This window comes from Rhinichthys klamathensis, unplaced genomic scaffold (genome assembly GCF_029890125.1).
Source record: "Rhinichthys klamathensis goyatoka isolate OS25496 unplaced genomic scaffold, OSU_Roscu_1.1 h1tg000422l_1, whole genome shotgun sequence".
Classification (NCBI taxonomy): Eukaryota; Metazoa; Chordata; class Actinopteri; order Cypriniformes; family Leuciscidae; genus Rhinichthys; species Rhinichthys klamathensis.
In genome coordinates, this window is record NW_026606920.1 from 997,593 (window position 1) to 1,117,520 (window position 119,928).

Sequence of the window (119,928 nt, forward strand, 5' to 3'; positions counted from 1 at the left end):
TTTTCGGAAAAATAGCGTCTTATTATTCAAGCTAGTCATTGCTAACTCTGCAGCTTGTATTACAGCGCAATGGAAGTGGCGACAATTAAGGAAAAACGGACTGCCCGAGAAATACACTCTTATGCATGCCAGGCCAGTGTTTCTGAGGAGTGTGTCTCATCTCGTAACACGCCTACAAAACCTCAAATAAAAAAGGCAATTGAGCCAACGAAGAACAGCCATCGCTTCTGGAACTTCAGGATACCATCATCTCTGCTGTCATAGACAAAATAAACGAACGGGCGGATCAGACAGACAAGGCGGTAGGCCTACAATACAGTCCAGATAGATGGTTTGAAAAAGTCTTTGGACTTTTGTCATAAAGAAGTGGCAGATCTGAAAAAGCAGAATAGCATAAAAGCTTCATGTGAGAGTCAGTGAGACACTCCAGAGAAAAGTCAGTGAAATGGAAACTAAAGTAAATGAGAGTGATCGGTACAGCCGACGACAGAACCTACGTTTGCATGGGATCCCAGAGAGAGAGAGGATGGCAAAGAATTCGTGTGCAAGAGGTTTGCCGTGCGGTGCTGTCGGCTAGTGAGGTTGGAACATAGATGGAGGCAATCGACGTTGTACACAGAATTGGAAGACGCAAAGATGGCAATTCCAATCAGCAACCAAGACCAGTGATCATCCGGTTTGTGTCGAGAACAGCGAGAGACTTAATCTGGAGGGCATCTAAGAAGAGTGAGTTCCTGAGCAGCAAGAAGCTTCGTTTCAAAGAAGACCTGACAGCTGAAGACAGAGCCATTCGCGGCCGGCTCTGACCAACTGTAGAAGCGGCAAGAAAGAGAGGAGAGAAGGCTTATTTCGTGGGGATCAGAGCATTTGTGAATGGAAACGAAATTAAAGACACCTGAAAAGGAAAGATCCTGTATGCTCTGTTGAAGTGCAACCATATCTTAAGGTAACCCTCCATGTGTAATAAGGGACATTGAGGCAGCTAATGATTACATTAGAGCAGTTATCTCTGCAGTTTTTTGCAAAGAAGTTCATACAGTTAACGTTATTTGTTCTGAGTTTTTATGTCTGTATCTGTTTTTTTCTGTAAATGCCAGAGGTGCTAGAGACCAATTGAAAAGGAAATGTTTATTTTTTCAAAACAAAGGTGCTGATTTTTATTTTATACAGGAGACTCATGCTAGTCAATGGGGGAAAAATATATGGTTTTCATTTGGGAGTAACCGGTCAGCAGGGGTCGCCATTTTACAGGGAAACTTTAAAGGGCACATTATTAAACATTTAGCAGATTCATGGGAGATGGGTAATACTGGTTGGTGATGTAGATCATTCCCAATTCATTATTATAAACATATATGTGTGTAACAACAAAAAAGACAACACGTTATTATTTACAACAATAGAAAATAAAATTAACCAGCTGATTACAACTTTTCCTACAGCCAAGATTATATGGGGAGGGGATTTTAATACAGTTATGGATGGAAATCTGGATAGATGGCCTCCAAGATTAACCAGCTGATTACAACTTTTCCTACAGCCAAGATTATATGGGGAGGGGATTTTAATACAGTTATGGATGGAAATCTGGATAGATGGCCTCCAAGAAACAGTTCTTCAGATGAGTTGGAGAATGTAGGTCAAAGGATGAATCTTGTCGATATCTGGAGACACAAAAATCCCAACAAAAGCATATATACTTGGAGTAATAAAGATAGGTCACAGCAGTCTCGTATAGATTTCTGGTTGATCTCTTCGGAGATCGATGACAAGATGGGTTCAGTTCATATAGAACCTACTGTTCTCACAGATCACCAAGCCATTTATATAAAGATAGATTTAATAATACTTAGTTACAGACCAAACAGAAATGATTGGAAATTAAACCAAATGCTATTACAAAATCAACAATTTAAGGATGATGCCGCCGTAATAATTGGAAAATATTGGAGAAAAGCTAATCTTGATGACAACTTTGGAAGCTGCTGGGAGCTAATGAAATTTGAAGTTCGTAAGTTAGCTATAATGCTAGGGAAGAAAATAGCCAAAGATAAGAGAGAGGAAGAATCCAGAGTTATCACTAGATTAATAAAGCTATCAGAGAAAGTTAATTTAACTGGATGTGAATTTACAGAACTAACTTCTTTACAACTTAAATTGGACAAGATGTACGAAGACAAAGCTAAAGGGGCTTTTGTCAGATCTAGGAGGAAATGGCTTGAAAAAGGGGAAAAATGCACTAAATATTTCTTTAATCTAGAAAAAAGAAACTTTGAAGTATCATCCCTAAGTAAATTGAAAATCAATGATGTTGTCTGTGATAAGATGCAGATTTCAAAATACTTTGCTGATTTTTATCAAGGATTGTACTCTACTGATGTCGAAAATGCAAAAAACATGGATCTCTTCCTAAAAAGTAAACAAAATTATATTGATGTCATTGACAATGGCTTTAAATTAGTTTGTGACAGAGAGATTTGTTTATCAGAAGTGCAAAAATGTATTGCCTCTCTAAAAGAAAATAAAGCGCCAGGGAATGATGGGCTGATAAGTGAATTCTACAAGGTTTTTGACCAATTGTTAGCTCCTTTTTTAGTTAAGGTTTATATAGAAGCCATTAAGAAAAGGGAACTCCCACCAACTATGCGACAAGGACTTATTAAACTGATACCCAAACCAAACAAAGATAAATTAAATATTGAAAATTGGAGACCGATTAGTTTATTGAATAATGAAGCTAAAATATTTGCACTAATTTTTGCTAAAAGATTAAAATCAGGGTTAAATGATATAATTGATGAAGAACAATCAGGCTTTATGCCAGGCCGGAATATAGGTAATAATATACGGTTGATTTTGGATATGATTGATTACAATGAATATATAGTAGATGATAGTTTTGTACTATTTGTCGATTTTTATAAAGCATTTGACACAGTTAGTCATCAATTTATGTTAAAAACGATCAAATGCTTTGGTTTTGGAGAACAGTTTTTAAAGGCTATTCAAACTCTATACAGAGGATGTAATAGCTCAGTTAAACTTGCGCATGGCACAACTCCTAGATTTGAGGTCGGGCATGGAATACGACAAGGATGTCCCCTTAGCCCTTTTCTTTTTCTCCTTGTTACACAAATTATGGCCAGACATATTAAAAATGCCCAGTTCGAAGGTATATTGACATTAGGTACAGAATTTAAAATTTCACAGTTAGCAGATGACACGGCATTATTTCTCCGTAATAAGCACGAGGTTATCAAAGCAATTGATTCTATCACAAAATTCTCAGAAGTCTCGGGTTTAAGAATGAATCTAAATAAATCCGCCTTGTTATCACTAAAGGAATGTGACTTATCAGAAATAAGTGGGATTCCTGTTAAAAATACAATAACATACTTGGGGGTTATCATTGATAAAAGTGAAAAAAGGCATTGCAATCTCAATTTTGACCCCATAGTAGAGAAAATAAGGAAAAGATTTAATATATGGTTGATGAGGGATTTGTCACTGAACGGCAGAGTTTTATTGTCTAAGACAGAAGGGATATCACGTGCCATCTATCTATCTTTATCCATGGGAATGCCAGCTAGTGTATATACCGTAAAAAACTTGATAAGATCTTATTTAATTTCATTTGGAGGAATAGATCCCATTATTTAAGTAAAGATATTTTATGTAATTTAAGGAAAGATGGTGGTCTTGAAGTGTTGACCTTTGAAACCTTAAGTAATTCCTTTTTGGTGAGATGGTTAAGTAATTTAATTAAGGAAGCAGAGACCATTTGGAACACCTTTCCCAAATACATTTTTGATTCACTGGGAGGTTTAAACTTCTTGTTGAAATGTGATTTTAAAATTGAGAAGTTACCTGTGAAGTTGGCCAACTTTCACAAGCATGCCATGTTAGCCTGGAAAATGGTCTACAAACACAATTTTTCTCCCACGAAATGTTATATTTGGAATATAGGCTAGGGCTGTCACGATGTTAGATTTTTCACACCACGGTTATTGTGGCCAAAATAATTCACGATATCGATATATCGCGATATCTATAGAAACCTTGGGGGAAAAATGTCAAATCAGTCAAATTCATTTTTACTTTGTTTATTTAATTTTTCTTTTTTTGCATTTTTACTTCTTGCGTTCTTATATTTGAATGCACATTTTTGTGAAGTAAGACAAGCATGTTAAGTATATCTGGTTTCAAACTGGAGCGAAACACTGTCTGAATGTTTCCTGAAAAACTGAAAAGCTCTTAAACCTATTGTTGCGCCGGTGCAAGTCATGCAGATTTGAACAAAACAAATTAAGTGCAAATACAAAAAATAAGACGAGTAAAGAAAACGGGGTACTTAATAATCACCACTTATTTAAACATATTAAAACAAAAACCCGCTGTTAACAGGTTAATGTCACATTTCCCATTCCATGACTAGTAAAATAATCGCAATTTACTCTCTGTAAAATAGCGTAATCCGCAGGGCGATGGACACGGAGATGGGTAAAAAGGTTGGTGGCTACACATTCTGCAGATTGGGCTTAAGGGGGTCGCACACCGGACGAGAAGCGCAGCTCCGCGCCGCGTCGCGTGTAGCACACCGGACGCGCACTTTCTCAGTTCATGGCCAGCAATACTGTTATGTTTAAGGACATTATGAAATTAAGATCATGTCTGTACTATGTTATGATTGTACTGTACAATTAAATACAATCGTTGCCAAGTCTGCAGTCTGAACACTTTACCTCAGTCAGAGCGCATCCGTTAACTGAATGATTTGAGAATCTCACCTGAAAATCCGAGCCATTGCTGGGCGTCGCGGACAGACGCCGAATGGTGCCGGTGGTGTGTGTGTAAACTCCTAGAAAATAATGTGTTCGAATTTGAAAGAATTCTCTGCGCCTCGTCCGGTGTGCGACCCCCTTTATTGTGCTGTTCTTTGAAGCCGAAGAACTCCCATACCAGAGTGGCTGCGCGGGCGCGCGCTGCGTCTTCTCATTTGATAGATGTCAGCGGGTGCAATACTGCCACCTCAACTGGCGCTGGAGTATACGTGTCATGTCATCATAAAAGTCCTATTCATTTTAAACATCGTGGTTATCGCCAATACCGGTATATTGCCACACTCTAAATTAACACGATGTCGATATTTCAAGCTTTGAATATCACGATTATCGTCAATACCGGTATATTGCGACACCCCTAATTTGGAACAACAGGAATATTCAATATAAAAATAAATATATATATTACCAAAGATGGGTTGATAACAACATTCTATTAGTTGAACAACTCATGAACACAGAAGGTCAGTTACTAACATACGACGAGTTTCTTTCAAAAGCAAAATTTCCTGTCTCCCCTAGGGAGTATGCTATCGTTTTTGATACTGTGCCAAGAAATATCATTCAGTTTTTAAAATATAACTCAACTGTTGTAAGTGGCAGTTATTTGACTACACAAGAAATTTTCCTTGGCGACATTGACATCACTACCAAAAAATGTCTGTAATGTATTCTATGTAACGTGTAATACGTACTACGGAATGACGTAACAGGAAATAAACAAGAAGCATGGAGTTCACAAGCAACCTGCGTGTCGTCTGATTTGTTTAAGTAAAACAAACGACAATACATGGTGTCAGAAGTTGTAAGTGCATCGAAAGAAGAATGGCACAGTTACAGCCACCATCGAACCTATGTCTACAAGGAAATCTTTCAGAAAATTGGAAGATTTGGATACAAAAATTCGACTTGTTCCTGACGGCAAGTGGCATCGCGGAAAAAACTGAAAAAGTGCAGTGTGCCACATTTCTACATGTCGCGGGTGAGGAGGCAATTCAAGTTTTCAATACGTTTGAATTTACTGAAGAAGACAGGGACAAAATCAACCCTCTCAAGCAAAAGTTCAAAAACTATTGTGAACCAAGAAAAAACCTACCTTACATTCGTCACATATTCTTCACGAGGGCTCAAGGACCGTCAGAGAATATCGATTCCTACGTCACTGATCTAAAGAACAAAGCAAAAGACTGTGAGTTTGCAGAATTGCATGATTCTTTAATAAGAGATAGAATTGTGTGCGGCATAAAAGATGACACATTGAGAGCCAGATTGTTAAGAGAAGCAGATCTCACATTAGCAAAAGCTGTGGACATTTGTCGAGCGAATGAAATCACGTCCAGTCAGGTGAAAGCACTAAACGAAGAAGTTGACATGCATAAAATTAAGGCTGTAAAAATGAAACAAAAGAGTCATTGGATGCCAAAAGAAGTGCAACGTGACTTGAGTGACGACACAAAATGCAGTCGATGCGGTTACAAGCATGAGCAGAGAAAATGTCCCGCCTATGGTCAAACGTGCAGGATATGCAGTAAAAAAAATCACTTCGCAAAAATGTGCAAAATGGAGCGTAAACAGCCAAGAAAGATGCACACGCTTGAACAGACAGAGGAAGATGACAAAAATATGTTCCTGGGCACAGTGGACGTTCAAAGAGAAAATGAGAAAAGTATTCAAGCTGTTACCACAGAAACACGAGAAGAAAAGGAAAAGTGGTCTGAATTGCTAAAGATAAGAGACAAGAAAGTTAAATTTAAGTTGGACACTGGTGCAGAATGTAATGTGCTCTCGTTAAAAACGTACAATTCGCTGGGTATAACAGAAAAGCTGAGTAAATCTACCTGCAAGTTACTTACATACTCTGGACACCAGATGTCGCCAGTGGGACAGAATCAGTTAACATGTGAGTACAAAGGTCAGAAGCACATTATACAGTTCCAGATTGTTGAAAGAGATGCTCCTGCAATTCTAGGAAGATCAACATGTCAATCATTAGGCTTGATACAAAGGATACATGAAGTGTCTGTTGAAAATGATGACATAATGAAAAATTATGAAGATCTGTTCAGTGGTCTAGGATGCATGCCAGGATATCATCACATCCAAATTGATTCATCAGTAAAACCAGTTGTACATGCTCCACGGAAAGTTCCTGTCGCACTGAAGGAAAGAATAATTAAAGAATTGCACAAGATGGAAGAAATGAACGTCATTGCAAGACAAACAGATCCGACTGACTGGGTGAGTAGCATGGTGACAATTGTCAAGCCAGACAAAATTCGAATATGTCTCGACCCTCAAGATTTGAACAAGGCAATCAAACGTGAACACTACCCACTACTCACAGTAGAAGAGGTCGTATCTAACATGCCAAATGCTAAAGTGTTTTCTGTGCTGGATGCTAACCAAGGATTCTGGCAGATTAAATTGGACGATGACAGTTCCAAGTTGTGCACGTTCAACACTCCTATAGGAAGATACAGATTCCTACGTTTGCCATTTGGGATATCGTCGGCATCTGAAGTATTCCAAAGAGCTGTAGCACAGATGATTGAAGACCTGGATGGTGTGATAAACATCGTGGATGATTTGCTGGTCTGGGGTGAGACAGTACAAGAGCATGATGCCAGACTGAGAAAACTGCTCCAGAGGGCAAGAGAGTACAACCTCAAACTAAACAAAAAGAAATGTCAAATCAGAACATCACAAATCAAGTACATTGGTCATGTACTGACAGCAGACGGACTGAAACCAGACGAAGAGAAGGTGAGAGCTGTAGTTCAGCTACCTACACCAGAAGACAAGCAAGATCTTCAAAGATTTCTGGGTATGCTGCAGTATCTCGCCAAGTTTATTCCCAACTTGTCAGAAGTAAGTGCTCCGCTCAGACAACTGCTGGAGAATGATGTTGAATGGTTCTGGGGAAGCGAACAAGAGAAAAGTTTTCAGAAACTGAAAGCTCTAGCAACAAATGGACCAACGTTGAAATACTATGATGTAAACAAACCGTTAACATTGTCAGTTGATGCCAGCTCTGAAGGCATGGGTGCGGTTTTGTTACAAGATCAGAGACCAGTTGCATATGGATCAAGAGCGCTCACAGATTGTCAACGTCGCTATGCACAAATTGAGAAGGAACTGCTAGCGATAGTATATGGATGTGAAAAATTCCATCAATATGTATATGGCAGAGAAGTTCAAGTAGAAAGCGACCACAAGCCACTGGAGTGCATCTTCAAAAAACCTCTACATCAAACTCCATTGAGACTACAAAGAATGTTACTCAGACTTCAAAGGTACAATCTAAAAGTCAAGTACAAGCCTGGTAAAGAAATGCACATAGCAGATGCATTGAGTCGTGCTTACCTTGATGAATGCGACGAAGAACTGCTTGAAGAGGAGTTAGAGGTAAATGTAATCACAACTCAGCTGCCTGTGACAGAAAAGAAACTGCAAGAGTTCAGAAAAGAAACAGCTGAAGATCCTGAAATGCAGAAACTGAAAGAATACAGCATAAAAGGATGGCCGACAGTAAAAAAGACTGTACACAAAGACGTACAGAAGTATTGGACACACAAAGAGGAAATAAGTTATACATCAGGACTTGTGTTCAAAGCGTCCAAACTTGTAATACCAAACAAAATGAGAAAGCAGATGTTGGATAAAATTCATGAGTCACATCTCGGCATGGTGAAATCCAAAGAAAGAGCAAGAGACATCATCTATTGGCCGGGAATGTCAGATGAGATTGAGAAAATGGTATCTCAATGTGCTACGTGCAACACTCATCGAAACAGTCACACAAAAGAACCGCTAATATCTCATGCCGTGCCAGACAGACCATGGGCAAAAGTTGGTACTGATTTGTTTCAGCACAATGGTTCTGAATATTTGATGTGTGTGGACTACTACTCCAAGTTTCCAGAGATTGCAAAGTTGAATGACACTACCAGCAGAGGTGTAATACTTGCAATGAAATCACTGTTTGCAAGACATGGTATACCTGATGTGGTAATATCAGATAATGGTCCACAATATGCCAGTCGAGAATTCAAGTGTTTTGCAGATAACTGGGAGTTCGAGCACAAAACGTCGAGTCCGAGATATGCTCAATCTAATGGACAAGCAGAAAGAATGATCCAAACCATCAAGAGAATGCTCACAAAGTCACAAGATGAGAATGGAGATCCATATGTTGCGTTGCTGGAATACCGCAATACTCCACTAGATGGCATTGGTTTGTCACCGGCACAACTTCTAATGGGAAGAAGATTGAAAGCTAAACTGCCAACTTCGAGCAAATTGTTGACTCCAAAAGGATGCGAGAAAGTTCAAGAGAAACTCAAACAGAGGCAGTCAAAGCAAAAATTTTATTATGACAAAAACACCAAACTGTTGCCAGAGATATCACCAGGAGACAAAGTGAGAGTGCAGCAAGGACAAATCTGGAATCCTGCAACAGTTTTGAAGAAACATGACTCTCCGAGATCGTATGTTCTTTGCACACCAGATGGAAGGATCTACAGAAGAAACAGAAAGCATCTGTTAAAGACAAAAGAACAAAAATTTCCATCAGCACCTGATCAGGATGACTTTAACACCGAGCAAGAAACAAATGCAAAGTCAGAGAGAGAGATGAATCCTGATTTACCTGTCATGGTGAAACAAGCACATCAAAATGGTTCAACTGAAGAACAGACAAAGCCAAACATCATCACGAAATCAGGAAGAGAGATTAAAATTCCTTCTAGGTTTAGAGACTATCACATGCACTAGCATTTACTACAATGCATCAGAGTAAATGTTTATTCACATTAGTATTAATGACTGTTTTGTGAAAGCATTAGTAAACGTTGAAATAAGTTAAAGAGTTGTTAAAAAAAAAAAAAAAAAAAAGGGGGGATGTAATGTATTCTATGTAACGTGTAATACGTACTACGGAATGACGTAACAGGAAATAAACAAGAAGCATGGAGTTCACAAGCAACCTGCGTGTCGTCTGATTTGTTTAAGTAAAACAAACGACAATACAATGTCCAAACAAATACATTAGGAATCTAATGCACACTAAGGGTGTACTCACACTAGGCACGGTTGCCATGAACCGGGCCGAGTACGATTGTCCCCCCTCCCCCTCCCCCTCCCCCTCCCCCTCTGGCCTGCACTCACATAAGCCCCTTTCACACAGCTAGCGCTTTGAACCCGGCAAATTGCCAGAGTGCCTTCTGTGTGAACGCAAACACGACCCGGGACTGATGCCGGGTTGGGGACCTAGTAACATTGCCGTGTTCAGACCCGGAACGCGCGCTGTGTGAACAAAAGCCGTAACCAATGCCGTGTCGTAATGATAACGCTGAAGTGAAGTGAAAGCAGGCTAGTGAAACGGTATGTAATGCGCTAGTTTATGATCGAATCAGAGAAAAAAAATGCACAAGCGTGGTTTCTCCAGAGAGAAATCGCAGCTCATAAGCAAACTATACGTTGCTGAGACATTACATGTCACATCGATGTCGTGTCTTTCCGGAACATACACGGGTTGTGTGTGAACGCGCTCTCGGATTCCGGCAAATCACTGGCAGTGTGAATGAAGCAAAATCAAACGAACCCGGGTCAAATCCCGGGTCGCTTTATACGTGCATTTTCCGGAATCTCTGTGTGAAAGGGGCTATAGGGTTTCAGCATTCGTGCCGGAGCACGCTTACGTCATTATGGTGCGTGCGACGGTTTCGGGATAAACAAGAAGAGCGGCGCTCTCTGAACACAATGAAGTCCATCGCTCTGTTTTCTTTGTGGATAATTTTGTGTCGTTTGGTCCACGGTGGTTCACAGCCTGTTGTTAAACAGATGCGTCGCCTTAGTGGCGCGAAAATTTTCACGTAATCGTGGTGCTCGTATGAGGAGGTTTGCAAGGTACCAGCTGAAGTGCAGCAAGGACTTTGCAGCTTTGATTACGGACTGTGTTGGTTTTGGAGCGTCGCAAAACCATGACTCCACGCGTGCTGTTCCGTGCTCCAGCACGGTTAGCGCTCACACTGCATGCGAACCGCGCCCGAGTCCAACTGAACCGTGCTCTGGCCCACCTCTTCCAAGCGGGCCAGGGCCGGCTAATCGAGCCGCGCCCGGGCACGGTTCGGAGCACTCACACTAGTCAAACGAACCGCGCTTTGGTGGTCAAACGCACTCGGGCACGGTTCAAACTGGCTAGTGTGAGTACACTCCAAATACTTCCTGCAGCACGATCCTTTTGGGCTTCTCAGTTTGAAGAAATCAAATTGGAAAGAAATTGGTTAATTGGGGACAAGTTCCTCTTAAATAATAAAATAAAGGAGGTGTCTTATAAAATTGTACATAGAATATACCCAGCAAAGAAAACTTTAGAGAGATTTAAAATTGATATTGAATATTCCTGTACCTTTTGTGGTAGGCTAATTATGATGAAACAATTTGTCATCTGTTTTATGATTGTACATACAGTAAGATATTTTGGGGAGATGTTGAAAACTACATAAGACGTAAAACTGGACAAACTTTAACATTGAGGGGAGAAGATGTGTTTATTTACTTTGAAGATGGTGGAATAACAGATAAGGATTTTTCTTTTTTTGTCCAATTGTTTTTATTCTTAGGAAAATTCCATATTCATAAGAAGAAATGGGCAGAGTCCAAACCAAATTTTGAACACCTTTTAGCAGAGCTAAAACAATATCACACCACTGTAAGAGGTCTTAAAAATAGAAAGGCTATTAAGACCGATCTTGTACTCTCTAAATGTGTTTAATTTGCATCATTTTATATAATTTGGTCTTGTTTTATTTTTTATTTTATTTTATGGCTATTGTTTGTCTTGTATGTCTGTTTTAGTAGTGTATTTTGTGTATCAACCCTGGCATAAACAGATGTTGTTGTATTATATTGTTAATACTGAATAAAAAAATAAAATAAAAATAAAAACCTTTAAATAACACATTTGCAATTGGTTTGTAAAAAAAATAGTTTTTGTTGTATTCCCTTTGGCCGTGTGGCGTTTTGAGCGCTTTGAAACAGAGAATAATTTATTTGATGGAATTGGTTCAATTGATTCAGTTTCAAAAAGCTCCGTTTCTCCCACCAGTGCCTCACTGCAAACAACATGCCTTCAACAACAACAATAAATAAATAAATAAATACGCACCCATGTTGCTTGACTTTTTATTTATTCATGATTAAATATCCACATCACTAGTTAACAATTAATCACAATTATTTCTTTCATACCAAAAAAAACAAAACAAAACAAACATCTTAAATAAGAGGGGAGACAGTAAATCAAATTTAGGACCATGTCTGTAGTCCATGTTGTAAGCATGCTCTTTTGTTGTGTTCAATGGGTAGTAGTAGTACACACACATTGTGAGTCCTAACAGACACACTAGGGGGCTCTTTTGCTGCCTAACTTTGGAGTGCTCTATCTACTTTTAAACATGCCGATTAGCCTACCAGTGACAGCTAGTCTCATACAGATGTGCAGCATGGATATCCAAACATTCAAGGTCTATGTGTCAGGTGCAGTTTTGTGGGAGGAATCATTGTTCCTGTGGTTACTGATTAGCTTTAACCTTTCACCCCATCTTTTGCATCCTGTCTCAGGCTACTGAAGTCATTACCAGAATTCTGTGCCTTATCTATAGCCTACAGAAGGACATCCTCAGAGACCTTTAAGTTTTTCGGTCCTCAGTCAAAATCACACTCCTCCCCCTTTTATTGATTACACTGTATTTAGTAGGCTATGTGACCTGTGATGACAAAGAGAAAAAGTTACACATATAATAAATATTCTTTGCTTCCTGAATACATAATATTTTAAAAACATTCTTGTTTGCCAGCCCTTTTTTAAAGAAAAAAAGGCAGTCTCACTTAACAATAAAATACTATCTGGAGAAATATTCATAGATGCAAAATCTTCACTTTGCTTCTCTATACAACCCAAACAAGAAGTGTTTTCCCTCTGAGGGGTATAAAGTGTGAAACGTGTATTTACAAAACTGCTTTGAGCGGACTGGTGCGGGGGTACGTGAGAAGTGTACTAACACAGTGAGAGTGTCCATTCATTATGGAAAGGACAAAATAGAGCTGTCTGAAGGCATGAAAGGTTATGATCACTGTATCAAGAGTACAACACTGAAGTTTACTGGCACAGCCCCTGAAAAGTACACACTAATCACAAAAGGAACTACAGACAGGACCGTTTGGCCAAGCGCAACTGCTCTACGCTAAGCACACTGGCTCACACTTGTACAAACTGTATTTACAGAATGCTATATGAGACACAGGTACATGTTATGCATTTCTGAGTAACTAGGGCTCTTTTTCATGGGACACAATTTAGGAAGATGTGCTCAGTCAATCATATCGCTCTCTTTGTTGTATAAAACATCCATCATAAAGTGCATTTAAAATGCTCGTCAGCTAATTATTTAATAAGATATTTGCATAATTTAATACTTCCTGGTCTCTGTTGTTCAGTTTTAAATGGGACTTTCTTTGATGTTACAACATTACCACCATAAATGATCTGGCATGACACCACAGTAAAATACCAGAAAAAAATTTCACAACATGTAGGCAATCAAACCCTGTATACAAACATAACCTTTTAACCAACAACAGCAACTTTTTTATTTTCTCTGCAGGCATTGTGGAGCCAAAGATATCTAGAGTAATATTACTACCAATAAAGTGCCCACAAATTCACTGTTAACAGTGTCACTAGTCATGAGCTTCAAAAAAAGCAGCCCTACAATAGTAGGTTTAGAGAGTTTAAAACTATGATATTCAACTACTTTGTGAATAATACATCACTTGGTAAAAAACAAAAACAAATTGCATTTCCTACTATGTTCGATTAAATAGTCATTTCTAAACAACAATTTATCAATTGCCATTGAATAAATAATAGGGAAATGCACTGCATTGCAATGCTCAGTTAGGATACATTTACTGTTAATGTAATGGGCCCTCCCACATGCCAGTTTATATGTTCAGTGCAAAAGTCTTCTACTTTTTGAACTTGGAAGAACGATACTTAATTCAAGGTGAGGGATGATTTGGACCTTTGAGCAAATAATCATGACCTGTGTACAGAGTGTAAACATATCCATTCTAACTTTCTTTATCCATCTATATTCCTTTCCATCCTGTCTGTTTAGCTTGTGTGCCACTGCCTTTTCCTCTTCCTGTATCATGCTGTAGTTTATGTGTGTCATGTGTCATATTAGTTCACAAGATGCTTTGAGGGAAATGGAAAGTGGAAGATGTAATCAGATGGTTAGACATCATAATGATAGTTACAGTAATTTACGATTAACACCATACAGCAAACTCATTGAAGATGTAAATATGCTATTGTTTGAACAGCCTATACGTTTCAAATGATTAAGTGCTCATTTAAATACTAGGGGAGACCAGGGTTTATAATTTGTGTGAGGTGGACAAGGTCAGAGGAGCAAAGGAAGCAGATGGATGGATGGCGGCTGGTTCGTCCCTTTTGACTGGGATTAAAGACAGCCCCACATACTAACAATACAGGGAGCTTAACTGCCATAATACGATGTAATAAGCTACATCTCTAGTGAGTTCTGGGGTTCCCATTGGAGAACATATACTGCCAAACAGAAACAGACAGAAAAGAGGGTTTTGCATCTAAATGTAGGTCTGTCTAAGGGACAACACAGGCTTGTAGGAAAGAAACTCGGTGTTGACGGGCTAAATGCTGTGGTTTTAACAAAGATGACACAAAGAGCTATGCGGCTGGACAACCATCCAACCATCTCCAAACATCTGGAGACTTCATCTCAAAACTCGCCTCAAACCAATCCCTGCGTTCGAACAGCAGCACTGTAAATTAAGTCATTCCCAAAACATGATCTCATAGGTGCTTTCCCAGCAAGGAATAAACAAAGAAAACTGAAAACAAGAGAAGAAGCTAATGAGAAGATGGGTTTAAAAAGGACAAGCTGTGTTGAAATGCCCTTCTCCTGCTGGTTTGCACACATCTCATGGCTGAGTGAATGGGATAAGCTGGGTTGAGTGTGAGGACATGGCGGACCCCAGAGAAACACTGAGAGAGGTGCTGCGATGTGGGTGGGGGTGGCTGCCACTCAGGGAGGACCAGGAGATGATTTTAGCGCCGTGGTCCGTGCGAGCTCGTGCGTTCTCGCGGAAGTTCAGCTTTTAGGGCTCAGTCTGGAGGCAAAGAAATGGAAAAGCTATATTTACCCATAAGAACCCAGACCAATTTCCCCTTATAGGAAAATTATGGGGCATAAAACAGACTAAATGGACCACTTAAAACATGTTTCTGCCGTTGTTTTTTAAATACAACCACTCCTTGTCAAAGATCTGTAATGTTACATATATGTCACATTGGGCGTTTATGATGCATTTTTAATGTTACATATATGTCACATTGGGCTTTTATGATGCATTTAAAACAAAAAAAAATGTGGTCAGTTTTCTTGCTAAATAACAGTTTTTTTCTGTTTATTTTCTTTTCCACAACATTTTCTAAATTATTACTTTTCTGGGAAGATACATTTAAAAAAAAAACTTTTTCAGATGTAATAGTTTTTGCATTTTATTTGCTTTGCCAAATATTTCAAAACCACACAACTGTGACCATAACATTTTACAACAACTGTTTTGTAACATCAAAAGTCAACCTTCTCAGGTATACGGTTTAATCATAAATACATTTTTAGATTATTTTTTCACAACTCGAAAATGTGCAAAATGAATAAAAATAAATAACTACCTCACACCGGAGGTCAACATGTTGAACATGCATGTAGTGCAATAACATTGCAAAATTCTACCTTTTCAGGTATACGGTTTAACCAGAAATACATTTTTTTATTATTTTTTCACAACTCGAAAATGTGCAAACTGAATAAAAATAAATATGGTGTTTTTTACCATATGTTGCATAGCTGTTGTAGTTACAGATATGCAACATATTTTCAAAATACATTTCATAAAAGGGTAAACCCTAAACCAACTTTCTTTAGTTAATGATCTGTAAGACTGGGGCTTTATTATTGCTGTTCATTGATTCAAGTAATTTTTTGGACATTTGGGTATAAAGTGTTTTAATTCTACAATATATGGTGTAAAAACATCTGAGTGCTGCCCTCTTCAGGTTGAACGGTGGCTACTGCAGTTCAATTTTCAATTTGTGGTGCCCTGTGACGTAAGCAGGCACAAGCTAACCACACCCTGCCCACAGAGAGACCTGTCTCAGGTGCACACCCCCCCCCCCCCCCCCCCCCCTCCGCTGGCCTCTGCCCACTTTTCCAGCATTTTTCAAATATTGCCAGTGGGTGGAGTCAGGCTCTGACCAGGGGTTTAGTTACCCTTTAACAATGTTATTAATTTGACATTTTTTGTTTAAAATATGCTTTGAATTGAGCAGCAGATTTTATATAATACTAAAATAATTGATTCAGCTAAATTATTTGAGCAGCTCATTAGCATTTTTCTTAATGTGACACATAGTACGTCACATCAAAATTCCACCTACTGTTTTACTGTTAAAAGCCCGATGTGACATATGTCACAACAACATTTTCAAAACTTGTTTTATATCAATTTGTACAAGAAACTTTTTAAAATCAGGTCAAGTGTAATCTAGGATATGTTATTAAAACATTAGAATTGTTGCATGGGTTGAAACATACCTTTAGTAACAAAAATAAGTGTCTTTAAAAAGTGCTGACACTGCAACATGTGCACACCAGACAGGCCACCATTTTGGAAATGTTACCATAGCAACAAAAATGCACACATTGTCACATGACTGAACCTGGATGTTCCTTGTATGTCCCTTAGGGACTTCCTGGGTTGAAAGTGAGGTATAATCGTTTAAAAAAAACCTTTTCCGATGATCATTAGTGTTTGTGACACCCACGTCACATCGGGTTCTTAAGGGTTAAAAAGGAAAAACTCAATTTTATAGATATTAGCAGGGAAAAATCCCCACAAATATCTGGGCACAGATTTGTACGTCGCAATACATTTGTCAACTTCAAAATCTTTTCAAAAGATTTTCCTCCCTAAACTAATCTGTTCCCAGTATAAACAAGGCTTGTGCGGTACTCAGAATTGAACTGAGAATGTCTTTTAAATTTCAGTTTAGTTCTTGAATATGAATTGGGGTAAGAAAACAGGATTGCTACTCGAATTGAAATACTTGTTTGAATTTTTTGATAAAATATTATAAAAAGTCTTTTTATTTTATAGCCCTTATAGTTAGTGTAAATGACAGAACATTAAATAGATATATTTAGTAATTTGTGAAAAAAATTACACCAGGTTTTAAGATGTCTTCATTTGAATATATGAATGCATTACCTGTGAAGTTCTTTAATAGTAATTCAGTAAATTCTTCATCCTGTCATTCCAAATAAAATTTCAGTTCAAATTCCTGTGTGGTGTGGCCAATTCAATTCAAATTCCAACTCAAGAATTGAAAGGGAGACAATTCTTGAATTCTTATATCCACAATATAATATGTATTTCCATGTTTGTCTATATAAGGTATCATATAAAGGCTGAATCTGTCAATTTTGCACTTACTTGTCCCAGGGATGCGCTTGTCCAGGCCCTGGGAGTCCCGGGGCCCTTCTCCCAAAGAAGGTACAGGAGTAGGAGAGTTCTCTTTCAGCCCATTCTCTTTTGCCCCATTGCTAGCCTGCAAGGATGAGGAGGCGGCAGGGGGAGATGGACTTCCCTCAGATTTCTGCTGAACCCCATCAGCCTGGAAACACATTGCAAATGCAAGGTCAGAAAATAGAAAGAAGACAAAGATGCATTGATCGGTGTGTGTGCAAGAATGTAAGGAGCATATATGATATGAAACACAAATGCATATATGAAACATAAAAACCATTGTGTTAACCCTTAACAGCTGTGTTAAGAGTGAATCAATTTGACAATCCTTTATATACTTTTTGCGCTGAACAAGTACACAAGATACACAGCCGTTCAAACGTTTCGGGTAGGTATGATTTTTTTCCCCATGTTTTTGAAAAAGGTCTCATGCATTTATTTTATCAAAAATCGTGTAAACAGTAATATTCTCTGCTGAAAAATCCAGCATAAACCAGCATGATTTCCATGCTGGTCCAGGCTGGTTTATGCGGTTTTGTGCTGGTTTAGAGCTGGTTAGTGCTGGTTTAGCTGGTGGACCAGCATAGTCATTCAACATTTCAAAGGATAAAGGGATTTGTCTCCTGTTTCAAAGGATCTGTACACAAATCAGTTAAAAATAGTTAAAAAGAGCTTGTGTACATTGCAAAACAAAAACATTTAGAGATATGAAAACAAAGAAAATTGCCAATTAACGGCATAATAATAATAAGTTTGCTCAATAACATGGGCTTTGAGAACAGTTCTTTCAATGGGACAGTTAATAGCGACTTGACAATGACAATGTTTTCAAAGACTTTCATGCTTATTTGGGAACTCATGTGTCACAATCCAGCTGTTAAGTCACTGATTCCAAAAAGTGTACATAGTAAAAGGTATGTCATTGCAGACAGGACCATGAAATATTGTAGACAATAGTGATAACATGCACTTTCATCAATTGCTAAAAGATAATTAATTATCTTAATGAATTAATTATTAATTATCCAAGTGCCCAACTAAAGGGTGTCGTTACTAATGGTCATCACTTGAAGAGTGAATCTATTTTATTTCACTAACTGCTACACTGCCTCAGTGTTCCCTTTCAGTCGAGAACGTCAGACGTAGTCGAAGTCGACTGAAATGGGATCACACTAGGGAGCCTATTGTCTTCGAGTATTTTAGAATGAGCCAATGCACATTGGCGTGCGAGATGGCATGCACATTGGCGTGCATCTCACACTCCGCCCCGCGGTGCGGGTATAAATACGGAAGTAGATGCACGCACCATTTGCCTTTCGCTTCGGAGCTGAGCTTCATGTTCAGGTCTTCTGAAGAGTGTTGTTATACAACAAGCGAGTGTGTTGTGCTTCTTCTGGAAGTCTCTCCTGGTGTCGGTGTTTACAGCGCGAGTGCAGCGGTGATCGCGAGCTTCCGAGCTCTCAACTGCTGTTGTCACAGCAACCAAATTTCTGTTTGTGTTTGTTTGTCTGACGGCCGTTTGAGGGCGAAGAAAGTGAGTGCTTCACTGATACAGGCTGCACCATTCCTGTATCAGTGTTGCCACGGTCATTCCCCTGTGTGCTCCGGCACTGGTGAGAGTTTTTCACTTCCTGAAAGGGCAACACAGGTGCGTTTGCGTCTTTTTCAAGATGTCCTTCCGCCCGTGCGTTTCTGGATGCAGTCGTTCCCTGTCTCTCTTTGACGGTCACAATTGTTGTATCACGTGTTTGGGCTTACAGCACGCTGAAGCAGCTTTTGTGGACAGTTCATGTTTCCGTCGCGGTGTTGAGATCGAGACTCGCCTTCGTCCGCGAAGCGCGAGTCCCCATTACCACGCCCCGCCCTCGGGTGCTGCGTGAGATGGTTGAAAGGAGGATAGTGGTGGATGTCTCGCCCGGTAACCATTCCCTTCACTCCTCCCTTCCACCGCAGCTGTGTGAGTCCCACGTGGAGCGTGCTGGTCCATCTGTAATGGTTGGGCCAGCCGTTTCACCTGGGGCTCCCCCAGAGGACAGGACGCCGATTGCAGCATCAGAGGGTGAGCTGGCCTCTGGAGATGATGACTCGACTGCATTGTCTTCCTCTGGGAGCATAACGTTGCCCGAGCCGGATCTGGAATTGTCAGCTATGCTGAAACGGGCCGAAGAGGCTGTCGGGCTCGAGTGGAACCCTCCACCGTGTCCTGCTCAGTCCCGGTTGGATGATTGGTATCTCGGGGCGGGCATTGCTGGTTCTCTTCTTTCCTGAAGTGCATGGACAGCTTACTAGGTCGTTGACGGCACTTTTTACTGCCGAAAACGGCCTGAGTGGTTCTTCCCCCCTCGCTACCCTTGATGGAGGAGCGGTGAAGGGTTATGAGGCTATCCCTCTAGTGGAGCGGTCTGTTGCGACACACCTGTATCCAACGACTGCTGCATCTTGGACGGGGGATCCTTGTCTCCCCTCGCAGGCCTGTGAGCTCGCGTCAGATTTGACGGTCAGAGTTTACTAAGCTTGCGGGCAAGCTGCTTCCTCTTTGCATGCCCTGGCGTTGTTGCAGGTCTACCAGGCCAAGACACTCATGGACATGCACAAGGGTAGTCTAGATTGTGCGCTCATGAGTGAGCTCCGCACTGCCACTGACCTCGCCCTCCGGGGCACGAGTGTCGCAGCGTGCGCGGTCAGTCTAGCGATGTCCACTTTAGTGGTCCAAGAGCGCCGACGTTGGCTCAGCCTGGTTGAGATGGCGGATGCGGACAAGGTTCGGTTCCTGAACTCCCCAATTTCCCAGGCTGTTCGGCGACGCGGTGGAGAGCTGTACCCAACAGCTCTTCACAGCCCAAGAGCAGATGGAGGCTTTCCGACACACCCTGTCCCGGCGGGCCGCTATTGCCTCAACCCTGCTGCCGGTGACAGTTTCTCTGCCTGCCCGTTGCCGAGGGCGTCCCCCTGCCGCTGCCTCCGATTCCGCGGGGCCACCGCAACAGCCTTCACTCAGGCCCCAGCGTAGAGCCAGCAGCAGGCAGGCCGCCCGGCCAGGGGGCAAGTGTCAGACGAAGCGTCCCTGAGACAGGCCACCCAGGGATGGGGGGACGAGCTCTTCAGATGGTTACCGTTCCGCCACTGGCTCCCCGGAGTCCAGTGGTACCCAAATTGTCAAAAGAGCGAATTCCTTCGTCCCTGGGTCCCATGAGGGCGAGGTTGGCGGTGTGCAACCCTGTGGAACAGCCTTGCACCCCTCAGTCCCCTCTTGTTCGCCAGCCGGCAGCACGACGCGTTCGAGGACCCGTTCATCCGCCTTCTCTCGCATCCCCTGCTGCCCCGTGGAGACAGGTAAGTGTTGCACTGCACACTCAGACCCTGCTTCGGGCCGCCCACGGGTCCCTGTCCTCCACCTCGCTGCCCCACCCCGGGTACGTCTGTGGTACCTTTGGTCCCCCTGTTCCGGTTCGTCGAAGCCTGGAAAGTGCTTCCCAACCCGTCCAGCTGGCTCCTCCCTACCATCAGGCTCGGCTATACGATTCAGTTCCGCCGGCATCCGCTCAAGTACAGCGGCGTTCGCCACACTTCGGTGTCAAGCGAATCTGCTCCTGTCATGCGCGCGGAAATCACTGTCCTGCTGGCGAAGGACGCGACAGAGCCGGTGTCAGTAGCCGATATGAAGACCGGCTTCTACAGCCCGTACTTCATTGTACCCAAGAAAGGTGGTGGGTTACGGCCAATCTTGGACCTGCGTATCTTGAACCGGGCCCTTCACAAGCTCCCGTTCAGGATGCTAACGCAGAGGCGCATTTTCCAATGCATCCGTCCCCAAGATTGGTTTGCAGCTTCCCTGAAGGAGGGAACGGAGGACGTAGTCCCCTTGCCACTGCCGCTGGACCACCGCTGACTCCGAGTTACGCTCGGCTCCTCAGCGAAAAGCAAATGGTGCGTGCATCTACTTCCGTATGTATACCCGCGCCGCAGGGCGGAGTGTGAGATGCATATCTCGCACGCCAATGTGCATTGGCTCGTTCTAAAATACTCGAAGACAATAGGCTCCCTAGCGTGATCCCATTTCAGTCGACATCGATTACGTCCTCCGTTCCCTCCTTCAGGAGGAAACCATATGAAAACTGAGCAGTGATAGTTTAACACGGATGATTTTGCTCTGTCAACAAACATGTAACCTACATCATGTGTTTTTCTTTATAAAATAATTTGTTAAAGTTAATTGGATAATTGCCTTGGTCTTTATTTAACTATGAACACACACTAAGAAACGTGATATGCAACACATACACAAGTTATGTTGTGGTTTTGCTGGGATCATACCAGCACCCAGAAGATATCATATGCTGGTCCACCAGCACACCCGCTTCCCATGATGTGAACCAGCAAATCATCAACCAGCATCCCATGCTGGTCCCAGCATGCAAAACACACCTTATGCTGGTAACCAGCACTGCTGGATTTTTCAACATAAGCCAAAACATTATGACCAGTCACAGGTGAAGTGAATATCATTGATCATCTCCTAACAATGCCACATATTAAGGTCATTAAAACAGTAATTCACTTGGCAATATCAAATAACATGCTAAATGAGTGGTACTCAGCCATGTGAGGTGCCATAAACCTGACCACACTTCCATATGCTGAGGGGGTTGAACCTGCTTACAAACTGTCTTGCTTATATTCTCTTTTCCATGTGGATAAGGAATTATATTATACATTGCTTGTTGCTCGCCCTTTAGTGGGGATATTTAATATGGTCTGTAAAGTATTATATTACCCTGCATGTGTTTGTGGTGCATATTGGACCACATCACGTGTATATGGCATTGGTGTGCAATGCATTAAATAAATTCTCTGGTATTACTAATTATTAATTGAAGGTAGGTACTTTACTAGCTTTTGAAAGAACCCCATGAAAATGTAATATCAATAATGAAAGAGGGATGCACATTCCTAATATGTTATATCCTCTATTATTTATGACCACCTTTACATTGTTACTTCCTGGTTCATGGCCTACATTGTCCAGTGATCCCACTTTGGCCTTGGCATTGACATTCACCTTATGGGATTCAATCTTCACATCACCACCACCTGAGAGAGATCAATCATCATTCACATGGCTATTTATTGCATGTACTCACAATGAAATTGCATTCACAGTAATAGGCAACATTAAAATCGATCCATCCCATACCTGGCTTGTGCTTCATGTTGTCCTTGGATCCACATTTTGCGGTCACTTTGCTCAAGTCAACCTTTTTATTTAAAATCTGAACCTGGAGACCATGAGTAAAGAGTTGCTAGATTGAAGTGTCATTTGTTTCTTATGATGGATGTCTTTAGAGGAAAGTCAATCTAACTCATTGTAAACTGATCTGGTTATATGTGGCTCATCAAATGCTTGTACTTCTATGATCAACACATTGTTATGAAATGAGTTAACACAGTTTTATAAAAGAGAGGTGACACTGTACACTTACATTTCCTCCACCAGGTACATGCTTGATATTGTCCTTGGAGCCGCATCGGGAGGTCACATGGCTGAAGTCCAGCTTTTTGTGGACTATCTGAACCTGAACATAGCACAATAGCAAAGAGGACACATGGTCATAGGTTATTCTGTAACGCATGCAAAACAGATCAACACTATGAAGCTATGAAGGCTATGAGTGTGTTAAACAATATTGTACTTTTGTAAATCAAAAGTAAAAAGTAGCACGACGACACTGAAAATACAAAATCATCATGTTCATGTCAAGTAGTTGAATTTTAATGATCAAGCTACTCATTTATTTGCACAAAACAGTTATTTTCTCTTACTTGTATTTGAGGATGTCAGCTAATTCCTGAACTTTTTATGTGGCAGCCCTCTGGTAGACTCAAATAAATGTTCATTGTCTACTGTGCTGTTTGGTGTAGTATTTGTTTGTGTGACTCATATATTTGTTTGGACAGAGTAATAGCAGGCCCGGAACACTTTGTCTGACTCAGAGTGTGTTTTTCACAGCCTAAAGCTCACTTTATTGCGTTAATCTCAGGTATTGCTTAAAAACTCGAGGGACTGCTGTCTAAATATATTTCATTTGACCTCTTGTAACAGACCACTCCAGGAAAAGCAAATGTGATTTGGAGTTAACTGCATAGCTCAAAGGCTGCGCCGAAAACTGATACATTTGCTGAAAACAAAAAACATGACCATGATGATTCTTTGAGCAGCAAAGAAACACCATTATCGCTAAGCCTATTTAGTAATTAACATGCAAAATGCTGCTAAATAATTTGTATGGAACTGCAAACATGACAGAGTAACAGTTATAAAAAGGCACAATTTCTCAAAACACACATCTGGCATTGTGAAACAACAGGAGGCTGTAGGTGATCTTGGGGGCTAAAAACACATTTTGTAATACACCGTATTTTTGAATGGAAACAGGTTTTTTGTAACCCATTAACCGTCATCCCCCATTTTTTTGCATAGACATGAAAATGCACTATCCAAACTTAAATAGTTCTAACTCAAGAATGCTTTGGAATGTAGACATAAGGTTGGTCTTGTTTTAATAACCAGTCAATAATATAATATAGACATAATATTAAGCAATATAATGTAAAATAGATATATAATATAATATAATATCATCTTTTTTGAGACATTTTGTCCTATTTTGTGCAAGTATTTTTTTAAAGAAGTTCATGGAAATGAATCGTCCCATTTTTCATTTCATACGTTCTCCAAGAATAGCCACAGCCTCCTTTGCGAAAAGTTGTAAGAAAGGTGAGATAAATAGCACATATTATATGTGCAGTGTAAACACATTGTCCCCCTTAAAAGCAAAAGCAAGAGTGCAAATAATCCAAAGTAAGAAATTAATGGCACTACAGAGTGTTGATACAATTGCTGAGTCTGTACAACATGCAGTTATGCTCTTTATGGACGTGATTACTGCAAAGCTTAAGAACAAAAACACTATGACATTTAACTGGTAACAATGGTAAAGCAGACTCTACAAATAATCCACAAAGAGTGGCACAATGTTCATTGGTGAACTAATGAGAGACAGAATGGTGTGGTGTTAAATCCACAGAAGACATACAAAGCTGCATTGCTCTAATGATATTTTTTCTAACAAGTGTATGTGGACAATTTTATCTATAACAACTGTGATCGCATGTTCATTCAGAAAACCATTTTACCCTAATTTCAGTTCACAAATTGTCAGTCTTTAAGTGTTTAGTGTTTCCGTGTACACTCATAAAAATGTGGGTTTGTTAAACCAGTTTCTAGAGGATCTTTGGAAAGACAGCGAGAGCAAGAGCAGGAGACAGTGACACTGAGGCAGCGAGTCAGGGAGATGTCATTGGGAGGGACTCACTTTGCCCTGGCTGGTCTTTGGCAGAGCATCGGTCTTGCCCTGGGCTGCAGAGACCTGAGGAGACAAGCACCCCTTTAGTCAGTGCAGTGCAGGGAGGAGGTACAGAAAGCCCAGGGTCGCAGGGTCGGAGGAATAGCATACTGACTCACTCATTGTGATACATCCGAAGGTTACTTTTGAACCTGGAAGAATCACCTGACAGTTTGTGTCTAATGAATTGTGCAGGAGACAGTGTATTTAACTGTGTGTCTGTTTAATTAACTACAAAGCAGATCTATGGCATCATTGAAACTTAAAGGGATAGTTCACCCAAAAATATATATTTTTTCATTTACTCACCCTCACTTTATTCCAAACCTGTACGACTTTTTACTATGGAACAAGAAAAGATGATATTTTGTGTTGTCTGGTGTCCATACAATGAAAGTCAATAGGGTACAATGCTGTTTTGGAATGGCAAAAACATTATTCAAAATATCTTCTTTTGTGTTGCACAGAAGACAGAAAGTGAATAAATGATGACAACATTTTTTGGGGTGAAAATATTAATGGAAGCATAAATCCAAGAAGCAAACATAATTAATGGAAGGTTTTATAAAAAGACATTTTAATTTAAATTATGTATTGTGGCCTTTAGTTGACAGTCACTGTCTGAAATCCAAATGCATTGTCTTTACTAGATCCTTGCCGATAAGAGAAAATCCTTTATGGAATCCTGTTATATGGTATTTTTTATTTCAAAGAGATGGGGTAAGATAGTTGGCTGTGAGGTGGCTATAGAAAACAGACACATTCATTCTACATACATTTTGTAAGAAAATCTCAGTGTACAATGAAAAATTGAAGGCTTCGTTTTCCATAGTGGACGTCAATCACAAAAAATTGTTGGATCCATGAGCTCAGTCAAAACTGTCTGTATCTTAAAGTTAAGGATCAATGAATAATGGAATTTACATTGAGCAGCAGCGATATGAGACATACGAATGAGAAACAACTATTGCAGAATTTGAGATTTCTTACTGCGTTAAATGGCAGCAATAGTGCAGCACAAGAGCTTATGATCATGTGTTGCCAAATAATGCATCAAATTGATTCTAAATCTGTAAAGAAAACAATGAGGTCAAGAGCAGTATCTACACTCACCTAAAGGATTATTAGGAACACCATACTAATACTGTGTTTGACCCCCTTTCGGTTTCAGAACTGCCTTAATTCTACGTGGCATTGATTCAACAAGGTGCTGAAAGCATTCTTTAGAAATGTTGGCCCATATTGATAGGATAGCATCTTGCAGTTGATGGATATTTGTGGGATGCACATCCAGGGCACGAAGCTCCCGTTCCACCACATCCCAAAGATGCTCTATTGGGTTGAGATCTGGTGACTGTGGGGGCCATTTTAGTACAGTGAACTCATTGTCATGTTCAAGAAACCAATTTGAAATGATTCGAGCTTTGTGACATGGTGCATTATCCTGCTGGAAGTAGCCATCAGAGGATGGGTACATGGTGGCCATAAAGGGATGGACATGGTTAGAAACAATGCTCAGGTAGGCCGTGGCATTTAAACGATGCCCAATTGGCACTAAGGGGCCTAAAGTGTGCCAAGAAAACATCCCCCACACCATTACACCACCACCACCACCAGCCTGCACAGTGGTAACAAGGCATGACGGATCCATGTTCTCATTCTGTTTACGCCAAATTCTGACTCTACCATCTGAATGTCTCAACAGAAATCGAGACTCATCAGACCAGGCAACATTTTTCCAGTCTTCAACTGTCCAATTTTGGTGAGCTCTTGCAAATTGTAGCCTTTTTTTCCTATTTGTAGTGGAGATGAGTGGTACCCGGTGGGGTCTTCTGCTGTTGTAGCCCATCCGCCTCAAGGTTGTGCGTGTTGTGGCTTCACAAATGCTTTGCTGCATACCTCGGTTGTAACGAGTGGTTATTTCAGTCAAAGTTGCTCTTCTATCAGCTTGAATTAGTCGGCCCATTCTCCTCTGACCTCTAGCATCAACAAGGCATTTTCGCCCACAGGACTGCCGCATACTGGATGTTTTTCCCTTTTCACACCATTCTTTGTAAACCCCAGAAATGGTTGTGCGTGAAAATCCAAGTAACTGAGCAGATTGTGAAATACTCAGACCGGCCCGTCTGGCACCAACAACCATGCCACGCTCAAAATTGCTTAAATCACCTTTCTTTCCCATTCTGACATTCAGTTTGGAGTTCAGGAGATTGTCTTGACCAGGACCACACCCCTAAATGCATTGAAGCAACTGCCATGTGATTGGTTGATTAGATTATTGCATTAATGAGAAATTGAACAGGTGTTCTTAATAATCCTTTAGGTGACTGTATGTGTGTCTCTAAAGCCTAGATTATTTCATTCCTTGAACACATGCAAATTCTCCTGGTTCTGTCCTGACCAATCAACTCACCTTGCCTCCTCCAGGCTGGTACTTCATGTTATCGGTGGAACCGATCTTGGAGCGCACGTTTTTTAGATCCGGCAGCGGTGCATTGGTGGTCCGGACGTTTCGGGGGGCTCGAGGCACAGGAGGCTTCCTCTCAAGGGGAGTCTGCTTGGGCACGGGGGGTTTGGTTATGCGGGACGGTCGAGAGGTCGGGGTTCCATTGGTGGCTGCTGTGCTGGTGGCAGAGGTTGGTGTGCGAGTTGTCCTTGGAGTTGTTTTAACTGTGAAAACATGAAGCAAATAAAGTAAAACGCACATTAAGTACTGCAGCAGAAAACAGCACACCACAGGAGGTTTAATACAGTATGCATGAAAGGTCACAGACAGATCATTCCTGTTGTCATTGACCTCATGAATGTTTCTTCTTCCTAAGCCACTACAAAAGTGGCAAGCTCTCATCTGAGTGACAAGGTTTTCTGCTGTTGTGTACAATGAGATGAAGAGAGGAGTTGAAGGCTCTATCAGTGTGATGGTTTGAGACAAGCCTCTGTGAATAAGTCTATCCCTGACTATGTCAGCATCTTCAGATTTGATGACTAACAACTGCACTAGTCAGTGTGTATTAGCTCAGAACTGCTGTGTTTTCAGGAAACAGTAGAGGTAAACTTCTCACCCTGCTCTTTAAGCCTCCATCAAAGCAGCATTTAGTAACAGCTACAGACAGGTAAGCACCTTTATTTGCACATAAGCACCTGACCACTGTAAAGATGATCTCACCACTTTTGAATCTCTGTATTGTTGGATTGTCTCTGTTTACTTGCCCAGGATATATTTTCTCTACATTATTATATTATATTGGTTGTTATTCAAGTCTCTGCTAATTGAAATGTTTGCCTTAATATCTTGATGGCTTGTTTGTTCTATATTGGGAGAACAAACATGTTAATCACACTTTATATTACATCCAGTCTCAAAGCCTAAGATGGTTTAACGATTTATATTGCACCTAAAAATGGTAAGACCGTTCGGAAATCACAAGTTCCAATCTCACTGGCAGCCCTAAAGCAACTTCTGGGAGTTAAAATGCACAAGAGTTTATTAGCTCGCTGGAATTTTTTTTTACAAGGTACAACACTGCAACAATAAGCATATAAATAACTAATCTGACACAATCTTATTACTCTATGTAGTAAATATCATTGCCAGGTCTTTTAACATTTCATGTAGTTAAATTTGCTATGTCTATCACTATTGTACCAAAATATTTCTCGATAAGAATAAGATAGAATAAGAAAACTACATCATTCTCACCTGGTGCCTTTTTCACCTCTCCTGCTTGGTTTTCAGTCTTTGTAGCTATAAAAACACACAATCAAATTAAATTATGTAAATTTAAAAGTCATTACATCATTATGCCTCACTTAACCTTAACCTGAGATCCTATATACTGCACCTTAGTCATGGTAGTCCCATAATTTTTTAAAAATATGTTTATTGTCCTTTTCTTGTTTTATAACCACAGAACAAGACATGCTTACACCCTTTCACATATCATATACATATTCAATTTACACTTCTTAAAGGATGAAATGCATAAAAAAAGTTTAAAAAATAAAGATAAATAAATAATTTAAAAAAATAATAAATGAATTTGTAACAGACTGTGTTTACAAAGTCTTTTCCTGTAAGGTCTACATTCCCAGTTTACATGATATTTATGTATGGCTCCCACAGCTGATCAAAGTCTTTCCTCTTGCACTTAGCAATATAAGTTAGCCTTTCCAGTCCGATACAGTTTGATATCTCCTTTATCCACATTTTCATGGATGGAGCACCCATATTCTTCCAGCTGCATAATGCAATAGCTCATCTGGCTTGAAGCAGACCAAAGTCTACAAGTTTAATCGGTCTTGATGTTTGTATAAGGTCCATTGGATATATTCCAAGAAGTTTTACATTCAAAGGAATTTTAATCTTAAACATGTCTGACATACATTTTGTAACCTCCTTCCAGGAGTTTTGTTTTTTTGGACATTCCCAGAGGCAATGATATAATGTACCATTATCATCCAAGCATTTAGAACACATATCTGGAATATTACCGGACATTTGATGAAGATTGACAGGTGTTATATAGGTTCTCATTAACCATTTATATTGCAGTAATTTAAAACCTTGTATTTATTGTCTGTGTTTGTGCTTTAAGATATGCATCTTTCCAGTCTGCCTCATCTATATCTTCCTGTATATCCATTTTCCAGGCATTCAATTTGTCCAATGTTGATTCAGTAGGTAGTGGCATATTTATTTTTTTGACAGGAATCAAAATGAGGCTGTGAGGGACAGGAGTACAGTATATTCAATTGGTTGTACTGTGGTATAACAGCATGAAACAACATCTTTCAGTAGATTTCAATCGCCTGTCTAAATTCTATATGACGGAACAACTCACCGGAGGAGCGTCGGACAGATGTGGTGCTTGTGCCGTTTTTAGAGTTGGTAGCAGATGCAGCTTTAGCCTTTGGCACTGGAGGGCGACGCTGGGCTGGTGTGCCAGTCTCAGAAGACTGATGGAAACAATACGATTTCAGAAAGCCGAATGATCAGGGATAAGTTGACGTCAAGACAAGAGGTTGATTAGATGAGTTACATTCACAGTGGCTTAAGGGTGGCTCAATGCTTGAGGGTGATTGTCCAATTAAGGCAGAGTTTGACTTGAAATCTTGATAAAAGATGTTTCATCACATGACCCTGATGAAATATCAGATCATGACCTTGATCAACCTACAAGTGAATTTTGGTATAGTGGGTGTTGGTGTAGATTTTTGATGCTGTACGTGATGGTAATGACTTTGTTGTTTGCTAGCAGTCAATTAAAGGGATACTTCACCCAAAAATTAAAATTCTGTCATCATTTACTCACTCTCAAGTTGTTCCAAACCTGTTTGAATTTCTTTCTTCTGCTGAAGAATATTGGTAAACAAACAGGGGAAAAATACGATGGAAGTCAATGGCCATCAGCTGTTTGGTTACCGACGTTCTTCAAAATATCTTATTTTGTGTTCAGCAGAAGAAAGAAATTCATACAGGTTTGGAACAACTTGAGGGTGAGTAAATGGTGACAGAATTTAAAATTTTTGGTGAACTATCCCTTTAACTTAAATGTATAAATTGTTTCCATATTAAGATTTAAAGCATACTGTATAATCTCTTTACAAAATAATTTGTTGAAACAATAAAAATAATAAATCCCCTAACTGAAAAATCACCCATAAAGACAAGCAGAGAAGAGATGACACTCAATAAAAAGGTGAAAATGAATAATAGATTAAAGGCAGAGTAGGCAATTTGTTCCAGAATGAATTTTTTTTGGTTATTCTGGTTGAAAGTCTCTTCACATCCTGATAGCAATCAAAGGTCTAAATGTATTTATATGTCGTCTGTCGAAGGTGTAGGACCATAAAAAGTTCAACCAATCATTGCAATGGTACGATGTCCTACGTATGTATTTTCATACCTCCGCTCACCCTGCTCGTGCAGACATCACACGTCTTCAGCGGTTTTAATGCTAGGCAGAGTTAGATGCTAGTCACGAGCACCGCAACCGAAACAGCAGACACCTTTTACAGTTCCTCCTGAACCAAAACAACAAGGTTATCGTCGCTGCCCGATGAAACTCACGTATGTCCAAAACGGTTACTTTTCAGGAAGTGAAAAAAACACGTAATTTCAAAAGCAGTTGAACGTAGCGTTGTCATACTTGGTACGACAACTTTAAATGTAACCATATTCTTGCCAGTGTAATGATATAATCCACATTTGAACAAAATCGAGTTTAAATGGACATACGTGCATATTTTACAGTAACGGTGGTCGATACGCATTTTTCCGATCATTAATTAGAATGACCCAGTCGCGTTTCATATTGACAGATGAATAGGCTACGCTCAGTTTATTAAATAGCCTACGTCTTAGATTATTAATACGGTCAGTTTATTATATGTCTCTTGCAAACTATGAAGGGACAATGAATCAATACACTGACATGGCAATGCTAGACTGATAGGGGGAAGCACAGGCGGAGCACTGCTACTTGGGCGCAGAGATAGGCTATCAAGCAACACCTGAAATAAAGCTTGCAAATTTGTTGATGAAAACATTGATTAAAATGAAGATACAATTTATACAAAACGAAATTTTCAAGCAAAAATAATATTCGAAGATCGCTGGGTATTATTTGATTATTAGCATGTGAGCAAAGCGGAGCGGTGTGACGCTTATAAGTTAAAAAACTTAAACATACGTTTCATATTTATGTTTAAATTATATAATGTTTTTTTTTTTATTTCATCTATGTTGATTATATGAAAACGGAACCGCATGAGATGAGTAAGATAGGATCATAAGATGACCAATAGGCCTAAATCGGAAAACATTTGGAATTGGTCAGATTTTGATCTACTAGGTTTTGTTTTGTAGAAAGCCTTTCTTTAAATTTTATTTCGTTTTGTATAAATTGTATCTTCATTTTAATCAATATTTCATCAACAAATTTGCCTGGATTAATAAAAAAGAACCACTTCATATGAAGTGTGCATTTCTCTCTATAGGCGCGTTCACTACTGCGAAGATGGCGAGTCTGCATCGTCAACTTTATCAACAATTCAAATGTTTCATGCATAATCATTACTTTCGCCGGTTATTTGTGGCAAGCTTTATTTCAGGTGTTGCGTGATATCTCTGCGCCCAAGTAGCAGTGCTTCGAATCTTCACGAGACCGGCGAGATGCATCCACAGGGTGGGAGATACGCGGCGTGATTGACAGCTTTGACACCAAATGGATATACGTGAAAATCAGATGACATGATTTCACAACTTTTCATTGGTCATTTAGATAATGTGAAGCATGCTGTATACGGAAATGAACCTGGACATTCTATCCATCGAAAAATCTCAAAATCGGCAAAATGGACATACGTGGTTTTCATCGGACAGCGAAGTTATGCTGCGTTCACGCCATAACTACTGTAATTTACAAGAGATGGAAATTAGTGACGTTATACTCAGAGCGGTTCATGACTAGAATTTATGCATTTCTATATCAACACTATCTAAGTGAAATTAATCTGTAGCAGTCAGGTGGTATAGGTCAGTGCTCTGTAAGTTGTTTACGTTCATTATTATTGTAATGTTATGTGCTTTGTGACATGAGGTAGTTTAACGCCGTCTCTCGTGACGCTTTGCAGAATCTGCTGTGTGCGTTCATGTGTTTTGAAGAAGGCATGGCTTTGCAGAGCACTCTGAGCTTTCAAAGCTAGCTTGCTATTGCTAGCTGCTCCAAAAATTCCCTACCCTACCTTTAATTATATTCCACAAGCTCCATGCATAAAAGTAGGAGAAAAAGCAGTTTAGAACCTAATCACAATAGAGAAGCATATAATTAGTCCTTATCTGATATCTGTCTGTTCTAGGGGAATTTAATTGAAGGAACATAACTGGACCTCGTATTTTATCAGTGGTCTAAAACATGCCTCTTTCTTGTGATTAAGCTGGTGATTGCAATTTTGAGTTGACAATGACACAGACAGCAAGCCATGGGTTGATTTTAATAGAAGAGATGGGCACCGGAGAAAGTCACAAAAGTCTCCCCTGTGGATTGTTGGCTGGGTGCCAAACCACAGATGGGGGAAATGGTGTTAACTCACCTTGGCCTTAGTCTCAAGAGTAGATGTGGTGGTGGGGGTTTTCTTGGTACCAGTAGTGGGGGTTGTTGCCTTGGGTATAGGGCTTTTTTTACTGGCAGAGTTGGGAGAGGTACGTTTGGTGGCACCAGCACTGTCTCCAGTGGACAGCGAGTTTGGTCTTGCTGAGCTTTGTTTGGTTGACCCAACTGAAGGCTATATGCATGTATTTGCAAAAAGCACAAAAGAAAAACTAGATGCAAACGTGGGAGCGTATAAAATCAAAGTAGCAGCAATGGTTGACCATTGGTCAACCATTATAAATTAATAATCCTTATAAAGATGGAAAAATGAGAGCAAACCCCTCTTCTCAAAGGTGACAGTTTAAATCAAAGTCAGAGTAGCATATCTGATTAATGAAATCCCTCTGTTTTTCAGACTTACCTTGGTCTTACTGTCCAGGCTGGTCACCTCCTTGCTCCCATTTTCTGTTGGAGACTTAGCAGGTCCTTTAGCAGCCGTCATGTTCTTCTCAGCTTTGGCTGTCTTGTCTACTTTTTCCCTGTTGTCTTTCTTCTCCTCTTTCTCCTTGTTCATCTTCTCGGGTTTGTCTACTTTCTCAACTTTCTCCTTTTTCTCAGCTTTATTATCCTGTTTCTCCTCTTTCTCGACTTTCTTCTCATCTTTGATGATCTGCTCACTCTTCTGAGTCTTATCCACATTGTCTGTTTTCTTTGTAATCTCATCTTTCTTGTTCAGGTGATCGATCTTCTCCATCTTCTCAGGCTTGTCTTGCTTCTCAATTATGTTGATGCTTTCCATCTTTGAAGCAGTTTGCACATTCTCCATTTTCTCCTTGGCTGTCTTATCTTCTTTTACTTCAAAAAAAGACAAATTTGAAATATCCATATTTAATCAAGTAAATTGTATTTGCAATTCTTAACATTTTGAGCATTACTATGTTTGTTCACACAGGGCTTTTGGTTGTAGCTTGTTTTAATATATTTATGGGGACATAAATTAACAGTAAGCTGCACTTGATGCCTCAAGTCTCAGTACATTCTGACAATAAGAATGAGAGTAGATGAGCATGAGAGGTCATGGAAAAGGGCACAGAAAGTGCCTTGAGCGGACAGACAGAAAAGCACATTGTCAGCCTGGATGCCTTATGTAACTTGGCACCATTCTCTCCACAAAGTGAAAAATCAATGGCCAACGGAGGACCAAAACACCAACAACAAAAAAAAAGAGAGAGAGAGAGGAAAAGAAATAAAGAAAGCGCTTTGCTCCTTAGACAGGATGGCAAATACTTATTGAATACGTTTCACAGACATCTAGTTTATTATATATTGTTAAATTCTAGCAATATTTATGTAAAGTATACTTTTATTATATTTTTATACCGTGACTTTACTATTATTTTATGTTACATTGATACACAAAGGACATAATCTGTTTCCTTTTTAATTAGATGAAATGGAATTTTATAGGTCTCTTTTGTCTTTTGTACCAGACTATTTTGACCTCTATAGCAGCTGATTTTCAAACTAATATCAGCTAGGTTTTCTCTGTAGCATTTTTAATAATGTTCTTGAAGAATATAATGCTGATAATTCTTAAGGGGTAATTAATTAGAAAATTAGAAATTTGTGATTAGCTAATAATAGTTAATATAATAATAGAAAAGTTATGAACATTTGGAACAGATGCCCTAGGGTACCTTTAGGGATGCCCAGATGAAAACCCCACAAGTCAACAAAATATATAACATTGTTCTAGTAGTTTTTGGATGTTTTAATCCCAATATCTTACATATTGTGCCTTTAAGTGTCTTAAAATGTAGAAGACGCATACATGCCAAGCTGAAAACTGTTAGATGTAACTGAGATCAGAACTGTGCAAAATAAAATACAAGACACCATTCTGGCTCAAAATTAAATCCACATTGAAGAGTTAGCTAAATAACATAACCCCTAACCCTCTCTTTTTATTTCACTCTCAGCTGTGCTTAATATAATTTTTCAATAACAACCATCTATAGCAGACCATTTAGAGCATGTTTGCAACAAAAACACAATACACTACTGCTCAAAAGTCTGGATTTAGTAAGAGTTTTTAAAAAATGAATTTCATTCAGCAAGGACACATTAAATTGATCAGAGGAATTAGTAAAGACCATCACTTTTACATTGTTACAAAATATTTCCATTTCAAATAAATGTTGTTCTTTTGAACTTTCTATTCATCAAGGAATCCTGAAAAAAATTATCAGCGTATCCTTAAACATTAAGCAGCACAAATGTTTTCAACATTAATAATAATAAGAAATGTTTCTTGAGCAGCAAATCAGTGACACTGAAAACTGGAGTAATGATGATGAAAATTCAGCTTTGCCAAAGAAATAAACTACATTGTAAATTATATTAAATACAAAATAGTTTTTTTTAATTGCTATCTACCCAAAACTTTTGAATTGCAGTGTATGTTCAGCTCTGTCACAGATACTATGTAAAGAAAGAACGGTAACGCTTCCTTTTACAGTACAGTACTTACGTCTACTTACAGTGTACTTACCTAGAAAGTACTGGCTAATATAAGGTAAGTACATGGGTTAGGGGTAGGTTTAGGGGTAGGTTCAGGGTTAGTACCTTATTACCCAGTAATTATAATTACTATAATAAGTACATAGTAAGTGCATGGGTAACAGGACTGTAAAAGGAAGCGTTACCGAAAGAACATCTGATTATGATATATCTGTTTATGTTTATGCGTAAAGGGACTAGTTAGTATCTAGAGATCACAAACCTACACTGGATTGAAGACCATTGCAGACCTTGAAACCGGCACCATTGAGATTAAAGCAGCTGATCTCACCTACCATTACAAACACCTTTAGGCTGAATTTCACGGGATGAAACAGCATTCCCACTTTCCGACAGCTGTTGCGGTAACTGTATCCTGCCAGAACTCTGTAACACACCAGCAGGCTGTTCTTTCTTTGTAGTAGGGTCTGATGGGATACTCGTCGTGGATGGTAGAATGCTCTGTTTGTCCTCTACGGTGAAGTATTTGACGGCAGTCTGTGGTGGCGGCACATCCTTGCCTGGATATTTATCAGGTAGCGGGAGGCTAGCGGGCACTGTCAGGTGGGTACTGTCTGACATTGTGCGCTGGACCACGCGGTTCTGTTGCATGGGGGGTGATATGGGTGGGCACGTCTCCGTTTTGCCCTCAACCGTGGCCTCCATATAGCTGTCATTCACCACGCCGATCACGCAATAATTCGGCGTCAGGCCTGTTTTCGAGATGCCGCGGGGTGGATCCCAATCACTGTCTGAAGACGTCAGGATGGCACTCGGCGGTGAAGGTCTAGATGTCACCCCGTTGGTGGAAAGGGCTTTCCCTGGAGACAGAGGTGACGGAGAGGAAGAGAGACTTGTGGGGCTTTCTGCTGTACTGCCCAAATTCTTCCCGCCCCTGCTGCATGGGTGACTGGTTGCCCATTGGTCCGCCTTCTGGCTGAGTGCTGTCGATTTGGAAAGGTCCTGCTTGTCGTCCTCTAACATTCTGGAGGATTGCAGACTCCCTGGCTGCCCCTGCTGCCAGTTCCAGCCCTGGGCAGCTGTTGAGGATGCCAAGCCTGGCATGGAGGGTGGCACTGAGCACAGATCTCTGCACTCTGAGCGCTGGGATGACATCCTTACCTCTCTAGATATATTCGTCCTGTATCAAGGTGTCTATCCGTCAGTAAATGGCAGTGATTGAGATGAGTTAGTCTATAGCGCCGGTCTCTAAACCTCCCTCAAAGCCGAGGCTGAGATGACTCTGCGTCTCTCTCCCAAATCCCCCTCCTCTCTCTGATTCTCTCTCTCACCCTAATTCTGTCAGCACATTCCTTCCAAGTCTTCGATCACGTGATTGCGTGAGCTGCGTCCTTATTGGCCGCTCTGCACTGAAAACCCTTGCTTTTAGCATCTAGCATGTTTATAAATACCCCTTTCTCTCTCTCGCACTCACACATTGTCTCGTTTGGCACTCAGAATGTTCTAGCAGACACAAGCGTTCACCTTTACCCTTAGTGGTGGTGATGGAGGATGTCATCATTGCCTGGTCCTCAGGTGCTGTGTCCCTCACTGAACACGATAACGTTGGTATCAATAACATTTAATCGTATATCAGCTTATTTGAGATCTGAACCATTATATTTCTCTTTCTCTCACGATATGAGAGGCTGATGGACGTATGACCTCTGTTGTTTATTGTGCCTTTCACTCTCTAGAGATACTATGGGCCCGATTTACTAAACAGGGCAAATTAGCGTGAGAGCGCAATTAAAAAAAAAGCGCAGAAGGGAGTGGAAAGTTATGTGCGTGACTTACTGACGACACGCAAATTAAAGAACACAGACGCAGCCGGATCATTTCCATAATGACCAACGCAATTTACCAAGAGCAACACATATTGGCTTTTTGGGGCGGCAAATAATGGTGCAAATATCAGTAAATTGACTAGCGCAAGCCTTAGTAATTCACCTTGCGTGATTCATTTAAATACTCTCCTCCCATAAATTTTGCGTCTGAAAGGGAAACTCCTACAAATGCATATGCAATAAGGTCAGCTTCAAAAATAACCCCATACATGCCTTTTCAGCGCTCATTTTTTTTTCACTGCGTGTCTTTAGAAAATTCTGACAGTAGTTTCTAAATGCCAAAAGAGGGTTTATGCTGGCGCGAAATGTTAGTAAATATGGCCCCATGTTCCTAATGAGAGTGTATTAAAGGGATTGTTCACCAAAAAATGAAAAGTCTGTCATCATTTACTCACTCTCAAGTTTTATCAAACCTGTAGGACTTTCTATCTTCTGTGCAAAACAAAATAATCCACTCTAAAGAATTTGCCAATACAATGAAATACAATGGGGTCCAAAAGTTCTGTGTCCAATCAAACTAAAGTATTTCCAGCTCAAGCCAGTCAAACCAATGCCAACATAGACAGGTAGCAGCAGACATCTCCTCATCCTTAAACACCATGAACAACACAAGGTAAAAGAAAATGTGACCCAGTATAGACATATTTACTTGCAATGGATAAACTTGTTTAGTGCATGCAGATCACAATGTGTTTGTGGCTTGTTGAGGGCAAGAAAGCATCAAAAAAAAATTTTCTTAAACTCAACAGATAAATCAGTAAAAAAGGGGCTGTTCAGTCATGTCCTCTCACTGTCTTCTGTCTCTGAGAAATTATCCTTTTTATGATGACAAACACCTGGTGATTATCTCAAGCAAGACTTGAGTCATTCATGAAAAAAGAAAAAAAAATCATTAAACTGAGCTACATAAATCACTTCCAAAATCAGTCACAACAGAAAAGTTTTGCATTATTCAGTACTTTACAGTGTGTATCTGCACAGAAATAGCACTAACCGTTAAACCTCTATTCGACCAGTTAATTACAAGAGTCCTACCATGAAAAATGTGAGCAGTAAAAACTGTGGTTTTCAAAATTATATCAGAGACACCACAAAACAGCAAAATCCACTGCATCTGCCCTTCCAGACTTGAGTAGAAGTGTGTTATTTCGTAATACGCGTGTAATCTGATTGGCTTTCCACACACAAACAATGCATCTACTGCAGAGCCATCCCAGGCCATTGACAGATATAAAAGGAATCTTTTCTCTCTGCCTGTCTCATTTAATGGGCCAGATTCTTGTGAATGGATTTTGTTGCATAAGGACATGTCAGATGTATTTTATTGTTTACATTCCCTTGAGAAAACACACCACCACATCATATGGTTCAATATACAGAGGGTATTAAAACTTTCTGTCACTTTTGCATTTGTTTATGCATTTTTAGTCTTCAATTGTGGTACATTCTCTCAGGGATTGTTGTCCCTTTTTAACTGTTTACTATAGTTTATGATTAAAATAAACAATTTTGTCTATATAATCCTTTTTGTTGTCATTATTTAACATTTAGACAATAAATTAATGCATTTAACATGGGCACAGCATTGACCATTTCTGAATACAAAAAGTTATTATATTATGTTATATTATATTATATTATATATTCAGAAGAGTTTCATGATGACTATAAATAGAGTTTTTGGACAAATGGAGCAATTTTATGCTAGTGCCAACCTCTATATGTTAAACCTGTGCACAATAAGTATCAAAATGTTCTTTTCAGTAATGAAAAAACACAGCATCAGAAATGCATTTAACACATTCAGCGTGGGGTAGAACATGTATGCTCATTGAGTAATCGGGATGTCACAGAGTTTCTATTTCTGGAACATATCCTACAGTTACACCCTTGTTCTTTGGCAGGTCCTATTCGCTGCATCACCAAGGAAACCGCCTCCCATTTCCATAGCAACAGTCTCCCCGTCAATGCAGCTGCTGATATTTAGGGTCCTGTGTGGTCGGAACCACCCGAGGGGAGGGAGAGGAAGTGAGTGAGCAAGGGCAAGAAAGGACGGCTGATGCGAGTAAAGGGAGGGAATAAAGGGCCAAGAGGGGCATCTCCTATTTTTGCATTTTGAAGACTGAAATCCAGAGAAAACCAAGTGCTGTGTCAAAAAAAATCAACAGGCCAATGTCTAGCTGAAAAGTGACCCAATTATATTTAAATGCATTTGCAAATATTAATTATGCCTAACTCATAAAGAAGAAGAGCAGAAAAATATCACATTTTCTCACACCAGGCAGGTGTGAAACCAATACATTTCTCTAAAGCAGGAAGTGGCATTACATGCAAAAGCATTTCATCAAGTTTAGCTTTTGCTCTTGTGACTTTAGCTTGGTGAACAAACCTGAACAGCTAAAAAACAAAGAATTTCCAGACTCATTACGTCATTAAAGACGCCATAAGGGATCTTCTGTGTTAGCATTTAATCTAAAGCTACCGCCCAGTACTCGATATCTCTCAATATCCCTGCCGGAGCGCAGCACCTCTCAAACGCCTCTGAACACACCCTAATCGCTTGCTATAAAAAGAACAACTCTGTAAGTCTTATATAATGGCGAACGGCAGAGCCATCAATTTTACATGAGCTGTTGCAAGAGGATGGGAGAGAGAGGAGGAGATGTGTATGTGAGAGAGATGAAAGACAGAGAAAGCCACAAAATACTATAGGGAGTATGAATTCAGCCTATAAATACCACCAACTAAAAATAACTGTTCCTAAATATTATGTGCTTGAATCAACTGTTTATTTGAACAATTTAATTAAACAATTTAGTCAATGAAAAATTTATTTTCACATTAAGTTAAAAGCTTCTTTCATTCAAACTAAACTAAATCAATCCAACGTTGTTGTCATGGATTACTGAGAATGCTGGATACCACCCCTATAAAGGTATTAATAAGAAAACTGAAATTTATTTTATATTAATGGATATACTACACTGATAGGGGCTGTACCCACAATTCATTGATAATGATAATGAGATTTTCTTACCTGGTTGATGTACAATGTTGTTCAAACAATGATGAACATGAAAAGAAGAATAAAAGAATATCATTAACATACTTGCAACTTCTAGAAATTAAAGGTTATGGGTATGGAAGAGCTAAATCTAAAGATTTCAAAATCTAAGTGTAGCAGGTGAATTGGCAGACAGACATATTAATCTCATAAATCTCATGGATTGACAGTTTTGAACAAGAATAAAAAAGCAGAATAAAGAGTCATGTAGCATAAGATGACAAGGAGTGACATACAGAAAGCTTTCACCCACAGAACGATTAGCAAATGTAAAATCCCACATAGACAGTTGACTAGTTGACACACATCTACAAGACATGCGTATTTTGAGGGATGCTGTGACCAAGAGAAATCGTATTGAAATCCAGATGATTGTAAACTAAAGAGTAACAGTTAGTTGGCTGCCAGTCACGATGCATAGCGATCAGTGTGTTATGACTGCATTGAAATGTTAAACATCTTTATTATAAGAATGGATTACATGCAGCAGAGGTCCAAGCTATAGAGGACTGACACAAAGAAGGACAGAAAGAAAGAAAGAAAGAAAGAAAGAAAGAAAGAAAGAAAGAAAGAAAGAAAGAAAGAAAGAAAGAAAGAAAGAAAGAAAGAAAGAAAGAAAAGCATGGAGTACTTAGTGACCTGCTACAGTATTTTTTGCTACATAGATAGCTAAGCAGAGGAGGGCCCACTTCATCGAGCCATGCATTATGTAAATCATCTCCATACAGTCTTCATTATCACCAACCTTCCAGTAGGGGGGGCTGTGCCAGCGGGGGCTCCTGCTGCTCTGTGATTGATGGGATGAAAGGCATAGCTTCTGAGTTTAAGCTCACTGCAGTGCTGGGGGGGATTGTTGGGGTGCAGTGTCTAACAGCTGGTGCACTCTGAGAGGCAGGGAAATCTGTGCCGATGGACAGTGGGCCAGGGGTCACATTGGGGGAAGTGATGTGAGGGATGGGGGTTTTCACAGGGGTGCTCTGGGATGGGGGGCTTGCATCTGGGGTCTGTGCCTGCAGCACAGAGTCAAGGAACATAACAGTCTGAGTTGGACTGAGGGCAAGGGTTGACTTCTGGTTGGGATCAGTTGGGTGAGTAGGGTCAGTCTTTGAGTCCATGGGTAACTGATCTGAACGGTGAATACCAGGCAACTCTAGGTTAGTCTTATTAATATCATCTTTAGATTTATCCTTATCAAGCATATCCCTGTCAATCTTGAATGTTGAGTCATCTATGGTATTCGCAGTGGAGCTGGGGTAATTTGAGAATATAGAGGTGTTTGCCTGCCTGGTCGGGTGTGGTCTGCCTGCTTGGGTGTCCATGAGGTGTAGAGGTTCAGGTGTGAGCGAGGGTGGTGTACTTCCCTGATCTATGCTTGCAGTGGATGGGGGCTTAAAATTACCCAAATTAGGGCTGCTAAAGTCCATGTCCATTACGGTTGAGGGAGCACTCCATTCTTCGGGAAGCTTCTTCCTGCTCTTGCTCTTCCTGGCCTTGATGCGTCCTCCCCCTCTCTCCTGGATCTCGCTTTCCCAAATCTCTTCATCCTTACTGGGAGGTGAGGGGCAGCTGTGGTTGGAGCTTTCGGAAGGAGTCTCTTCTGAGTCTGCGGAACCAAGACTGTCCAGAAAGTCATACATTTCTTCCCTGTTCTTGCGTTTCTTTTTTTTACGCTTCTGTTGCTTCTCGGTTCCTTCCTCAACGGACTTTTCCTCGCCAGACGCTACATCTTGACTCTGGGAACCCAAGGCATCAGTGCGCCTCTGTTCTGCCTTGTTGGAAGCATGGGACTGCTCCGTTGAGAGCATTTCCTCACCTGTCCAAGGGCTTCCACAAACTTGTTTGTGTACAGAGAGGAAGAGGAAGTGTCACTGACTACCATACAAATGATCGGACAACAAAGTTTGTGCATCTCCAACTCATAAAAGCTTTGAATAAGTGTTCAAAGAGACATTAGGTCAGCTACCTATATGAACCACTGATCACTTGCATCATATGGTGCGTTACACTAGGAGGTGATATGAGGACAGACAAAATTCACTATTCACAAATTCACAATGAATAGAATCATTCCTTAACTCAGAAGATAATTAGCATTAGCCATGGGTTCCCTTCGGAATTTCCAATGGGTTTTTAGAATAGTTATTTTTATGATTGAAAGGTCTGCGGGTAACATTACTTGAGGAGACTTTCACATTTTGTTTTACAAGCTAAATATACATGCTCCCCATCGTGTGAAAACTGCTGATGCTCATATGGTCTAGCTTGCATTGTGTGAAAAATTATGAGTGGAGACTAGCACATTTTAAGCTTCGGATCCCAAAATTCTGTTTATGAAGCATAAGCAGTCCTCACCTGAATCCATGTTTTCAAATGCTAAAATTGGTGCAAAAATTGATGTGAAAAATGTGTTGTCCCTCAGAACTTCCAAGGTTGTACAGACGTGTCATGGACCATGAGCCTTCTGTACGATTATCAGGTAAACTGTTAAGCAGGGGTTCTCAGCTGTGGCCCTTGAGGTCCACTTTACTGCAGAGCTTCAACCCTAATCAAACACACCTGAACAAGCTAATCAAGCTCTTTAGAATTACTAGAGAGTTAAAGGCAGATAAGTTTGATCAAGGTTAGAGCTAAACTCTGCAGAAAAAGTGGACATCGAGGACCAGAGCTGAGAGCCCCTGCTTTAAGTTGTGCAAGGACTTGTGACCTCCTGACTGCCAGAACTTGTACCGTGTACACCTGTCCAAAGTTGCTAGCAAGTTACTAACAGAGACTACAACAACAACAAGAATGTTTATGCTTGACATTATATTTGGACATTTGTTGTATTCCCTATCTAGCAACTTATTATCAACTTCAGAATTCTAGTTTGATGTATGACAGTTTGTAATTTAAGTTGCAGAACAAAAGAAAACCCAGTGGAAATTCCCCAGTAGTGAATTTACCTTCAAAGTTGGCAGATAAACTAAACAGCTCTTGGAAACAAAATGACTTTTCAATTCTTATATGTCTGTTTGTTACATCCTGATAAAGGCCTATTACTACTGTTACCTAAATAGGTTATTATTGTAAGATAACAGATCTGAGGGTATCATGCTCATACTTACAGCACAGAGCAGTTAAATGGGTGTAATAGTTTCAACAGTGGCTGAGAGAGAATGTGCTGAGAATATGATGTGCTCACTTGAGAGCACATCAAGTGAAAGTGCAAATGGGCAAATTAACTCATGGAGAAAATACAGGCAGGGATAACAACAGAGGCAAGTCACAGAGAGACTGACTCAAAGAAAAGCAACAGAGAAGAGTCACATGACATGGACTACCCAATGCAAATCCCAGCACTGAGGACAATAAATGTCACTGAAATGAATCAAAATCAACAAGACAGACACTGAACACACAATGGTTGACAACATCAAAACATATTACATTGAAAAGGAATCAAAATCTACTATTAATTGAATTTGGATTATGTTTATCTGGACTGCATGCTGCCTTCGCGTGCTATTGGAATTATCGCAAATACTAGTTTCCTAGTTAAAAAAATGGACATGAACACCCTCTCAAGTCAAAATGTGAATGCGATGAGCTCGTATTCACGATTTCAGAAGTGGAAAGTAGGGAATTTCCAATAGCACGTGAGGGTAGCATTAGTCCAGATGAAGTCAAGATGAAGAAATAAATTAAATTCTCGACATAAACAAATTGTATTTTTCTGTTTTACATAATATGATCACTAACCCATGCCTGTCCTCTTCACTGATCAAATGGTTATAAACAGTCACTTTGAGTGGCAGTAACATCTATATTTCAGATATGTTGTCTAAAATGTGAAATGGCTTTCTAAACTGGCTTTGAGCCAGAAGACACATTTGTCTCCTAGTTTCATGGCCATCACGCTCAAATAGTAATATTACAGAGAGGCCGAGTATAAATCTTTAAAATGCCTTCCACCAAAAATGCACACTTGAAGATTAAGATGGGCCAATCAGAAGGGTATCGAAAGGGCCAATTTTGAATAATGATCATTGGCTTTGTTTATTCATCATGTAAAAAGAACAAATTTGGCATCAGTGTGCAAGATATTTAGTCAAGTCACTAACTAAAAAACATGCCTGTTTTTCAAGGTAGGCTATACACACTCATGGCATTTAATATCACAGCTGACATCCTCACTATTGCTGATCAGATTAGTAAAATCGGTCTCATATCAGAGGTAAATGACTATGAAAAGTATGAAGTAATTCTGTTATGAAAAAGTATTGATGAGGCATCCATGCCTTGACCAGACAGAGTGGAATGACATGAGAGCTGAAATCATAGAGACATTCTGTGACATACTAATCATTCAGTACCTTAATATCTGGGTTTAAAGTCTGTCTTACCTGTTCTAGCCTGCATTGAGGTGCCTTAAGTGGTGATAGACTTTACCTGCAGAATTTTCCTGGTTGTTACGAGGGCTTGTTTCACTTGGATTAGCAGTTATCTGGGATAGTTTGGGTGGTTCATTGGCAAACAAGGGTGAGGTCTTCTGAGGTTCAACCATGCTGAGGGGTTTGGAGCTCTGGAAAGGGGCCATGCCAACATTCATATTCATACCAATATTCATCCCAGGCTGAGAGAACCCTGAAGCATAGAGCAACAGAGCAGTATCGCATTAAAACTTAACAAAGCCTGAGGAAATGAACTGAATCGAACCCACGGTCTGAAATCAACAAGATCAAACACTGCAGTGGTTACCCAGAAAAGAGTCCATGCTGTTATCCTTCACCGTAGATCCCATCTGCTGGTTTCCCAATTGGCCAGGCATTCCAATCATTGATGTTGGACCTAGAATTAGAAAGACTCATATCTAGTACATGATTGGATTTTTGTTGAATTGCTTCATTCAGTTCTCAAGCCCGACATATGCAATGATCATACCTGATTGAAAGTCATGCTTATAGACATATTGTCCAGGAGGGCTGGGACGGATCTCTCCTTGAGGGTCCTGACGTTGGCCTCCAATCTGGCCTGCAGACATAAACCCAGACCCTGAGAAAAGAGAAAACAGAAAAATTGACTCTGAATTAGTGTATCATTTTCAAGAGATCAAGAGATTTGTGCAGGAAATGTTGTAGGCTTTTTAAAAGCTAGGTAATTCATTAAATAATACAATAAAATAGTAAGACAAGGGCTAAAGACCTTTGATCTACATTTAATGGTACTACATTTGCAGCATTTGTAATTTCACCATCAATCTTTCATACATTTCAAAGTGTGATGATTTTTTTTTTAAATTACAGATGGCAACACCAAAGACATTAGCATATAAAAATTACAATTTCTTCAACAACTACAAACACTAGCTACTGTATTTTACTGTATGTTAGCTAAGAGCTTGTGAAAAAATGAAATATTGATTTACTTTTACTATCTGTCGTGAAAAATAAATAGTTTTGTTGTGACAAGTAGTTTTCTGAATTTTAGACAAAAAATTAGGTATAATCAGACCTACTAAATGCTTTAAAGATTCCTGCCAATTTATAAAACCTCTTCAAACATAAAATAGTAAGAGCTCTTTCTGACTATTTTTTAATACATTATCTGTTGCGTAAAAGCCAGGATATTGAATCTTCAGAGACTGAAAATTTTATAGAACTATAATGAATTTGACTAATTATTAATAACCAAGTGGCATTAAAACCCACATTTTTTGTTCCCAAAAGATTTGTGAATTTAAATGAATGTAGTGAAATTGTCAAAATACTCCATAAGTTATTTTTCACGATCTATTGAAATTTATTATATTAAAAAAAAAAAAAAATCTAATTTTGAATGAATAAATTGAAAACATAAATGTTTTAATAATGATTTTTGAAGTGCCAAATTGCTTGGACATAGTTCACAACACTCACCTTCGAATGACCCGCATCTCTTCATTGGTAACTAAGTGACATTTATTAGGTCCTGTAAACAAGTAACTTTCATGAAATCTGATAGGCCTGCTCCCATTCATTCTGATATTTAGACATTATGAGAAGGGCAAGCGGAGATAAGTGATGCTGAGACGATGGGACAGGCTGAGACTGCAGGCCTGTTACCGTAGTTACACAACCAGCTGAGGCTGCTCTACGTTCCCCAGGCAAAGCACTCTGTCAGCGTCAAGACTGACTGACAAGAGGAGCCAGCACTGAACCAGCCTTAGCTCAGATACCAGTCCTGGATTAATGATCATCATGCTCCCACAGGGCTGGGCTGCACCAGCTCCATGCAATTATCCTCTTTGTGGAACAGGACTGGTATATATGTCACTGTGAGTCACGCTTTTATATTACCAAGGATGCAATGGGAATCGTTCGGCCAGGCCTTTCTGTTTCATGTTGATAAAGTAGAGGACAATCGACCCCAATGGGTCTTCAAGGTTATTTGTATGTTTATGCCTCAAGTAGCACATTTTCCATCTTCTTTCTGTTTTGAGATGCTGCTGATGTACTAAACTAAACCTGAGCAGGACCAATAGCCTCACAAAGAGAAGCATATGAACCTGAAAACATGCTACAGTTAAAAGCCCAAAAAATGGAAGAGGAACTAAAAATAGTCACTTTTGTCCCAGACACGAGGCACTTGAGGTACAGACTGCCAAGTCATGCTGTGGTAGAGAGCCTCCTTTTGCAGTTAAAAAGAATCGCAGAATCGCTTACATAATGTCATAAACCAGTGATGTACTGAGGGTACCAGAAGCACAGACAAAGAACCAGAGTCTCTGACATGCAATATGGTTACAAAAGCACACAAACATGAAAGATGTACTACACAATTTTCTGCATTTCTTATTTTTTTATCGATATTATATTATATATTAAATGTTATGTGTTATATTTTGTTTTTCTATAGTTTTCCTATGTATTATATGTTTTGTGTTAAAATGAGTACAGTGTGACAATTTGACAGAAATAGTGTTAAAACTAATCAACTAATTAAAAAAGAAATCAACAAAAGAAGATATTTTGACAAAGACTTAGAACCAAACATCACTGGACCCCACTGACGTCCATTAAATGAAAAAAATATATATATATATATATATATATGTTTTTTTTTTTTATATATATATACTCCATTTACTAAGTCATGTTTATATGCCAACTATTCAGTTGACAAAAGCTTTTTATTTCAGTATTTGCTTGATCAGTATTTCGATCACACTTTATATTCGGTGTCTTTAACTATGTGCTTACATAAAAAAAAGTACAATATACAGTACTTATTGTGTTCATATTCTATTTCAAACTACTTTTGCTGCTATTGTGGTGGGATACAGGTAAGGTTGGGACAGGTTTGGGGGTATGGGAAGGTTTAAGGGTGGGTTAAGGTGTAAGGGAAGGGTCAACAGTGTAATTATAGATGTAATTACAAAAATTAATTACAGGTGTTATTACATGCAGGCATTTTTTAAAAATATAAGTACAATGTAACATTTATGTATTGTACACAATAAGTGGATTGTATCAAATGATTAATTTAAATATAAATACATCATAGTTAAAGACAACTAATATAAAGTGGGACCAGTTTTTCAATAAGAACTAGAGAGGATAATAATTTTGTATCTACAAAAACTAAGATATTAAAGGGATAGTTCACCCAAAAATTATAATTCTGTCATCATTTACTCACCCTCGAGTTGTTCCAAATCTGTATGAAATTCTTTCTTCTACTGAACAAATAAGAATTTTTTTTTTTTTTTTTTTTTTGAAGAATGTCAGTAACCAAACAGTTGAAGGCCAATGCCCATTAAGTTCCATATAAATGTTTTTTTTTTCACATATTATGGAATTCAATTGGGCCCATCATTTTGGGTGAACTATCCCTTATTTTGGATTTATATTTCCAAAATGATTTTTTACTACAAATCATTTTGGAAATTTTGTTGAAAATGTACAGTATTCCATTTAAAAATAAAACTAAGACTAGTGACAAGTCTTCCTACAGTACATCAACGTTCCCACATATCTCAAACCTAAAATCCTTTTAGACACTGTTTGTAGCATATATATTTTGCAAATATTTTGAATGGTAACCCAAGTCAAATTTATTATAGCAGTATGTTAAAAAATAGTAAACTGACAATTGTATGTTATACTGCACAATGACAGTTAAAATATATGAAAAATATATACATTCCTAACACACATTAGAATGCAGATGCCCTTGATGTCTTCAACATTTATCCATTAAAAAAGAAAGGTCATATGAAAGTAGAGGAGGACAAGAGCCTTGCAAATAAATAATCCAATTATTTCTTCAGTTTATAGATGCAAGATGAAAAAACATGATAATGGACCTCAAATGTAATATTATTATCTTTCCAAGAAGTTTCACAACCTGTAATAGCATCATCGTTATTGATTAATCATCTTTACTTGTACTTTGTTCTTTGGAAATGAGCCTCTAAGCGCTTGTCAACAGACAACTTACAATTTCCATAAATCTTTATTACTTTGTCAATAAAAAAAAAAGCTTTAGCTGCCTGCTAGCTGGCCGTAATGTATTTGTCAGTACTGACAACTTGCTTAGTAACAATTTCTATTTTTTCCAGCAAGTCATACAATGATCTGATGAGAAACCACCATAGAAACACACACTTTTGCTATATGCTATTGCTAACTGTGATATGCAACAGCCTTGCCTGCCATAACAAGAGTGCTATCCCAGCTAACAATTTATGGTTCCCAGAACATTCTGGGAACGTTTGTTTTTGGTTGCGGGAACGTTCCCTTAAGGTTATGGTTTTGGTTAGGTTTTGGTTCCCATGGAAAGTTTTCTTAACGTTCAGGGAACGTTAGTTTTTAGTTACATTTTGCAACCTTTAGGCAACGTTCCCCTAACGTTGCAACCTTTTTGAGTGAATCTAAATCAAGTGACTGCAAACCTTTTATATGCTACGTCATTAAATGGAGCTGGTTTAAATAAACATTTCAAAACCGCACTCAGAACAACCAAAAACAACCAAACGGGAACGTTGTGTGGAGGTACAGTGCAACCACAGGAGAACGTTTTAGTTGGTTGGTTCCCTTAACGTTTAGGGAACGTTATAACCCTGAGGGAACGTTCCCTAAACGTTAGTTTTTGGTTTGGTTCAAACTAACCTTTAGAGAACCATAAACTAACGTTCCCTAACGTTCCCTAAACGTTCTGTGTTAGTGGAGTAATCAGTAACATCAAATAAATGGGCATTTCTCTCTCTTAATGGAGGCAGTAATTGAATCTCATATCTTTGTACTGAACTGAAGCTATTAAAAGTATCCGTCACATCTGCTGTGGACAGATCTGCTGATAACAGCATCTATATACAGCTCAGTGCTGCACACATATACATATACAGTACCTTGCTCTTGTTGAGAGTGCATCCTGCTGTACTGATGTCTAAGCATTCTGTCAAGCACAAGCCCGATATTATAAAGGACTTTTCTGCATATTTTCCTACAAGTAGAAAACATAACAAACAATACTTTCATATGACTAATGATAAGATAAACAGAATGGGATGGTGGCAGGTAGACCTACAGTACAGTATGCAAAAAAACAAAAACATTCCCCAGAAGTAATGGCCCAAACCCAGAAGCTGAAAGTCCATAAAGCTTTGATAGTTAATAATCTATAGCCATTTTGTGTAACCTTTACTAAAATAGTTTGTTTTTAGATGATTTATGAATGACTAACTTCACAAAAAAGCGTTAAACAACAACAACAAACGATTTTAACATATTTATTCAGACACTATCCTTCACATGATTGACGCAGCCTATCATGCATTGTTGAGATTTATTACTAATTGTAAAGCTCGCACCCACCACTGTGAGTTGTATTCTCGTGTAGGGTGGTCTGCTTTGGCCACACGGAGGCTTTGTCATTGGTATACATTTATATATAAGGCTATTCTTGGTGCGCTCCCATCCTATTTATGTTCACTTCTTATGAAAAAAAGTGTTGGTCATTACTCTCTCCGTTCTCAGACTGTTGTCTTGTTTTCTGTCCCACATGTCAGTACTGAGCTGGGTAAAAAGGCCTTTGCTTATTCTGCTCCCTTTACATGGAATTTGCTGCAGAACAACTTAAAACTTAGTAAATTGATTCCTTTGAGTGTTTTTAAGTTAAGAATGAGATGCTTTGAGTTGGACTCCCTCACATGTCAATGTTTTCATTGAGATTTCATTGTAAGTGCATAATTGAATTTCATTTGTGTGTCTTTGTACGTATGTAATGATGTGATGTAATTTTGCTGCCTATCTTGGCCAGGTCTCCCTTGCAAAAGAGATTTTTAATCTCAATGGGTATTTCCTGGTTAAATAAAGGATAAAAAAAAAAAAAACCTATTAGTGCCCTAATGCATACCAGGTGATTAAACTGTGAAAATGTGCCCCAATAAATAACAAACACATTTGAGAATAAATGATGGTGATGGTTGTAACCCAAGAGGAAGGCTGTCCGCCTAACTGAACCTAGAGTTCACTCAGAATGGTTCTTGGCAGAAGACAGCACGGTTTGAGGCGTAAAAAAATTATTAGATCAGAGATGTTGCCAACCATGATCAGGCGTTTGTCCTAAACAAACAAACACAAAAGCAACCCGAAAATACCTCAGAATATCAATGTGTTTTTCCTCATAAAACCAACTTGAACAGGACGTGAAACCAAAGTAAAGGAATAAAATGTGCTTCTGTCACTCACCATTATATGTTGTGGCAGAGAGAGATAAGAAATACACAAATAAACATCAACAAACAGCATCTACTTCAGATTAAATACATCAGATCACAATCCAATGCAGAAGGAAGACAATAAAATAAAAGCCTGTTCCTGGTGTTGCATTGTACTACACAATATACCCAACATATCTGCATCAAACAAAAAGAAAACGGAAAAAAAAAAACAGCAAATAACTGTGCAAAATGTTTAAATAAAATATATAATAATATTGTGAAAATGTTCAAAAGCTTGGGGTTGGCTAGATGTTTTTAAAAAAATCCCTTATGCTCACCAAAGTTGCCTTTATTTGGTCAAAAATACAGTAAAAATGGTAATATTATAAAATATTATTACAATTTAAAATAACTGTTTTCTAATGTAATATATAAAATAAAATATAATTTATTCCTGTGATGGCAAAGCTGGATTTTCAGCATCTTTACTCCTGTCTTTAGTGTCACATGATCCCTTCAGAAATCCTTCTAATATGCTGATTTGGTGTTCAAAAGAACAGGATTTATTTTAAATACATTTATTTTTAACATTATAAATGACTTGTATGGTGTGTTTTTTTATCCATTTGGAAGCCAGGATATTCCAATAATATATCATTTTGTGTCCCATAAAAACGTTTTGGTGTTGAACGACATGAAAGTGAGCAAAGTTTAATATATGGAAGACATACCTTCCCTTTTCCCATCCATCCCATCCAGAAGGGGGCGGTAGTCTGTCTTCCCAACAGTCTCGCCCACTTTATCATCAAAGGTCTGTGCCTCCAACCCGGACACAAAATCCCTCTTCAGTAGGCTGTCCTGGGTTGCCTTAGATGCTCCGTCTTTGAAGGCATCACGTAAACTGAAGTCCATCCTCCTGTAGAAAAAAAATGAGGGGCAATCAGTCCAAACATAGCAGGCCTAGACCTTCTCAATTAAATACAGCTAAAAGTGCATGTACAGTATATGAAGACTTCAGATGCAAAAGCCTCCAAGTCCGTCTAAAGTTTTTGTTTAATATTACATTTTTTATCAGGCTCCTATGTATAGGTTTCTACCCAAGTACCGGCATTTCTGAATAAGCTGAGGCTGCGATTTAGTGAGTTTAAAGTGAAACTCTTTGATGAACTTATACTATGTGTGGAGAGCATTCACTCAATATTATTATCTCATTTTTGACAGAGGTGGCTTTTAGAGGCTTTTGCATCGGAGGTCTTCATATACTCTCTAATACATCTTGCCCTAGATGGTGCAATAAAAAATGTGGCCTATGTTTGATCCCAACATCTATTAGTTAACAGATAACAATTCATATCTTCAAATCAGTGCCCAATTTATGCTACACTCAGAGGGGTCATGCATTCAAAGAACTCTCGTATGGAGGCTTACAACATGTAAATGTGGCAGATGTTCAGACCTAGATAAATCTGATCATGCGTCTGCCCTGTGCACCATATATTAAGATCAACTGCCATTTTAAAGAATGTGGCTGCATGCCAAATGTACAGCTGTCATATAAGTTGCACTTTAACTTTATCCCAAGGTTACTTAAAACAATGATTTCCTTCTTCTATAAAGGCAGAACGTGAGAGAATATGCTTCCATAAAGCATGTGACACTATTGTGTACTGCGAGCATGTGAACCTGTGGGACATCAGGTGTCACGTAACGTAAAAACTAAAATTCAAGTTCTTGATTTGCTCAGATCTGTCCCTTTACACACAGTAAACTATGTATTGTGCATATAAACAGTGTCAGTGAGAGAAAATGAAGGAGGAAACGTCAGAAAGGGATAGTGAGAGAAAGAAAGGGATTGAGAGAGAGAGAGCTTCATTGTAAGAGCTTCAGTTTGTTTGCCATCGCATGAGTTTAACTGTGTCTCATTGTTTCTCTAGCTGCCACACTATCCACATTCAGAGAACTCAGATTAACACAATTACACACTGTCCTGTTCAACAAATGTCCAAAAAGGCCACAACACTGTTGCGTGACAAACACTCAAACCAAATCAAACCATCATGCATTTTGACTGCAGGGGGCAAATGAGTTAAGAGATGAACAAATCTCTACAGCGGTTTTGATCTATTCAGTTTAGACATTAATATGATTATGCAAGTCTGTTCAAGGCTAAACATGGGATTAAAATGCTGCTGCCCCCAAACCTACCCAGAATCCATCTCCTCCCCCTGAATCTTCCTCCCTCTCACTCTCTCCATTTTAGTGGTAGGTCTTTCCTATTCACTTTCATTACTTATCCACAGCTTTGTCTTTGTATTTCCTCCCTCCTCTTCTTGTCTTTCCCATCCCCCTGCATGTATATGGATGTAAAGTGTAATTCTGATGATATCCTGATGAATGGTAAGAGGCCCAGCTGGTCCAAAAAATGAAGAGATTAGAGGCAGTGTGATTCCCCCTCGTATTTGTCCCTGCTGACGTCTTACTGTACTCTAACACTTACTGTACTCAGCTGTTACTGTACAAGTGCACACAGTGATGTACAGTATGACATTAGACAGTAAGAGCATAAAAAAGCCTTGAAATGACAGGAATGATTGTGCAACATCACATTCAGTTTTGTTGATATTTGTGGGCATATTTTCCTTAGAAACAAAGAATGATCTGATTTACTATTTCAGTATTATTTATTTACTTTTATAGTATTCATTAAATTTTTGAAGTAGCTTTTATTTTTTATAATTTCATTTTCATTTTAGTTTAAGTTTCAGTGATTTGTTTGTAATTGTGATTTATTTTTTATTTTAGCTTTATTTTTTTATTAATTTAGTTTTAGATTTAGTCATTTTAATTCTTCTTAAAGTTATTCATTTCAATTAGCTGCCAAGGCAACATTCCTAATGTTCGTTTTCATTTTTTAAAAAGTTTTTTTTTAAAGGACTTTTAATAGTTTTATTTTCATTTGACAGTAACATCACTGTTGCTTATTTATTTATTCAAAAAAGGAAAAAAGACCAAACATTAGTTTTTCAGAGAGAATAAAACATGTCATATGGCAGGTCATACGGTGCAGTCTCCTTATAGGCTTATTCATCAGACCATGGCAAATGAGACACAGGTACATCCCTGCACTTTTACCGCTCTGACTCTGACACGGCCCTGTGTCCTGCTGTGATTCAGCAGTTTTTCTCTGTGCCATGCATGATGTCACCAGCCCTGGCACAGAGTGGCATCACTTTCTGTTTAGGAGGGACACTCTTGTTCACTTATTCATTCATTTGAGTCAAGAGGCCTGAACACTGTGGGCGGGTGTAAATGTGTATGTATTTATGTATGTATTGTGTATGTAAGTCTGAGACTATTGAACATCTTTGTACACATTAATACATTTAATAAATTAAAATGAAGAATAAATATGAAAGATTCTGTACTATTTTAGGTCACTGATCGTGTATGTAAGTGGCACTGACTCTTTGTATAGTTCCAGTATCATGCTGGAGAACACAATCATCAGGTTTGACACAAATCAACGCAAACTCTGAATCAACATGCACCAATTCTACATTTTTCTACATGTCATAATCATTTGCTAACAAACAAGTATTCAATACTTCAATGAGCTCATTGTTTCTGCCTTTTAAATTAATACATTTTTAGCTAACTGTAATTTTGTATATGTACATTTCTGAAATAGACAGTTACCTCTGATAACAGATCACTCTAAATTGTAATGTGGACTCATGCATTTTCTTAGCCTGGTTAAAACCAGAACATTCTCAGTTGTAACTGAGTTATGGTCTGGCAAAGCGTCATAGACAAATCATTTCCAGAGGGGCGTCACCAACGGACGTCGCGGGTAGACCTAAAACCAATCAGAGCGATGAAGGAGATGACGTATGCAGAGCGACGGAGAAACATCTCCGAGCGTTGTTCTTTGCTCGGTCTTTAACAAAAAGGAAACGATCAAATCGCTTTAAACAAGCGATTCGAACGAGTGATGTTCAACGGCGGCATCCATCTTTGTAATGTAGGCTACAAAATCTGCTTCAAAATCCCAGCGCTGTCGTCATCATGTAAAGCCCGCCCCAACGTTTCTGATTGGTGCCTCGATTTCGACGGATTGGAAATGGGCTTGAATGAGTTCTTTGCCAGACTAACTTTCAGAGCAAATCTAAATTTGTCGGAAGTTGTCTGGGTTTTCCCAGGCTAGCATTTTCTGTAAAGCTGCTTTGAAACGATGTGTATTGTGAAAGGCGCAATACAAATAAATGTGAACTGAACTGAACAAACGGAAAAGTTCATGGAGCTCGACTTCTGCTGTTTTGAAACCTAGCAAGCGATTTTGCGTTTAAAAGACGTCTAATAACCGTCCAAACACAGCCCTGACGTCTAGGCTAAGACAAGACAAAATTTGGGCAGTCAGTGAAAATTTAATAGACGTCTAACCATAGCCCAAGAATAGAGGCACAGGCTACACATAGAACATGTCAAAGAAATTAAACCAAACAACTTGTAATCACTGTTGACTTTGCTTATATGATGGAATATCATATAAGTTATTTTATGCAAGTTATTTTGGCAAAAACGACATGTAACTAAATTCAAGGTTGTTTTGGCTGGAAGTGGGTAACTCATAGCCAGCCTATATCGGGTCTATAGTTAACCGAGATAGTGAAATGGTGAAATTCCTTGCTGGGAAGGAATAGGACTACTGCACCCAAATCATTTTTTCACCTTCATGTCGTTCCAGACCTGTATGACTTTCTTTCTTCTGTGGCACATAAAGAAGATATTTGGAGGAATTTCCCTTTTTTTCCATAAAATAAGAGGGTCAAAGGGTTTCAGTTGTCTTTGGTTCACAACGTTCTTCAAAATATCTTATTTTGTCCTCAACAGAAGAAAGACATGCATAACATTTTGGAACAACATGAGGGAAAGTATACAGTGATGACAGGTTTTTTTGGTGAAGTATAAAGAGAGAGAGAGAAACCAAATACTGAGACATCCTGAAATTCATGTGAATTTTTAAATTCAAATTGTTTGAGCAAACATCTGTGTAACCACAGAGATTCAACAATGAACCAGATACATCTCTTCAAATGGCGCTCAAAACAAATGGTCCAAAATCGAAACAGATTCTGACAGAAGCACACGCTGTCCTCGTGCGGTTTAAAGGAGAACGGCGAGCTCACAAGAGTTTTTGAGCAGAGACCGGGCTGGTATTTGGCAACCATTTGTGTTGCTGTGTAAACGCTGTATTCCAAACATTCCTGTATGAATGCACACAGAACGTGGGATGAGGGTCTGGCTCAATGTGTTCCATTGTGTGCCAAAGCCACTGAGCATGCGGCTACTTGCTGCCACTCATTGTGACAGGGTTTATGTATCTGCGGCACCACCAATCTCTGTCTATCTCTTAGTTATTCTGAGTAAAAATGAAGCATCCAAAAATAAAGCACCTCCAACTGTCAAACTGATGTCAGTCAGACTGGAGTATCAGGTAACCTTAGTCTACTGGAGCCATCAACAATAATGATATATGATGTTTTTTTTCATTTTACTGAATGGTAAAGACAAAGTATGATCTTGTATATTTCTCACCCCAATACTGTAATCAGCTTACATCATCATCCTAAAATGGGGAGAGTGCTATTGGCCTGCCCATGGTCACAGCATAACAACGGAGGGGAGGTGTCTGTGCGGATTAGAGTCAGAGGCCATCAGTGAGGGGAATGGGGATTATGTATGACGGGACGCAGGGCATCACAACAGGCCAGCAAGTCCTGACTTGGCACCCCAGAATCACGGCAGTCCAGAAACCACATGCCATCTTACTGAGCTTCCCTTTCCCAGCGACATATGATGACACAGTGGGTTCACCCCAGTTCATTTACATTTTTTCATTTTACTGAATGGTAAAGGTTGTATATGTTTTATTTTATATTTTATTTCATTCTCTTCTCAGTCGTATGAGAAAATATTTCTGAAGAGTTTAGACAAGATGACAAGGTCAAAAAAAAAAAAATGTTGTTACATTCACAATGGATCACAGAAAAAACGCTTTGTATACTCTTTCTTTTTTTTTGCGATGACAGTGTAAGTGTAAATGTATCATGTATCAAATAAGTTAGATGAGATGATGATACACTTTTGAACAAGGTTAGCCACTGCATTTCAAACAGCCAAACATATTTTTACTGCACTGTGGAAATAGTTTTTAAAAATAGCTTTATTGAAATGTTGATCTATAAATAGTGACAATACTGTAAAAAAAAAAAAGAAGGTGTCTCACTGCTGTAAAATTGTATCACATCTGTTTATGGTGCCCAAGCTGCTTTTTTGGACATGGTAGCTAGTTTGTTACTAGTTTAACATGGTCTACAAGCTCTAACCAGTTTTATCAAGGTCTATCAGCTTGATCCTAACCCAGCTAAGCTATTATTCATTAAATATTATCCAGATTTAAAATTTTGCAGTTAAGGTATGATGATAAATGATCAAAATCCATTCAATATGGATTGCAATGCACAATAGTTTAGAGTAAGTGATTTTATATTTGTAGAGGCTTATGTTTAAGAATAACATTCTCATTTACCAGTGGATTTTTCATGTGCTTCCTGGGATTATTTACATGATGAAGCATGATCACACCCACTATGAAAATATTTGCTGAATGACAACGACCTTTGTTGCATTAATCACCATTACATTTGATCATCTCCTGATATTTAAATGCTAATTAATCTTTTAACATATCCGTCTCAGCTTACCTGACACCACACTTTTACCGGCCTCACCCATACAAAAATAATTAAATACAACGGACAAGAATACAAACCCAAGAGGGACACCTCCTTGTCCTTCACACTTGGTTTAACTGAATAAACACTACTGTGACATTTGTTCATGACCTGTATGCAAAGTAAACAAAGCCAGTCACAGTGCAAAGAAGGAGAAATATATAGGCATGCATTAACTGAATAAGGAATTATTCAAATTTAAGGGGGGGGGGGGGGGGGGGGGGGGGGGGGTATGGGGGTGTGGTCAAAGTGTTCCTCTGTCCCTCTGTAATGCAACCATTCGGAATATCAAATGAGAAAACGTGCACATGAAAGCAGAGTTATGTCTCATAACACAAATTAACCTGTCCCACAATGCCAGGTGTCCATACATGACCCTCGGTTTCGGATCGTGTGTTTAATCTCAATTGCATTTTACAGTATGACGCATGTCCATGAAGCATGTTTAAGAGATGCACTGCAGAGAGCCGAGCACGCGATGCACAGGCACTGAACGCGCTACATTGCCAGTATGGATGAAAACAATGCGATGAGACGCGACGAACTAGAACGCGCCCATTATAATCAAAACCAGCTTCATTTATCAGAACTGACTCGTTCTGTTTTTTTTCGCGCCGTCGTTTGCAGTTTATGGGGTGTAAAGCTTAAATCGTCCTTTATAAGGAACCTTTCACGATTTCATCATTCCAAAATGTTCACATTGTTAAAACAATATGTGGCACTGCTGAAGTTATGTAACTGTAGTAGCTTTTTATAGAGGTTTGCTGCGGAGGACACCTGTCCAGAGCATCCTAACTGCGGCAGTGCCTAAACAAAGAAATCTCGCCAGGTCGACAAATTTTTGAACGTTTGGAAACTAGAGAGCGATTAGTCATAGCCTCTCTGTTGTTATATCGCATCATTATCTCGCGTGTGTATAACAATAACTAACGCCTGTCATCCAGGGACTGCGACTGAATCAAAATCTAAGCGTGCACGCCGATTCGTGGTCAATTTTTGTCTCCATTACGGTTAGCCTTTCTTAATGCACATATGCCTTGATTGTATTCCTATAGTGAAGCGGTAAAATGTGAGGACTAATCACAATGTCAAAGTGCACTTACCCGTTGTTGTTGTTGTTTTTAAAATTCAGTACTCTGTAGTGTTGGCCGATGTGCACAGTCAGATCCGCCCTCTCGTACAGTGCGCCTCTGTGATCGCAGGCGACGCCCCGCCCCTTATTCTCCTTGACCAATCACAATTCAGGAAATTTGTACTCTAGTCTAGCCAGCCAAAGCAGCACTATGCTCTTGCATCCTGAGCATCCTCTCGTTCCTTACATGCGTCCCCCCACCATTATTGATGGACAGCCAATGGATACAATGAGTATGTTGATGGCATATGAGAGACAGGCAGTTTCGCCAATCAATAGCCTACATCAACAGCAAAGCACTAAACTGGCACTCAATAGACCTATTTGGGCATCAGACAGCGCAGTTGACATTGTATCGAGAAACATTAGATTGTCCTATGTGAGACGTTATACCTTTGTAGTTTCCATGCAGGCCTTTATGGGAAGATTCATTTGAAAATCCCCTGAATGTAACTTCATACATTTATGACACCCTTATAAAAATAGGCTGCGAAAAGGGCATGTGTTGTGGAAGTAGGGAATTCCTCTATTGTGCTGTTTGGAGCGCAGTTGAAGCGTTAATATAAAACATATAACAATAATAGGCTTAGTATAGGCCCTTTTTTTAAGAGGGTGTTTCTCATTCGGCTGGTTTCCCATTACACTCAACCCGTGTTTCCTTTCAGGACAGGAGCTGAATAAACAGTTCAATGAATTGTCTCTCTACTCTATCTTATTAGATAGAGCAGGCTAATGGTCTTAACCCTCATGTGGTGTTCAAAACCCCATAACACCTGTGGTCTTCCCGGGTCAAAATGACCGGCCTATAAAAAATAGCTTAGAAATCACTCATTATACCATATTTTCACCCAATCTTGGATTCAATCTTTTTGTCAACTTGTTCTCTTTCAATTAGGACTGGTTTTATATTTCTATTTGCATCTGATTAATCGTGGGCCTCATTTATCTAAGAGTAGGCATCTCATTTTATTTGTAAAAAAAGCATTATTTTGGAATATTTTTGAATAATTTTGGAAATATTAAATAAAATATTTTAAAAAGTTGGCAGTGTTGATCACACTAGTCTACTTTAATGTTTCATCAGTAAGTTTGTTTTGAAAAACTTTTATTTTGTAATAAATGGCACATAGTCACACTTGTGCCTATAAAAAATAGCTTATAAATCACTCATTATACCATATTTTCACCCAATCTTGGATTCAATCTTTTTGTCAACTTGTTCTCTTTCAATTAGGACTAGTTTTGTATTTAATTTTCAAACAGTTTAATTGTAGGAGTCATTTATCCGAGCTTATGCACTTCAGTTTTTGAGTGAAAAAAGCATTATTTCTTAATAATTTTGGCAATATTGAGTAAAATATGAAAAAAAATTGCACTGTTGATCACACTTGTCTACTTTAATATTTAATGACACCGTTTGTTTTGAAATGTGTGGGTTATTTTGCACAAAATGACACAGAGTCACACTTGTGGTGTTCCCGGTCATTGAAAGTGAATGGGGGAGACTAAAAATTAGAGGAAAAATGTAGTTGTCAGGAGCATGTTCATGTTCATGTTCACATATGTACATGTGTGCTTGAAGACATAGAGCCCTTGGACATGTGCATGCGTGGATACATGCACGCACACACACACACAAACTATTTTCTGAATGACACATTCTTTTTCACAGAAATTGATCCTACCCTGAACTGCATCTAATATCCATTCATCTATCTGACATTATCACACACACACACACACACACACTTAAAGTAGACTAGTGTGATCAACAGTACCAATTAAAAAAAAAAAAAAAAAAAAAAATCCAAAATTATTCAAAAATAAAGTTTTTTTTTACTCAAAAAATGAGAGGCCCACGATTAATTAGATGCAAATGGAAATACAAAACCAGTCCTAATTGAAAGAGAACAAGTTGACAAAAAGATTGAATCCAAGATAGGGTGAAAATATGGTATAATGAGTGATTTATAAGTATTTTTTATAGGCCGGTCATTTTGACCCGGGAAGACCAAAAGTGTGACTAGCCATTTTTTACAAAAAAAAAGTTTTTCAAAACAAACTTCCTGGTGAAACATTAAAGTAGACTAGTGTGATCAACATGACTAATTTTCAACAAAAAAAAAAAAAAATTCTCTCCAAAATTATGATTTGTTTTTTTGTTTTTTTTTACTCAAAAAATTAGATGCCTACTCTTAGATAAATGAGGCCCATTAATCAGATGCAAATGAAAATACAAAACCAGTCCTAATTTAACGAGAACAAGTTGACAAAAAGATTGAATCCAAGATTTGGTGAAAATATGCTATAATGAGTGATTTATAAGCTATTTTTTATAGGCCGGTCATTTTGACCCAGGAAGACCACAAGTGTAACAAGGTAACAAACCCCCCCTAAAAAAGTACGAAAATTTTCAAAAAACATTTGAGTTGTATTTATACCCTTTGGGAACAAAGTCACTAAGTTTCAGTCCAATGCGATAACATTAACTAGTATTTTTGGGAAAAAGAAAATCTTCTCCGGGTCAAAATGACCCGAAGACCACATGAGGAGAAACATTGACAGGTTGAACTGTGTTTTTTGCATTATTGAATGAATGTGTTTCTATATTTGCAGCTTTAAGGGTTTAGGTGGGTCTTTTCCTGTGGGAAGGGTTTGTCTACGTTTCGGCCGAAGTATATCCTATTATAATTTACACAAAGTTATTTGTGTTTGCTTATACTCAGTGTTATTTGATGCTGAAAAGATATTTCAAAGGACGGTTACACTTTCGGTTGAGAGAAAAACAACCAGTATGAGCAGAACGATTCACTTCATTTTTAGACACTCATCAACTTTCTGTTTTAATTAAGCAGTACAATGGAAATTGGGCAGAGCCTGAGCATGACGTGGACTTTCAATTTGCCCTCTAGCTCTATAGATTGAATCCACTGACATAAATATCAGAGCCTTGAAAATGGATTTCACTAGCTTTTGCTGGCAGCAGCATTGCAGAGGTGGTGACATTTGAAAAAAGAAAAATGTCCTTTTTGACACCAGAGAAACAAGGAAAAGGAAGATGTTTTTCTTTCATTCAGTCAGATATGTTCTTTAATAAACTTCTATAGACTTGTGAATTTTGTGAATTCATTTATTCAATGTGAATGGGATTACAAGTTAATAGAAGGTCAAATGTGCACAATTATCAATTTATAGTAAGCTAACAATAAATATTCCTACTTAAGATTGCAATAAATTACATGTTATTACATTTGAACATTCCGAGCTACACTGTCTATATACCACATTCCCTATAAATATCTTTCTAGCACATTTATATATGTCTTACTACTGGATGTGCTTGGCATAAACCATGCGGCAACTGATTATATATGTATTATATATGTATATTACTAATTCTATTAGTGATATGCATTATATTCTAGATGGATTTTTAATCATAATCCGTCTAAATCACATTTTGACCCTTCGGCCAAACTGATGATTATATATTTAGAGTGATAAAATATTGTCATGGAAAAATCTGTGCAGTGGATATTTGAAAGAAATAAACACATGCTTTAATGTAAATTACTGGCATGTTATTCAGCAGGATTCGCCTGGATTAACTCACTCAGAGGTATTTGAGCTACTAGAGATTAGCTTGGGGTTCTTCCACCTGAGATACATTTTCTAAATCATACTCTGATGGGCCTTTCCAGTGTATTGCTACAGTATGTCCTTTTCTTCCAATAAACAAACAAACAAACAAACAATCATCAATTGAACTCAAAACCACACTGTTAAAAAACTGATATGCTAATACAAATCATTACATTTACACCTCAAAATAACAAGTGAACACTTTCTTAAAAGACAACATTTTCACTGAGAGGCTGGTAAAAACAAAGAGTCTCGTTAGACCAGCTAACACAAATGTACCAAACTACAGGGACATTAATGATGCCTCTACAATAGACTTTCTGAGGTAATCAATATGAACCTGAAGTAGAAGATCTTCAAAACATCCTGCCAACACTGTGGTGGTCCGTCAGGTTGTATGCATTGTTTTCCACTGAGATGGTGCAAAAAAGTTTCACTCTTAACACCTAGGATCAGAGTCATGTCTTTTTTGGATTGAGGAATCATCCTCTACCTGATGTTGCGCTGGCAATGACAGGCGTCTTGAACACTCGGAGGACTCCAAATCTGTCCTCGGACCAGCCTGTGGATGGTGAACAGTTCCAATGGGCTCTGCATCTATAAAACGATAACTACCTTGATCAACCATGACTGTTTGTTGGCGATCGGTGTGTGCTGTAAGATCACCAGATGCGTTCCCTGCATTGTGGCTCATGGTACGTGGCCATATCCCTGTATAAGCCCTACAAGGAGTCTCAAAGGAGGGCTGTAAGGAACAGTCCATTGCACCTGGCAGACTTTCACTGGACTTTATGGGACTGCCAGCAAAGTCGTGGGGATCAAGTATCTGGGAAAATCAAAGAGGATGAATTAATGATTGGAGTTTGTAGTGCCTATCATTCAATTCAATACAAATTGATGACTGTAATGCGAAAGTTCGTGAAATACCTCAGAGAGAATGGCTGGCGTTTCTGTCTCTAAAGGGTTGACAGGCTGGACCAGTTTCTGGCCTGGTTTGGGTGGATTTGGAGGTGCTTCTGTAGGGGACGTCACAGAGCTATAGGTTGGTGGAACCAGGACCATCTGCCTCTGAAGCAACTGCATTATGGCCCCAATGTCTGTTGACATACGCTTCTCCAATCTTTGAAAAAAACAAGACAACAAACACAGCTCAAAACATACCTATAATGAGTAAAGGACATCAAGATAACAACAATACTGTAGTTTGATCTCACCGCTGGAGCTGTCTATGCATCATTTCCAGTCTGTTCTCTACCTCAGTGCAATGACGATGGGTGACATTGTTCTGGACGGTATTGGAGGGAACCGAAGATGAGGGGAAAGACATGCTGTGGCTGGGTACTTCCTGGTACTGATGGCCATGACTGTCCCCCCAAAAGCTGAAGACGTTAGAAACCCCCGAAAGAGCTCCTAATTTAAATTAAGGGTAATGTCAAAATGATGCATTCACTGCAAGGGAAGATTTCACCCAAAAGTGAAAAATCAGACATTATTTATGTTGCTCCAAACCCACAAGATTTTCCTTCATTTCTGAAACACAAATGAAGATATTTTGAAGATTTCTGTCAGTCCATTTAAAGTACATTCATGTGTTCTGAAGAGACACAATCAATTTATGAACATATTTTATTTGGGCTTTGATTCACATACAAACAACATACATACAGCACATCAAATATGGCAAACAGAAGCTGAGCAGTGAGGTTTGTTCTCACGTCACACCAGCATGTTTGAGCTTCTTGATTACAATATTCAATACGTTTTAAGTGTGTTGTTTATAAGTAAATAAAAGCCGTCAAATCTATTCATTATAAGAAGCCATTCATAAAGTGCCTTGTGAAAGTATTCGTACCCCTTCATTCATTTCACATTTTGTTATGTTGCAAGCCTTATGTTAAACCCCTTTAAATAACTTTTTCACTTTCAATCTACACTTCATACACCATAACAACAAAGCAAAAAACAGATTTGTGATAACTGCAAATATATTAAAAATTAAAAGGTATTTTTTGGGTATGATGCAACAAGCTTTGCACATCTGCATTTGGGGATTTTCTGCCATTCTTCTCCTCAGATCCTCTAAAGCTCTGTCAGGTTGGATGGGAACCATCAAAGGACAGACATTTTCAGGTTTCTCCAGAGATGTTCGATTGGGTTCAAGCCCAGGCTCTGGCTGGGTCACTCAAGGACATTCAGAGTTGTCCATGAGCCACTCTTGCATTGTCTTAGCTGTGTGCTTAAGCTCATTGTCCTGTTTGAAGGTGAACCTTCAGCCCAGTCCGAGGTTCAGAATGCTCCAGGCTAGGTTTTCATTAATGTAAACTCTATATTTTGCTGTGTTGAGCTTTCCTTCTACTCTGACGAGTCCCCCAGTGACTGCCGCTGAAAAACACCCTTTCAGCATGATGTTTGCTACCACCACACTTAACAGTTGGGATGGTATTGTGCAGGTGATGAGGAGTGCCTGGTTTCCTCCATACATGATGCTTGGAACTAAGGTTCATCAGAGAAGAGAATATTGTTTCACACAGTCTAAGAGTCCTTTAGGTGCTTTTTTGTCAATTCCAAGTGGGTTTTCATGTGTCTTCACTGAGGAGAGGCTTTGAGTCTGGCCACTCTGCCAAAAAGCCCAGATTGGTGGTTTGTTGCAGTGGTTTGTCCTTCTGTAAGTTTCTCTTCTCTCATATCCATATGAGATCATGGAGCTCAACTAGAGTGACCACTAGCTTCTTGGTCACCACTCTAGCCTCCATTGATTGCTCATTTTGGCCAGGAGGCCAGTTCTAGGAAGAGTCCTGGTTGTTTCAAACTTGTTCCATTAAGGAGGCTACATGCTTCTGTGAACCTTCAATAATGAAGCAGAATATTTGTGTAGTCTTCCCCAGATCTGTGTCTTGACACAATCCTGTCTCTGAGCTCTACAGGCAGTTCTTTTGACCTCATAGCTTGTTTTGTTTTTTTCTCTGATATACATTTTTAGCTGTTAGACCTTTTATTGAGAGGTGTGTGCTTTTCCAAATCATACCCATTCAATTGTATTTGCCATTTGGTTAACCCCACTCGAAGTGTAGTGACATCTACAAGCGAAATAGGAATGCACCTGAGCTAAATTTCAAGTGTCCCAGAAAAGGTTATGAATACTTATGCAATGTAATTATGTAATTTGTGCTTTGTCATTATGGTGTATGAAGTGTAGATTGATGTGGAAAAAACATAAAATGCAGAAAGAATTAAGAGGTAATAATACTTTAGGTAGGCACTTTACAGTATATGGATTAAACCGCTTGATTCATATGAATTTCATTTGTAATCTCTTTATGAATTTTTTGAACCATAGAATTTTTGGGTGAACGGACCTTCATTGGAGGAACAGAAATTACCCAGGGTTCATTAAAAACATCTTTATTTCTGTTTCGAAGATGAAGGAAAGTCTAATGGGTTCGGAAAAAAATGTAGGTTAAGTAAATGATGACAGAATTTTCATTTTTTGTCTGAACTAAGCCTTTAAGTGAAAATTATTCCAATTATATTCAAATGAACATAAATGTTAGGATCTTTGTTATTTTATGGGGGTTTTTTTATGTCCAATTTTCTCAGCTAGGCAAGCTAATACATAATACTTATATAATACACCTTGTGTAAATTCGAAAGTAAGCCAGTTATATCAGGAAATATATTCTCAGAATCCTACCTGACAGCACGTTGAAAGAGTTACTGGTGTTGAGGTTCTTGTCCCTTTTAGCATTGCTTATGCTAGTGATATGGCTCTGAGAGCAGTCCACTATCATAGTGGGCCGTCGAGTGTCTTCCTCTTCATCACTGCTGGACTGGGAAGCAAAGATATCCGGCTCCCGATGAGCGGCTTGTCTGTCCTCGTGCTGTTTGCTTGGAACCAGAGTTTGGAGAGTCATCCTATTCAGTTTGTCTTCTGTCCACTCTGTATCTGCTACTAAGAGAAATTGCAGTAGTTAATGAAATCCAAGCATCTGGAAGAATCTATAAACTATCACACAGTGTTAGCTCTTACCTTGTGCGCTAGAGTTTCTTATGGAACGAAACAACAGCTTTGTTCTTCGCGTGTGAGGGTCAAGACAGCCATGGTCAGAATCATCAGGGTCACTGCTCGTTGACCCGGCTTTAGTGTTAGTCTGTTGAGGAGATAACAAATGGTTAAAAGCACACTTATTCGGGCATGTACTATAATGTAAACCTATTATCAAGTTACAGAGACATGTGCGAGATTACATCTCTCAAATTGAAGGTGATCTCCAGGTTGCTCCAGAAGTAATCTGAGAACTCTGGATACATGTCCAAGACTTCCAGTACATCATCTCTGTGGATTTTGTGCAGGTCACAGTACGTCAGTGCTCTCACATCAGAACTTGACTTTCCAGGACGTGCAAATAAGTTAATGGGCTCTCCGAATATATCATTCTTGCCTGAGGATAAGCAAAGGGAAGCGATATTGACCATAAGACTCATAATGAATCTTCCCTCAGTTGACAAACACTAAAAGCTTTGAATTCATAAAAGCATACTACCACACAATTCTCACTATTTTCCCCATATGAACAGTAAGAGTAATATGCTAGTATGTGGTATGCTATTTAAAATTCAGTCTTAGAAAACAGAAAAAAATATTTTGCATCAACAACAGATGGCGCTCCATGGCATTAAAAAACCCATAACAGAATAAATATAAACGTCCACAAGGTGGAGCTACACAACAACAGCTTTCTCCTTTGAATTCTCAGGATGAGTACTTGGGACTTTGTCTCGGAGTAAAATAAGAGAAAATAATACAATACAATAAAATAGTTTCACAATTTTATAAATCTAAAAGTACTCTAATGGTGGATAGAAAAAATATTGTGTCAATGTAATATAAAGTATATATATTTCCATACATGTATAATATTGTTATCAAATGGGTCTTTAAAGTTGAAAATACATATCTGCCTTTATATTTTAGGAAAGGGGTCAGAGTTAAAAGGGTTTTTTTGTCCATGGAATAAAAATATTGGAATATGCATATGATCACAATGTCAGTTTTTGTGACCCAAACTCTCTTCCTTTACCTAAAATGGCCACTACCACATCTCCCTTTAAGATCTCAATGGAGCCACGAGAAATGAAGTATAGCGCTGGAATCACATCGCCAGCATGGACCAAGGTGTCTCCTGGTGGGGCGTGTGTGGTCTTGAACTTCATAGCCAAAGCACGTAGGCAGCCTTTAGTGGAACCCTTGAAAGCTTTACAGTTCTGCAGCAATGTACGATTTAGATGCAAACAGATGTCTGCCTGTAAGCACTCTGGGAACCCCTTCAGCACCTGCAATGAGATAAAACAGGCTAATGTGATAAATGATACAGTGTAATGTGCCCTGTCATGTGTGTATGCAAGAATAAAGAGAGTGGGGAAAAAATAGAGTATGCCCAGGTGTTCACAAGGCATTCTGTATGTGACTCTCTGACTCACAGCATTCATGTCAATGCCGTTCGTGTAGGACCAAGCATGCTGAAAGTACTCCTCCAGTTTTTGCTTGAGTGGGTTTGGGATCTGGTGGAAACGGATAAATTCCCGAACCCGCAGCATCTGAGTGTGGTAACGTGCAGTGCCAGAGTACAGTCTCTGGATGATGGCTGACACATTTCCAAATATGCTAGCATACATCAGCGCTGTAAATAAAACAACAACAGGGAACATTTTATTTTAGAGCAAAGCTTTTTATTGCCCTCAGATTGACCAAAGATAAATATTTATCCACTTAATCTTCAAAATTCCACCAAATTTTACAACCAAGTCACTTAAGTATGATTAGTTGGGAGGTTTAATACTATCATTGGTTCTTCATCAGAAAATATTTGAATATTAATGATAAAAATTTAACATTGATAATTATATTATATTATATTATATTAGAATGATTTCTGAAGACTGTAAAAATTCAGCTTCGCTATCACAGGAACAAATTATATTTTAAAAATATATTAAAATAGAAAACATTTTGTTTTTGAGTTAATAAGATAAATGATCCAGTCATAGCGGGTTAAAGCTGTAAATCATACTAACATTCAATAATAAACACTAACCTCCAATAAGCATAACACAGATAGAAAAGATCTTCTCAGAATTGGTGTTTGGGGAGACGTTTCCAAAGCCCACGCTGGTGAGGCTACTGAAGGTGAAGTAGAGGGCAGTGACATATTTATCTTTAATCGAGGGTCCTGAGCCAGGTATCGACATATTATAAGGCTTCCCCAGATGATCACCCAAAGACTCAAGCCAACCGATCCGAGAATTACTGTTCCTCTCCACGTTCCCAATAGCATACCAGATGCAGGCCAGCCAGTGGGCGATAAGTGCAAAGGTGCACATGAGGAGAAAAAGCACCGCAGCTCCATACTCAGAATAACGATCGAGTTTACGTGCCACACGCACCAATCGCAGCAGCCGAGCAGTCTTCAGTAGGCCAATCAGAGTCGTTGTCTGCCAATACATGAAAATGATCAAAAGGTTATGAGATGGTTGTTAGCATCTATGACAGAATATTAAAGTCACCATAAAATCAAAATGTGCAATTCTTATTTTTTTTAATGGAATATAGCAGTATTTATTATAAATGGTTTAACCGTGCACATTTTTATTTATTTATTTATGTGCCCTCGTTATCTTTAATACAAATAACTTCTCCTCCCTCTTGCATCAACATCTCTCTTCAATGCGTTTTTTTTCTGTGCGAGGGCACTCACATGACATCACAGCAACAGCAAACCACAACCATCAAATCATTTCCCAATGGAAATATCAAGTCCCGCCCGACATTTTTTCTTGTTCGAGAAGCTGTTTCAGCTGTTGATATACTGCAAGTCACAATAGGGAAGTAAAAGGGTAACACTTTATTTTACGACCCGCAAACAACTGCGTAAGTACACCGAAATTACAGTGTACGTTTCTGTAATTATAGCGTACTTCCGCGTAGGTATAAGGGAACAATATGTTAAGTTTTGGGTAATAAAGGGGTAACAAGCAGATATACAACCTGTAAATAACTTCGTCAGTAAATCAAAATTACGGTGTACGTTTCTGTAATTATAGTGTACCTCCGTGTAGGTATAAGGGAACAATATGTTAAGTTTTGGGTTGGCTAATAAAGGGGTAACAAGCATATATACAAGCAAATTATTTATAATGTAATTATTTTAAAACTAACAGGTACCTATTATGTTAATATATTCCAGGCAAAAAATGTACGTCTGTTGTATATAAAAGTTATCATCACATTTCTGGCAAAATATGTTCTTGTGCAATTTTACAGGGTAATTTTGACATCTGTGGGTTGAAAATGAAACGTATATGGCTGTATGTAAGCACAGTATGATAAAAAATGAATTTATTTCTTACTAGATTAAATATTGTTAAATCAACCCACAGATGCCAAAATTAAATGTAAAATTGCACAAGAACATATTTTGCCAGAAATTTGATAACTTTTATACACAACAGACGTACAATTTTTGCCTGGAATATATTAACATAATAGGTACCTGTTAAAATAATTACATTATAAATAATTTGCTTGCATAGCTTGTTACCCCTTTATTACCTTACACGGAGGTACACTATAAAACGTACACCGTAATTTCAGTTTACTTACAAAGTTATTTGCAGGTTGTATACTATCTGCTTGTTACCCCTTTAATACACCAAACTTAACATATTGTTGCCCTATACCTACACGGAAGTACCCTATAATTACAGAAACGTACACTGTATTTTCGGTTTACTTACGCTGTTGTTTGCGGGTCGTAAAATAAAGCGTTACCAGTAAAAGACTATCGCAACTTTCGTTGCATGCCAACTTTTAAAATCAAAATTACCCATAAGCTCACTCACCTCTTCTCCTGAACGATAAATGAGCAAGTCGAAGGGGATGGCAGCCACCATGTCAATGAGGAACCAGCCTTTAAAATAGTAGATGGCTATCCGTCCGGGTTGACTAACCACTTCGTCGTTGCTGTTTACGTAAGTTGTGCGAAAGTTAATCACAATGTCTACTACGAACATGATATCCACAATGAGGTCCACCACGTTGAGTGGACTGCAGGAGTAACCGCAGCGCTGCATGGCGGCCTCTTCTTCGTCGCTGAGCAGAAACGAAGCTGAGTAAGGTGTGAAGATTGCTGTATAGATGACCAGCAGCAAGATGACCCAGTCCCAGACTGCCTTGAAGGGGCTGTAGTGTAAGATGGTCCATTTGTGGATACGGGGAGCCTGCAGCTTATACTCAGGAAGGACATCTGCACCCAGAGACAGCACCTGAGGAGGAATATACTTCACAATGAGAAGTCTTTTCAGATTATGGCTGAAGTCTCTGTCGAAGTGCTTTTGTCATTACATATTTAAGATTAAAGCACCTGCTGCTGCACATCTGCAGCAAAACCACTTTTACACACTCACATTATCAACATGATTTTAATGGTGTCCTGCTCCTAAGAATGAAATAAAATTCAATCAAGTTTTTTTTTAAAGACATGAATTCTTTTATTCAGCAAGGAGGAATTCAATTGACAATAAAGATTTACATTGTTACAAAATATTCTATTTTAATTAAAGGCGGTTCTTTCGAACTTTAGGGCTCACTTCCAAACCCTCAAAGTTCACCGACGCTCCCTTGGCGTTGGATGACGTGGCTGGCTCACACACCTGGTCAGGCGGGCGCTGTTCGGGTTCCACAGCGATGTGATCCTTGGTCGTTCTAAGGGGCATGGGCTCTAACGTCGTGGCGGATTCCCTCGCGTTGCCTCAGGCTGTCGATCCTTTTAGGCTGGGTGGTTCTGGCTGTGCACTGGATTGGGAATGGGGCTGGCGGCATCCTTGACAGCGAACGCTGATCAGCAGGAAAACAGCACCCACTCCAACAATGTGGTGAAGCTCCTTCGAGTAGCCTCTCTGGACAACTGTTGAGGCCGGCAAGAAGGAACGAGCACAGGCAATTATCCGGGAAGGTGGTCTGATGGGCGAGGTCCAGAAACTCCTCTAAATGTTCCTCAAGGGACCATTCTCCCTGCTCAAGGAACAACAGTTTTACTGCTGGAATGTCCATAGTACAAGCAGGGGGAAAAATAAACCAAAACACGTATTTACTGAAAATAAATAAAACTTAAAAAAACACGCCGATATTTACTTTGTAGGTCTGGTGTTCTGTCAAGCGGGTGGTTGTATAAACGCACACGAAGATGAAGATAAAGACAAAAAGGCAATAGAACAGAGTAACATAAAACACATCCATAAACTGACAACACCGGACAACTAAACTCAAACAGAACTGAACATACAAGTCATAATGAGTAGACTAATGAGTGAACAGCTGAACATAATGAGTGACTGTGACAACAAATGATAAACTCAGGCAGAAGGTGGCGAAACACAAACAGCCGAATAAATAATTTTTGATCAAATTGGTATGTATAAGAGACTTCTCAAAAACATTAAAAAAATCATACTGACCGAAACTTTTAAATGGTAATGTACAATTATATGAATAATTATTCATTTGATTTAGATATAATATAATTATAAATCACAAATAATTGGTGGTTCCAATTTACCCTTCGCTAAAATTTAAAAATGTTTCTGATAAATTCTACCTTAGCGGCTGTTGCCATCAGCCATTTTCAAGTTTTTGCTGTCTCCACATGCAGTTTTTATATTTCAATGCTGCATAATTGTAAATAATAATAATAATAATAATATTACAAAAAATATTCAAAGAGAAACAGGATATAAATATTTATTTTATACCACTTTATGAGCACATATTACTATGTTCTGTAAAGCTTCTCTGAGTTATCAACAACCTCAATTGTATGTTTCATAGACTAGCCAGTTAAACCAAAACATGTTCAGTCCATTCTCCTCATTTAATTGTAGAAACCTTTTACAAAGCTTGCTGTAAGGCAGAAATATTATCATATGTTCCTGACAGGAACTGAGTGGGCTGTAACTCAGAGTGGGTGAAGTAATGAAGCCATGTTTAGTCTCTGAGATATCCACTGAGTACACATCACTGCAGGGAGAACATTAACGCTTCACACTTGTAAACACCCTCTAGGCAGCAAACTTCATCTCATTATTTTTTCCAGGCCCCTAAAGATGACCAATGTTTAGTCATTTTCTCAAAGCCCCAAGCTTGTGTTTATTAGAATAATTAAGGCAGTAGATTCAAAACACCACACAAATATTATTCACTACATAAGTATATAAACCACTTTATAGCTCAGGTATAAATATTTTTGCATTATGATTTATTAAATATACAGGATCAAACAATTTCTTGTTTTAAGACAGCCTTGAACTTAGTCTACCAAAGGCCAATGATGCAGAATCATAATTAATTTATGTCAATCTTTCTCTTGCTCATTATGTACCATTAGAATGAAGAAACATATCCACAGAAGACTGAAACGCAAGCGGGAGGAAAAAAACATCTTCTAGACTTCATTTGTTTATGGAAATTTAAATTTTCATAATCAAAATATCTCATTACACTGACACTTGTCCTCACAAATAATGCCTGCACTGAACGGCTAATAAAATCAAAATCTCATTTAGCTTCCAGATTAATTATGTTTAGTTTATGCATCTATTTTAATAACTAGAATCTATGAAAAGGCTGATGTAGTTTACATCCATGACTTGCCTTAGCACTCATTAATTTGTGTGGAACAGCAAAACATAGTCAGACAATAACAAGTGACCTTCTAAACTACAATAATTCCACATAAAAAATAAAAATATGCATAATACATAAAGTGGTTCTAGAATAAATTGTCCATATATATATAAAAACTTTTCTCAACCTTAAAGTCTCTGGTCGCTCTTACCTCTCTGCTCTCTTGGCCAAGAATGGGACTTGTCTTGTCGCAAAAGCGAAGGCTCAGGGAGCCTTGTTTGCAAGGCATGTGTATCTGAAATGAAGGCTGAGGCTGAACAGGAGAACAGGACTGGAAGAGCTTGTTCAGTGGCTTCAGCACCAAGGTCAGAATCATGATCCGATAATCTTCCGACTGCCCCTGCTCATGGCTCAAGTGGCAGAATCCATGACTCTACATGTCTGCATGGGGAATGGTGAGCACAGAAGCTCCTCTCCTCAGGATCCAGGAACTGTCCAACCCCCAATTCCCTCAGTTTCTTTTCTGCCATCTTCTGGATTTGTCCATTTAGTAGTAGTTCTCCGGGTTCTTGCAGTCCATCTACTCATGCTTTGTGTTACTGCCCTACAACATTTAGCAAGAAAGTTTAAAAGTTCTGAGGCAAAGCCATTTTTAAGATTGAAAGACCTATTTGTGCTATTGCTCTGATTCAGATGCAAAATAGCTGCCAGTCACTTAAATTTACATACATACAGAATGAGAAAGACAGAGAGAGAGAGAGAGAGAGAGAGAGAGAGAGAGAGAGAGAGAGAGAGAGAGAGAGAGAGAGAGAGAGAGAGAGAGAGAGAGAGAGAGAGAGAGAGAGAGAGAGAGAGACCGACCACAGGAAGAGGGCGCACCAAAATCTTGTGATTAAACCGGTACTGGGACACACATTTTCCCAGAATTCATCACATCCCAGTTAACAAACATTAGACATTCCTTTTATAGTTCTCAATCTTTTCAATTTGAATACTGAATAGTTAAACACTATTTTGTGATTTTATAACATTCTAATTATTGTTTTTTGTTTTTTTTTTCAATAAAAATAATAGCTATTGAGGAGGGAAATATTTCAGTTTACATATTTTGTTAGCATTTAAATTAAGTCTTTTTAATATAATGTATTTTACAATCATTTTTTAGTCATTTTTGGTTGAGAACCACTAATTTAGAAGTACATATATTTATACAGATCTTGGCAGATTTGTTATTGACTTACAAAAAAAGTGAACAAATATAAAATGATTTGCTAGTGTTGAATGGCAATAGTGCAATGCTATAAGAAAAGTGTTAATTTTATGCAAAAAGGAAATACAATTTTTGGTTTCTTCTTTTTTTAAATCACTTGTTATACTTTTCTTCAAAGATCCTAATTGTATTTCATCTTTAGTAAAAGGCTACCTTGATTTATTAATATCCAGAGTGAAGGAGGAGTTACTTTGAGACCTTTTCTGTCACTTCGGATAATGAATAACATCAAAATCCTTCTGTGTTCCTCAACTCAAGGCTTGATTCACCCTCAGTGCTGACGCATCAACTCACATTAATTAAAAGGCTGCTGCTGGGTCTATATGCATTTATAAATGAGCAAACATTAGATTTCAAATCATGTTTATTCACCCATGTCAACCAAAATTGGTGATAAATATTTTTGTGTCCTGTGGCATGGGTACACTGTCCTTGTGAATTAGCTTTGTGTGAGTTTGTTTGGGTGAAGGGGTGGGGTGGACATGTCAGTCCAAGGCCAGTACCACAGCAGGGGTAGGAAAGAGAGAGGACGTAAGGGTGAAGGAACCGGCCTTGGGACTGAAAATAGCCTTCTGGGATGGAACTACATTGAAGCTCCAACAAAAAATAAAACACTGCTACCCTCACTGGCTCCTTGTTCTCTGACTCACCAGACAATTTACAGATTTGATCTACAGCCAAGACATCTATACCTTTCAGAGCTCTGTGCAGTAAAATCTATTCAAACATACTTTTAATTTATCAGATTAGAAGAGCCATGTTGGCAGGGAATCTGCGATCAATAAAATAAATACAAAATTCTGGTTCTCAATCTTTCTGACTTCTGACATTGTTCACAAAAACATTCAAAGGCTCACCCTTTTTTTTCTAGGAATGTCCATACATTAAAAGTAAATAAAAGTAAATAAAATAATAAAAAGATAGAATAGAATTCCAGAAGTTTGGATTGCTGAATGTTCTACGGGCATTCCAGATGTTCACGATTTACTGGATATGGATTAAAGAGTAGGGATTTAATAAAATATAACCCACTTTAGGAATTTTTAAATGTATGACTTTTATAGGTCTAGAAATCATACTACCTCATATGTCCAGGTTTTCCAAGTGTGAGTCCTGCCCTATATACTTACAAAATGTACTTATTTTTTTGTAAGGGTGGTTTTTCAAAGAAAAGAAAAACAGCTGCTGAGGGATAATTTCAAATAAGAAATATATTGATTGTAAGCTTTTTTAGCTTATTTGAAATCTTGTTTTGTCTTATTTTAAATCCTTTTGAGGCCCCTTGGAAGCTGCTGAGGCCCCCGGTGCCCCATACAGGTCATTCAGAACTCATGATTGTTAAAAGAAAACAAAAAATTATGATTATTTTGACTTGCGGGGCAACCTTTCACTTACATGAGATCACAGCAACAGCAAACCACAACGATCCCAACAATTTTTATTATTTGAGAAGCAGTGTATTTGTTACAATATGGAAAAAAAAGACTATTGCAATTTCAATTTCATGCCGACTTCATATTGTGAATGTATTCCATACATTTTGTTATATATTGTATAAATAATAATAAAAATGTGTATTTAGGATTGAAGAAATAAAATCAATCACCCTTTAAAAAAAAATCTATATTGGTCAACAACTAATTTGTACCACTAATATGAAGTACTGTATTATATTTAAAAAAAACAGCCTCATATTTAAAAAAAAAAAAAAAGCAAAAACTGGATCTTATCTCTATCATTTGCTCTGGTTGACAGAACTATGCTATGCTATGTCCATCCCTTGTGTGTTGTTTCAGGCTTATACTGTACATGCTTCAAGGCAAAAACTTTCCTGATGTCCTACCTCGCACCAGCTGTCCACCAATGTCATGACATGGAGTCCACACACAATGAATCCCTCCATTAAAAGACTATTACCGAATCTCCCTCAAATCAATTAACAATGCTTCTTAACCTCACAGAGCAACCAGCCAACATCCAGCTCCAGGGTGTCCTTATTTGCCTGTGAAGAAATGAATTCAGGTCCTGGAAACATTACAAGTAGAGAGTTCAGATGTATCAAGCTTAAGAAGGCTGTGAGAAATCTGTCAGTTGAAACATGGAAGTTAATCTCACGGGGGAGCAGTATGAGAGGGCAACTATGGATCAAGGAAGCGCTACAGCCCATAGGGCACTGCCATTTGCAGCGAGTGATTGTCTCAGTGCCTCACAGACGGTGGTGTGGCAGTCAAGGGCATCCTTGTGTTGAGATGAATGTAGGGTGCTTGACCTGACTGCTGTGACTGTGGTGAGCAGGGCCCAGTTCTGACACCACAACACCAATCATGCCGCCAACGAGAGGCTCTGGGCAGAGACAAATGACAGTGTTTCCGTCCTGTGCCAGTGTTCATGTCCTGTGGCATCACTTTCATCACATTACATACAAGAACAGGCGCATTCTACTGAAACAATTTAAAGGGATAGTTCATCCTAAAATTAATATTTTCATTTCTGGGTGGTCTCTTAAAATTGCACGATTTGAGAAAGCAAAAATAGAATCCGATTTTTCTTTCACTTAATTTTCTGCAGCGAATATAAAAGGTCAACATTCAAGTTTCAAATTTGTGACAACCATAATTATGGGAAAACCCTGCTCTCATGTGCACTGTCCCAGAACAACACCTGAAGTAAATCCTGAAATAATGCTAACACCGATAATGAATTTAATTTGGAAGTAATGCTATTCTAGGGGCAGCTGTTTACACCATCCGACTCTCAATACTGGAGACAAACCACACAGACTACCATTAGAGTACAACTGATTTAAAAATCAATGTTTCCTTCTACTCTAAATACACTGAACAACGCCGAATTTCTAAAAATTCTAACTATTTATAGTCTCAGTGTACCGAAAAAAGGTTATGTCAAAATAATCCAAGCTGTCAATATTCTACTGGTTGAGTTTTCAGTTTAGTCATGCATTATTAATAAACATAAATGTGTTTGTTTATTAATGTAAATGTATTAAACATAAATGTATTATTATTATTAATTATTATGAGTGAGTTTAACTATAAGTCAATGTGTAACACTACTGTACCATTGAAAATTTTGGGGTCGGTAATTTTGTTTTTGAAAGACGTCTCTATGCTCACCAAGGGAGCATTTATTTGATCAAAATACAGTTAAACAGTAATATGGTAATAATTACAATTTAAAATAATTTCTACTTTTGTAGATATTTTCTGTAGCAAAGCTGAATTTTCAGCATCATTACTCCAGTCTTCAGTGTCACATGATTCCTTCAGAAATCATTCTAATATGCTTAATTGCTGCTCAAGAAACATTTCGTACTATTATCAGTTGAAAACAGTTGTGCAGCTTAATATTTTTTGTGAAAATCGGGATACCCCCCCCCCCCCCCCCCCAAGATTCTTTAATGAATAGAAATTTCAAAAGAACAGCATGTTTTTGTAACATTCTAAATGTCTTTACTCTCACTTTAGATCAATTTAATGTTTCTTGCTGAATGAAAGTAATTCATTCTTAAAATAAAAATTCTTACAGACCCCAAACTTTTGAACAGTACTGTATATCAAATGCTAAAAACAAAGCGTATAGGGAACTCACCTCCTGTGCGACAATACTAGAGATGCGAACAGCCCTCTTGACCCGTGAGTTTCTCCGCTCAGTGCTACCTTGCGCCCCCTCCTGAGGAATGCTGCCTCTGGCACTAAAGGACATGTTTCTACTCCATATAGATAGCTGCCTAGACTCTGTTATCCACCACTGTTCATCTCACCTCACCTACTGCTCACAGGAACAACCAACACCTCTGTCATCCTCTGAGGTGGATCACTTCCGTCAGTGTGAAGGCTTCTCTTTCAGATGTATCTCTTCAGTGGCTTCCAATAAAAGCCGGATTGGTCTTTAAATTTCAGAGCAGTTCGCTCACTTTTTCCACGCTTCAAAGTTGTCCAGTCCGATTTGTGCTCAGCAATAAACACAACAATATGAGTAAACTGCTGATCTTAACATTGGTTTCTCACACAAAAATCTGAAAACAGAATACGATTCTGAACGGGAGCAGCACGGATCCATCGTCACACTGTTAGTGCAGCTGTTCCACTTTTTCCACGCTTTGCCTTTTAAAGAGAGTAAACTGCCTGTGGTATCCCTCTCCATCCCTCCCTCTCTCGCTTTCAGAAACACTGTGTTTGTGTATGTTCCTCTCTCTCTCTCTCTCTCTCTCTTCTGTGGAAGTCCCACTCGAGAAGAGATGTAATTGCAGCTGGCTGACTGATCCACCTCCTCACTCTCAGTAGCCCAGCTGCAGGGCTTGATGGATATCCTCCATTCCCCTGATAGACACAAACATGCAAAAAAAAATGCAGTTTTTTTTCTCTCTGTGCCCAGCTCCCAGGCGTTTTACAGACCCTCACCTCTCACTCGCTTCTCTTATGATAATTTTCACCCACATTAGTTTTAACCTTAAATTACATGTATAAAATGAAAGCCAAGCCAGTGTACGCGGTGAATAAACCCTTTCTGCCAAACGTGGGTCATTGCTCAGTATGCTCACACAATACACATTTGTATGATTATTCTCAATTAAAAGATAATACTGTAATACTTACACTTACTAGCTTCGGTGTGTTAACATCAGGTATCGTGAACTAACAAAGAACAGCATTTTTACAGCATTTATTAATCTAGGTTAATAATCATTTATAAATATACCATTGTTCATTGTTAATTTATGCTCCTTCATAATGCATTAATTTCCGTTAATTTATACAACTTCAAGTGTTAAATGTATTGATATACACTACTGTTCAAAAGTTTGGGGTCTGTAAGATTTTATAATGTTTTTGAAAGAAAGCCCTTATGCTTAGCAAGGCTGCATTTATTTGATAAAAAAAAAAACGTAAAACAGTAATATTGTGAAATATTATTCAATCTTTCTTGACAACTCTCGGAGTGTTTGGCATAGTAATGGATGTGGTTGGATATGACTGATTATATGTCTGGTCTTGGCAGAATAGATCTTTTACGCTATTGCTGCTGCAGAGCAAGCAAGGGACTTGCTACTCCTAATACATACACAACATGTGAGCAAGTAAGACATGCTGCTGCTGTACAATTAGCGTGCATGAATTACCAATAGCAGATCACTATAGGTGGAGCTGGGAGAGGTGGAGGATTTCTGAAAGCACGCTGCAAATGCTACAGAAAATGCTGACCAAGTGGCTGAAGATTTAGCAACGAGCTCATTGGCTGCTGATACAGCAGGACCCAATCAGCTGTGCCCTATAGAGAACAATGTGATTCCAAGCAGATTGAGTATTGGACCTATCAGCGTCCTATAGTTATAGAGTCCCAGCATTAAAGTTCTATGACAGAACTTTGTATTTACAATTTTTTTAAGTTTTCTATTTCATTATATTTTAAAATGTAGCCTAATATATTCCTGTGATGGAATATTTTTTTATTATTATTATTAATTTTGAAAACAGGTTTCTTTGATGAAAAGAAAGTTAAAAAGAATAGCATTTATTTGAAAAAAATATTTTAACATAATAAAAGTTTTTTTTTTACCATTAATCAATTTAATGTGTCTTTGTTGAATAAAAAATTATCATACTGACCCAAAGGTTTTGAAAGTTATTGTATGCAAAAATGTACATTAACCTACCTTAATGAATGCAGTAAAAGTAGTGTTCCTTGTTAGTTCATGATACCAAATGCATTAACCCTTGTGTTCTGTTCGATTTCTGTGTACACCCTTTATGGACCGGGTCAAATTGACCCTAATTGGATTCAATACAATTCCTCAAAAATCACACTATGAAAAACAACAAAGATTTAGATACAAACTGTAAACTTTTAATATCAACATTTGTCAAACATTACAAAAACATTATATCTGAAAATATGAATTATGAAAATGTTATTAAAACATTTTTTAAAACAGTTTTGTTTTGACAAAATTGGAAAATAAACAGTATACTGATTTTTTTGCATAGATTTTTTTTTTTTTTTTTTTTTTTTTTTTTACATTTTAGGCTTTGAACATCGTAACTGAACAAAAAAAATTGCTGTATAATAATAAAAAAAAAATTTTTTCCTAAGTTAACTTTCCCTAGTTTCCTAAGACCTATTTTCCTAGTTTCATTATTCACTCACTGGGAAGTGAGAAACCAAACATAACAAAAACATACATCAAATAAATGTTTTTTATTTATTTTTTGGCTCTGTGAAGCTGCCTTTGAAAATCCTACATAAAAGTTTTGGTTAAAAGCTAGGTATTTTAGATATTTTGAATATTGAAATGAGAGCTTATTTTACTATCTGTGTCTGACAAAGATTTTCATCTGTAATTTGTAAATGATTCTAAACACTGTGATTTTAGCTTTTTCAAGTGTGTTTGGTTAGGGTTAGAGCACTTTTAGGTGCACTTGCACGTTAGAACTTTGAAGTGCCCTGACATACAGAAAATAAATGTTTTTATTTTGTGTCTCTACAGTTGCTTTTGAATGGCTGTCTATGAGGGTCAAATTGACCCTCGAACATCACAAACGTAACAGTAATTTTGTTTGTATAGGTCAAAACACATCAGCATGTTGAAACTTTGCATGATGTTCATCATGATAAATGAGAAAAAGTCACAAAATATCAAGAAAAAAAACAACGGTTAACCAGTATTTCCAACAACTTGAAAATCGAAACGGGTCAAATTGACCCGCAACATAACACAAGGGTTAACTAATTGAATCCTGAAGTGTTACCAAAATATATTAAAAACTCAAAGAACTGCCAAAGAAGCAAAGAACAATGAAAAACAAACATCTACACCCTGGTAAATACATCTCTGACCATTCATTTATATTTTTTGGGATGTGTTGGTTGGCACTCACTTTGAAAACAACTGATCTATAGGTCATGCATACACTCTAAATGACCCCTGACAGCATAATTACTCACCCATGACTGACTTCATGAATGAGAAGTCACTTTTCTCATGCATCAACAAAGATCGCACTTCTTGTTTGATGGCTGGGACTCAATGTAAAAACAGCTATTTACTAGATAGTGATACAAGGACATCAAAAGAAAAGGCAGATATTATTCCAAGACACAATATACTGTAAGTCTCTGCTTTCTAGGTGACGATGACTAATCCCTGTCATTAAAGTGAGTCAAAAAGCATCGGCAATGATAATAAGACCTCTCTGAATATGCAATACCACATTAATCTGTTTTTAATGTGACTCGTGATGTTTTCACTCTGAAGGCCTTCAGTGAAGTGTAACAGACATGATTACTGCCACTACACTGAGCCAATAGTAAAGATAATAATGGTGTTCAGTCATAGCCTTTTTTAAATGGTTTGGAATAAAATGTATCCTTAAGTATTTCTTTATGTCACGGTCCGATTTACCATCCTCTCTGCATTGTTTAATTTTGATTCACATCATAATTTTTAAAGGGCTAGTGTTTTAATGTCAGATGTTTGTGCCAATGGCTATACTCTCATATTGCCTGTATCATGTAAACTATTAAAATAATAAAAACTCTCATCTGTATGTTGGGAGATATACATAATTTAAAAATGAACAACATGTCTAAAGGCACTAGTCATTGTTCTAAAACTGCTCAGTTTCCCATTAGACAGAAATTTGAAATGACCTTGCTTGAGATACTCTTAGCTAAAGGCACATTTCATGGTGAATAATGAAAAACCTTGCACATCCTTCATGATGTATTATGGAATGGGGCACTTTTGAGATCATTTTGGTGAAAAATGCCATAATTGCATCTACAAGGAAATTTAGCATCCTTTCCTGCAAAATTCTTAGAAACCTGCTAAGATTAACACTACTTTGTTGAGTTTCTGGGCTGATTTATACGTTAAGTAATAATTAGAAGCATAATGCATTATTGTATTTATACAAAATGACCATTCAGAAACACATTGGTGGAAAGAGGATAGCACTGCTAATAAAACAACTTATGTCTCTAAAGTACACAAACTGAGACAGGAGGCTTATATAATATATGTTTACTCTGTTTTTTTTTTATATTATATGCCCCATTAGCTACTGTATATTTGCTCACTCATTTATTATCTGTGTGAAGGTGTATTCAAGTGTACAGCCTGTTATAACCAATAGGCACTGAGTCAAAAGTGCTGCAAATTAAATATAAGTGGATTTGTGTCTCCTTTTTTCCCCAAGTTCCTTACGGTCATACGAAAACACAATATGTTTGCTTTGAATCCAACTAATTTTGTTGCACTGGGAGGGGGTCTCTGTTTACCTGCAGAGACGTTTTTGCTTTTTAGCGAGTTCCGGTACACCAGCCATGTCAACGAAACGAATGAATGAAATGAGCTTATCAATGCATATCTAAATTCAAGGTTTTGTAGAACTTCAAAAAAAGAAACAAAAAAGATGCTGCAGCCAACGAGCAGCCGGCGGGGGCTGGCTTAAAGGGTTGGTTCACCCAAAAATGAAAATTATGTCATTAATGACTCACCCTCATGTCGTTCCAAGCCCGTAAGACCTCCGTTTATCTTCGGAACACAGTTTAAGATATTTTAGATTACGGTATACTGTCCTTGTCCAGAAAGGAAATAAAGACATCATCAAAGTAGTCCATGTGACATCAGTGCCGATTTTTTTGAAGTATCGAAAATACATTTTGGTCCAAAAATAACAAAAACTACGACTTTATTCAGCATTGTATTGTCTTCCGGTTCTGTTGTCAATCCGCGTTCACGAGTCCACAGTGACGCTGCTGATGTAAGACGCTGCTGATGTGTAATCTGGTGCGCCCGAGCTTCGTTTACAGTCTGAGGGAGACGCACGCTGTATTCAAGCTATTCTAGCAGCGTCTTACGTCAGCAGCGTGTTGTTTTTGTTATGTTGTTTTAGTCGTAGTTTTTGTTATTTTTGGACCAAAATGTATTTTCGATGCTTCAAAAAATTCTAACTAACCCACTGATGTCACATGGACTACTTTGATGATGTCTTTATTTCCTTTCTGGACAAGGACAGTATACCGTACATACATTTTCAATGGAGGGACAGAAAGCTCTCGGACTAAATCTAAAATATCTTAAACTGTGTTCCGAAGATGAACGGAGGTCTTACGGGCTTGGAACGACATGAGGGTGAGTCATTAATGACATAATTTTCATTTTTGGGTGAACTAACCCTTTAAGGACGACTCAACCTCCACAGACAGTTCTTAATGTTTTATCAGGCAATAACTACTCAAGATTTTGCTTTAGTAGTATAATCTTCGGGACAATTAGGCCCGGATTCAGGATTTGGGACAACAGCTTAGATTTTGGGACTGTCCCGAATTTTTCGGGACGTCTGGTCACCCTAGTCAAGACAAAGACGGATAGTAGATCCTCCATGCTGTCTCATTAACTTACAACTCCAAATGGGCAGACTCCACAAAGAGCAAGTTAAAAAATATTTATGGATGGCACGCAAAAATAAATGTGAATATACTGGCCGCTATGAGGCCTGTGTCCAGAAGAGAAAGCATCATTACTAAAGAGATAATTTTGTCTAAAGCTTGATAAGCAAATAAATCAATCAAAATTTTCATTACAAACACAAACTTTGTTTCTCTAGTTCCTATAAAATTATTTAAACATCTAAAATGAATAAATTAATTAAGAACTAGAGTTCAGAATCATACAAAAAAGTGCTGCTGCCCAGCTTTATTTATATTTGGGCTGTTAATTTAACATATTAATCTACTACAATTAATTTAAAAAAAATTAAATTAATTATGCTTTCTGAGCTGAGCTCAACATAATTCCATTTTTTTTCTACCATTGGAGGAAGTACCATCAAAACATTTGTAATTTCTGCAGGCAACCCCAGCTGTTGTTTATGCAAGGATAGGCCTCAGATAACATGAAAAAGATAAATGGGAGAGTAGCCATAAAAACCTCAGTGTTCAAACACATATGGGACATCATTTCACATGTTTGAACTGATTCAGGCCACACTGAAAAAATAAATAAAGTCATTAATGTATTTCTGACAGAAAACGCTTTTATCTGTCTGGATTCCACAGCAGAATCTATAGTACCACACATGGGAAAAGAACTAACTCTTACGAGTAACTGAAACAACACACAGTGGTTTTTTGAGTAACAAGTTGAATGAGATGTCTTAAGAGAGGACTTCTCTCCTATAACTCTGAGCTAATAGTGTAACGCTGATCCGAAGAAGACGAAGATGATTAGGAAATAAATGGTTCTGTGAATTCCGGATGACCGTCAGAGGCAGTGCAAAGCACTGGTGGATAGCCTCAGAATTCTTTCTCGCGCATTCCGAGTGACTCTGGCGGTCATCCGGAATTCACAGAACCACAGTTACATTCGTAACTAGCGTTCTGTTGCATTCCTACTGACCGCCAGAGGCAGTGCAAAGCACTGGATGATGCATATCAACACAGTCATGAGGAATGCCACCCACCTGCAAACATCAAGGTTGCTCCAGAAGGATTGCAGAGCTAACATCATGGGAAGCAGCTACGTTAACCTCGTAGAACTGCGCGAAGGTACATGGAGAAGAACAGGTAGCAGCTTCGCAGACATCCTCCAAGGAACTCCCCGTAAAGCGGCCCTGTGACAAGTAACACCCATTGGTAAGGGTTGATGATATTTATTATACGCCACTACAATGTGGCAACAATGTGGTTATCGTCTCGACAATCCAGCGTGATAGTCTCTGTTTGGACAAAGGTGCACCCTTGCATACCTAACCATAACACACAAATAACTGATCCGTCTGTCTGAAAGAAGCGGTAGACTTAACATAGCACTTTAAAGCTCGTACAGGACACAGAAGATGAGACTTCCCCCCATCTGTATCTGAGTGATTGAAAGGCGGCTGAAAAGCAGCCAGATGAATAGTCTGATTCACAAATTGTGTGGTAAAAAAAACTTTGGGGAGAAAGGCTCGGAGAATGACCCCAGAATCCTCTGGTAACCAGCGTAAAGACAATTCACTCACTGACAAGGCATGAAGGTCACCAACACGTTTAGTGGAAGCAACGGCCAACAAAAAAGACACGTTTAAGGACAACCACTTAATATCCAGAACAGCCAACGCTCAAATGGTGGTGTACAAAGGGACTCTAGAACAAGCGGTAAGTCCCACACAGGAGTAGAACGAACAGGCTTTAAATGCCTCGATCCCTTCAGAAAACTACAAACAAGGTTATGAGATCCCAGGGAAGCACCAGCAACCGGGTCATGATAAGCAGGTATGGCAGCTACATGAACTTTTAAAGTGGAGGCCGCCCTGTTGTCATTAAATAGATGCTGCAAGAAACTCAATACTGTCGGCACAGTACAGTGAACTGAGTCAATTCCTTGATCCCCGCACCAAGAAGAAAATATCCGCCAACGAGCAGCATAAAGTTGTCATGTTTAAGGAGCCCTCGCGTTGCCGATAGTGTTCACTACTGCTGGTTTACAATCCATTAACTGTGATCTGGACCCAAGGGCCAAACCCAGATCTGAAGACGAGTTGGATCTGGTGGCCAAACACGGCTGTGCATCTGAGAAAGAAGGTCCCGTCTGATGGGAAACTGCCATGCTTCGCTTTGTAACAGACTCAGAAAGGGAGGCAACCATAGCCTGGCTGGCCATCGAGGTGCCACTAAAAGCACCCTGTGCTTATATAGGAATATACGGTGTAATGCTTCCCACAGAAGTGGAAATGGAGGGAACGCATACAACAGGCAACTCGACCACTCGTGGGCTAATGCATCCTGTCCCAAGGAGCTGGACGTCTGAGCTCTCGCAAACCACCAGCGGCAATGAGTGGTCATTTCCGATGCAAACAGGTCGACCTCTCCTCTGCCTTGCCAAACCGTTGCCAAATCAACTATACTACATCCGGGTGAAGTCTCCATTCGCCCGGGAGCAGCAGTTCCCTGGACAGAGCATCCGCCACTTGATCCTTCAGATGTTGAGCACCTAAACATGATGGGCATCAATCGTGTCCGTCGTCGGGAAGAAGCGTATTCGGACATGATTTGCAACTTGAAACGGAGATGAGAGAGCTATGATCCATGACTCTGTCAATAACACGTCCTCGGTTAGCACCGTAGGCACTTAAAACTGCAACAACACCCACTCAGCAGTTCGAAATAATCTTCGAATAGAACCGAAAATTCTATAACGTGAAACCTTCTCACAAGTAAAGTCAAGTCTGCCTTCGGTATTCAATAGCTAGCACAACAGCGAGTATGCAATGAATCTAAGATATGATAATATAAATATATATATATATTTATATAAAACAGATATAACGTTATAGGTTTGCGGTGAAATGCTACCTAAGTACGGTCGAAACCAGCCACCGCATAGTACCGTGAAGCACAGGGTATCGCCGACACAACAACAAATATAATCGTATGCACTCACGTAATGAATAAAAATAATCCAAGATATCTGTGCTGATGATAGTGTAGAGCACGCTGTCACAGCTTGGGAGGGCGAATCCTCGCAACTCGGGTAAGCTGCACTAGACAGCGTGAAAACAAATGACCAATCAAAAGTGAGAAAGCGAAAGAGGCTGGGCACAGAGTTGCTGTGGTTTATATCGGCCCTGTCCCAAATGGCACACTTCATGTGCACTTTCGGTCTTGTGGACTTACAATGGCTGCCGCGTGCGCGTGTCCGTTAAGTCCGTGAGACCGCAGTGTGTCCCATTTGTCATTTTTAGATCTCAGAAGGGTGCTCGCGAGCGCCCCCTCTGCGGTCGATTTGCGCCCTTGATGCGCACTTTTGCCGAGCCCACGCTGATGCGGACTCCACAGCAGACTTCTTCCCGACATTCAAAGCGGCGTTACGTCGCGAAAGTGCGGACTCAGAGGAAGACCGCGAGTGCTTAGGGTTCCATTTGGGACAGGGCAATCCTCTGACTTTGTTGTTATATTCTTCTCGATCTATCTAGCTGGCGCAGCGATTATCCACTAGTGCTTTGCACTGCCTCTGGCGGTCAGTAGGAATGAAACAGAACAGGATTTACTAAAGAACTCAGAATAGGCAGGCAATGAACAATCCACATGATGAAAACCAGTGTGCTATGCATAGAAAATGCAGGAAAATAAGTTATACAAACAGAGGAACAGAGATAATGAACTAAAAGATAAGCAGCAGTGATTTTTAATCAGTGTCCATAGAAACTAATGACTGGCTGGAAACTAAGACAAAGGAGAACATGTAACTGAAAAAACAAACTAAAAGTCCATGAAAATTAAACTAAGACGAAAACAGCGTCCAAACAGAACAGAACTGTGACAAATAGCAACTAATCACCAGGTTCCAAACAAGCTGATTAAAGCAGCATGTAATCTTCAGCCACTGTCTACCTGGTTAGGACACTGGGAATGTCAAGTCCCTAAGATAGAAATAGAATGTGCTGTAAATATGCTGCATTTCTGCTTTTCAATTTGATTATCTATGTAATTGCATGTTATATACACTGTCCTTTAAAGGGTCGGACCTATTATGTCCCTTTTCACAAGATGTAATATAAGTCTCTGGTGTCCCCAGAATGTGTATATGAAGTTTCAGCTCAAAATACCTCACATATTATTTATTATAGCTTGTCAAATTTGCCCTTATTTGGGTGAGAGCAAAAACACGCCGTCTTTGTGTGTGTCCTTTTAAAAGCAAATGAGCTGCTGCTCCCCGCCCCCATTCCAGAAGAGGGCGGAGCCTTCACAGCTCATGCCTTGGATACTCTGGCAACAACAAAACTGGAGAATGTTACGCAGCCAAAAAGTCAGAAATGGTCATTATCGGTGTTCAGCCATATATGTTTGAACCGCAGTCGGACACTGATGGAGAGACTCAGGATGAAGTTACAACTTTTTTAAACTGGACATTTCTAAATGGTTAGTGGATACATTTATGTAGTGGTTGTGGAGTTAAGTTGACTCAACTCATCAACTAGCATGTACCGTCATGTTAATCTAAAAATCTTTCAGAAACAACTTTTGTGCTAATCCAGCGTTTAACTGGCCCTCTTTTGTAAAGCAGTCGGGCGTAAAATTATTTGCGTAAATATATAACACTTTAATGAAATTCTGTGGTACATTTCCTTTATAAATGAAATTCAACCAGGGTGTCCTTAGTGGCTCAGATGCCGGGAGTCTATTGAGACTCTTATGTTCATTGGAACATCCAATAACAGAACATTTGTAATGTTTTTTGGCACAGCCATTGTATATCTCCAGCTGCTACACGGAGGAAACAGAAATAGTGGACTGTTGCAGCCCACTCAGTGCGGTATCTATGCTAATAGGCAGATTGTCACTAGTCATGGGCGGGGCTTCCCCCTACTCTTGCGTAATCTGGAACCGCTCATTTGGAGAGAATGTTTCACTGTTTTTTAATTCACTGTTTTGTCAGCATCTCCCTTCATGAGCACTGCAATAAAAAGTGGTTCAGAATCAGACTTTAAAATGTCTTTTTAAAACTGTTCAGTCCATTTGGCTTCCTCTAGTTGTTTTTAAATGCAAGAACGCATCCTGCGAAAAGCTCATAATGGGGAGCCCATTCAGTCACAACTTCACCTGAGGTGGCTCAGTGGCTTCATTAGCTATTCTCCATTTGCATGATCTCTGAATGAAGATCTATTAGCATCATTTCAGGATTAGCCATATGGTTAGTGGAGGCTAAGGAGACTGTAATGACATCAGCACATTGTCAGTGAGTGGAAGGGATGAGAAATGTGTGCATGCGAAAGTGCACGCAAAGGACTGCAGGGCAATCTCTCATGATTTTTTTCTACGATCAAATACAGCTCGATCGGCACAGTAGCATTTCCATACTGCATAATTCATTAACTAAATAAACAGTTTTTGTCGTTCTACCCAACAATTCCACCCACCCAAACATACAAAAACGGAGAAATAATTAAGAGTTTCTGATGGAAAGAGAATAGGCTTGTTGTTTAGGGTGGTGGTTCCAGCAGGTCAGGTGAGAGCTCAGGCCTCCTGTCATTGTGATTAATGAGCTAATGACACTTTAATTGGGTTGGGGCTCTGGAGAGAAGCACCAGAGGGATGCCACTTCTACGATAGGACAGACAGAGGAAGAGGAAGGGGATGAGGTATCTCACTATTTCCCTACAGCATTACATTAACCAAAATAACACATCAATTCCTGTTAAGGATAGTCAGAAGTTCCCCTGGCAAAGACATCAGCAAATTCACAACTAGCAGCAGCGAGTCACCTGTGCAAAACACAACTCCGTGAAAACACCTCCCTTACCCTTACAAGAAACAAAAACACTGTGTCTGCACTGAAAAAAAAGCTAAATGAATCGGGTTTATTCAAATAAAAAATGTAAATAATCAAATATAAATACACCGCAGTTCAAAAGTTTGGTTTTGGTAAGATTTTTTTTTTTTTTTTTTTTTTTTAAGAGGCCTCTTTAAAGACTTTGTATTTTAAAATATTATTCATTCCTGTGATGGTGAAACTGAATTTTCAGCATTATTACTCCAGTGTTCAGTGTCACATGATCCTTCAGAAATCATAATAATATGCTGATTTGTTGCTCAAGAAGCAGTTGTTTTTATTATCAATGTTGAAAACGGTTGTGTTGTTTAACATTTTTGAGGAAACCACCTTTCATAGGTTTCTTTGATGAATAGAAAGTTCAAAAGAACAGCATTTATTTGAAATTGAAATATTTTGCAACATTATAATGTAAATCTTTACTATCCCTTTTGATTAATTTAATGCATCTTTGCTGAATAAAAGTATTACTTTTAAAGAAAAAAATCTGATATCCAAGACTTGTGATAAAAATGTAATTGAAAAAAACTAAACTACTACTATGAAAAACACTTTTTAAAATAATATTTAGATATATAATGGGTGTATGAACTTCAATTAAATGAAATCTACTCCTAAATAGTGATAATACTGATTATGTCAACAGGACACTGGTCTAAACAGAGACAAATGACTAAGCATCTCTGAACACACACTCACATGAGTGCTAATGGCTGCTCAGTTGAGGAGATATAGATCTTTCTGTCATGGGGCATCCAGATAACTCAGCTGAAAATGGAAGGACACCTCGCGGCATGTGCCATGTGACCTTTGGCATGACCTCATTCCCTCTGTGCTCTGTTGTAATGCCCTTCAAATGGGAATACGGGGCAAGTGTCTGTTCAGCCAGCCGTGTGCAGCGGTCTATATGACTCTGACAAGGATGCTACATTAATCCCAGGTATGAGATATTCCAGTGGAACAATTATAAAAGAATAAGCGAATGAACCTGCATATCGTCGCTGTCCGATGACACATATTATGCATTATCTACTTTTTCTCTCTCTCTTTTTTTTTTACATTGCTTTGGAGAATTCCCTGAGACCACAGTTTAAATTCTCGCTAACACTGCCTGAAGCATTTATATATAATGCATTAATTATGCCTTGTAATGCACCTTATAATGCCTTGTATGGTTTCATGAATAATTGTAACCACAGTTATAATACATTGTAATACTACCTCATAACAAACCTTATGAAAGTATAATGCATTAAAACACATGGCAAACGGCCAATTTCAGATGTAACAAGGAATCTGTAAATATTATAATGAATTTTAACGTTGGCTACAATTATTTATGAAAAGATTTAATGCATTATATTATGAATGCCATTATAATGCATTATACAGAAAGGCTTTAAGTGTTACCAAAATCCTAAATATTCACTGCTATGCACATGTATTCCATAAAGCTGTTTCTACTGCCACCAACTGGATAGAAAAAAACTGGTAAACCACTGCAACGTCTACTTCATCATATAGGGGCAGTGAAGGTGAAATAATAAAGCCCTGATATGTAGTGATAGGCCTATATATATATCAGTCAGACCAATTTATATCTGTATGGGATAATCTGGGTTTGTTTCTGTGTTGGGGGGGGGGGGTTACGTGTTTTAATTCTGTGTCCTAGGCTGTGTCCGAAATCATCCCCTACACACACGTTCACTATTACCTATATTAGTCCACTAATATAGTTCACTTGAGGGAGTGAATGAAAACGAGTGAGTGAATTCGGACACTGAGTGCGCCAGAAGTGTGTGCTTTCTGTTTAATAATTATTTGAAACTTATCAAACTGGCAGCTCCAGTAGTAAGATAAACAGATTTATCTTGAACTCTGTCACAGTGCATTATGGGTATTCTCTAGCGGTTGAGCGTACATCGGATGTACATTCGCATTTTTAAATATATAAAAATGAAATAAGCAGTTATAAGCAGTTATTTTAGATCATACTAATACTTCACAATATTATGGTTTTACTGTATTTTTGATTATATAAAATGCAGTCTTGATGAGCATAAGTGTTTTCTTTCAAAAACATTATAGAATCTTACCGACCCCAAACTTTTAAACGGTAGTGTAGACAACAGCCATTGAAAACCCCCAAATATCAGTAAAACAATACTCAGAACAGAAGTTCATACCACAGAGAATTGTTGTGCTCTACATCTGATATTTTCAGGATTAAAGATCATTATTTAACATTCCTGCAAATTCCCTATTTTGTCATTGAGCAGTTTTAAAACATCGCATTCTCAATGATTCTCAATAAAACACATTCTTAATAAGTCACAAGACTTTTTGCTCACAATAGACTTCCACCCTGCAACCGTATGAGTGAAAAACCTCACCTGAGTGACCTTCTCTGTCACATTATGGGTCCGGTCTATTAGTTTGCAGGGGGCGATGATGTCAATCTCACTGGGCGGAACAGCAATTAAGGGGTCCGGCTTCATATCTAAGTTGTGTGATATTTGAGGACCCCGAACTGAGGTCCGGAGCCGAATGAGATCTGAGTCAGAAGTAGCATTCTGTAAGCTGGCTTTGCGGTGCATGGCGCCTAGAAGAAAAAAATGAACAAAGGTCTAATTAATCTCATCATCTAATGTTGCACATATTTGTTTTAAATTATTACATGGCTCTCTGGAATACTAGTATAATGGCTGTTATACTGTTTATTGGACAGTACATGGCAACATGTCGGTGCTACTATCTTATATCACTCCATGGTCTTTGGCTAATTGGCCAATTGGTTCTATCATCACCTGTGCTACTAGGTCTGACGGGCAGCTTCCTGTCCCAGTTGAAGTCAGTGGTGGAGGGTGAGGGCCGCATGCCGCACAGGCTCTCACAGGAGCGGCTGTGGGCCATACTGCAGCTGGACGGACAGGCCTCTGAGGTGAGGTTGTGCAGACGCGGGGAGGACTGGGAGAAGCCCTGAGGCAGGGGAGGGGATGGCCGTGGCTCACTTTCAGGCTCATTTTGAGCATTATCTTCCCACAACAGCTGAGATCCCCCGAGTGCAGAGCGTTCAGGCAGGGAGAGCAGTTTGTCCAGGGCTACAGACTCATGGCCCATATGGGGCATCGGCTGCATGTAGCCTTTTTCAGAATCTTCATGCAGAGACTGTTTACTGCCACTCAGGGAGCGTAGCAGGGGCAAAGGCAACCTGAGTCTGTGTCTTCTTGCTGAGGACATAGGAAATTAAGTATTTTATCAGATCATCATTGCATTGCATAATTCAAACAATAATGGTAGCTCATGAATTGGGGTCCCATACATGCTATAGCTATGCTGTAACCATCCTGCAGTCTAAATACATCTTCATTGATGGCCATTTAAAAAATAGGTGTGTTGTGTTTTGCAAGCAGCATATAAATATGACATTATATTAGATATAGATGTTTTGCCAGCAAAAACATGAAATAATAATTCAAATAGATTATGACAATAGTCTAACAAATCTACCAATAAATACCATCATTTGGTGGGTCTCTAAAGAAAAGCATTCAACAATGCCATGACGCAACAGGAAACAACAGTGTTCACAGGACAAGTAACTTATTGTTTACATAAATTACTCAACATTTTCAGTAAGAGATAGACAGACTACAGAAGCTTGTTTCTGCCACAGAATAAAAAATAAAAAAGGTAATTGCGACTTTGTACAATTTATTGCAGTTTACATCTCGCAACTCTGACTTTATAACATGCAATTGCAAGTTTATATCTCACAATTCTGAGAAAAAAGTGAGAAAAATTGTCGCAATTATCTTGTAAAATGTTTTATTACATGGCACAAACAAGCTTCCATGACTGACAGACAGACAGGCAGACAGACAGACAGACAGACAGACAGACAGACAGACAGACAGACAGACAGACAGACATGTAAAAGTAAAGAAACAATTTCATTGATCATTAAAAAAAAGATGATCGTCTCGAATTTAAACTTACAATCCTTTAAGTACAAGGAACTACTACTAAAGTGCATCACTTAATTGTACAATACAAAATATTCCTGAACATAATTGTCACACATTCTTTACAAACGTGAGGAAGCAACACCAAATCTAAAATTCAAATACAATATAATGTAATGAATTAAATCTGTCAGTCCGATCTGAGTACCTTTAGAGAGCCAGGGGATGGTGTGTTTGTGGTTGATGTCTCTGGCCGGTGAGCTGTCGATGGGTCTGTCCGGCTGACCTGCCAGCTCAAAGTTCAGGATGAACATGATGACTAAACCTTCCTCATTCTTAACTGGAACCACATCCACAAGGCACGGCAAACACACACCTGCGTTGAGAGGGGGAAATCTGAACATTTGCAATAATGGCCAGTTGGCCACACATTCAGAGACTAAAAAATTCTGGGGTCACTTGACATCAGTACAGAAAAAACTCTTCATTATGTTTCTGTCACCACTAGAGGGCAGCGTACAACAATAGATTCCAAACACAGTTGATTCAGACAGATGACAAGTATTTAAGTGGATTTATTATTTTTCACAACCCTTTTACCACAACAGCTATCACAATCTATGAGTGCGTAGAAGGTCTGTGTTAAGGTCTGTGATAACCAGCTTGGCACATGTCCTGAGCCCTGACTGTTCACTGTGGCAACTGATAGTCATCCCTCATTGGCACTGTGGTTCCTGCTCTTTCATACTGCCAAACCAATCAGCCCCTCTCTGTGCCAGTCTGATGGGCCAGCATTGATAGCCAGGAGTGGTTCACAACAGAGATGAACTCAAGGGCAGGCAGGACGACAATGGAACTGGGAACATGGTGCCATCTCTCGGGGATTAAAAAGTGAAACACTTCTCTTTTCCTCTGTAAATCATTTAATTCATACCACCAGCATCTGCTACTGTAAAACACAGTCACAGAGAGCATAATCATCTGCTGCTTAACACCGGCATCTTCTGCGTCATAATCTTCACAGTGTATAAGATACCAGACCAATACAGGTAAGAACAAATGCTAATGTGTTATTATACAGGTTAAGTGCTCCATAAATACATTTTATATCAAAATGTCGCAAGATACAACATTGCAAGTGAAACAAAAAAGGGTGTGACCAGGTCAATGTGTCTAATTTGCAAGTTCAAGCCTTTTAAGAGATGCTCACACACATTCTCAATATTAACTCGTGCTTTAATTTGCAAATGTCAAGGTATGTCTGGAAAAAAAAGACAAGCTTTCATTTGCAAACCTTACAAACTAAATCGGATTTTGACTTTTTCAGTACCAAGGACAGAGGCGAGGGAGGTTAATGCCACCAGAGGAAATTGTATTGTTTTCATAAGAACATAAGCACCGTAGAAAACTGAAATTAATAATGGGATTTAGTGGCTCTAAAGCCTGACACACGCCCTCATCTTTCTCCTCCTCTCCACCACATCCTCTTGTCTGTCATGAGGATTCAGTTTTAGATGCAATGTATAATTTTCATCCTGTGCTTTCAACTAGATATTCCAGAAAACCAGCCATTATAATGAGAAAACCACATGGCCTTTTGGAAGTGGTGGTTATAGAGAGAAAAAACTAATTGATCAGTTTAAAATGCTTTTTGTGGCCTTGGTCTATCACCAAGGTTCATCATTTGCAGATTAACAAGGCATTTAGTGTCCTGATAATGTTGATATGTTGTTTTTTGTTTGTTGTTTTCAGTGTTTTACATTCCACGTAGAGGAGGCCTACATAGAATCTGTCACAGCCTTTAGTGAACCAACATATGACTCACTTGCTGAACTACAGGTTCCATGTCAATGAATCATTACTTTGTTTGTCATTTTGCTGCGTCACCAAGAAAGCAAAAATATATTCTATCTTTACCTGTATACATTACATCTGTCACATCTATGCAGAAAGCACTATCAAATTAGCTAGGAAACTTAATAAACAAATACACATTGGCCAAGGGATTTATGCAACTTCATGAACGAGTTGCATATAAATTCTGCAGAAATTTGCAGTGATAGATCTCATGCAGCTTTTCTACTTGCATGTTGGACAAGTATTTTTTATTTGGAATACCTGCTGCAATAAAGAAAGCGAGAGGTATCAGGCTGCTCTGTATTGCCATGTGTCCTTGTGCTTCCTTAACCTCTCGATTTACTCGTAGGATTTGAATATCATAATAAAACAAATTGCATGCAAATTTAGATAATAGCCTGAGGTTTGAGTTAAACTGCTGCCGTATTCATGACTCCTTTCAGAAAAACAGCAACTACAAGCCAGCCAAAGTTCATGTTACACTGGTAGCTCTGAAAATACCTCGGAATTTGACATGTGAAACAAATTTTGAACCGTTGGCACATCAAAGCAAACACAACGTAGTCAACAAAGTGCCAAACAAAAGCTTTAAATACAATGCTCTAAAACAAAAATGATAAAAATATATATTTTTAATTTAAATAGTTTATATATATAGATATATAAAATAACTAAACTGTACACAAGATAAAAACAGAATTAGAATACAGGATGATATTGCAACATATACAATATAATATTTAATCATTTTCACTTAAAGCATTCAGAAAGTTTGACTCAAACTTTGATACTATGGTTATATCAACTGCAAGATCAGGTTAGCAACATGCAAACAAAAAAAACGTCAATAAAGTCTATCAGCATCTTTTAAGTAAGAAACTCCAAACTCAGCTGAACGCTGAAGAGGGCTTTCTGATAGACTCTCCTATGCGAGTTCAGGAATGAAGAATGGACATTTAAATAATTAACTCCTAGAGATGGTTTCAGTTATTACTCTGTCTAATTATAGCAGAGGAGGCCATTACCAGAATATGAAGACAGATGAGTAGGGTCATCCTCTGCTTATGCACTGAACAGAGGTTTTCCATTGGACCTCTCCTTGTTACACTCAAAAATGGGCCATGTTTTAGAATGTTTGGATTATTCAGCAGTTCTGCCTTGTTATAATAAATATTGTTGTTACTGCTCATGTTATAATATTTAGATTATTTTATCTTTTATAAAGCGATGTTTCACATTTCACACCTGCACACTAGGATTTAACACATTTGCACATTTGACATAAACCATGTCCGCTGCACAACATACAACACTAGGCCTAAATTAAGTAACTATTTATAATGCTTAAGACTTTAAACTCATCATCGATTTCCATTTTCTCTGCAATTCTTTGACATCTGTATTGCAAACCCCTCCACATTTCTGTTGTTGTTGTTTTTGGTGTATGCCTACGAACGCAACGTCATGGCCATAGAAACCAATGCAGATATTCCGGAAAACTGAAAACTGAAAATCTGATCTGAACAGTTGCGATACACCGTGTGAAGAGTCAATAATTTCGATCAGATTCCAATCGGATACACAAATATTCAGATTTGGACAGACAGTGATCATAACCTGACAAGCTCCAAAAAGGATAAAAAGCATAATAAAAAAAGTGGTCCATATGACTTATGCAACACTTTATTTCAGAATGTTCTGAAGTCATATAATAATTTGTGTGTGTGTGTGTGTGTGTGTGAAGAACAGATGAAAATGTTGCCCTTGCTTGACATACTGTCATGGTGCTCACCATTAGGTTTTATTAAGAAAAAGCAACTTGGTTATTCTATAAATAACTCATCATGAAGGGCATGCAACAAATAAATGTTGTTTGGTGTTCATTTTGGTGAAGTATTCCTTGAAGTGAAAAGAATAATACCATTATTTTTTATCAAATATAAAGCTCAAACTAATGAGGTTCTGTTATCTCATTAAGGTAAAGAAAAAAATGTAAGCAAAGTTTGAAATGGGGAGTTCCTGTTAAAAGTCGTCCCCAGATCATTTACTGCAAGAGCACAAACTGCCCCAGGGGTCATTATTAAGTGATAATCTGCTATGCTTTATACAATTCACAATCATTTTCTGCATAGTTAAACCTCATAGGGCCAACAGACTTTAAAAAGGGATGGGCATTCACTAATTGAGTCGACTTTGGAATTGCTCTTTTGTGTTGAAGGATTACTTGTGCAACCACCATTAGTTCCACGCTCATGCTTTCAACGTCCTTCCCAAGAACTGTCTTCAGAGGCAAGGATCTTTGTGGCAACAAGAGTGCCTTTACGGGAAAACGGGCATTTGTGCACTGGGTAAAATAACGAGAAGGCAGTATTTGTTGAGGTTCATGAAACAAAACTGTTATTTATGCTGATTAAACTAGTTTTATCATTAGAAGGTTTTGAATATTTCCCCATGGCCTTTCTGTGTATTGCAGCTTTTCGCTGAACCATCATTATCCTTCAAAGTTCCCTTGGAGGAGCTTTTCGTGTGTCCTTCCAGCAGGTAATTTGTGTAGAAACTTCCAGTAGTCCTCTCCAGACTGTAGGACGTTATTACTGACCATGACACCTTCATTACCCCGCATTAGTTTTCAGTAATAAATGATCCTCTGGACTATAGCCATCTACACATTTATAACACATCCACATCTTCTTGTATTTATGCTTTAGAGTAACTAAAAAATCTTAGTGCAAAGTCCTTCTTCTGATTAATTCTCAACCATTTTTAAGGTTGTTTTGGGACTCGCACACAAAACTGCATCATCATTTAAATTTAAAGGGATAGTTCACCCAAAAAATTTAAATTAAGTCATTAATTACTCACCCTCATGTTGTTCCAACCCCGTAAGACCTTCGTTAATCTTCGGAACACAAATGAAGATATTTTTGATTAAATCTGAGAGCTGGATCACTCCTCCATAGGCTTCTTAAGGGATAGAAACTTGACGGCCCAGAAAGTCATTGAAGAAAATGTTTAAATAGTCCAAGTGACTACAGTGGCTCAAATATAAGTTTATCAAGCGACGAGAATACTTTGTGCGGAAAAACAAACAAAAATAACGACTTTATTCGACCAATCCTTTTCTTCCTTGTGGGCCTGAGACGAGAGTTCAAGCGATTTCCACGACGCATGCGCGAGAACTGAACAAGAAGTAGTAGAAGAAGAACGTCCTCTTCTCAGTTCTCGCGCATGCGTCGTGGAAATCGCTTGAACTCTCGTCTCTTTTTTCCGCACAAAAAGTATTCTCGTCGCTTGATAAACTTATAGTTGAGCCACTGTAGTCACTTGGACTATTTAAACATTTTCTTCAATGACTTTCTGGGCTGTCAAGTTTCTATCCCTTAAGAAGCCTATGGAGGAGTGATCCAGCTCTCAGATTTAATCAAAAATATCTTCATTTGTGTTCCGAAGATGAACGAAGGTCTTACGGGGTTGGAACAACATGAGGGTGAGTAATTAATGACTTAATTTTAATTTTTGACAGTTAAGACGTCGTTATACTATAAAAATATCCTGCAAGTTTCAAAATTTCCTTGATATTCTAATAGCTTTCGACAGGATCTAAAAAGTGTGGAATTATGATGTAATAGTGCAGCGAAAGACCGCCTTTGCAGAAGAAGATCAACACCCACATCTGAGTCACTGCGTCTTTGGCCCCGCCCACTGGCGCATCAGTGAATAGTGACATGAGAACTAGAAAAGATCGACACTTGCTTTTGTGCATTCGATTTATAACTCGAATTAAAACTTTTGAATTACTTTGAATTACAGTTATATTGTGTAAATAATATTTGTAAATAGTCAATTTAGGGGAAGTGGGGAGTGTGATGCCATTTCTTTTGCATACAGTATATGTTTATTATATGTTTTAGATTAAGGAGTTAGGGAAGTTGCGTTGTATTTTTCTTTTGATGTGAATTATTTTTTTATTTTTTTTGAGAATTTTGAGGGTACTAAACTAGTTATTTTTGTTGATTATTTTGGCCATGTCCACTCCTGAATTTAACCCCTTTGTTTCTGGTTTTCACTATATTTTTGTTAATACATTTATATTTGTTTGAACATTATCTTTGTGAGTGAGCGCACATTCATTTATGTTGCAGCTGGCTCTAAACGGTCGTAACAGATTATTCAAGTTCCTACAGATTTTCTTTGTCTCAAAATTGTTCAATATTGTTTATGCATCAGTAAATCAAGCCAGTGAATAAACGATTAACTTAACATTGTTTCTCTTAGTAACGTGAAAATAATCTGTTATTTAAATTGTGATTAAATTATATGCAGAAAGCGATCAAAGAATGCTCCCTTTACAATCATCTAAGATGTCAATAACACAGTTTATCTGGACTCCCCTTATCAATGACACTGTTACACTTCACAATGAAGCTCTTACTGTATTTACATATTTATGGTGAAAACATTTGTGAGAGTGCAGAAATAGCGTTGCAATGATGAGATCACTGCATTCACACGATCAACAGACTGTCATCGGCTCAATGCTCATCGCTGAAACCTTTTATGTGATGGGAATAGATCTAAATGTAATGCTATAAACAACACTTTTCACGATTCGTTAATCTCGACAGCTGTCATGGTAAAAACTTGAGTAAAGTGTCATAGTAAAGTATTTGAGAGGGTTCCACATTATTCTACTTATTTCATATGCAAAGATGTTAGCCAATCACAGCAGTGGCCGTTTACACTGAAGTCTCACAGCATACACGTCCCTTCAAACAGAGCGTTCAGAGGGCTAAAATCAGAGGGTTAAAATCAGGGTAGAAAATAGCCATTTATTTATAAATTGTGACAATTTTTGTTGTAAAAATGAAATCCTATTCCTAACCCACTTACAGCCACTGAGTTAGAAGCACTGAAATGAAAATTAAGCAATTTAATCATCTGTGGAACAGGCAGGACTCGAAAAACTCCAGCCAATCATTTTCAAGACCACCTAGAATCATTGGACTTTAAGTGTGTCAATCAAATGGTCGTACCATACCCCCCTCCCCCATCCACCTCGCTCGCGTGTCCCCGTCGTGCGCATACTCAAAGCTCGTGACCCAGTCACAGTAAGTGCAAGTCGCCCCGGTACAGAGAGAGAGAGAGTGAGATTGCGCGTCCATCTTCTTCGAATGGGTGGAGTCAGGGCCAGCGTTGGAGGAAAGAAGGTAGGACCTTTGATTTGTGTATTTTCAAAATCTGTCGGCCGTTTTACAAATCCCATACCCTATACTTTTAAGTTTATCAAGTGACGAGAATACTTTTTGTGCGCAAAAAAAACTAAAATAATGACTTTATTCAACCATCTCTTCTCTTCCATGTCATTCTCCTAAGCTATTGATGTAGTGTAACTGACAGAATTTTCATTTTTGGGTGAACTAATCCTTTAAACCTTCAAACATGGCATCTGAAGCCTAAGAATAGTTTATATTTATATGGCTATTGATTTCAATAGGAATACTGAACATGACGTCCAATCTTGGTAGGTGCAGGGTGACGGATTTTACATACAGGTTTATATACTGTACCACAGACCCCCATAAAAGTCTGAACATTAGCATGATTGTACACATATATATCCTAGTTTACTGTTACCAATGACATACTGTAATGAGATTTAGACAACAATGTCAGAAAACGGAGAGGTCTCATATTTCGGAACGACTAAATGTAGCCTGAGCACACCTGAGAAATTTAGGGTGGTTAGGTTACACAGGGTCACACTGGGAAGTATTTCTAACATCCAGATCAGTGGAAAAATACCCTGTGCTGGGACATTCTAAACCTTAGGATGGATGAGTATGTTTATCAGCTCAGTTAAGATTTTAGCATATTCTCTAAATAAATAGTCATATAGGAGCATTTCTGGAGCTCATGGATGTTGTAATGTTGCTAACTTGTTAGTATCGTAGACTTAAATCCCCACTGCATTGCCCTCTGTCCTGAGCACCATAGAGGACACAATGTTGTGATGCCCTTATGCAACCAGTTGGATATAGCACTGGGAATTGATCTGGATAGTGAGAGAAATTGTCCTTTGCAATTATGTCTTCTATGTCTATTGTTCCTATTCTCAAACTCCCAGCTGTCCTGGACATCAATACATCATCCAGAAATGATGTCTTTAAATAGGAGAGGACAGAAATAGAAATAATTAGAATAGCACTTTCAGTAAGTTGAGCATCCACAATAAAGGATGCTATACTCAAAGATCAATTTTCATGGGACACCTCAAATGTCACATAAGGATTCAACAAAATTAAATAATGTAATGTTCAGGGAATGTGTAGTAGTGGGTCCAACGAAACACTGAATGCAGGTTGCAATTCATAGACAAAACTATGAAACTAAATGAATGCAAGTGCATACATTTGCTTTCTTATCAAGTTGAGGTCAAAGGAACTTGTTATTGCCTGTTGTCATAGCTTACAAGGCCTACTATATTCCAGCCATTTTTTGTTGCCATTTTTAAGTGTCACTGTAATGACTTCTACAAAATTAATGTTTAAATATGCAGATTAAAGAAACACCCCCCACATAAACGTACCATCTTTTCTGTATAGGCAGATCTCCACTTTCCTTTCTTCAGAGCCCAGTAAGGCTTTGGCCATCTGGGCCATCGCTGGTCGTCCAGTACGCGGTCCATACAGAAAACTGCACGTACACGGCTTTTGCATGACCTCTGCACGTGTGTAGCCGCACATGCCGCAAAAGCCATCATTGCAGAAGATTATGGCACAGTTTTCAACTCGAGCATTGGCGATGATGAATTTGCGATCTGTTGAGGGACAATAAAAAAGAGAGATGCAAGAGATTCATTAATCACATCCATGTAGAACCAAAAAACAAAACAAAACAAAAAAATTCTGGATGAAAGGATCTCTGTTTAAACTTGACTTGCTGAAAGAGTGATATACAATATGACCTTTTGTGAGAGAAAATTCTAAAAAGTTAACGTTTCAAAATGTTAAACATTTAACAATACAGCTATTCTGACACTTTTAAAAATAGTAATAATCTACAAATCCTAATAACAATCATTTAAAAAATCCTCGTCGTCAATCATCATCATTCAGTGCACATTTGACAATAAATAAATAAACAAACATGTCTTCACTTACTCTGCACCTCGAATTTGCGAATGATGGTGTCCAGAAAGGTGTTCTGGGGCGCAACGTGTCCCCGTCGAACAGGCATGATGTCCTATTTCAGTGGGGCCAAAAAGTTCTGCAAGTTCCTCTTCAGCTTGTGCTTATCTTAATAAGCGCGATATATCGACTCTACCGCCAGGTCTCATAAATGCACACACGCTTTTCGTGAACACCTCATCGACGTAAAAGCAACACGAGCGCGCGCCTCTTTGAAAGTCTCACAGTAATTACGCATTGAATCTGTCAGTGCGCGAGTCCTCGCGCTCAGTAAATCATCTGTCTGTCCAATTACCTCACGTCACCTGCTTCCTTTTTTGCAAATTGATGCAAATCAACTTTCTGTCCCAGTTTCTCAATCACTTGCTCCTACACGCTGAGAAACAGTCCGTCTGTTTAGGAGCGCTTACAAACTAAATTGACTAGTAGTAGACTGATAGTGAATATGGAGACTGGAGAGGCAAGTGAGATGATGGATGGGGAGGGGGAAGGAGTCAAGGGTGTGGAGGACCGCATGATTCACTCATCCTGATGTTACCTTTCAGTGTGCCAATGTTCAGCGAGCACAAATCCGAGTGTCATTCCGCGATTGTAACTTAGACCAGAGCAAACTATAATACTCACAGTAGTAGTAGAATAGCCAAGAAAATGTTTTAGTACTGTATTTGGCTAACATGGATACAGTGACCTCTAGATGATTTTCATTTATTTGCAAATGACCTTTAAAGTATGTATAAATTCAACATAAAGATGCGATAATATGCTTGATATGCTCTATACTATAGGCTTGTTTGTTTGGAACCGGTGTTTTAACTCGGGGTACGCAGACCCATGGGGATCCAAGGAGGAACTATAGATAAAAAAAAGTTTTATAAATGTACAAATGTGGATATAGAAAATGTGAATTTTAAAAGACACAACAGGCAGCTTGTAAATACATTATTGTAAAAATTCTTGGAGACTTAAAATACATTGATTTTGACATTATTGTCTTCACTTGTAAATTAAATGAACACTTTTTAGCATATTAACAATACTAGTATGAATATTCAAATATCCATATTATCTATTAGCATATTAACAACAAAAATGAACCATCATTCTTTGCTTTTGTTATTATTAAGAGTGATTAGATAGGCTAGCGTAAAATATATCATTTTAATAGGTTTAGGGCAGGTTGTCTGACAATCTGGTTGGGGGTTCCTGCCATGTTTGGTTTTGGTCTCACGTTTAAGTTTCGTGTTTTTTATTTTGTATTGCTACATTCATTTTTAAGTGTTTCCATTGCCCTCATTTAATCATGTAATGTTCTTCCCTTGTCTAATGTGTCATGTTCTGATTGGTTGTTTTGGTCATGTGTTTCATGGCAGCGTTCACACTTACGTCATAAAAGGGCTGGTTCAGAATTTTGGACATCGGGCCTCATTTCCAAGTTAGCCTTAGTGTTATTTATCAGTGGAGACAGTTTTCAAAAAATTTCATCCAGTCGTTCCAGTGGCATAGTTCGCCGGTGCTAGGCTAGCGCGAGTCAGTATACAAAAACGAGCCAATGGCAAAGAAATGCCATGGGTCTGCGGAATTTGCATAGCGTAACTCCGCCTCACCTCGTGGGTATTTAGGGAGAACGCTGGCAGCAAATAGGCATGTTTCTTCGCTGAGGAGCCAAGACTGAGCTCAGGCGATCCCCGCGGTACAGCGGAAGTGGCAGGAAGACAGAACGTCTCCGTTCCCTACTCAGGGAACGAGGGTTACATCCGTAACCGAGACGTTCCCTTTCGTTGTCACTCCGAGTTCCGTCGGATGACGACGAATGGGGATACCAGTCTAATCACGCCACCTTCTCAGCTGTCTTCCAGTGCCCTGCGTAAATCTGAGATCCCTGTCGTGAGACTAGCACGGACGAAGGACTCCTATTTAGCACAGGAATACCAAGGTACACCGGGGAGCATATCCCAGATTTTAGGGGAATAGGCAATTACTGCCAACCCAGAGGGGGGGACTTAGTGAATACACATATGACCCGGAGGGATGCATATGGAGAACACTGGGGTGTCCAGCCGCAGGTGGAATATTTCAACCCCAGGGGTGGCAAGGTGGCTTGCCGAGGGAAAGACACATGCTCAAAGAGGCTTACAGTGGAAATACACATTACTCAGAGGAGGAACCATGCACACGGAGGCACCTAGCCGACGCACAGGCAATAGACACTGGCGCCAGCGTCAACAGTGCTGGAAGAACTCAGGGCTTCAGAGAGGAAGGCTCACCTGAGGAAATATCGCACGTATCCAGTCCGTGGAGTGGAATGGCGAGCAAGCGAAGACACCTGAACGGCTCCCATGTTAGCTTGAAAAAGACAGTACATGGGAGGAGACTGGCTCCACTCGGAGATTGTAGAATCTGGCGAATGTGTTAGGTGTCGCCCAGCCTGCAGCTCTGCAGATGTCTATTAGCGAGGCGCCATGCGCTAAAGCCCAAGAGGACGCCACACTCCGGGTGGAGTGGGCGGTCACACCAAGGGGGCACGGTCGACCTTGCTGCTGGTATGCCACGCAATGGCGTCCACTATCCAGTGAGACAACCTTTGCTTGGAGAAAGCCTTTCCCTTCAGCTTCCCACCATAACAGACAAAGAGCTGGTCTGAGGTCCTGAAACACTGCGTTCTGTCTACATAGATGCGAAGAGCACGTACTGGACAGAGCAGTGCCAAGGCTGGGTCTGCCTCCTCGCTCCTCTCAGGAACCTGATGATCAGGTCGTGCTTCTCCAAAGACTTACCTTCTATTGGGTCATGATGTGCGGCAATGGCGGCGACATAGACCTTGAGGGTGGAGGGAGACAGCCTTCGCTCCAACCCTTCTTGAAGAAAGGAAAGCACGACACTGATCGAACATCTCCGGGGGTCTTCTCGGTGAGAAGAGCACCAGTTGACAAAGAGGTTCCACTTCAACACGTAGACGTGTCTCGTGGACGACGCTCTAGCGGAAGTGATGGTAGCCACCACCGCTGGTGGTAAGGTACTCAAACCTGCCTCGTCCCGTCCAGGAGCCACACGTGGAGGTTCCAAAGATCGGGACGAGGGTGCCATAGGGTGTCCCATCCCTGAGAGAGGAGGTCCTTCCTCAGGGGAATCGGCCAAGGAGGTGCTGTCGCGAGGAGTATGAGTTCGGAGAACCAGGTCCGGGTGGGCCAGTACGGTGCGACCAGAATGACCTGCTCCTCGTCCTCCCTGACCTTGCGCAGGGTCTGCGCAAGAAGGCTCACTGGGGGAACGCATATTTGTGGCCCCGCGGCCAGCTGTGCGCCAGTGCATCCGTGCCGAGCGTGCCCTCGGTCAGGGAATAAAACAGGGCGCAATGGGTCGAGTCGTGAGAGGCAAACAGATCTATCTGTGCGTCCCCGAAACGGTCCCAAATCAGCTGGACCGACTGGGGATGGAGTCGCCATTCTCCAGGGAGGGGCTGAAACCATGAGAGCTCGTCTGCACAGTTCAGGGCTCCAGGAATATAAACGGCACGAAGCGACCTCAGATGCTTCTGACTCCATAAGAGGAGGTGGCGGGCGAGTTGCGACATACGGCGGGAGCGCAGACCACCTTGACGGTTGATGTACGCTACAGTCGCTGTATTGTCTGATCGGACTAGTACATGCTGGCCCCTGAGCACGGCTCGGAAGCGGCGCAGGGTCGAGCTGTACAGCCAGCAACTCGAGGCAATTGACGTGCCATAGGCGGTGGGGTCCTGTCCAGGAGCCAGCGGCAGCACGTCCATTGCACATGGCACCCCAGCCCGTGGTAGAGGCATCTGTTGTTACAACAATATGCCGGGAAGCTCGTTCCAGGGGCACTCCGGCCCGTAGAAAACTGAGGTTCGACCACGGAGTGAAGGTCTGACGGCAGGTCGGAGTAACTGGTACTCGGAGAGTGCCGTGTTGCCATGCCCACCTCGAGACTCGGTTGCGAAGCCAAAGCTGAAGTGGTCTCATATGAAGCAATCCGAGCGGTGTTGCCACGGCTGCAGATGCCATATGCCCCAGGAGCCTCTGAAAAAGTTTCAGTGGAACCGCACTCTTGCCCTCGAACTGTCTCAGGCAAGTCAGCAGTGACTGCACGCGTTCGCTCGTAAGCTGCGCGGACATGGTGACCAAGTCGATCTCCATACCGAGAAAAGAGATCCTCTGCACGGGGCAAAGTTTGCTCTTCTCCCAGTTGACCCGAAGGCCCAGACGGGCTAACATGGCGGAGCACCAAGTCCCTGTGTTCTCAAAGCTGATCTCGAGAGTGAGCTAGGATTAGCCAGTCGTCGAGATAATTCAGAATGCAAACCCCGTGTTCCCGGAGGGGAACAAGGGCTGCCTCGATGACCTTTGTGAAGACGTGAGGAGACAGGGCTAGCCCGAATGGGAGAACTGCGTACTGATATGCCTGCCCCTCGAAAGCAAACCGCAGGAACGGTCTGTGTCGAGGGAGGATGGAGACATGAAAGTAGGCGTCCTTCAGGTCGATCGCTGCAAACCAATCCTGCTGCCGCACACATTCGAAAACGCGTTTGGCGGTGAGCATCTTGAACGGCAGCCTGTGAAGGGAGCGGTTCAGAACGCGCAGATCCAGGATTGGCCGTAACCCACCGGTTTTCTTCGGGACAATGAAGTACGGGCTGTAGAACCCGGTCCTCATTTCGGCTGGAGGGACAGTCTCGATCGCACCCTTCGCCAGCAGGGTAGCAACCTCCGCTCTCATGATAGGGGCATTGCCACCGACCATAGTGGAGCCGACTCCCCTGAAGTGGGGAGGAGACCGCGCAAACTGAATCGCGTAGCTGAGCCTGATCATTCGTGCGACCCAGCGGGACAGGTAAGGAAGCTCTAGCCAGGCTCCCAAGAACTGTACCAGCGGGGTCACGCGAACCACAGACTTCCCGTCAGTGGGGCAGCGAGGCGGTATGACTGGCCCGGACGTGGACGGCATAGCGGCCCGGTGTGGGGGCACAGTCATAGGCTGCGTCCTGACAGAGGAGACCAGGGAAGGACGAACGTTCCACGGGGGTCTGCTCTGCCAGGGGTCTGGCGACAGAGGAGGATGAGAGCGGCACGGTCCGGGGACGGCGCGCACTGTCATCTGGCTCTGGGACAGAGGAGGACGAGGGGTGCACGGCCCGGGGGCGGCGCACAGTGTCGTCCGAGAACTCTGTGTGCTCAGAGACGGGAGAGTCAGTTCTTTCTGGAATAAGGATTCTTCCCCGCCCCTCCACCAGGGAAAGGAGTGGCCCTGCTACCAGCTCCTGAAAAGAACAGAGTCCCATCTCTGAGCAGCCCATCTCAAGAGTGCCGCTTAACCCGGCGTATAGCGGGGGGCGGGGCTGGAGAGGGCTGTGGCGTCCCCCTGCGGCTTCCCGAGCCAGCCCGGGTGAACGGGCGGGGTGGGAACCGCAGGAGGGCGCCTTCGGCGGTGGGCAGACCGAGGGATCTGCTCGGACGGCGGGGCCGTCGGGGCAGAATAAGCCTCAGTCTGCTCGTGGGCGGTTGAGAACTGTTGGGCAAAGCCCTCAACCGCACCGCCGAAGACGCCGACCTGGGATATGGGGGTGTCAAGCAGATGGGTCCGCCCGACATCCTGCACATCAGACAGGTTCAGCCACAGAATGGTGGACATCACCTGACCCAGGGAGCGTACGGCCACTTTCGTCGCTCGGAGAGCAAGGTCAGTGGCGGTGCGCAGCTCATTGAAGAGCCCTGGGTCAGTCCCGCCCTCGTGCATGTCCGTGAGCATCTGGGTCTGGTAGACCAGCAGAATGGCCATGGCATGCAGTGAGGCGGCTGCCTGTCCTCAAGCGCTATAGGAATTCGCCACAAGTGTAGACGAAAAACTACAGGCTTTGGACGGGTGCTTAGGATCGCGCCGAGAGGAAGCACTCTGAGGACACAGTATCATCGCATCAGAGCGTTCAACCGGGTGGACCCCAGTGTACCCATGGGCAGCGGCCCCGTCGAGGGAAGGAAGGGCGGAGGAGATCAACGAGGGATCGCTGGAAGACATGGGGCTTTTCGAGGATTTCGAGATCTCCTGATGCACATCCGGGAAGAAAGGCATTGGAGTGGACGCCGACAGGAGTCAGCGGCCACACTCAAAACCAATCGTCCAGCAGCGAGCGCTCAGACAGGGTGAAAGGTTCCACTCTAGTCCGATGCTCGCAGCGGCCCGGGAAAGCATGGCCGTCATCTCAGGATCTGACTCGACAAATGCCATATGCACACCCGAAAGTGGCAGCACTGTCGAATCTTCACTTCCTGAAGATTCTAGCCCGCCCTGTGATGCTGCGATGGACAACAGATCCGATTCTGGAGCGTCAAGGGAAACCCGCGGGGCATCCGAAAATAGACCCGGGGAATCCCCTGAACACTCGCGGGTTGCGTCACTGAAGAGGGGGGCGTGGTCCACGGACAAACAGTCGGCGGATTTGTTCCACACTCACACCCTCAGGTCACCCTGGCCACCAGCCGAAGTAGCACCTCACGTGGAGAGTGTTAGATCGGGGTGTGGATGAGGGGACTCTCTCTCTAACGAGATCATTGAGTCTCGACCGTAATGACGCGATGGTCACGTTCCCGCGGGGAGAACGTGAGTCATCCACAAACGCTGCTCTAGCGTGATCAAGCCCAAGCACGCAGAGCAGAGAATGTGCCCATCAAAATCGGAAATGAGTCGACCGCAACCAGAAATGCACGGGCGAGCCATCTTTAAAAAGAGCGTGCGAGCTCTTTTATGAGAGGAGAAAAAAACTCTGCGATGTTGAAGCGAGCAGGGAGAAACACACTCATTGGCAGATCACTGCACAGATCAGCAGGCAATGTGAACTCGCTGCAGATCGCCGTCACACCAACACCGGAGAGAGTGGCTCGTCTCGTAGAGTGAAGTCAGAAATGGCTGTGGAGTGAAGAGATACTCTTGGCTCCGAAGCGAAAACATGCCTATTTGCTGCCAGCGTTCTCCTTAAATACCCACGAGGTGAGGCGGAGTTACGCTATGCAAATTCCGCAGACCCATGGCATTTCTTTGCCATTAGCTCGTTTTTGTATACTCGAAGTCGATAGGCTTTCTAAGCAAAACCCCCATTCGTCGTCATCCGACGGAACTCGGAGTGACAACGAAAGGGAACACTAAATTCACCTTACTGTGTGCATGGGTAAAACCTCACAAAAGCTCACTGAGATGGTAGGTACAGACGGAAAAATAAATAATAAAGTTATCGCGCAATTATTCAGGCAGGATCATTTTATTCAGCAAACTATCTCATTCACTGCGTCCAGGTTGCACTCAATCACCGTATGTTGGTCTAAAACGCACCTGCTCTATTGCCGCAGGACAGCTAATGTGAGTACATTTTCTGTCATCTTTGCAGGACTGTGATATGAAGAGTGTGCAAAGTAACATTTTAGCAACATTGTGATGGTGAATAGCACATAAATGGGCACAATACCAGTATAAACATGAATATCTTGGTACAATGTGTCACATGACTAAATTTACGTCATCGTTTTTAAATAGGCTTGTTTGAGATGCGCCTTGCCTTGCCTGAAATGTTAGTCGCATCAAAGAAATATCAAAGAAATAGAAATAGATTATAGATTCACAAAGAGCTCAAATGAATACATGTTGTCTAAAAGCACTATATGCATTGCATTTATATTAATTTAAAAGCAAAGTTTAATATTACTTGTCAAATAATAGGCTCTAATTAGGCTACATGAATATTATATTAATTAAAAGTAGGCCTAATTAAAATTCATATAGCCTAATTATAAGCAAAGGATGAGAAATTTTGTCTCTAAAGTTTTTTCACTATAAACTGCTTAAGCGAGATATACAGGCGGAGTGGCTTTATTGCATCAGATCATTGGTCCAGTTTGGGTTTGCGATCTCTAACCCAGAATAAAGCAGGTTATTCTGGGTTAGCATAACCTGCTCTGGAGGTTATCGTGGTTACCGTGGTGGCGATGAACTTGGCTAAAAACCAATCAACATTCTTGAGCCTGAAAAACCAGAGTTTGCTCCAACTAATCTCGAACTTACCTGGGTAGAAACTGAAACCTTTGTGCAACAAGCCACTGGTGTGCAAGCTTCAAACAAACTCAGGTGCGGTTCGAATGAAATATAGGGTGTATTCACACCAGGAAAGTCCACTAGTTCACTTGCTTTGGTCCGCTTATTACCTGCCCTTAATTTGCATTTACATGTAGGATAATGCTTTAACAGTTGGTGACATATCTTCGTAAAAACTCCTGAGATCTAATGCCAGTGAATTAGCTAATGCCATGCCAGTGCATTGCCATTTCACTCACGTTGGATGCGTTTCACTCCGCGTTGCATTGTGGGAAGGCGTCGCCATCTTGGAAGGATACGCTATCCGTTGTCATGGTTACTTCGACCGTGAGACCGAGACAAATAGCGACAGAGAGAGAGCAGCTTGATATTTGTTTGCATTTTTGTGATAAGGCACAGTTTCTTGGGAATAAATGAAGAAGGGGGAAGCAAAGGGAAAGGGGCTCTATCGGGAGAGACTAAATAACAACACCAAGCAGCGTTATTTAGAGAAACTAATTGACATCAACAACATGGACCCGTACGACCTGCTACAGAATGGACGAAAGACCCAAAGCACTACCACCTTTCACATACCCTGGCATAGTCAATTACCTGGTTTATGGTATCAGTGCTTACCGTTACTGCCTACACATTACAATGCAAGAGTTCAGAAGCTTTAAGTCATTAGAACCTTATGATCAATTCTGCTGTGGCTGGGTGCAAGACTTAGAAACCCCCAAACCTGTAACATTAAACTACGAGAGTTCAGTCATACTTGATGTTTCAGGCCTCATTCATATGTGGAAATAAATCTGATATGAATCAGATACGTGCATTTGCACCTGCCGTGCAACGTTAAGCGGACAGATCGGACATTCCCCTGTCAATGCGAGTCGTACGTAAGTAAAAAAAATGTCTTTTTAAAACATTTCGCGGTACAGATATTTCTACCAGAAAGACTCGGGAGAATAAATACTGTAACAATAAATACATTTATTGATAGCCCAGCAAGCAATAAAGTTCTTTGGCGTAGGCCCCGTCCATAGCTCGCAATCCGAGGGTCCGTACTCTGCATTTCCTGCCTGAAGACGAAGGCAGGGGCGCAGCCGACCCCCTGTGAGGTATAGGAAGGGGCCATCCTGGTGGTGGTGGGGAGGATGGAGGATGGAGGGGAAGGGACCATCCTGGTGGTGGTGGGGAGGATGAAGGTGCATGAAAGCGTCAGCATCTGCGAACTCAGACATGTGTAAGTACTGGTCTTTTATACCACAAGTCTTAGACACGATTGGATAGATGAGAAGGTAATAAGTGACGTAGCAATTGAGTCTTCCTGGCAGAACTTAACGCTAGAGCTTCCATTTCTACCAGAAAGACTCGGGAGAATAAATACTGTAACAATAAATACATTTATTGATAGCCCAGCAAGCAATAAAGTTCTTTGGCGTAGGCCCCGTCCATAGCTCGCAATCCGAGGGTCCGTACTCTGCATTTCCTGCCTGAAGACGAAGGCAGGGGCGCAGCCGACCCCCAAAAGTAGGTGGAATAATAATCCACCGGGACGGAGCCCACCCCCAAAGAACGGTAGAGGAAGTAAACCCACCGGTCGTGAATCCTGGAGATCCTAAAATAGAAAAGAAATTAGAATTAGTGTGTTTTTTTTTTGTGTTTTTTTTATATTTTATATAGCCATCTTTGAAGAGTCGCGTGGCCACGGGCTATCTTTTGATAGGACACATGGGCCACAGGCCATCTTTTGATAGAACACATGGGCCACAGGCCATCTTTTGATAAGACACATGGGCCACAGGCCATCTTTTGATAGGACACATGGGCCACAGGCCATCTTTTGATAGGACACATGGGCCACAGGCCATCTTTTGATAGGACACATGGGCCACAGGCCATCTTTTGATAGGACACATGGCCACAGGCCATCTTTGATAGGACACATGGGCCACAGGCCATCTTTTGGAAGAACACGTGGGCCACAGGCCATCTAGATGGGACACATGGCCGCGGGCCGTCTAGAACTATAGTGTGAAACGCCGTTAAAGCAGACACTTAGCCCGCAGGCCATCTTGGTTTAGTAGCTAAACCATGCTATCATAAAAAGTGCCAGCCACTTTGGCAAAAACACCACCACCAGTAGATAAATAGGAATTTACCTAGATCATGACTGGAGAGCTTGCTGAGCTTCGAGAATAGATTTTGAATCTGGTCTTATGTAGGATTCAAAAGCCGAGGAGGACCACCTGCCCAGGATTTTAATAGCAGCTGGAGAGATGCCACGCTCGGCTGCTGTAGTAGCGGCTCCAATCCTGAAGGAATGTCCAGTGAACTGAGAGGGGGATAAGCTGCAGCTTTTGAGAACAGAATTGAGGTAGGACCTGAACCGGTTTTGAGAGAGAGGTGCTCCGTTGGGTAGAATGAAGAGGGGAGAGATACCGGAATGTCTGGGACGGATTTTAAGGAATTTAGCCATAGAAGAGAAGGGGCAAAATTCGCTACTGGTTTTAGAGATCGTTAAAGTAACGCCTGAACCTTTGGAGTCGTTCTTAGAATGTTTAAGAAAGAGTGTGAAAAAATTAGGGAAAAAAAATAAATCTGAAAAGGAAAGACCGCGGGCTGGATCGAATGTATTGGTAGGTGAAGTAAATTCTCCTGGACGCATGAAACCGTAAAAAGCTGTTAGAAAAACTGCTTCTAGCAGAGTGTTAATATAAGTGGAAAACAGGCCGTTGCGAACTGAAACTATTAACCTATGGATTAAAGGTAACGTCAAAGGCAGCCTTTTGTCGGAGGACACAGTAGACGTTTTGGCTATGCCTTTGAGCATAAGGCGAATAGGAGTGGCGGTGAAAAGGCTGGGAGAATCGGGATTGAAATATTTGGCGTAGAATTGAACGCCTGCGAGTAGTTTACGAATAGAAGAGATTTTTAAATTACGTTTGTCGAAATTGAACACGAGAAAGGAGCAAACGGTCGAAATCAAAATAGGAAAGAGAGGAAGTTGGAAGGCGAAACAAAACATTGAAAACGAATACCAGGCGGAAGCATAAGCTTTGAGAGTGGAGGGAGCAACGCCTTTAGATATGTAGAGTCTAGCTGAGCAGAGCAAATCTTCTAATATAGCGTTGTGGCGAGCATGGGAGGGCATGGTGTTGGATCCTTGTTGGCTGCGGGGCAGAGCCGTTTGAAGGTCTGAAAACGAAAGCGAGAGAGAGCGTCAGCGACAACATTGAAGTGGCCAGGAATGTGAGCAGCTTTGATGATAAAGTTGTAAATGACAGATTGCCAGATTAGCCGACGCAAAAAAGGCATGATCATCGGGCAAGATGATCTGCCTTTATTAATGATAGCTACGGTAGCTTCGTTATCACAAAACATAAGAATTCGTTTCCTAGACCACTCGGGACCCCAGATTACACTAGCTACAACTAGGGGATATAGTTCGTATAGCGCTGAAGAGAGAGGATTGGATGTTGATTTGGGGAAATCGTCCGGCCATCTCTCTGCGAACCAGTGCCCTTGAACATATCCCCCGAACCCGACAGACGGAGCCGCATCGGTGAATAGATGTAAATCTGCGGACGATTCGAAAGCCTCGTTATAGAAAAAAGAAATGCCGTTCCAATCGTTTAGTAAGCGAGACCAAAATGTGATGTCAGATCGGCAGCCCTCGTCTAACTGGACCGGATTACTGAGTTCAGGCACGGAATGAGCCGCTGTTAGAAGACGCGATATGAAAGCCCTGCCTTGCGGGATGATGCTCATGGCGAAATTTAGATGGCCCAGCAGGGACAATAAATCGCGCTTCGAAACGACATGTAGAGAAGAAAATTTTTCCAAAAAGGATCTGATTCTTATGAGCTTTTCTGGGGGAAGAGAGGCTTGCATTTTAACCGTATCGAGGGAGATACCTAAAAATTCTAGGATAGTGGAGGGGCCCAGAGTTTTCTCTGAAGAGAGGGGAACACCGACGTCGCTGAAAACCTGCTTTAAGATATCAAGAATGGAAGAACGTGGAGAGGGGAAATCGATTAGCAAGAAATCATCGAGTAGATGCAAAACGAACGGAAGTTTACAGACGTTCAGCAGGATCCAACACGAAGCTTCCGAGAGACTGTTGAAGATATGAGGGCTGCTCCTACACCCAAAAGTAAGCCTTACTGCAAAATAGAACTTTGAATCCCATTTAACGCCGAAGAGTGGCCAGTCAGCAGGGTGTATGGGCATGATTTTAAAAGCGTCTGTTATGTCTGCTTTAGCCAGCCAAGCGCCATGACCAGCTAGCTTGATTAACTGTATTGCGTTGTCCACCGAGGCGTAGTGAAGGGAGAATGGTTCTAGCGGAATGCATTCGTTAACGCTTGGTATTATGCTGGAATGAGGGGAAGACATGTCGAAAATGAGACGTTTTTTTTTGCCGGAGTATTTACGGGTAGCGACGCCAATAGAGTTAATCCTAAAAGGGGAAAAAGGAGGAGAGGCGTATGGGCCGATAACATAGCCTTTATTGACTTCTTTCTCGAGCAGAGTAAAGACGACGCCGGGCTCGTTCATAGCTGATTGCAAGTTTTTTGCTGAAAAAGATGCGGTGAGAGGTGAGAGTATCCCCACCCTAAACCCTTGGGACAAACCAGTGATGAGATAGTCAACAAATGATGGATCGGGGTGAGAAGAAAGGTAGCTAGAGAGGTTTTGGATGTTGATGGGTGTGGATGGATGTTTTCTCAGAATTTCTTCTGAAAAGGGGCTTTCTTTTTGGTTTGAGGTTTGTATCGCCGTGGGCAGACAGATCTTGGGTGCGGGTCCTTGCACAGGCTACAAATATGAGCAAAACGACAATTATTCAATGAACACACAGATTCGTTAAACAAATTGCAAATGGGATTGTCATAAAATGTTTCAGCAGGCGACCTCTGCTGTAGGAGCTGCGTCTTACATTTACAGAACCACGGACAGCGTCCGAATCAAGGTTGGTAAAAGCTTTCGGGCAGAGAGCGGCTGAGTGTCCGTGAGCGCTGCAGATAGAACACGACAAACTTCTTTGACCGCCGAAGTGACGAACTAGTAGTTCAGTGTCAGTGATCGACCAGTCAAGTCTTGAATTGTAGAGTGAAATGCAAGACGCGGATTTAGCAGAAAATGATTTATGGTACTCGTAAAATAAAGTGCCTCCGTACCTTTGGTTAAAGTCTGCCATCATCGAAAGATAAAGGTCAAGCTCTTCCCTTCTATTTGGGAAAACTTGGCATAGGGTGTCCCTGTAAATGCTAAAGGCGATTACGAACTCTCCGAACGATAAATTGCGTTGCAAACGCGGGTCTGAAGTTTTGAGGAGCACTGCCACGTCACCATAGTCCACCATTTTTCTGTCAGCAGCTGGCGAAGGGAGAAGTAAGGAAGCCAAGTTGATATCCTTACCTTGGATAATATTTGACCTGAGATGTGGAGATACTATAGCAGCAGCGGGAGGAACGAAACTCCTACCAAAAGCTTGAGCTGGTATAGATGAGGAGAGATTAAAGCTGGGAGAAGCCGGTGGAGCTGAGACATTTTGAGATGACGACTGAATCCCAAGGAGAGGAGCGGGCAGAGAGGCCGATGTAGAAGGTATGTTTGTTGAGATGCTACCGGAAAATGAAGGCCGGGTTGTAATGGGATCTGGGCTGTGGTCAGGGATGCCAAAAGAATTTTCGAAAACCGACATCTTAGACTGTAACCCTTTAACCGTTTGGGATAAATCGTGAACAGCAGAAAGAAGCAGCTGATTAGTATCGAGAGAGACAGCTGAATGCGGAGGAGATATCTCTTGTGCCGGTAGAGCTGGGCGTTTAGCTGAGCGAGATGTGGATTTTGCTGATCTTTTACCACTGGCTTTTTTCGGCTGGGCGGTGGTCACAGCGGCATCTGGATGAGGAGTAGATGCAGGTGGATTGCCCAGAGCATTCTGGGCTAAGAGCAGAAGATCTTCTCTTGAAATTCCTTCGCTAACAGGGATGCCGGCGTCCTCGAGAGCGTTTAGGATGAGTTCGGAAGACCAACTCGCCCATAAAGAGGTGCGGCATTGAATACGGGTACTGCGACGTGAAGCAGAAGGAGATGGCTGAACGAAATCCTCTGAATCGGAATAATCACGAATTGATTGCGTGTCCTGAGACATGGTTTGGTTCTACTACTGAGCTTAACAGCTGAATCTGCATGAAAGCGTCAGCATCTGCGAACTCAGACATGTGTAAGTACTGGTCTTTTATACCACAAGTCTTAGACACGATTGTATAGATGAGAAGGTAATAAGTGACGTAGCAATTGAGTCTTCCTGGCAGAACTTAACGCTAGAGCTTCCATATCTATAACAAATTAAACAACTCTAGTTGAATAACAGAGTATTCATTTTGTTCGTTTGTGTTAAATAAAAGGTGAACTGTGCTGAAATGTGTTGCTTTTGAAATCATGCTTTGCTCGCTGTTGCTGCTGTCAGTTTATTGACAAGCAGTTTCTCAAATAAAGCTGGCTAGCATTGTTATTTAGTAGAACCCCTTTCATTTCTCTTCCTTCTACTCCATATCTTCCATAGAAACTGCGGCGTATCGCTAAAATGTAAACATACTAAGCTGCGCTGTCTCTCTTTCGCTATTTCTGGAATGTTTAGTCACGCCTCTGTGAAGTTCTGAAGGCGTTGCCCCTGGCAACCGAGCCTACCATCATGGCCGACCGGCTCAGACCCCGCCCAAATTGGCATGTGACTCCTCACTCTCAATAGGCTACCATATTATTTGAATTCATGACTGGTTGACAGCCAAATTAAAGTATTAAACAGAAGGATAAACTATGAATTGTTAAAGGTCATTTCAAATAAGCCTTTCTGTTCAGCACGATTCAACTTGATTTGGGGTTTTTGTTTAGAGCCAATCTACAAAAAAAAGCTCTTATCAGAGTCTTATCACAGTGCAGGTCAAGGTGTTTAACTACACTCACCGGCCACTTTATTAGGTACCCCATGCTAGTAACGGGTTGGACCCCCTTTTGCCTTCAGAACTGCCTCAATTCTTCGTGGCATTGATTCAACAAGGTGCTGGAAGCATTCCTCAGGGAGTTTGGTCCATATTGACATGATGGCATCACACAGTTGACGCAGATTTGTCGGCTGCACATCCATGATGCGAATCTCCCGTTCCACCACATCCCAAAGATGCTCTATTGGGTTGAGATCTGGTGACTGTGGAGGCCATTTTAGTACAGTGAACTCATTGTCATGTTCAAGAAACCAATTTGAAATGATTAGAGCTTTGTGACATGGTGGAAGTAGCCATCAGAGGATGGGTACATGGTGGCCATAAAGGGATGGACATGGTCAGAAACAATGCTCAGGTAGGCCGTGGCATTTAAACGATGCCCAATTGGCACTAAGGGGCCTAAAGTGTGCCAGGAAAACATCCCCCACACCATTACACCACCACCACCAGCCTGCACAGTGGTAACAAGGCATGATGGTTCCATGTTCTCATTCTGTTTACGCCAAATTCTGACTCTAACATCTGAATGTCTCAACAGAAATCGAGACTCATCAGACCAGGCAACATTTTTCCAGTCTTCAACTGTTCAATTTTGGTGAGCTCTTGCAAATTGTAGCCTCTTTTTCCTATTTGTAGTGGAGATGAGTGGTACCCGGTGGAGTCTTCTGCTGTTGTAGCCCATCCACCTCAAGGTTGTGCGTGTTGTGGCTTCACAAATGCTTTGCTGCATACCTCGGTTGTAACGAGTGGTTATTTCAGTCACTGTTGCCCTTCTATCAGCTCGAACCAGTCTGGCCATTCTCCTCTGACCTCCGGCATCAACAAGGCATTTCCGCCCACAGAACTGCCGCTCACTGGATGTTTTTTCTTTTTCGGACCATTCTCTGTAAACCCTAGAGATGGTTGTGCGTGAAAATCCCAGTAGATTAGCAGTTTCTGAAATACTCAGACCAGCCCTTCTGGCACCAACAATCATGCCACGTTCAAAGTCACTCAAATCACCTTTCTTCCCCATACTGATGCTCGGTTTGAACTGCAGGAGATTGTCTTGACCATGTCTACATGCCTAAATGCACTGAGTTGCCGCCATGTGATTGGCTGCTTAGAAATTAAGTGTTAACGAGCAGTTGGACAGGTGTACCTAATAAAGTGGCCGGTGAGTGTATGTGCAATGTAGGCCTACAGCTTTTAATACTCCATATAGGACAGAGACAGACTAAACTGAAAACTCCAGTTTATATTGTGTTCAGTTTCTTTAGAAGAAGCACATTCTAGTAGTTTATGGTTACTTTAATATTTTTCCATACCGTTTTATTTCACCTTAATGAAAGTTCTGTAGGTTTTTTTTTGTGCTGGAGTTGGAAACTTCTGCAAGAGCCCAAAAACTGTATCTGCTGCCACCTGCTGGTTGCACAGTCAATCACATGGGATGGTGTGGGGGTGGGGGGGGGGTACTATAGTCCTTCAACCCACAGAGGGCATGAAATGTAAGCATGAAAAAAAAAAAAACCTTTTCACTGAAAAAGTATTATAGTCAATTGCTAACAACAAAATATTTTCCATACTCATAGTTGTGATCATGTGCTGGACCCCACAGAACAAACTTAGTTTGTAGTCACAACAGTAGGTTTCACCAGCTGCTATGCAGGTTGTTCCTGTGAATTCAGCAAAATGCCACTGTTGAGACCCTTATCACCCACTCTCACATGACTGATGGACGTGTTGTCAGCGTGTATCCATCAGTCGTGTCACGGTATGCTTGTGCACACACCTTGAAGCAGAAAACAGAACAAGTCATTGTCAAGGCATATTTCAAATAAAAGCACACACACATGCTTACAGAAGAATCT

At 40.0% G+C, this 119,928-nt stretch overlaps 2 protein-coding genes across 11 annotated transcripts; both read right to left on the reverse strand.

Moving 5' to 3' along the window:
* Nucleotides 1-12,012: 12,012 nt before the first annotated feature.
* On the reverse strand, nt 12,013-59,149 carry map4l (microtubule associated protein 4 like). 9 transcript variants are annotated; one of them, XM_056235416.1, is made up of 17 exons: nt 59,025-59,149; nt 51,859-52,040; nt 45,367-45,477; nt 45,184-45,273; nt 44,875-45,069; nt 41,192-42,280; nt 33,398-33,831; nt 32,978-33,169; nt 29,725-29,839; nt 28,584-28,628; nt 27,297-27,553; nt 24,854-24,907; nt 22,961-23,053; nt 22,675-22,756; nt 22,465-22,571; nt 17,448-17,628; nt 12,013-15,059 (listed from the first exon to the last, which is right to left on the reverse strand). In XM_056235416.1, the coding sequence occupies exons 2-17, from the start codon at nt 52,037-52,039 to the stop codon at nt 15,055-15,057; spliced, it is 3,231 nt and encodes a 1,076-aa protein (XP_056091391.1). In that variant the 5' UTR covers nt 52,040; nt 59,025-59,149; the 3' UTR covers nt 12,013-15,054. The 9 variants fall into 9 exon arrangements, with proteins under 9 accessions (XP_056091391.1, XP_056091387.1, XP_056091385.1 ...); XM_056235412.1 differs by having other exon boundaries at nt 22,540-22,571; nt 59,025-59,132; XM_056235410.1 differs by having other exon boundaries at nt 22,498-22,571; nt 59,025-59,132.
* A 3,799-nt stretch (nt 59,150-62,948) lies between these two features.
* kcnh2a (potassium voltage-gated channel, subfamily H (eag-related), member 2a) lies at nt 62,949-103,241 on the reverse strand. 2 transcript variants are annotated; one of them, XM_056235451.1, is made up of 15 exons: nt 102,957-103,241; nt 102,383-102,613; nt 94,148-94,315; nt 92,782-93,204; nt 92,368-92,576; nt 70,592-71,014; nt 68,788-69,184; nt 68,174-68,373; nt 67,774-68,026; nt 66,941-67,134; nt 66,723-66,843; nt 66,387-66,641; nt 63,910-64,105; nt 63,623-63,815; nt 62,949-63,521 (listed from the first exon to the last, which is right to left on the reverse strand). In XM_056235451.1, exons 1-15 carry the CDS (start codon nt 103,030-103,032, stop codon nt 63,135-63,137), a joined length of 3,726 nt encoding a protein of 1,241 aa, XP_056091426.1. In that variant the 5' UTR covers nt 103,033-103,241; the 3' UTR covers nt 62,949-63,134. The 2 variants fall into 2 exon arrangements, with proteins under 2 accessions (XP_056091426.1, XP_056091425.1); XM_056235450.1 differs by having other exon boundaries at nt 66,387-66,644.
* Nucleotides 103,242-119,928: the final 16,687 nt, after the last annotated feature.

Coding starts and splice junctions, on each gene's coding strand:
- kcnh2a (XM_056235450.1), bottom strand. CDS start 103,032: ATGCCTGTTCGACGGGGACACGTTGCGCCCCAGAACACCTTTCTGGAC. Junction 68,027..68,173: donor ACGGCATTGACATGAATGCT/GTGAGTCAGAGA, acceptor ATCTCATTGCAG/GTGCTGAAGGGGTTCCCAGA. Junction 63,522..63,622: donor CGCCAGCCATTCTCTCTGAG/GTATTTCACGAA, acceptor TGATTTTCCCAG/ATACTTGATCCCCACGACTT.
- map4l (XM_056235416.1), bottom strand. CDS start 52,039: ATGGACTTCAGTTTACGTGATGCCTTCAAAGACGGAGCATCTAAGGCA. Junction 42,281..44,874: donor CAACCAGGAAAATTCTGCAG/GTAAAGTCTATC, acceptor TACACAAACAAG/TTTGTGGAAGCCCTTGGACA. Junction 17,629..22,464: donor CAGGAAGTAACAATGTAAAG/GTGGTCATAAAT, acceptor ATGTGTTTCCAG/GCTGATGGGGTTCAGCAGAA.